The sequence below is a fragment of the Xyrauchen texanus genome, chromosome 44, assembly GCF_025860055.1.
Source record: "Xyrauchen texanus isolate HMW12.3.18 chromosome 44, RBS_HiC_50CHRs, whole genome shotgun sequence".
Taxonomy (NCBI): Eukaryota; Metazoa; Chordata; class Actinopteri; order Cypriniformes; family Catostomidae; genus Xyrauchen; species Xyrauchen texanus.
In genome coordinates this window covers 16,141,060-16,251,017 of record NC_068319.1, presented here as the reverse complement: position 1 = coordinate 16,251,017, position 109,958 = coordinate 16,141,060, and the positions used below count along the sequence as shown (strand labels likewise).

At 40.9% G+C, this 109,958-nt stretch overlaps 2 protein-coding genes across 4 annotated transcripts; both read right to left on the bottom strand.

Moving 5' to 3' along the window:
- Nucleotides 1-26,787: 26,787 nt before the first annotated feature.
- Nucleotides 26,788-60,864, bottom strand: postna (periostin, osteoblast specific factor a). 3 transcript variants are annotated; one of them, XM_052117415.1, is made up of 28 exons: nt 60,656-60,863; nt 59,932-60,030; nt 55,024-55,088; nt 54,677-54,831; nt 47,336-47,500; nt 47,073-47,219; nt 46,723-46,864; nt 43,943-44,155; nt 43,572-43,706; nt 41,717-41,865; nt 41,266-41,402; nt 41,032-41,162; nt 40,756-40,886; nt 39,997-40,099; nt 39,697-39,764; nt 39,562-39,607; nt 39,433-39,465; nt 37,189-37,530; nt 36,637-36,702; nt 33,564-33,656; nt 32,509-32,568; nt 31,636-31,695; nt 31,486-31,545; nt 28,178-28,237; nt 27,937-28,023; nt 27,813-27,854; nt 27,447-27,495; nt 26,788-26,856 (listed from the first exon to the last, which is right to left on the bottom strand). In XM_052117415.1, exons 1-28 carry the CDS (start codon nt 60,772-60,774, stop codon nt 26,847-26,849), a joined length of 2,967 nt encoding a protein of 988 aa, XP_051973375.1. In that variant the 5' UTR covers nt 60,775-60,863; the 3' UTR covers nt 26,788-26,846. The 3 variants fall into 3 exon arrangements, with proteins under 3 accessions (XP_051973375.1, XP_051973377.1, XP_051973376.1); XM_052117417.1 differs by lacking the exon at nt 28,178-28,237 and having other exon boundaries at nt 60,656-60,864; XM_052117416.1 differs by lacking the exon at nt 26,788-26,856 and having other exon boundaries at nt 26,863-27,495; nt 60,656-60,861.
- Nucleotides 60,865-71,852: 10,988 nt separating this feature from the next.
- LOC127636376 (short transient receptor potential channel 4-like) lies at nt 71,853-90,344 on the bottom strand. Its single transcript, XM_052116825.1, has 10 exons — nt 89,964-90,344; nt 86,854-87,372; nt 83,124-83,460; nt 82,878-83,017; nt 80,065-80,393; nt 79,762-79,957; nt 79,400-79,594; nt 73,969-74,010; nt 73,651-73,740; nt 71,853-72,401 (listed from the first exon to the last, which is right to left on the bottom strand). The coding sequence occupies exons 1-10, from the start codon at nt 90,339-90,341 to the stop codon at nt 71,853-71,855; spliced, it is 2,775 nt and encodes a 924-aa protein (XP_051972785.1). The 5' UTR covers nt 90,342-90,344.
- Nucleotides 90,345-109,958: the final 19,614 nt, after the last annotated feature.

The following is a 109,958-nucleotide window of genomic DNA, read 5'->3' as shown; positions in this document are numbered from 1 at the left end:
GGGCTCACATGCCCGCTCCCAATTGTCAGAACATTATGTACACCTGCACTCGCGTCATCTGCACTCCTGTTCATTGTATACACCTGCACTCGTCCCTATCGCTTGTCATTGTTTACACCTGCACTCGTCTCTTTAAATATCACAGCACATTCGTCTCCCGCTTGTTGGTTATTGTGTTTAGTTTCCCGTCTCTTTGCCCCCGCTAGTCTCGTCTAGTTTAGTACTCCTCTCGTTTACCCCTTAGCTTGCCAGCTCCCCTTGTTCCCCTGTCTTTTGCTCCCACTAGTCCCGTCTCGCTGATTCTGATTACTCCGGCTTTGACCCTACGCTTTCCACGACCTCTCTCTTTGGATTTGCCCCTTTTATATTCTCCAATTCCCCGGCTTCGACCTCTCGCTCCCCTTGACTACTCTTCACTGGATTTGCCCCTTGATTGTACTTTTGCCTGCCTGCAATAAAACGCAGTTTGACTTACATTGTGACTGTCTCTTCTTGTGCGGGTTACAAAATAACCAACCGTTACCGAAGACAGTCACAATGCCCCGCGCTGAGGATTCGCGCAGCTCACTAGAGCGGAGGTGCACGTCACATTCGGCACGAGGAGCTACAGTTTGGAGGCAGGACCGAGCGCCATGACCCAGGGGCAGCAGGTATGTTCTTTGTCTGATTTATGTCACCCTGTTTCACCTGTGTCTGCCCCTGAGCCCGTTTATGCCTCCAGTGCATTTCTGAGTGCCGTAAGCCTTCAACCCCTGAGAGGTTTGATGGCTCTTCGGCGCTTGCCAAGGGTTGTTTATACAGGGCAGCGGTTGTAGAACTTTAAACCGTGCCCTTAACATTATGGACCCAGCGGCACAACTCTTGGTTTTACGGCCAGGGAGTCAACCCTTGGAGGCTTATGTGGTTGACTTTTGTGCCCTGGCTAACCAGGTGAATTTTGATGAGGTGGCTCTAAAAGACATTTTTCAATATGGACTGAATGAGCCAGCCTCATCATTCATGCCTGGTGGTCGCTGCTCTCTCAACCTGGCTCAGTTTATTGACCTCGCCCTACTGTACGCTGGTTCCTCGTTTACTGTGGGGGAGGCAGACACTGAACCAGCGCTCCACACCATGGCCCCCGTCTCGAAGCCTACCACGGCCCCCGTCTCGAATCCTACCACGGCCCCCGTCTTGAAGCCTACCATGGCCCCCTTCTTGAAGCCTGCCACGGCCCCCGCCTTGAAGCCTACCACGGCCCCCGTCTTGAAGCCTACCACTGCCCCCGTCTTGAAGCCTGACACGGCCCCAGTCCCGAAGCCTGTCACAGCCCCAGTCTTGAAGCCTGGCATGGCCAGCGAGTCAACGCCCATGCCTGCCACGGCCAGAGAGCCAGCGCCCATGCCCGCCACGGCCAACGAGCCAGCGCCCATGCCCGCCACGGCCAACGAGCCAGCGCCCATGCCCGCCACGGCCAACGAGCCAGCGCCCATGCCTGCCACGGCCGGCGAGCCAGCGCCCATGTCTGCCACGGTCAGCGAGCCAGCACCTGTAGCCTCGACTGCCCCAGAGCCAGCGCCTGTAGCCTCGACCACCCCCATGGCCACGTCCCCTGTTGGCCAAAGACGTAAGAGAAGGAAGAGGGCCCCTTCTCCCCAGTCTCGTCTTGTGCTCAAGACTGCAGAGGTTCCCTCAGAGTCTTCCACAGCTCTACCGACCTCTGCTCCGCCCTCAGAGTCTTCCACGGCTCTGCCGGGTTCTGCTCCGCCCTCAGAGTCTTCCACGGCTCTGCCGGTTTCTGCTCCGCCCTCAGAGTCTTCCACGGCTCTGCCGGGTTCTGCTCCACCCTCAGAGTCTTCCACGGCTCTGCTAGCCTCTGCTCGCCCCTCAGAGCCCTCGCGGCCTCCGCCTCACGAGCCTCCCAAGGCTCCTCCTCCCAAGCCTCCCAGGGCTCCTCCTCTCAAGCCTCCCAGGGCTCTTCCTCTCGAGCCTCCTAAGGCTCCTCCTCTTGAGCCTCCCAGAGCTCTACCTCCCAAGCCCCCCAGGGTTTTGCCTTTCAAGTCTCTCGAGCCTCCCAGAGCTCCGCCTCTCAAGCCTCTCAGGGCTTCTCCTCCCGAGTCTTTCAAGGCTCCTCCTCCCAAGCCTCCCAGGGCTCCTCCTCTCGAGCCTCCCAGGGCTCCGCCTCACGAGCCTCCCAAGGCTCCTCCTCCCAAGCCTCCCAGGGCTCCTCCTCTCGAGCCTCTTAGGGCTTCTCCTCTCGAGTCTTTCAGGGCTCCCCCTCCCAAGCCTCTCAGGGCTTCTCCTTTCGAGTCTTTCAGGGCTCCACCCCTCAAGCCTCTCACGGCTTCACCTCTCGAGTCTCTCAGGGCTCCTCCCCCCCTCAAGACTCTCAGGGCTTCCCCTCTCGAGTCTTTCAGGGCTCCTCCTCCCCTCGAGCCTCTCAGGGCTCCGTCCCTCGAGTCTTTCATGGCTCCACCCCTCAAGCCTCTCACGGCTTCGCCTCTCAAGTCTCTCAGGGCTCCTCCTCCCCTCGAGCCTCTCAGGGCTCTGTCCCTCGAGTCTTTCATGGCTCCACCCCTCAAGCCTCTCACAGCTTCACCTCTCGAATCTCTCAGTGCTCCTCCCCCTCTCAAGCCTCTCAGGGCTTCCCCTCTCGAGTCTCTCAGGGCTCCTCCTCCCCTCAAGCCTCTCAGGGCTTCTCCTCTCGAGTCTTTCAGGGCTCCACCCCCTTCCAAGCCTCTCAGGGCTTCGTCTCTCGAGTCTTCCAGGGCTCCTCCTCCTCCCGAGCCTCTCGGGGCTCCGTCTCTTGAGTCTTTCATGGCTCCCCCCCTCGAGCCTCTCGAGCCTTCCAGGGCCCCACCTCTAGAGCCTCTCGAGTCTTCCACGACCTTTTTCCCCGAGCCTCTCACGGCTCTACTCCCAGAGACTCCAGAGCTTCCTAGGGCTCCGCCTCTCGAGCCTCCTACGGCTCCACCTCCCGAGCCTCCTACGGCTCCGCCTCCCGAGCCTCCTACGGCTTCCCCTCCAGAGCCTCCCACGGCTCCACCTCCCGAGCCCCTCACGGCTCTGCTCCCAAAGACTCCAGAGCTTTCTATGGCTCCGCCTCTCGGGCCTCCTACGGCTCTACCCCCCGAGACTACAGAGCCTGCCAGGTCGTCGCCTCGGGGACCTCCCACGGCGCCACCTCCATTGGCTCCACCTCCTGAGCCTTCCAGGCCTTCGCCCCTAAAGCCTCCTTCGGCTCCACCTCCAGAGCCCTCCAGGCCTTCGCCCCTAAAGCCTCCTTCGGCTCCACCTCCAGAGCCTTCCAGAACCCCACCTCCAGAGCCGCCTACAGTGCCGCCTCTGACGGCACCGCCTTTCACGGCTCAGCCCGGACTTCCTGACCCCCTTCCTGTCCTGTGGCCTCTTCCCTGGCCTCCGGACCCTATTCCTGTCCGGTGGTCACCTTCCAGACCCCCGGACCCAGTCCCTGTCCTCCAGTCGCCTTCCAGACCCCCTGACCCAGTCTCTGCCATTTGGATGCCCCCTAGATCTCCCGACCACCCGCCTGTCCGCTATGTTGCCCCTGACCTTGCCTTGAAACTGCCCATTGACCCCATGGACTGTCTCATTTCCCTCTGTGCCCCTTGGACTGCCCTCAATTTTGTTTGTGTGTTTTGTGGGTTGTCTGTTCAGGGTTGTTTTTTGTTTGTTGGGATCGTCCAGCACCACTTCCCAGAGGTCGCGCTCCTCGCAACCGAGCGCGGCCGTCAGGAGCCATCCGTTATAGAGGGGGGAGTACTGTCACGAACCCAGCTTCCTCGCTCCGCCCCCTCGAGCTTCCACGCTCGTTTTGCTCCCTCGAGCTCGCACGCTCGTTTTGCTCCCTCGAGCTCGCACGCTCGTTTTGCTTCCTCGAGCTTCCACGCTCGTTTTGCTCCTACGAGCTCTCCTGCTAGTACACTATCTCCCCCCTCGGGCTCACATGCCCGCTCCCAATTGTCAGAACATTATGTACACCTGCATTATGTCATCTGCACTCCTGTTCATTGTTTACACCTGCACTCGTCTCTTTAAATATCACAGCACATCTCCCGCTTGTTGGATATTGTGTTTAGTTTCCCGTCTCTTTTCCCCCCCGCTAGTCTCGTCTAGTTTAGTACTCCTCTCGTTTACCCCTTAGCTTGCCAGCTCCCCTTGTTCCCCTGTCTTTTGCTCCCACTAGTCCCGTCTCGCTGATTATGATTACCCCGGCTTTGACCCTACGCTTTCCACGACCTCTCTCTTTGGATTTGCCCCTTTTATATTCTCCGATTCCCCGGCTTCGACCTCTCGCTCCCCTTGACTACACTTCACTGGATTTGCCCCTTGATTGTACTTTTGTCTGCCTGCAATAAAACGCAGTTTGACTTACATTGTGACTGTCTCTTCTTGTGCGGGTTACACGTGTGTGTACACGTGAACACACAAAAGTATATTAAGTAATTCTGGGCAGAGGTGAATTCTGAAATTGGAAATTATTTGACAAACACATGCCTGTGAAGGCCCTGCTTTGCATCCAAGCCCCATCCATGTAGCCCACATCTCCTGCCCAGCCCAGAACTTGGCTCGATGTTCTTAGATTAAGTCATGGTTTTGTAATGCAATCTGTTTTCTTAAGTTCACCCAAAAATGAAAGATTTTTAGAAGAATATCTCAGCTCTTTTCGTCCTCACAATGCAAGTGAATGGTGACCAGACCTTGGAAGCTCCAAATAGCCAATAAAGACAGTATAAAAGTAATCCATCTGACTCCAGTGGCATGATATATGTCTTCTGCAGTGATGCAATCACTTTGGGTGAGAAACAAATCAATATTTAAATATTGTTTTACTACAAATTTCCACATTCACTTTCACAGAATGTGAAAGTGAAAGTGGAGATTTATAGTAAAAAGGAATTAGATATTTTTCTGTTACTCACCCACATATATTGCTTCTGAAAATATGGAATTAACCACTGGAGTCATATGGATTACTTTTATACTGCCTTTATTTGGAGCTTCAAATGTCTGGTCACCGTTCACTTGCATTGTATGGACCTACAGAGCTGAGATATTCTTCTAAAAATCTTTGTTTGTGTTCTGCAGATGAAAGAAAGTCATAGACATCTAGGATGGCATGAGGGTGAGTAAATGACGAGAACGTATTTATTTTTGGGTGAACTATTCTTTTAACCCTTCTTTGTTTTATTGAACACTGTGGGGTTTTGACAAGTTTTCAGCATTTCAGACTCTATTTAAATAGATTGGAAGTGTGGAATTTTTGTGTCACTAAAGTGTCACCAAACCGAACTGCAAAAATAATGGCAAACACTCCCCCCCATCTCTAATTGGTCTGACAAACAGATAGTCCCGCCTCAAACTCACACTATTGGTTAAATCAGTGTTGTTGTTTCGGGCTGGTATTGCAATGTCTTGTTAGTACCACAATCAACCTACAAATGACTCTGAAGTTGTCTGCATATTTAGCAGGGATAGGAGAAAGTATTTTAACATCCCAAAAAATGAAACACTTCACCTATATATCCACTCTTATTTTCACTGGATTTTGCTATATACGGTTTTTATTAATTTGCATAAAAGATCAAGCTCTTACATTGAACTGACTTGTGCTAAACATTAGATTTTTATGATTTTCTATCCACACCATCTTCCATCAATAATGATGTAATGGATGCAAACGTGTTCAAGTCATTAAAGGTGAACTCAGTAATATTTTCCTCATTAAAAATGAGGTATAATTTTGCAATATAAAATGTTATACTTCATAACATGAAGTATAATTTTGCAATATATGTTGGAAATCTTGAGCTCTCACATTAAAATGAAGACTCCAGTAATATCAGTAATCTTATAAAAGCTGTTTTATTCTAACCGTCCTGTTATTTGACACTTTCACTCATTGATTATCATGTAATCATGTCTGACTGTGAATACTACATTTCTACAATGTCATCTGAAACTGAGAATTATTTCTTTAAAATTATGCCTCATCCAAGCCACTAGCTGTCAGTGTAAGTCCAAAATGACATAAAGACAAAAGTTACTGAGTGCACCTTTAAAGTTAAGTTACATTACTAGTACTGATATATTTAGTTAGTTACTGGTTGTGTTGAACACAATATGAATTTTCATCTGATAGTGTCAAACATTCCCTGAGGTGTCTACTCAATCAAGCGTGCACATGTTTTTGCAGCCCAGCATCACTTTTGTTATTCAGTGCTATTACAGTTAGTCGGTGCCAATATGTACCCTCTTTCTTTTCCATGCAGTAATGGGTTCTAACATCGGAACAAACTGTGTCAAGAGAGGATTACCTTAATGTAAGTCTTAATCATGTAAAAGCTTCCCTTTGTAAATATCCATTGAGCTGCAAAGCTTTGCTCCCTCCAATAGCTGTGTTAGAAAATTTGCCAAAAGATGATTTTCAAAAAGACTGTTATTTTAATGTCAAAAAGAGCCATCAAAACCCTGGCAACAGCAATACGTTGTAGTCAGACCCATAGATGGCTCAAAGAAAGGAATTACAGAATGGAACAAGGTGCTCACATGCCTTTTGTGTTTTATACTGTAGCCTGAATATAATACAGCCACATGTTATCAATAGATAATATTGTATGTGGAAAGCTGAATCAGTGCGTGTGCATATGGATTATCTCCCTCATGTGCAAAGGTTGTTAAAACCACTTAGGGTGGTACAAGGGATTGTGATGATATAAGAAGTTTGGGCTCATCCTTGCACCAGTAGCTCTAATTTTAAGTCCTAAAACCATATACAAAAAACAAGTTGGATACCATTGACTTAATCATGTGTGCAGACAAGATAAAAAATGGTTGTGTGTAAGAGTATATCCCTAGGGGCTATGTTTTTTTTTTTTTTTTTTTAACCCTCAGCATAGTACTGTTAATGTTATGAGTGAGAAGGAATGTCAATGAAGACAACGATTACAACATAACACATTTAATATGAAAAAAGAAAAAAAGAATGAACAGCTGTCTTGACAATTTGCTACGGCAAAGTCAGACGTTATAAATGTTGGAAAGATATTTACACCGATACGCCACAACATTAAAACCACCTGCCTAATATTGTGTAGGTCCCCCTAGTTCCGCCAAAGCAAAGCCACATCTGAGTTGCTATTGACACCAACAATCATGCCACAGTCCAAATCACTGAGATCACATTTTTCAGCATTCTGATGGGTGATGTGAACATGAAGCTCCTGACATGTATCTGCATGATTTTATGTATTGCTCTGCTGCCACACGATTGGCTGATTAGATAATCAGATGGATGATAGTTGGTGCCAGATGGGCTGGTTTGAGTATTTCTGTAACTGCTGATCTTCTGGGATTTTCAACAGTCTCTAGAATTTACTCAGAATGGTGCCGAAAACAAAAAACATCCAGTGAGCAGCAGTTCTGCAGTCAGAAACACCTTCAAGGTCAACAGAGAATGGCCAGACTGGTTTGTACTGACAAAGCCTACAGTAACTCAGATAACCACACTGTACAATTGTGGTGAAAAGAAGAGGGTTGGCGCTGTTTTGGCGGCACAAGGGGGACCTACACAATGTTAGGCAGGTGGTTTTAATGTTGTGGCTGATCTGTGCAGACCTCCCTTCCACAATAACAATGCTTTGATTAGAACCACAGTCAAATATTTAGCAATTTCTTACTGTCTGGATTCTGTATTTTGGTAGGATTTCATATTTTTAAATCTTTGATTGCACTGATTTGGGCTGCATTTCTCAAACGCATCGCAAGCTTAAATTGATCGTAGAGACCATTGGCGCCAATGGTTTCTATAATCTACTTATGCTTACAATGCTTTTGGGAATTGCAGCACTGGATTGATTTAGCTTTCCTCAAAAATACAACCTTTTACATTTATGCATATAAGAGATGCTTTTATCCAAAGTGACTTTCAGTCCCCCAAATCCCCCCAAAACAACCTGGAGTTAAGTGTCTCGCTCAAGGACACAGTGGTGGTGGAGGTGGCGATAGAACCAGCAACCTTCTGCTTACCAGTTCTGTGCTTTAATCAACTACGCCACCACCACCACCACCACCACCACTCCACTTTTAAAATAGTTCATGCTCTGTGGCTCTCAAACAGTTAGCCTGTACCTCTTTCCTAAATGCATATCAAGTTTCCTGACAATGCTCTTGCCATTTTTTCAGCTCTCACACCCTGAAGGAAATGGAAACTTTGAGTTGCTATGAAAGCATATGTACCAGAACTCAAACAAGCTTTGACAATGGACTTTGTGGAAGAGAATATCTTAAATTTCTCATGTCCACTTAGAAGCCTAAACAAGTTTGAACCAAGACGTTTGCTGAGAAAGGGCCAATTTTGATGATGTAATGTATCATCCATGAGAACGAAAATAATAAAGAAACATTTTCATCCAAAGATTTATAACCTGGACATCTTACAAAGATTCTTCAGCTTTAGAAGTGTTCTCAAAAATTATGGATTTGATTTTTATCCTCCTGGGACCCAGCAATTAATTTTTCTTTCTTTTTTTCATTTCTTTTAGGCCATATGCCATCTTAAGTATCTTAAATAAGGGCTTTTCAGAGAAGCAAATGGATATGTTTTTAATCCGTTTGTTTTTCAACAGATATTTTATTTTATATATTATGGGTGGGTTTTACACTTTTTTTTTACAGTGCACATACAAAAATATAAATATATTTATAAACATATTTTTCAAAATTTGTATGAAATAAATTTTACGTAAGACATATTGAGGACATATTTGCATGAGGACATCTAGCCTTCATTTACAACTTTGTTCATTTTTTTTGCTTACAGTGAACATTATATGTATTAGCAGAGGATTAGATAACTAAAAAGCTAATTAAAAGAAATGTGATGTGTGATTTAGATTTAGATTTAAAAAAGATCAACAACAGTGTTTACTTTACTGAAATACATGTTTTGCTTCAGTACAGATGTTCTGACAGAGAGTTATGGCAACTGATCAACGAATGGATTACAAACAAAATCCTCCGGACAACTCAGTTGGTATAATTTAAATGTCATGCTTATGAAAGACACTGGTCACAGGATGTTATTGTCAGTATAATGCATTTAATATGTTCATTGAGGAATCCATGTTAGTGTGGGTGTGCATACGGAAATGGAACAAATGTACTTTGTTGTTGTGTTTGTTTCATATGACCCTTCAGATTCCAGGAGCCAATAGTATCTCCAAAATGATTTATGAAGCGATGTTGCTGCTTTAACCCTTTTTGCCCTCTTCCCTTTTTACACACATTAATCATCACTTCAGTTTGAGCCTGTCTGAAGCATAAAAAATGCTCGGTTGATTTGAAATGATCCACAGTGTATGTAAATGTCCAGAGAAAGAATCAGGTACTGATTCTACTAAAATACATTTTACTCCCTCACTAGATTTATTAACAGTTGCAAGGGATGTTTCCCTTGGCAGTGTCTTAACCTGCTGTCTTCAGGGGTGGAGAATTGAAGACACACACAAGACCAACTGCAAAAGTTCAGTGAGGTGCTAAACAGAGATGAAACAGCGAGGGGACTTTTTTGTTCTTAAAACTAGCCTGAAGAGACAAGCCAGTTGGATGACTGTTGCACTTGAGGGTTGCAAACTAGCGGTGGAGTCCAAGAAGATCTCAAATACCTGGCGAAAGCAATACATAAGCATTTCTAACAGATTTCATCTCAATGGCAGTTTCTTGGCTGGCGCATGAACCCTCGGAATTGATTGCTTCCATTTGTGTTCATGGGCACTTGCGCTGCGTTCAATTCAAAGTCAATGGGAGATATTCCAACCTGAGATCTTTGATCTCTGACCATAGAAGCACTACATTGCCCGATGCTCTAAAAAAGACGTATAAACAAACCAAACGGAAACAGTCCCATTAGATTAGCAGGAATTTGTTTGTCAACAGAAACCTAGCAACCAAATTATGTTACAATTCTTGTCTCTGCAAACATTTGCTTAACAAGTTTTGTTATCATTTTCATGTTGGAACTTTGACTCATTGATGGATATTTATTTAATAAAAGTGAATGTTTATCATTAGCATGAACGTGTTTGTGACATGTCATGCACCTGCATTTCGGCGGAAATGATCAAGTGGCATTTCATTGCACTTTTCCGAGTAGGAAGTTAGAAATTCTGACCTTCCGAGTTGAATGGAATGCAGCATGAGTTCTAGATACAGTTTATTTGAGCCAATCACGCAAGTCATAAATCCCACATGACCAATCGCTCTGTAGCCTGAAAATGACACCGTTCACAAGCTGCACATGCATTTGTTGCAGGATTTGTTTCAATTGATTGTATGAAACCTCTACTTCATTCAGCACTCCATTTATCCACTGAATGTACAGTGTATAGAAAAACCTAAGTAAAAACTGTGTTCATGTGAGGATTCAGACCTATTTGCCAACCCATTGGCAACTGAAAATTCTGCCCTAGCGACACCCCTGGTCCTGACAATGCTGATTGGCAACTTTTGATTGGCCAGGAGAATTATGTTTTTTTCCTACAATGGTGTAGTTATGACATCTAGGAGCAGGGATAACAGAACTAAGCCAACGAGACAAACATTGACTCCTTGATGGAGTTAAATAGTTTTAAATGTTTGGAAGCCAGAGGCCACATTTTCCCCATTACAGAACCTGTAACCATGTAACCTCTAAAATAACAGCAACTAACTCAATTTAACTGTGTCATTTCTGTGTCTCTTGTCAAAGTCTCACTAGTTTGAAAGTCAGGGATTTCAAGTCAATGTCATGATTTAATGGTTCGAAGATAATTATTCTCGTTATGAAGGGGATTCTGTTTCTTTAGCCTGAATGTTCATATTACAGATTTGACTCAAACTCATTACACTATTGTACATCAGCTAAAGAACATCAAACTAATTACTTCCCTTTGGCTGCTTCCATACATTGGAAAATGGAAAATGTTGTGGTACTGATCCAAATTGCATCTGCAATTGAACTGGAAAGAACAAGCAAAATCATCACAGCACCAAATCTTCTAGTTACACCTGAACATGGGTTTTCTTTGTTGTTGGCAGAGGATATTCAAAGCTTCTTGAAGAATTGGCCACAGTTCTTCAGTCTGTTTAGGCTGTCTCAATTACTTCTGTCTGTTCATGTAATCCTCTTTGGCTCTTTGGGGACATACCATATGTTGCAGGGCTCCCTGTTCTTCTATTCTATTCTATTTGCAAAATAAATGTTTGGGAGGTTAAAATTATATTTCCTGTTGACACACTAAAGCTGAAGATATAAATAACCATCTTCAGACAAATGCTTTTGTGAAATATCTTATGTGCCTAAAGTCCAAAATATACTTCAGATGTCCATGTTGCGCCTAGATTTTATTGACCCGTGCACGTGGTCCTCGGCAGTCCACGTCGCTGATGCAACTGCTATTGACGGTACTAAAAGAGTATCACAAAGAAGTTGTTGTGGGCATGCGTCAAATGCATTCGTATTCGCTTGCAGTCAGAAAAGTATACTCACAAAGGCAATTGAGCCGAATCCGATCCAGAACATGCAAAAACTAAGGATACCCGGGCCTTAAGACTTTTGCACAGTAATGTATGTGAAATGTGAACCCTGCAACATCTGTTTACAAACCTTATCTGGATACTCTCATTGTATAGGATTTGCCCTTAATGTGGTGATATAAAAGTGTACAATGTTCCATCAACAGAATAAAGAGGTCATCACAGCACTCTTTTAAAACAAAGATAACCTATTCGTTGCTCTCTGAAGAAATATTTCCATTAGTAAGTTCATGTTATTATGTATATATAACTTTCTGTGATGAACCTGGCCTGATTCATTTTAGGAAAGGTTTCAGAGAGAGACTCAATTTGCATCCTGAGGTGGGGTTTAGAATAGTCTCTCTAGGTAACAGTTACAAATCCATCTTGAATTTCTTTTGGACAGCTGTACTTAAAAATTTATTATATTTTTGAGATTACTGAGTTTATTGTATTGAGTAATACAATTCCAACTTGAATTGTTAATTTCTAAGTTGCCTGAAGTCGAGTAAACTCAAACTCAAAAAAATGCTTTGCAGTTGGTAACCTACTTTTTACAGTGAAGTTTGCATTGACTTGACTTAATGCAACAACTTTATCCAAGTATTAAAAAGGGTCTGAAATCTTAGCAAATTGAGACATCTGGTTTTGTATATTAAATAAAAATAAGATCATGGCTGATCCATGCATATGAATGCAAACTTAAAAGATAGCAACATTTTGCAACCCACAACAAAGACTTTGTTTCGGAAGGCAGCTCACTAGGTTTTATTTATGTATGTGACCCAGTTAACTTCTTGAATGACTGTTTTTTTTTTTTTGACTGCTAACATTTATAGGAGTCATACACTGTAAAAGCCTTGGAAGCATTGCAAACAGCTGTGCAAAGTGTCATGAACACTCTTCTCATTCTGAAAATAATAAGCAACAAAGGAGCAACTTTCTGGCCATCTTCATTAGTTCCTATTTATTCCAAACAACATACATATATGATTTATATTAATGAAGTCCCTCCACATTACTGTAATTTTGTAAATGATAGTTAGCCCAAATATTTACATAATATCAAATATAATACTGTTCAGTTAGCTCACTTGTTTAAAGATGGATCACAAAGCTCATTATCTAAACAACATCAATATCATTACACAAGATTATTTTAACAAGAAAAGGAAAGTTTGTCAAGACAAATGTTGGCATGACCAAGCTTTGCCTGAAAGTTTACAGTAACAGTTTTAAAACGTGACACGTGAAGCGAAAATGTTAATGTTTTCTTTGGCCTTCCAGATAGCTAGCAAGCAAGCTAGCTAGCTAGCTAGATCTCCTAATCACTTTAAATAGTTAAAGTGCCATATTCAAGGGTTTGGCATACATTTTAGTAGTAATAATATAGTCATAGACATTCAGGACTTGCACATTTATGTTGATTTATTTTGTAATTTACCCTTTTTGGCAGTGTTAGTTTGTTAGCTAAGCGCTCTGTCTCCTGCTGTTTTATTTGTGTAGGCAATGTTAATATTTTCTGCCATATAAAAAATTCGCTTATGGGTCATTTTTGGCCGTCTCTTTGAGCTAATTATGAGGGCCACTTGTACTTAGTGGTTTGAAGCCAAATGGTCACCAAAATGTGGACTATGCAGCCAAGGATAAATGACTGGATTGTATGTATTTTCATCATCATATTGCCAGCATTGATTATGATTCTTATGATTATGTTTCATTTCCTCCTCCCTGACCTCAGTGCATCTTAGATCTATTTCATACTAGCAAAATACTACAATAAATGATCTGCACATTGCACAACATCCATTTTACGGAACACATGGATAATTATTGTATCCTGTCAATTACACTCAAGCTATTAAATGCACAGAACCATTGAAGCCAAAAGCACTCTGTGGTTAATAGTCAATAAATACGTCTGTGCATGTTTATAGCTATCATTTTATTTGTTAAGTTTCTTGTCTCTGTAACCTTACAGAGGACGCAAGCATTGGTCAACGTGCATAGTTAAACTTGCAACCATAGTCATAGCAAGCTGTGACTAGTTTTGCAGATCAAAGCATGTTCTTTTTCTCTGTGCCTCACATAAAAGATGATTTCCCTGGGTGTGGCATGATTTATCAGATGTGTCCTGTATGTCCTGAAAAATCACCCTGAAGATACATACATTTATCAATTGTCAAATGGACTTTTCTCTTTGTAGGAAACAGCCATGACTAGATACTGCATGCATGCATATTTGTTCATAAGCACATGGAAGTAAGGCTTTGAAAAACTTCAAGCAGGTTTATCCCAACATGATCACGCGGGAATTCAGCGTTTTGTTGCCGTGAGTTCCCGTACCCTTCGATCGGCCACATTATGCAGACTCACTGACAAGTGCCATCTCCCATCAGACATTTTTTCATTGGCTCCAGCGTGTTTACCTTCCCTTGTGGCATGACCAGTGCATTGCAAGTGCATTGCATCAGCAGTATCTCCGGCCTGCAAGCTTTACCAACTTGGGAAAATGGAGCTCTCACGTGTCCAAATGTCCAACAACACTTAATGTTATGGCCACTGGAGGCAGTGTTTCGAATTTCGGTAAGCACACACTGATTTTAGCTAAAGAAAAGTCAACCTCCTCTTTCCTATGTAAATGTGAGATTAGTCTGTTTACACAAAGACAGAATATCTTTTACTGTTTTACTCTGTTCCACGTTGAATATCTGGCTGCGGTTTATTGTAAAACCACATACCAGCTGTGACCAAACATACCTTCCAGATTCTCCATAAAAATGTACTTTGTTTTATTAATACAGCCTTTCAGAACATGTCCAGTGGCAATATTTTCAAAACTAGGTGTTATCACAATTCTTTATGACTTTATGTTTTGAAAAGGTAATTTTAGGAGTTTTGGAATTCTGCTTAACTTCCAGAGAAACTCTAATGAATTGATTTGAGGTGAAAGCGAGCTAGGCAATCTAACACATGATACTTGTTGAAAAGGAATGAGATCATTATGGCAGCAGAGACGTAATTTCAGTTGTTATATGAGTCATATAAAAGGAAAGGTTTAGTCTTGATCTTGAGTTTTTTATGGTTTATTCATATTTTATTATTGAGTTTTTTGTCAGAACCATCTGAGTGCATTCGAGTTTGTGCACTTTTGATGACAACTGGTGCATGGAAATCAAATTTCATGCTATAATTTAGAAATGTCTCATTTGAAAAACAGCTTTGATTGATATTAAAATAATTCAAGAATTACATGGCAAAACAGATTTCAGGATGGAGGTTGTTGTTTGTCATATAGTCCCACTGCAGAAAGTCTAATATGGTTTGCTGGTCCTAGCTGGTCTTCCATCTTGGTCCAATGGCTGATTTTATAATGTTTTCGACACTGATCAGCTACTCAGGTTTGGAGGCCAGATGGCCCACCAACTAAACCAGTTTGATAATAGAGTTTTCTTTGATTTCGTTCCTGTGTGGTTTTGTTTGGGTTTGACACATTGGAAGAATAATTTAATCAATTTCTCACATTGTTTCTCTCTCTCTCTCGCTCTCTCTCTCTCTCTGAAATAGTTTTTGTTTTTAAATAACAGCTGTTGGATTGGTTCTTCTGCTGCTCAGAGAAGGTCACGCTTACGCTGATGAGTAAAACAAAGCATGAAAATGGTCTCATCCTGTATCATGTTTCATCAGATTTTCCAAAAACCAAGGTTTGACAGAGGAAAGAATTGTTCCCAACACAGACACATCTGCCTCATAATAAATTTATATTTGAAGCCACAAAGTATTAGCACTGGTGTAAATGAAATTTGCATTTCAGAAACAAAAACTGCAAATCATCACTTTATTCAGAACTTAAAATAACTACAACTGATTACAGACATAAACATTAATTAGAACTTCAAACAAAAATGTTATAAATATTTGGGATCAATAGTAAACCGCTTGGAATTATATGGTACATTATATGTGGACACCTGAGAACCACACACATATGTTCTTGTTGAACATTTAATTTCAAACCCATTGCAATTAATAGAGAGTTAATCCTCCCTAACAACTTCTATTATTCTGGGAAGGCTTTAGACTTGATGTTGGAACATTGCTGTGGGGAATTACTTCCATTTAAACACATGACCATCAGTGAGGTCAGGCACTGATGTTGGGCCATTGGCCTACCTTGCCAGATCTAAGTACTTCCAGACTCAATGGATAATTTTCATTCATGGACCTTGCTTTGTGGATAGGGTCGTTATCAGGCTGCAACAGAAAAGGGCCCTCCCCAAACTTTTGCCACCAAGTTAAAAGCACAAAATTCTCTGGATAAGGGGTCTGGCCAAACCTATTCGTCAGACATGGGTGTCCACAGGTATTATATTTCAGAGCTCAGTGTGCACACCACAATACGTTTTTATTTAAGTGGAGTTAGAATTAAATGTCATAGAAATGAAGTTTGAATCAGTTCTCAGATTCACACAGAGTGGTGAACAGCTGTGGAATTTCAAATACGACTCGTAAAATAATGAGATGAGAGCCATGAAGCTGAACTATATGTCTTCTCTGCTTAAATATTTCTGCTGCATTTCTCAAATGTATCTTAAAGAGCTTCATGAAAATTCCAAAGAAATCACATTCCCTCAAGAGACAAGAGTGAAAGGTCTTTTTAAACCTACAAATGATTAATGTAGTTCTTCTTTATTGGTTTTAACACTGATGAATAGAGTGAGCAGATAAAAACTGATATCCTGTTGAACATTTAATTCTCTATTTAAAAAGAAATAATGAGAAAGAGGAAAACGGCTCGATTTTTCATTTTTGTTAATTGTTTAAAAAATGTGTTTACGGCTTGAATATTTGATAAGCACATGTGACGTAGATGGAGATGGAGAGTGTGTTTGTAGGCTTGTGCCTGTCGTGGTAGTGTGGAAAGCAGATCCGCGAGGAATCCTCTGGAGGAAATTGTATTCGCTGGCATGAGTGCATCGTGGTAGTGTGGAGAGCAGATCCGCAAGGAATCCTCTGGAGGAAAATGTGTTCGCTGGCAAGAGTGTGCCATGGTAATGTGGAGAGCAGATCCACAAGGAATCCTCTGGAGGAAAAGGTTTTCATTGGCATGAGTGCATCGTGGTAGTGTGGAGAGCAGATTTGCGAGGAATCCTCTGGATGAAAATATGTTATTTGGCATGAGTGTGCCGTGGTAGTGTGGAGAGCAGATCTGCGAGGAATCATCTGGAGGAAAATGTGTCATGGTAGTGTGGAGAGAAGATCCGCGAGGAATCCTCTGGAGGAAAATGTGTTCGTTGTAATGAGTGTGCCGCGGTAGTGTGGAGAGCAGATCCGCAAGGAATCCTCTGGAGGAAAATGTGTTAGTTGGCATGAGTGCATCGTGGTAGTGTGGAGAGCAGATCCGCAAGGAATCCTCTGGAGGAAAATGTGTTCGCTGGCAAGAGTGTGCCATGGTAATGTGGAGAGCAGATCCGCAAGGAATCCTCTGGAGGAAAAGGTTTTCATTGGCATGAGTGCATCGTGGTAGTGTGGAGAGCAGATCTGCGAGGAATCATCTGGAGGAAAATGTGTCATGGTAGTGTGGAGAGCAGATCCGCGAGGAATCCACTGGAGAAAAATGTGTTCGTTGGCATGAGTGTGCCGCGGTAGTGTGGAGAGCAGATCCGCAAGGAATCCTCTGGAGGAAAATGTGTTAGTTGGCATGAGTGTGCTGTGGTAGTGTGGAGAGCAGATCCGCGAGGAATCCTCTGGAGGAAATGTGTACGTTGGCATGAGTGTGCCGTGGTAGTGTGGAGAGCAGATCTGAGAGGAATCATCTGGAGGAAAATGTGTTAGTTGGCATGAGTGCGTCGTGGTAGTGTGGAGAGCAGATCCGCAAGGAATCATCTGGAGGAAAATGTGTTTGTTGGCATGAGTGTGTCGTGGTAGTGTGGAGAGCAGATCCGCGAGGAATGCTCTGGATGAAAATGTGTTTGTTGGCATGAGTGCGTCGTGGTAGTGTGGAGAGCAGATCCGCAAGGAATCCTCTGGAGGAAACTGTGTTCGTTGGCATGAGTGCATCGTGGTAGTGTGGAGAGCAGAGCCGCAAGGAATCCTCTGGAGGAAAATGTGTTCGTTGGCATGAGTGCATCGTGGTAGTGTGGAGAGCAGATCTGGGAGGAATCCTCTGGAGGAAAATGTGTTCGCTGGCATGAGTGTGCTGTGGTAGTGTGGAGAGCAGATCTGCAAGGAATCCTCTGGATGAAAATGTGTTCATTGGCATGAGTGCATCGTGGTAATGTGGAGAGCGGATTCGTGAGGAATCCTCTGGAGGAAAATATGTTGTTGGCATGAGTGCATCATGGTAGTTTAGATAGCAGATCTGCGAGGAATCCTCTGGTGGAAAATGTGTTCATTGGAATGAGTGTGTCATGGTAGTGTAGAGGGTTAACCGGTGAGGAAACCTCAGGTGAAGAGTCAAGACGAGCGAAGAAACCAACAGGAAGGTAATCACAATCCAGGCACTTCAGTGAAGACTGGCAACCAATAAAGAAAACTGGGACTGACTAGGACAGAGAGAGAGTGATGAGTAATTCCATGAGTCAATAGTCAGCTGAAAGTTGGCATGATCAGTGTTCCGACTGAAACAATCAAGGTTCCCATGGAAATGCTGATTCTGTGCTGCCAGCGGCACATGAAACAAATGGAGAGAATGTAAACACAATAGAACAAACTAGCAGACTCACTGACAATAAGTTTCTACCACATATGGCATGCATGTTTTACAGGGAGTGGTGGTTTAAGACAATAAAACTGAGACACATTCACAGAGTGATCCCAACTCCAATTCTGGCTGATAGGATTACAGTACAGAAGATGGGTCGTTTCAGTGTTGCTCACATGTGTGTATCAAAAAGTCAAGACAAAATTTAAATTGTATAAACAATGAATGAAAGCCAAAAATCTAGCCATTTCCACCTTTCTCTTTATTAATTTTTAAATAGAAAATGAAATGGTCAACATAAAATTAGTTTGTATCTAATTCTATTAATCAGTGTTAAAACCAAGATAGAAGAAACCACATTTTATGTTTTACATTTTTGGGTTAAAAAAGAAAAAGGAATGGATGCAAAAGTACACAGACCATGAAACAATCGATGAACCTACTGTTCTTATAGAAACGTTGTGTTTTTTTTTGTTTGTTTTTTGTGCGTGTTTTCTTTCTTTTTTCCTTTTTTTTTTGTGTTTTGTTTCATGTTTTTTTGCTTTGCTTCAGCTTGGTTTTGTTTATAGCTTTGTTTTGTTTTGTTTTGCTTGGCTTTTTTCTTTTATTTTGTGTTGTGTTTTGATATAGAACTTTGCTCAAGTCACAGAATGATACAATCACAACAAATGTATATCTTATAAGTTACTTATAACAGATTAAAGGTCTTGTATGGGATTGTTTACATTAACATTTTTTGACAGTTAGAGTTTGAATTAACGAGCATTCCATTGTCCCATTTGAACATCCCACAATGTAAGGACATTTGATCCCAACTACGGTAAAACTGTGATTCAGATCAGTTAGGAAAGACATAGCACACTAAGTCAGAACAGTCTGAAGGTCTGTACCAGGATTAGTCGATGTATCTTGAAAGCTGTAGGAGGGGTAACTTTTACTGTAATAATTTTAATCTTTGTTTGTTTTTTCATACTAAATTTCTATTACAGGAATACTTAATAGTATACTTGCCTTTACTAAAGTCATGTTGGCATGGCAATATAATTTTTTTTTACAGTGGACACTAACAAAAATCACACAAACTTGAACATGAAATTGCATCTTAATGAAAGGTATCATGGTGAAACAATGTTGTTTCTTGATCATTAAGGGAAACTTAAAACAGTGTTTCATACTGAAAATCGCTTATTTCTTTTCATTTTGTGAAATTACAACTTAACAACTGATCGAAGTCTACCCAATAAACACCTGCTTTGGAAAATATGCCTTAGTGTTGCCCAATTCTCAAGAACATTCTGTGCTGTCGTCAGATGGACCATAGTGCCTTCATACAATTCCCTCTCTTCAACTCTGAGCTTCCAGTGAATTGTGGCTCTAAACCACTGTCATTCAAGAGCGTTTGTTGGCAATCAAATCAGCTGGAACGATTCTTGACATGGAAGTCACAAGAGAACACGCTTTACAAGGAATTTTGGATTTTTGTCATCACATGATTTCACATCTACTTCCAGTGTAATTCTCGGACAGTAAGGCCCCTATGTTGCCAGAAAGCTGCACTCAATCCATCATTTTTACATCTTTTTGTAAGACTGCAGGACCATTAGTTTTACTGTTTTGTGTTATTGATTGTGCTGACATTGATTTGCTCCACATTCTTGTACTACACAAATATCTACCTGGTGTGCTCTGCTAGAGAAAAATATTGCAATAATATCATGTTTTGGTATGAGAGAGAGGAAGAGGGGAGTCTGAATGTGCTTCATTTAAGATAGATCAAGGATTATAACTAAATGTATGCAACTCGTTTTGGTCTCAGAGGCATTGCAACACAGGAACAGAAAATGTCTCTCTCCAAACTGTGCTCACAAAGTTGATAGCACACTATTCTCTAGAATTTTAAATGTAGGATGTGTAATTTGTTTTCATTAGAATTGCTGAACCAGTTCATTGGAAGGATCTGTCCACATTCTTTCAGCTATACAGTAGTTTAATTGTGTTGTCATTGGGGTTTTAAAACACCTGTTAATACAGTATATCTATATATATGGTTTGGCAAATCAAGGAAACATGTTAAAATTCACAACGTGCAAAAAACAAAAACAAAGCAACAGTCAATTAGATTTCATTGACCATGGGGAAACTCAAATACACTAATAACTTTTTACAGTCATCTCTGCTGTTTCATTAACATAATTCCACCATGCGAACAGGAATGCAGTAAAAAGAGTCTTTCTTCAGTTCTCTAGACACTGGCGCAGCAGATGTCCTTTTGTCTCTCCGTTGGAACCCATCTCTCTTTCTACTGATCCAAGCTAATGGAGTTCTGCAGCCTCCAGGAAAATCACTCATCACCTTACCCAACATGAACAACAAATCATCACAAAACTAGATGCTTATACAGCCATGACGACTTCATGTCAGATATGTGACTGAGGTCAAAAGACATGCCAACACAGAGATATCAGGGACAGCATCTTGTTACAGAGGGATGTGCTGGTTTAAAACAAAAAGTGCCTCCCTTTGCTTTACGCATGCCTTCAGGACCTTCATCAGTGTTGTTGGTGACCTCATAGCTACAGTGACAAGAAGTCTGAACACTTCAGTGGTGTAAAGTAACGAACTTCACTTTGCTATATTTTTACTAGGAAGCACCAAGTAGTATTGACTCAATTTGATACCTGATTTGAAACTCTCACATTTTGTGTATGTCTGTGTGTGTTGTAAACTGCACTACTGTCAAGTTGCCACCTATCCATTTTCCCGAGATCGTCATGGTTTTTGGCTGCCTGCCCTGGAATAATACATTTCTATTCGCAAAATGTCCCGGAATTCGAAAATGTTCCTGACACTTTCACCCATATGAGCACTTGTTATAAGAAGACACTGATCACACGTGTTCTCCCAAACAGCTCTTTCATATGAATCTTTAGAAAGTCCAATTCATTTTAGTGAATTGGTTCATTTGGACGATTCATCTGTATGAAGCTCTCCTAATCCGTCCTCTCCCTCTCAAATGAGAAATAGTGCGCAACAGTGACCGCCCACTTTTTCAGCCATCTGGGTTCTGGAAGTATTTTCCCATTCATTTCTTTCATAGACTTTTTAGAAAATCTTTCATAAAAGTGTTTGTAAAACAGTTAAAGGATGGGAAAGGAGGAGGCGAGAACCGGCTTGACGATATAAATCATAGTTTAATGGAAAACTTAAAAGACAACACAAACACACATGACGGACATGTCCGCTAACGATCTCTCTCTCCCGCACAGCCCTCTGCAGTCGACCTTTAAACCTCACGGAGGCATAATTAGCCTAATACGGGACTGGGTGTGTAGGATCACGACCCGGCCCCGCCCTCCGCCCTGCCACAGTGTTGTAAGCCGTGATCCAAACCAACCAGCTCCGAGGAGAAACACAACATCACAAACTTTGTTTTGAGGCAAAAAAGTATTTGAAAATTTGACAAAGACAAATGTACAAGGCTGTGTACTAACCGCTATTCATGAAGTCATGAACTACAATCCCATGATGCATTGCACATTATGTCTTTAAATAAAAGACTATGGGAATATATAACACTATTGATTTTAGGTTCTTGATTTTAAACATAGAAACAATATATTTTCCATTTATTGAATGTTATGATATGTAGACATATACAATTTAAGGGTGAAGGGAGACCGACTCGATTACGTTATTCACAGTGCATCATGGGAGCACGCGGTTTCTCCGAGGCATGTTTTGCGGGTTTCGTTGGCCACGGTTCTCTGATTGGTGGATAGTTTGCTATCAAACATGATTCTTAAACAATGAAGTTGAAATAATGCAGAGGGATGGCTTTGACGATTCAGTGAACAACCACGTAGCTCACGGTAGGTCTGTTTTTAAAGGTTTATAAGTTATAAGTAGGAGTGGTGGTGGTGTAATGGGTTAAAGCACAAAACTGGTAAGCTGAAGGTTGCCGGATCGATCCCCACAGCCACCACCATTGTGTACTTGAGCAAGGCACTTAACTCCAGGTTGCTTCGGGGGGATTGTCCCCGTAATAAGAGCTCTGTAAGTCGCTTTGGATAAAAGCATCTGCCAAATGCATAAATAAATGCAAATGTTGTAAGTTATCATTGAAAATCAATTCGTCTATGGGATAAATTACTGGGATTTTTACTTCTGGAACCAGACTGTTGCACTCTATTGGGAAGTTTGATTCATTTTATTGCATCATGTTCATTTCCAAGAAATATAGCTTATTTTCAGAATAAAATGTACAGTCCACCTGCAACTTAATATACTTAAAAATGTTACTTTTTCCACCACTTGAACCTATTGGAATTACCTGCATTTATGCATCAATTTGGGTTAAAATCTGATTTGACTTTCATCTAAGTTACAATAATGAACAAACTTAAACTGTTTTAACTAATGCATCATTCAAATATTCACAGTGTAGGATAGAAAAAGTATGTGAACCCCTAGGCTAATGACATCAACAAAAGCTAATTAGAGTCAGGAGTTGGCAAACCTCCAATTAATCCAATGAATAAAACTAGGTTAATGGTGTTGGTTAGAGATACTTAGACTTATAAAAAGCACTCAAACATTTTGAGTTTTCTATTCACAAGAAGCATCTTCTGAAGTGGACCATGCCTCATAAAAAAAGAGATCTCAGAAAACCTACGTTCAAGAATTTTTGCTTTGCATAAAACTGGAAAAGGTTAGAAAGTTATCTTGAAGAGCTTAAATATTCATCTGTGCACAGTTACACAAACTGTTTTTAAATGGAGCCAATTTAATACTGTGTCTACTCCCCATTGAAGTGGCCGTTTAACCAAAATGACTCAAAGGGCACATCAGAGAATGCTCACTGAGGTAAAAAAGAATCATATAGTGACAGCTTGAGACTTGAAGGAATCATTGGAACTGGTTAACAGCTCTGTTCATGAGTCTACTGTACTGAAAACATTAAACAGGCATGGTGCCCATGACAGGACAACACGAAATCTGAAGTTTGCCAAAGACCACCTTGGCACTCCACTATGCTACTGAGAAAATGTTTTGTGGCCTGATTATTTTGGAAGACTACTTCATATGGTGTAAAAAGGCCACTGCATACCAACATGAAAACATTATACCAACTGTGAAATACTGCGGAGGGAGCATCATTATTTGGGGCTGCATTACTGCTTTTGGGCCTGGACCGCTTATCATCATCAAGGTAAAAATGAATTCCCAAGTTTATAAAAATACTGTCACGCTCCTGTCACTCTGTCAGTCTTTTGTTCTAACAGGACCGTGGCATCATCGTCCCATGTCTGTCTTGTGTTTCGTTGTCTTTGTGCGAGCGCATGGTTTCGGTTGTAATTAATCGCACTTCCCTGGACCATAATAAGGAAGATTCCTGAGGAATGCAAGCTTGTAGTATCACCTGTTTACTCCAGAGGGCAGTAAGTGAAACTTCAGCTGTATGAGCAACGCACAGTTTATACGGTGAAGAAAACAACCCACGACACAGACATGCGTTACGTTCTTGCGTTCAAAACACTTGAAGGAGCGCAAATGCGAACTGAGGGATCTCAAGATGTGTTTAAAGATTGAGTATTAAACTATATTTAACTTGAAACAGTGACCTAAACATTTTATGTTTATGACGCAATGAGCCTGCGACACTACACAAGTATGTCTGATGCAGGGTGTGGTTGGATTGAGATGGTGGAAAATTTGGAAATTACCCCATAAATATTTAATCACGAATAAAATCAAAGAAAATTCCTTAAAAATTATTTACTAAGTACTACCTCTCTAATTATTTTCTTGTAGAGAGATTTAATTGTGATGTCAATATATTCTGTACATTTTGTGGTTTGCAGGTGGAAACATTTTTTCATTTATTTTGGATTTGTCCCTACTCGACTTGGTTTTGGTATGATTTCTGCAAGATTGTTAGAGATCATATTATTCCCAGCTTTCAACTCTGTTTTGAAAATATTGTATTAGTTTTTTTTTTTTAGCTATGATATGTCTCTTCATAAGGAATATTATTTGATTAATGTTCTGCTTTTGTTGGCAAAGTTTAGTATTCATAAATGTAAGTATGGTGGTTATAAACCATTCGTTTTAATTTTTAATTCAGAGGTTCAGCAATACCTAAGAACAATTTCCAATTTGAGTAACAAGAAAGTTGTAAAGTGTATTGAAATATGTAAACAATTTGATATTTTTATTTAAACTGTTTATATTTATTTTACATTTTGTAGTTGTTTGTTTTAATATACCTCTTGGCTCTAGATATAAAAGTTTTGTAATCATTAATAAAAAAATTTAAAAAATGCCTGACGCAGGTGTAAATTGACGGGTCCTTAAACAAGCCTTCATATTAAATCTCCAACTGATTGACAAATTCACTTGTGTAATGGATTGCTGTGAACTGTGTGCCTTATGGTCAATAATATGGTAGTAAACAATACATTGTATTCTAAAGCTGCTTTTTGAATTGTCTTATCAATGATTAAGAATTTAATGCATTTTAATTATCTGAATATTTTGTATTTATATATATATAATTTTTAAATATTTAAAAGATAACTATGTATAATTATATATTTATATAAATATGTATAATCTTTATATACTGAATTATTGTTATATGAGGGGCTTTCTCAGCAATTATTTGTATATGCGATTAATCGTGATTAATTAATCGGGATACCATGTAATTAATTCGATTCATATTTTTAATAGATTGACAGCCCTAATATATATATATATATATTATAGTTTGTACAGTATAAAAATCATTATATCTATGGAGAGTCCTCATAATGATAGCTGCACCAACGTGTGTGTGTGTGTGTGTGTGTGTGTGTGTGTGTGTGTGTGTGTGTGTGTGTGTAGGTTTGGCTATATTTGTGAGTGCCACATTTTTGAAAATGTCCTCACTAATATAGCGAAACTGGTTGAAAACCCACATTTTAATTGGTCCTCACTAGTAAAAAAACAAAGGCTCATAAATCAGCCAAATAATGTTTAGCTTCAAATCTTCATATATACAGGTTTCTATGAGGTTTAGTTATATCTTTAGCCTGCAATGAAATCAATGGAAGTCTATGATATGTCCTCACTAATATAGTGAAACTAACCTGTGTGTGTGTGTGTGTGTGTGTGTGTGTGTGTTTTATTGACTTGTCTTTTTATGTTAAAAATCCCAGCCTCATATGTGCTGAGATCTAACTGAAACGTAGATCATAGGGTCTTTCAGATGTGATTTTCAAAATAATCAAATTAGATTCTGGACTATCGCACTTTTAGCTGATTTTCCCTCTCAATCATCTCTCCAAACTGGCAAAGTCATGTAGGCTAAACTAGGTAAAGATGTTAAAGGTAAAACTGACCTCAAGAAAGAGCAGAAATACACAGTGAATAATAAAACACATATGCAATCCTACAAGTTCAGCCCCAATCCACAAAACTTTCTTTTCGGCAGATTTGTGGAGTTTGCTTATGGCCCCACGCTATTGTCTTTTTAGTGAAGGTTAATGGTTGTTGGAATGGTGAAGACATACCCTGATCCAACAGCCTGACTCACACATAAAAGTATTGTTAATGGAAATGTGCTGGAAGCAGAAAATGTAATGCAATGACCCCAGTTACCTTCCCAATGCTGAGCAAGTAGTACTATAAATTACAGTGTCCAGGTTCATCATTTTTCACTTTTATATTCCTTTCACATCATCAATACATTCAAATGTGAATCAGTGACTCCAAAAATGACTTTGTATTTGGATGCAAATGATTTTTGTGCCTATGAATATGACTGCTAATAAGAAGCATAACATTCATAGCACAATGTAGCATGATAATTAACCTCATGTTCAATACAAGTTATGATCAATCGACAGCATTTGTGGCATACAAATTCATAATTTTTTAATATTGATTTATCCCTCCTTTTCTTTTAAAGCAGGTTAAAATGAGGCAAATACAATGGAAGTGAATGGGGCTAATTCGTAAACGTTAAAATACTCACTTTTTTAAATGTATAGCCACAAGACATAAACAGTATGTGTGTTATCATGATTGATGTGTGTTAAAATCACATACTAAACTTTTCTGTGTAAAGTCATATCCAATTTTATGGTGATGTAATGCTGTAAACCCTATAATCCCACAAAAACTTAGATTTAAACAAATTTACAGCACAAATAAAACACAAGAATTAATGTAAGTGCTTATATAAAATTATAAGCTTCACATTTTTGCCTTAAAGCCCTCCAAAATTGTCCCCATTCACTTATATTCTTCCTCACAGTAATCCAGATTTTTAAAAAATATTTTTTAAAGAAAAGGAGTGGAAAGTCATAATACATTTTTGTGGTAATCAACATGACAAAAATGCCGTCGATTGAGCTTAAGTTTTGAACACGGATTATTCCTTTAACATTGCACCATGGATTAAAAAATGATTTTTTTTTTTTCTTTAGTTTTACTACTTTTAAAATACTTCTTAAAAGTCTTATACACAGAATACACAGAAGCTTTTATGTTGTTAGCAGGAATTTATTTGATTTTTTTATTCTCCAATGAGGTTTTCAACATGATTTTAATTTGCACTATAAACACACACACACACACACACACACACACACACACACACACACACACACACACACACACACACACAGCTCAGTCAATAAAAAAAAAAGTGAATTTCAGTTGAAAATGAGTAAAAAAAAAAAGCTAGATAGCTACAAGTTGCATAATTCTGTATAAAACAGCCAAAGCTTTGCAGATCCTTACACATAAAAATGCATTCATGTCTCTGAATTCAAGCACCATAAAATATCATGTGCACAATAAGCTCAATGGCAAGGCTCTTTACGCACTTTTATGACCCATACAGTATATATTTAAAGACAAAATATAAACAGCTTAAAACACTACAAATGTCTCTCTTCTTAACCACCACCATTTCAAATACCCTCAGGGGTGTATCCCACACAGATCCAAGATATTACTGCATTGGTTTGAAATTTGTAAACATTCTATGTGGTTTGTAATAAAAGATGTATTTGTCAGGACCAATGCACTGTTCAACAACACTGTTTTTCCCTTAAGCTGTAGCTCCAGGTACAAGTAAGCATCCATTTGATTAATCTTTCAGTCTTTTTTAAAGGCCTTTTGTGGGTTAAAACAGACTCACTGTCTAGGTTTGTTGTGACGCCTAACCAGTCTCACTCTTCTCCTTGTTCCTGTTGTGTAAGCCACACAAACAAACACAATTTTAAATGTCATTTTAAAATGTAAAAAATGAGACAATTCAGCCACACTTCCAAAATATGAATCATTGCATTAGTTAAAAAATATTATGATTTTAGTAAAGTTAATTCTGAGAAAATGGTTGTTTAGCATCATTTGTTTGCAGATGCCACCTAATTTGATATTTCTTTATCGAATGCCATGGCATTTAGACAATTGTAAGAGTGCAAATACTTCACTGTATATCTTTATCCATGATAAAACTGCAACAAAGTAACTTCCAAGAACACGCCAATGGACGTCTACATACCTGGCGATTGCCTGATGGCAGCTCGTTTTTGAGAACGTCCCACTGAAATATAGAAGCAGACATGAACCTGGGCCTCATAGTGATCGTTTGTCTTATGTTATTAAGATTACATTAAGCCACTAACTCTTAATGATTTTGGTGATTCTTTCTGTCTCTGCATCAAAGAGGTCTTGATTGTTTTTGACAGATACTATCTTTGAGAAATCTGGTCCTAAATGTGAAAATAATTGCATTCAGTAAATATTATGAAGTGAGGTGAGAATAACATATTATGCCAGTTATATCATAAGTGCAGCCAAAAACAGTTCTGTTAGCTTGTGGACTTGATGGGGAAGAATATCACAGATTAATTTATAAGGTCTTACCTTCAATGATCTGAGGTTCTGGTTTGATGACTCTGGTAACAGTGGTGATCCCTGGTTCACCTTAAAGAACACACAACAGATTTAAATGCAGTTATAGTTTTATCCACTGGGGGCAGACTTCCTGTATATATTAAAGCTGAAGTATGTAACATTTTCAGTGTCAAAATACTATTTTTTTAACCCAGCTTAAAATGCAGAGACAACGTTAAGGAAGCCATTCATAGGTTAATTTTCTCGAAAACTGTAATAACAATCTCTGTGGTGCTATAAAAATTTGTGTTCCCCGTCTGTCGCTCACTTTGACGTTGTGTCGAAGAAGCGACACTAGGGGTCTCTCTTGAGCGCCGAATATGCCTCTGATCTATGAAAAAAGGCCAATGGGAATTAGGCAGACAGTATTTGCATTCCCCGTCCCCGGACATGCGGGTATAAAAGCGGGCAAATGCATCGAGTTCATTCAGAAATTTTCTTCGGAGCTGATGGTCGTGTTGCAGTCAGCTGCAATTCACACACCTGTTCCTGTTTCCTTTGACGCTTTGCCTGCTGTTGGATCTACAGTGCACTTCATCGGCTTTCTCCATTCTCTGATCGCCGTACTACCTGCTCTGACCCGCTGCGAAGCCCCACCGGGTATGTAAAAAATAATCGTCCCTTTGGTGCACCTAGCACGGAGCTTAGATGCATGGCTTTCTCTTCCCAACCAGTCACGTTGGCTGGCCCGGACCATCCGACTCGGTTACGCAATTCAGTTTGCCAGGCCTCTCCGCAGTATACGGCGAACATGCCAAATCCCTGCGCAAGGAAATCGCTACTCTTCTCCTCAAAGACGCAATAGAGCCTGTCCCTCCAACCGAGATGAAGAAGGGTTTCTACAGCCCTTACTTCATCATACCCAAGAAAGACGGCAGCTTACGACCGATCTTCGACTTGCAAGTTTTCAACCGGCCTTGCACAAACTCCCGTTCAAAATGCTCACGCAAAAACACAAACGGCATCTAGATTGGTTTGCAGCGGTAGACCTGAAGGACGCGTACGTTCACGTCTCAATTCTGCCTCGACACCGACCCTTCCTACGGTTCGCGTTCGAAGGCCAGGCATATCAGTACAAAGTCCTCCCCTTCGGCATGTCTCTGTCCCCTCGCGTCTTCACGAATGTCACAGAGGCAGCTCTTGCCCCGCTCCAAGAAGCTGGCATCCGCATACTCAATTACCTCGACGACTTGTGTGACGCCCAGCAATGTGTGGTCACATTATGTAGTTAAATTTTGTATATTTTGAATCGTTGGCATATGTATATTGCTTTATAAGGGCCTCATTTCTTTCATTTGGTGTAAATTAATTTTTTTAAGCTGTATTCCAAATTTCCACCACAAGGGGGCCTCGTGTCCCAGTGAGACGGCATATTGTGACTGTAGCCGACTCTCGTCTTTAGTCTGGCAGAAGCGAGAGAAGGAAACACAATACCTGTTGCCGGTCTCATCATTTTCCTGTTCTTTTCAGGTTAGTCGCTAGCAAAAATACACAAATATGGTCAAAATAATGTTAGTATAATGTATAAATGTTTCCGTGTTTTATACTGGATGAAGATGGTAGTTAATTGTTATTTAGAGGAACACAGAGAAACGTGGTCGGAATGCTACAGCTACAGCCTAGCAAGTTAACTTCACTTGCATGCATGTGTGTGTGTCACGTTGGGTATATTTTCCTATTTTGAGGCTCCTATGTGATTTTATTTAGTAAAGTCCTGTCATGTTAAAGGCTGTTTAAGCAGTGTGTGTTTTGAAATACTGTTAATATGTACAGAGTTAACTGTTGCTTGTGTAATGTCTCACGCCAGCTGTACTATTTTGTTAATAGAATTAGCAGCATTTTGCTACTAGGTTAGCATTCAGCCTGTGTGTCTGGAATTTTATTTGTAATGAGTAACATTGCAGTTATTATTACAGCTATCAAAACTGTAAGCAGCAGACCAAAGTGTTGAAAAAGTGTATTTTACTTTCATTTGGAAATGAAGACAAACAGAACACATTGATTCTGAAAATTATGTTACTTGGGAAACTGAATTCAAGTTATGTTGTAATTATGGTAATTTACTTAAATATGTTCTTATGAGAAGGAATGTGAAATTGAGAACATATTAAAAGTGCATCTTTATGTGTAAAATAAAGTCTGGCAGAAGCGAGAGAAGGAAACACAATACCTGTTGCCGGTCTCTTTTCAGAACAACATTTTAATCTGACCACAGGCCTCACGCCCGGGGCCTGTTACACTTGCTCATACTGGCCCACTCCCGAGAGTTACTATGCACTCACAGAGACCAGGTGCTCAGGCACCTCAGTCGCTTGGGGCTTCAGGTCAACCGAGAAAAGATCAAACTCACCCCGGTTCAGAGTATCTCTTTTCTCGGCATGGAGTTAGACTCAGTCTCAATGATAGCACGTCTCTCCAACAAGCGTGCGCAGTCAGTGCTGGACTGCCTCGCAACCTTCAGGCCAGGCACAACGGTCCCTTTAAAACTCCTGGGGCATTTGGCATCCTCTGCGTCGGTCGCACCGCTGGGGTTGATGCATATGAGACCACTTCAGCACTGAATTCAGACTTGAGTCCCGAGACGAGCATGGCGCTACGGCACACACCGGATAACAATCACCACCGCCTGCCGCCAAACATTCAAACCCTGGACAGACCTCTGCTTTTTACGGGCAGGAGTGCCCCTGCAGCAGGTGTCCCGGCGCGTCCTGGTCACGACCGATGCCTCCAAATCGGGTTGGGGCGGTTTATGCAATGGGCAAGCAGCCGCGGGGTGTTGGAAAGGGGCCATGCTGTGCTGGCACATCAACTGCCTAGAGTTGCTGACTGTTTTCTATGCCCTGCGGAAGTTTCTCCAGTTAGTTTGAGACAAACATGTCCTAGTCAGGTCAGACAGCACCACCGCGGTAGCGTACATAAATCGCCAAGGCTGCGTACGCTCCCGCCACATGTCGCGACTCGCCCGTCGTCTCCTCCTTTGGAGCCAGCTGCGACTCAAGTCACTGCGCGCCACTCACATCCCCGGCGACCTCAATGTGATAGCGGACGCGCCGTCATGACAACACTGGCTGCCTTTGTATGTAAAATACCTGCCTGCTCTTGTGTCAGCAGTACACGTACACGGCTCAGCGCATGGCATGATTTGAATTGGACCCCTAGTGTCAAATTTCAATGTTGAGCTACAGGACATTAATTTTGTAAAATCTAGGTCCTAATGCAAACTGCTAATTTAATTAACACAGATATATGGGCAAACCTCAATTTGATTTAGGTCTTACCTTCAATGATCTGAGGTTCTGGTTTGATGACTCTGGTAATAGTGGAGACCCCTGCTCCACCTTCAAACACAAAAGGATAACATTTAAACCATGACAACACAAACAAAACTCAAAATGCATTATATCATTATTTTATTTATATGGTTTTACCTTCAAGCATCTGATAGTCTGGCTTGATTACTCTGGTAGCAGTGGTGATCCCTGGTTCACCTTAAAGAACACACAACAGATTTAAATGCTGTGCATCCAAAATGATCACAGAGGAAATTGGACATTTTTGCAACAATTCATGCATAAACTAAAAGTAATCCATTCATAGGTTAATATTCTGGAAAACTGTAAACATTTTGGCGCTATAAAAATCCCTGTGTTTGTTTTGAGAGATCCGCTTAGACCCACCCCAACAATGTCGCGTGAGTTGGGGGTGGGAATATCTGACTGTTTGAACAACTACAGATGAGGGGCGTATTCAGAACTCCGTTTTGAAAACATTGTTTTATTTTTGCAATTCCGTTCAGTGGCACTACTATTGTAGAAATTACATCAGCTATAAGTGAGGAGGCTTCACGCCATCCACCGCGGCATCCACGCACAAATCACGATGCACCCCACTGAGAGCGGACCACATTATAGTGATCACGAAAAGGTCACCCCGTGTGACTCTATCCTCCCTAGCAACCATGTAAATTTGGTTGCTTAGGCTGGAGTCACTCAGCATGCCCTGGGATTCGAACTAGCGAACTCCAGCGTCTTTACCACTGAGCTACCCAAGGCCCACAGCTTTAACTAGGCCTTCTAAGAAAACTCTGTGATATTCTGCTGCAAATTTGTAATATGGTTATATCTACAGGATATTTGATCTAAAGGATATTTTTTTATTTTGTTCAATAAATAATTTTGGCACCGTGTTTGGTCACCACTTGATGTCCAGTGTAAAAGCTGGTTCCTGAAGGAAACTACTCATTTATTGAACACAAAAATATGGGCAAAAACTCTTTTACATTACATTGATTTAAGTCTTACCTTCAGTAATCCGAGGTATGGGTTTGATTACTCCAGTAATAGTGGTGAGCCCTGGTCCACCTTAAACACAAGGAGACAACAGATGAAAACAAAGGAAGAACAAACATCTGGGCAAAATTTAAACCACATTATAGCAACATTCTATTTAATGCATCTTCAACAATCTGAAGCTCTGGTTTAAATACTCTAGTTAAAGTGGTGAGCCCTGGTCTGTCTTCAGGAACAAGACAAGGAGACAACCAAAGAAAACAATGGATGAACACAAAGATATGGACAAAACTCAACAACTCTCAGCCAAACCGGTGTGTAACACAGTCAGTGAGGAAACCCTGTAATCTTATTTGAACTGTATTACAGGTTTTGATGTTGAGTGAAAGGGATTCTTTCTCTTTGCTAATCATAACTGTGATCTTACAAAACTGAATGAAAACCATGTGATAGAAACTTAATTCAAAAACTCTTGGAGGAGAACCATGTGTGCAAGTCATGGAGATACCAACAGGGCTTAAAAGCTGGAACAAATCATCATCAATTACATATTGCAAGTAAGGATAATAAATAAAAGCTATCCAAAGGCAAATATCTAGTTACGTATCTAGTTATTGTAGTTACTGAGAACAAAATTAGACAAACACTAAGCATTACTAAACAACCATGAATCACCAAGCTCACAGCTGCGCTCAATAAAAAAGTAAATCTCTCATAGAACCTACAAAGAAACAACAAAGCCTCACAGACTCCTTGGTTCCAAGTATTTAAAATTCATAAATCAAATTCATGTTTGGATGAATAGCATAAAAACAACCCTTGTTAGAGCATGATCATGTAGTATGCCAAGGATTTAGTGTAAGAATGATTTGCCAACAGAGAAAGATACTGTATATCCACACAATTGTATTAATAGGGAAGATACAGTTCCTTCACTTGGTTTAAAAAAAGATGTTAGGTAGAATAAAGGCTTCAGATACCATTCACTTTACCATACACACATACGTATTTGTGCATAAAGTCAGCAAAAACTCTCTTTAACTGAACCAAAACTGTCTTTGACCAACCTCCCTGAGTGATTGCATCAGTGATGTGTTTGATATCTTCTTCCTGGAGGAAGTGGACCTCACTGTCCGAAAACGTCTTCACCTTGGTTACGTCTACAACATATAAAACGACATGACAAAAAATAAGACATGGGAGAATTGAAGGCTTTGTGACAGTTTGGCACAAATCATTTCATGTTCAGTCATGAAACTCTACATGGCACAAGCTGATTGGTTCTCTGACATGTAATCTCATAGCCAGTCATCTTGTATATTCCATCTTTGTCTAGCATTTAAATTGCTTAGTTGTTTGCAGGTAAGCAGGCCTCACTGCAGTGCACTGTGAAAGTTTACACTGAAACCCTCCTCCTCCCCAGCATCACTTGTCTAGATCTGTATGTGATCTCAATTGACACAACATCTCTGTGTATGTAATTTGTACTTGCTCAGTACAAAGTAGTCTGTAAGTAGTCTGCCAAGACCAAACCTACTAACTTGTCACATCCATTATAATAATTTACAATTTATTCAGAGAGTTGTCATGACTGAACTTTCATTATTTACATGTAATTGTGAACCTATCTCAAATATGGTAGGACATCGATTTCTAGTTGTCGCTGTCCTTGAATCTGTACTTAGATGTTGATTTATTAAAATTGGATACTTTAACTCTCAAAAACTATTGAAATGGAGGTTTAGAAGACATTTACAACCCCAATTCTGAAAAAGTTGGGACAGTGTGAAAAATTCTAATAAAACCAAGGAGGGATTTGTAAATTATATTCACCCTTTGCTATATTGAAAGCACTACAGCTACACATTATATGATGTTTTACCTTGTGAATTTCATTGTTTTGTAAAAAAAAAAAAAGTACAGTAATTTCAAATCAGATGACTGCAACACGCTCCAAAGAAGTTGGTACATTCGAGTGTTTACTACTGTGAAACATCACCATTTCTTCTAATAGCACTTAATAAGCATTTGGGCACTTAAGGCACAAGTTTGTTAAGTTTAGAAAGTGGACATTTGCCCCATTCATCCATTATGTAGGTCTTTAGCTGCACAACTGTACGGTGTCTTCGTTGGCGCATGGTGTGCTTCATGAGGCACCACACAGATGTTCAGGACTGCAGGCAGGCCAATCTAGCATCCAAACTCTGCTCACACAGCCATGCCCGAGCAGTATGCGATTTGAAGTTGTCCTGCTGGAAAATGCAGGGACGTCCCTGGAAAAGACAGTGCTGGATGGCTGTATATGTTGCTCCAGAATTTGTGTATATATATATAGGTCTGCATTAAAGGTGCCCTCACAGATGTGTGAGTTACCCATGACACACCCCTGGCCCATACAGACACTGGGTTTTGGACCTGATGCTAATAACAGCTTGGATGGTCCTTTTCCTCTTTGGCCCGGATAACACGATGGCTGTTTTATAAAAGAGTTTTTAATGTGGACTCATCGGACCAAAAAACACAGTTCTACTCTTCTACTTTCCATCTAAGATGAGACCGAGCCCAGAGAAGTCAACAGCGCTTCTGGACAGTGTTGATGTACTGCTTCTGCTTTGCACAGTAAAGTCTTAACTTGCATCTGTGTTTGCAGCGGCGAGTGGTGTTGACTAACAAAGGTTAACTAAAGTAATCCCAAATCTGTGTTCATGATATTCATTACAGATGAATGCCGGTTTTAAGACAGTGACGTCTGAGGTATCAGAGATCAAGTGCATTCAGAAGTGGTTTTCGTCTTGCCCTTTACAAACCAAGATTTGACCAGATTCCTTGAATCTTTTAAATATATATTGTGCAATGTAGAGGGTGAAATACCCAAAATCCTTACAATTGATCTTTGGGGAACATTGTTCTCAAAGTGCTGGAGTGCTGAAGCATCTGTTGGCAAATTGACCAGTCTCGAATGATCCTTGCTCAGGCGGTTTTTGGAGGCTCCTTATACAGTATACAGTACTATGACATGATTGCCTCACCTGTTTAACATCTGTTTCACATCGCCTTATTATTTTAACTCGTCAAATTCTTATTAATCTTATATTGTCCCTATTTAAATTGTCTTTTTTGGAGAGCGTTGCAATCATATGATTTTAAATTACTGTTCATTTTTAAAAAAACAATGACATTTACAAGGAAAACATCATATAATGTGTAGTTGTGGTGCTTTCAATATAGCAAAGTGTGAATATAATTTACAAATCACTCCGTTTTGTTTTTATTAGTATTTTTCATATTGTCCCAACTTTTTCAGAATTGGGGTTGTATGTGCTAATGAACTCCTACAAGTTAACACATTTAACCATTCATTTTTGGCTAGTAAAAAAAGGGTTAATAAATTCCTGTTTCAATAGAAAATATGTCAACGCAGGAACTAAAAAACAATATTCATCAAGTGATTTAATGTGGTCTTTAAAGGGATAGTTTACCCCAAAAAAATATCTAATTTAATCACCCTCATGCTGTGTGTGTGCATGATTTTCTTCTTCTGCTGAACACAAACAAATATTTTTGGAAGAATAATTCAGCTCTGTAGGTCCTCACAATGCAAGTCAATGGGGCCCATGATGTTTAAACTCAGAAAGGACATAAAGGCAGCATAAAAGTAATCCACTTGACTCAAGTGGTTAAATCCATGTCTTCAGAAGCGATATGATAAGTGTGGGAGAGAAACAGATCAATATTAAAGTCCTTTTTTACTATCAATCTCCACTTTAACTTTCACATTCTTCTTCTTTTGTTTTTGGATATTCACATTATTTGTGCAGTTTGCCACCTACTGGGTAAGGAGGAGATTTTATAGTAAAAAAAGGACTTAAATAATGATCTTTTTTTCACCCACACCTATCATATCACTTCTGAAGACATGGATTTAAATACTGGAGTCTTATGGATTACTTTTATGCTGCCTTTATGTGCTGTTTGGAGCATAAAAAAGTTGGTACCCATTCACTTGCATTGCATGGACCTACAGAGCTGAAATATTCTTCAAATAAACTTTGTTTGAGTTCAGCAGAAGAAATAAAGTCATAAACATCTGGGTGAACTATACCTTTAATGCTTAACAACACAAATGTATGTGAAAATCACCTTCATCCATGATTGTCCTGATTTCTCCATCAGAGTTAAGTTCACCATCAGATGAAGCACTGTAGGCTGAACAAAAAGAAAGAGGAAAAAAGGTTTTTAATAACTTTACAAGAAAGTATGTTTTAGGAGCCGTTTACACAAAAACATTTAAAAAAACCTTGATGCAGTGCCACAAATAGAACTGAATGCATGTGTCTATAGACGTGTTCTTGAATGTTGTTTAAAATGTTTTTTATACCCAACATGACATCTAAAAAAAACTTGCTGCTCCTGCGCAAGGCATGCGCACACACACACACACACACACACACACACACACACACACACACACACACACACACACACACACACACACACACACACACACAAAATAGTAAGACACACTGGTCAAAGACGTCTGTCTAAATAATTGGAAAATAGCATGGACAGTGTGAATGGCCCCTTACGGTGTTGCTGGTACATTCTTAGTACAAACTTAGTAGGTCTATGACAAAATTAATCTTGCTACTCAATCTAATAAAGTTAAATAGTGAAAAGAAAGTAAGGACATACTTTCAATGACACTTGTGACTTTTCGATTAGATGGCTTCCCTTGATCCACTCTTGTCTTACTCGGTTCTTCAACCAGTCTTGCAACTTTGGTGATACTTGGTTCTCCTTCAATCACAATCTTTTCAGCTTCAGGCTCAGATTCAATCACTCTGGTGACTGTAGTAACTGGCAGCTGGCCCTCGATGACTCTAGTTACTTTGGGGGATGGCTCACGTTCAATGACTCTGGTGACCTTTCGGATCTTCCCCTCTTTGAGCACTTGAGCGCCACTACGCTTTTTTTCAATAACCCTGGTCAACTTGGTAATGGGCGGATCTTTCTCTATCACCTTGATCTCGGGACCTATGAGAAAAGAATAGATCACATCAGGTGAATCAAAGCAATGATAAGAAAACACTGGTCCTAATAGTTTAATCCATACTGCTCACATTACTGATCACAATGACCTTCTCAGTAAATCTGTGAAAAAATTAATGATTCCTTGTTTCTATCCAGGTAAAGAGTTGCTGTCTGTTTAGGAATCATGCTGATTAAATAAGTTTCTTTCCAATTGCAGCAGACATTATTCATATTTTGGCATTATTTAGTCTGTAAGCTGTCAGTAATTTGTTGTGCTGAAACTGCAGAAATAAATCTGTTCATATGCCATTTTGTAACAGTATACACTACTTTATTCATTTCAAATGCAAAGAAGTTAATTTCTTTGTAATTAACCAAGACTCCTGCTAAAATTCCCTAATACTATCTATTTATGCATGCCAAACTCTTAATAAATTCCAGGTTGTCGCTTCTTTTTAAACATTGTGACAGGGCTCTTGTTTTGTTCTAGGGTTCAATTAAAAAATTACCAGTACATTTTGCCAAAGGTGAGCTAAGAAGTTCTAACTAAATGAACTAGTCATGCACATGGAAGAACTGGCTTCAGATCAAGAGTTTTTGATTGCAGGCCCAGCTTAAGCAGTAGAAGATGTTTTATTTAAGAAACTTTTTAAAATCGTAATTTTTTTTTTATTCCAAGCGCAGATTCTAGAGGCACACCAATTACAAAATTCAGTTTTTAATGACTGTATATTGGTGTAAAAATTTATAAAAAAGTGTTTTTTTCCCAAGCTGACAACCACTAGGCCATTTTCCCTCAAGGAATTTTGAACTCAAAAGCAGTGCACTCAGTCATAATGTTCTGAAAATTGTATGTTACCTATAACAACATACATATTACCTATAATAACTCATTCTAAGTTTCTCTCAAGCCAAGTTTCCAATAACATTAATTAACATACATTTTAGTTCCACTAGCATCAGTATTGGATCTAGCATTTCATTTTGCCATATTGGATTCTGAACTTTGAGATAATGGTTCAAGAGCTCAGCAGAAAGTTCTCCTGCCAGCATGAAAAATCCTCTCTTGCCCTTTTCTCTGTATGTCTCTAATGACTCTCTATCTGACTTTATCAGCACAGCAACTGCCAGAGGAGATGCCAGTGCTCCAATGGTTCTGGCCAAATGATCTCTGTAAATAATGTTTTCATTAGGTTATGACATAATCTTTGTTTCCATCCATCAAAGTTATATATATATATATATATATATATATATATATATATATATATATATATATATATACCATTTATGTTTCCTATTGACACACTAAAGCTGAAGATTGAAAACTTTGGCACCACTTTGATTTATTAAAAAAATTAAGCCAGCAATATTAATGGGTTGAGATTTTTAACAGTGTGGAAAAAATAACCCACACTGAAAACACTAATAAGTTGACTCTACTCATTTGACTGAGTAAACTCCTCAATAGAATTTAGTAATGATGTCTCCAAATTAGAAACACTAAGGTCCTAATAAAGTGCCCGACGTGGGCATGACTTTATGCACTGCACTGCCACCTCATGATTGGCCGATTAGATATCCGCATGAATAAGTAGATGCACAGGTGTTTATAATAAAGTGCTTAGTGCACTTTAACAATTAAGACAATTAGAGTCAACAGGATCTACTTTGACCAAATGTGACACTAATCAGCCTAATTGTGGCATCACACAAAACAACTTTTTGAAACAAAACAAAACAAATAATACTATAAAAGCATTATGGGTATTATTACCCATAGCCTCAATTTTTCACTCAAAAGTTTGAGTTATTAACACTTACAATATTAAGTAATACTTAATGAAGTAACATGATATTTCCAGTAATGAAAACTTTATGGTTTTCAGTGATGCAATATATTACCTTTCTCAGTAACTTGTATAGTTTTTGTCCTCCCTGCAAGGTGAAACACAATATTTATTAATTTTGAAAACAATTTCAAATGTTTTCCCATGTGGAACAGAAAGAATGAAGGGGTGAAACTGAACTTACGGATGAATGTAAGTGGAATCTCACGGTATGTGAATCCGGATTTAAACTACACACAAACAAATAAATAAAATGGCAAACCATCCAAAAATACAAAGAATGCTAAACTTCTGAGATATGATGTGTGTTCTGCTGTACCTTCAACTGCATGTGTTTAATGAGTCTCTTCAGCAGAAACAATATGTCTTCACGGCCAACTGGTAGATCTATGAAATGTTGCAAAATTATCTATTTAGCTCTTGAGACTATTGCTTATGCAGAACAGTTATATAAGTGTGCAAAAAGCAGATAAATACTACAGATAGTTCAGGCTCAAAATTTAGATTGGATTTATTCTGACAAAGTCAGGTTCACATTCATTGCACAATTGATTTTAATTGTGTAAAAAACTCCAACACTTTAAAGATAGACACATTTTCCATCCTGTAAATAATTTACCTGCAGGATATAATATGGTCTTAACTACATGGATCACTCCATTGGATGCCATAAGATCGAAATCTGGAACATCCACAGAGTTCACATGGATGGAGTTGTTCACCTGGATATAAGAAGGGTGTTAATATTTAACAGTCACTTTTTACAGAATTGGCAATAATGGTGTTTACATTTGGGGGAGGCTTATTTATTCACTTATTTTCCTAATTCGGCATAACCGTTTCATTATGTTCTTTCCACTGTGTTGATGCATTCTGAGGAGTATATAATCTGTGTTTTTATGCGAGTGAGATGAGTAAATATATATTAGCACATGTATTTTGATACGAGTATATTCTAAACGGACTCTCAAACCATATTCTCTTTTTATAATGTCTGGATTAATGCCTGGATAATATAACACAATGTACAGTGTATATAAATACACATGGAATAAATGTACATTAACATTAACAGGTATAGTTTAAAATATTATACATATTTTTTTAAATAATATAAAAGAAAACTCTGCCTCACGTTTTTTTTATTTAACTAATTGCAATACTTTGTGATATTTTCCATGCAATAAAAATAGAAGTGCGTTTCTGCGATTTGTTTGTCAACAGTAAAATATTGCATGTAAAGAGTCTTTTTATGGGATATTTTACTATGAGCTTCATAAAGCTTGTTCGGAATGAACATTTGTACCAAAAAAATGGATTGGTGTGAACAGGCCTTTAGGTGACTAAAAGTGTCAATCAAAAATAATGGAGTACTTACAGAGAGCACTTGGAGGTTGTTACCCTGGATGGTCTTGAGAAGGTTAGTCACTCCACCCTCCAGCCCTCCATTTATAAAGACACCATTGCTAAAATGGTACAGTAGGATTGTCCTCAGAGTGTTGATATCACCTAGGGAACAGCGAAAAGTCACAGTTTTATATGGTCACCTGTCAAGCATGAGTTGGACTTGTGTTTGCGTAAAAACAGACGAACAGTAATGCAAAAATCTGATATAAAGTAAAGAACCAAGGAAATGGCTGGAAAACAGGTTTACTTTTTAAAAGAGCGATGTCTTGCTCTGTCAGGCTTTCAAAGGCGTTATCGAGAGGAGCAAATAGTGTGTATGATCCATCCTGTTTCAGCAGATCTGTCAACCCAGCACTCTGCATCAGAGACAGGAAGATTCTAGAACAGCATAAGGATAAAGAATTGTCATTTTTTGATAAACAATCCCTTTAATATTCAATTAATAATAATATATCATAACAAGTAACGATGATCATCTTACTTGAAGCGTCCATCATTAAAGAGCTGTTCATAGATGGTTGTTTGGGCTGGTTGGATCAGTGACCTCATGAGATGAAGGACTCCATTACTGCCCTCTCTGCTGCCTCTCACCATACATGCGTTCTCAATACACACAGCCTAAAAAATACACATGGAATATGAACGTAATCCGGTGCACGAGGAAGAACATGAAACAACAGTTTTGTGTTGGACCCTTTACAGAGCATTGAGAAAAAATGTAGTCAGTCAGGGAGAAATTTCAGCTCTAACAACTCACCTGAAGAATATAAACAAGAGTTTTAAACTTAACTGCCAAAGACTAGTGCAATACAGTGGTTGTTTTCACTTATAGTCAGTAGGCAGTACCATTTAAACAGTAATTGTTTGCAGGTCCACAATGGTTTTCTTATTCTCTTTCTTAGACATAAACACAGTAGGACTCTTTCTCTCACTGTGCGATAAATGAAGACTCTGAGCAATTTTCCTCCCAGGGTTTCAAGCAGTTGGCCATTGTAGAGTTCACTCAGAGAAACTTTGAGTTTCAAGATGTGGTTTTCCAGAACAGTCTTCATGAGACGCTGGTCGATAGACATGACATCATCTGCAGGACAAGTGAGGAGCAACTATTTGAAATTCTAATTGAACCATAAGACAAACCTTACATGAGTAAACATATAACAATCAACCAAAATTAACAATGCGGCATCATTGTTTAAAGTCCTGGGGCTGGGTTAAGAAAAATCAAAAGAAAGTTCTTAAATATATTACTAGATGTTTGTATGAAATATCTAGCAATAAACATTAACTGTTTAAGAAAAAAGATAAGAACATTCTTTTTTGGGAATAAAAAATATTCTTAAAATAATTTTATAGAGATCACAAAATGCAATTTCTAGCAACTGAAACATTTTATAGCTGAGCATTACTAGAGAAAGTCATATTCAATAGAATTATGCTTTAAGACTTAAACATTTGTATACATTTTCATGAATTTTCCAGGCCAGGAAATCACTATTTTAAAATTCCCTGTTATTTCTTGGCTTTCGGTGACTGAAAGGGATAAAAAAAAATAATAAAACAAGTTCTTAGGATAAATTTTAAGAAGTTTGTAAGAAGGTACAGTATTTAGCTATAAACGCAACCTAGTCTCATAGAATAAAAGCTACCATAAATAATTTTTTGTAAATCAAATCGAGTTTTACGTAAGTTTTGCTGCAGTTTCCTGTTGAAATTAACACTAGAGGCACTACAATGCGTTTTATTCTCTTTCACACAAATCGCTGGTACTATGGCTGTTTATGACTTCATAAACACGTATTTTTCGCTCTATTACTCACACCTTGATATGTAGTATCAAAACACTAATTCATCATTTCAAAACTATATAGTTTAATGCCTGTATTAAAAACCCACCTACATTTACACACTTATTCCAAAGTGATTAACTTCTAGCTCACCTGATAGAATCTTGGACATCGATCTCGGAGATCGAACATCGAGCCCAGCCAAGGATGCTCGAAATGAATATGAAGCGAAAGCACAATAGAAGTGACACAAAATGACATGGTTGCTTCAGTAAATGTGTTTTTCATGTCGAATTTGATTTTAAGACACTATTGGTTAGGTTTAAGTTAACTGTTTAGGATAAGTAGGTACGTTTACTCACTAACATCCGTCTAATATTCACCTTAAAAGCATTGTCTGATTACAATATAAATTCACTCGCTTTTGGCGCCCCCTGCTGGAAATTGCACTGGGAAACTGCAGCCAACCGTGTAATGAAGCACGTAATTTTGGATTCGCAAAAATGTTGCCATTGTCATGTCAATTTTTATGAAATCAGACTGTATAAATGTTGACAACTTAAGTAAAAAGTATTTTCGAGAATGGGAAACGTTCTTAACTTTTTTAAGAAAAATAAATTGTTGTTAAAAGAATTTTATTTTTAAGAATGTTTTGTGAATCCAGCCCCTTGTTAGCATTCGTAATAAATTATACAAATTATAGAATTGTAAAAACACCCACACATTTTATAGTCCAATAAAAGCACACAACTACTTCCACAACTAATTAGTCTAAGAGTCTGAACATACAAGTCTTCTGGCAAAACCCACCTTTCTAGAATCATCTGTTATAATAAACAGTTCAATAAGTTCAATACATTTATATGAAAATAAACATAATATTCTGCATCAATCACAATTAAAAAGTGAAAAGGCTGTAATGAAAAACAGACCAAAGGTACATTTTCACAGTGCATAGACTTCCTGAAGTTTGCTTGTTGAGTCATCAAGCAGTTAGACTCACCAGAGAAGGCTCCATTCAAGGGAGCAAGAACAGTGTACTCAGTTTCAGGCTTCAAAGCAGCAGAGAGGCCGAGCTCAGACACCATGTCACGGAAGACACTCTGAGAATTGTCCAAAAGCTCCATTACCTGCTTGGCTACAGGAAGCATGGAAGTGAAGCAATTAAAGCATTATACATACTTTAGTACAACTAAAGCATGTCACATATATGCTGATATCCAAAACTCTACTTGCATTTACATTTCTCCCTATCATTATAAAGTTGTTTTGGTTACAGTATATAATGTACAATAAATACTTGTACATATTTTTATCATGTGGATTACATTAAAAGAACTTAAAAAGTTAGCAGTAAAGCAGTCTAAAACTCACCCGAGTCAGGCATGAGCACCTGTTCAATCAAATGAATGACGCCATTGCTGGTGGCAATGTCCTTCTTCAACACCATCTTGATCCCATTAACTGTAAGACTCTCACCATCACATCCAATCTCAATGTTACTGCCTTCAAGAGTCTCATGCATGGACCCTGCTACAATGGCCTCAGAGCATTGGACTGAGTTCAGGAGGTGGTACTTCAAAAGTGCTTAAAAGAATTATCAAAAAAAGAGAGATGAATAAAGGGTAAGTGGCAGACTGAAATATAATCAGTCAGGTTTGAAGGGTTAGTTCACCCAGAAATGAAAATTCTGTCATCATTTATTCACCCTCATGTCATTCCAGATTTTTTACAACTTTTTTTCATTTGCTGAACACAAACTAAGTTTTTAGAAGAATATCTCATCTCTTTAGGTCAATACAATGCAAGTGAATGGTGACCAGTACTCCAAAATGGAGATAAAGTCAGCCTAAAGTAATCAATAAAACTCTAGTGGTTTATTCAATGTCTTCTGAGGCGATCCAGTTAGGTGAGAACTGACCAAAATATAACTCCTTTTCACTGTACATCTTGACAGAATGTTCCATGGCGATCATGATTTCAAGTTCGTTTACACTTCCTGCGCATGCGTCAATTGCTAGGAAGTATAATCGAGCTTGAAATCATGATCATGCCTAGAGACTGCAATGACAAGATGTACAGTGAAAAAGGAGATATATTTTGGTCTGTTCTCACCTAAAACCAACTGTATCGCTTCAGAAGACATGGATTAAACCATGGATGGAAACGGATTACTGTTGACATGGCCTAAAGAACGCGTCTCTAAAGAGTAAAAAAATTCTCAACACAGTAACAGGATAGTGTTCACATGTTGTTAATGTTAAAAAAATAATCAATATGTTTGATACGTTTTTTAATTATTCAAAATAAAATTTGGTTAAAGTTTGTTCTTTTAAAGTTTTACACATTTTATCATTTTGCACATTATTGTCAAGTGAAATAAGCTACTTTTGCATTTTATTCTACATCAAAAGGAAAAAACTGAATATATATGACTTAACACTGTAAGCAGGACAGTTACTTCAAATAGACTAAGTATAGTTTCAGGCTATAGACCTTTAGAGACAATAAAATCAAAGAAGCCGATGTTCCCTAATGGGACATCCATCCAGTTCTTCCTGTGCAGAGGCAGTCTGGTGGAAAGTGGAGACTCTTAAATCATCACAACTGTGATATCTCTTTCCAAGCAACTGAGCTTTCTCACTAATTTTGTGCATCTGTTTGAGCAGTAGGTGTGTATATGGGCATTGTGACAACAGTGCTTCAAACCAAATCAATTTCAAATCAAATCAAATCCACCTCTCTAAGACACTTGCTTTAAGCCAGATATGATGTAATGGGGACATTTTAAGACCATGAGGTCTTTTCCTACTAGCTTTAAAGATGAGGGATGCTAAAAATTGAACTTTTCAAACTACACAAGAGCTTTTATACTGTATCTCATATTTGCTCCCGGCCCCAATCTTCTCTAATGATTAGCATTTTCACTTGCCGCATTTACATCAGTGGGTGATTTAGTTAATTGGCCTCAGAAGAACTCTGATGTTTACAACAAAGATGGAGTTTTCTCTGAAGAAACATGAGGGTGAATAATGACAATTTTCATTTTTGGGTGATCTGTAACTTTAATTATACACCTTCTTGGCTAATATTTGCTGCTATTACTCCCAAAGTGAGATTGTGTCAAGAGGATTTGGGTAAAATAGATATACTTTAGTCAGATACAACACTTATATGTAATTGACAAACCACAAACTGAAGACTATTTTCCCCAGCATCTGATAAAGTATTATTCAACATTTAAGCATTTCCCACCAGGAACCGAAACTTGATTTTGGATCTCTCTGTGGCTGCGGCCACATCTGCTGTTTGCCCACTGTCTGAGAATGTAACACTGCATAACTGGACAGTATTTGTTGAGTTTACTTAAAACTGGACGGTGCCAGACTTTGAAAACTTCAAAGTTCAACTTCAAGTTCAGATTCACTCTCTCTCATCCCGTGGATGTGTCTTATTATTTTATTATTTTGTCTTGATAATAGTCACGTATGGGGTATAAACAGTGTTAGATTAGCATAGAAAACGAAATTTAGCAACAATCTATGGTATTAAAACCATTTATTTTGCTTTGTAAACTCACAACATACCAGCAGTGGGTGTTTGAAATATCTTTCGATTGGGATCTTATGTGGATTCTGATAATGAATTATTATAGAGAGATGATGCTCGCTCATATCGCATTTGTGTAGGTATAAAAATAAAGATGAATGATAATTCTCTCTAAAGAAATGTTTGAATTAATGCAAAAAAATAAGCCTCCAATGCATGGCTGTTCCTGTGAATGCTGAATGTAATAAAGGATTTAAAAAAAAGTGTAACAAGAAACTGTTTAACATGCGTCTCCATTGCGCAATGTCCAACCAGCAAGTCAATATTTTGGTGGCATCCTTTTGTAGTAGTCTTGCTTGGTAAACCAGCGTTACCAAAATGGCTATTCTGGTTGACCATCATTTTTGGTTGGTAAACAGAGTGGCTATGCTAGTTCACCAGTTAGACCAGCACCGAACCAGCTTGGATCAGCATTCTGTAAATGAGCTTGGTCTAAACTGCAGCTAGTCTTTTTAATCAGGTTTCACTTTAAGTTTAGAGATGATATTTTGTGATTCACTACTATAAGTTTTAATACTATAATAAAAAGCATGATGATTGATTACCTTGAACAATGGTTTTGTCACTCCTAATTCTCTCCAAGACAGCTATGTCTAGTTTCTCAAAGGCCTCATTGGTTGGAGCAAAGAGTGTGTAGTGTCCAGGCTTGCCCAGTTGGTCCAAGAGACCAGATGCTACGGCAGATGCCTAAAAAAGAGGTCACAAGCAAAACAATCTCCTAAAATAACTCTCAGAAATCATACACCCCTGCTGAGGAAAAAGTATTCATAATGTGTTCCTAGCAGAACTCCAAAGATTTGTTTAGACAAAAACAGTTAACTAAGAACATTTTTATAGTGTTTTTCCATCCAGCAATATATTTTCTTTACAATTCCACAGTCACAATAACACTTACGCTCAATGAAGTGAGCTCATTGTTGGTTTCAATCACATCTTTAATCGTTTGGCCTACAACGTTGATGACCCGATCAATGACATGAACGACTCCATTAGTGGCCACCTGGTTGCCGTGAATGATCCTGGCACAATTCACAGTAACAACCTGTAAAACATTAATATTGTTCTGTTTAATGGCTTTTTGAATTTTAGTTCAGTAATGTGATGCTGATCTAAGATCATAATGTATTCACAAGCAGTTTGAAGGAAAGAGATACATACTCCATTTGAGTAGTGATTGATATAGAGGCCATGCTTGTCATCCATAGACTGAACAGTCATATCATTCTTCAGGTCTTTGGTGAGAAGACGTTTGTTGACCATGTGACTGTGGAGTGTATTGTAGAGCTCTATGTTACCACTGCTGACCAGGGAATCTTTCAATGTCTGCAAATGTGAAAAAAGACCTTTAAATAACAAGGTTAAAAGTTAGCATGACTGTATGTTGAAATATGCCTCTTTTAATTTATGGCAGTGTAATTCTGCCACACATGTTTAATACAAATAAAATTACACTTTTAAATGTATGTGCTCTTGATGCACCATCAACACTGCTAAACAACAAAATCCCTAAACAAAGAAAGACATTTCTGACCGTAACTCCTCCTAGAGATTTCATGCTACATTGGCAAGAAAAAGTACGTTTAGAACCTTTTAGAATGACCTGCATTTATGTATAAAAAAAGGTCTGGTTTGATCTCCATTTAAGTATCAATAATGATCAAACACAATCTGTTTTTAACTAATAACACCAAATTAATATATTGTTCTTGTACATATTGAATACATCATTCAAAAATTCACAGTGTAGGTTGAGTAGTATGTGAACCCCTACACTAATGACATCAATATGTGCTAATTAGAGTCAGGAGTTGGCAAACCTGGCATCCAATTAATTAAATGAGATTGGAGGTGTGGGTTAGAGCAACTTTGACTTATAAAAAGCACTCAAACATTTTGAGTTTGCTATTCACAAGAAGCATCTGCTGATGTGAACCATGCCTCGCAAAAAAATTGATCTCAGAAGATCTCAGATAGACCTACAATCAGGAATTTTTGCTTTGCATAAAGCTGGAAAGGGTTAGAAAGCTATCTAGAAGAGCTTAAATATTCATCTGTCCACAGTTAGACAAACTGTTTATAACTGGAGATGATTTAGTACTGTGGCTCCTTTCCCTAGAAGTGGCCATCTAGCCAAGGTGACTCAAAGGGCACACCGCAGAATGCTCACTTCCTGGTTTGGGACTTGCACCGTTTCGGACCGCAAAGCCCTGCAGAGGATAGTGAGGACAGCTGAGAAGATCACTGGGGTCTCTCTTCCCTCCATCAAAGACATTTACAAAAAACACTGTATCCGCAAAGCAACCAGCATTGTGGATGACCCCACACACCCCTCACACAAACTCTTTACCCTCCTGCCGTCTGGCAAGAGGTACCGAAGCATTCGAGCCCTCACGGCCAGACTGTGTAACAGCTTCTTCCCCCAAGCCATCAGACTCCTCAATACTCAGAGACTGGTTTGACACACACACACACACACGTGTACTGAGTTGCACTTTAATTACTGTCACTTTATAACTGTCTGCTACCTCAATAACTGCTATGTGCATAGAACACTATCTCATAGTATGTTATGTTTACGTTTTTAGAAACTGTCATCTTTTTGCACTACTGAGTACTGGTTGGCGCTGCACTGTGCCTATTGTCCTGTCCATTGTCAGTAATTTGTTGTACTGTCCTGTATTTTTTGCATATGTTTGCACGTGCACTTTATATAGGTATATATAGGTATTTTATATAGGTATTTTATTTCGTTGTGTTGTTTCATGTGGTCCTGTGTTGGTCCTTTGTTGTTTTTATGTAGCACCATGGTCCTGGAGGAACGTTGTCTCGTTTTGCTGTGTACTGTACTAACTGTATATGGTTGAAACGACAATAAAAACCACTTGACTTGACTTGACTACTACGTATGGCTTAAAAAGGGCACCACATGACAACATGAAAACTTAATCCCAGCAGTGAAGTACATTGGAGGGAGCATCATGATATGGGGCTGCTTTGCTGCTTCGGGGCCTAGACCGCGTGCCATCATCGAGGGAAAATTAATTCCTAAGTTTATCAAGATATCCTACAGGATAATATCATGGTGGCTGTGTGCCAGCTGAAGCTCAGTAGAAGTTGGGTGATGCAGCACAACAATGACCCTAAATATAAAAGTAAATCCACTACAGAATGGCACAACTGACATCTTAAGAATATGGCTGAGCGGAAGCCATTTTGTAATGAAGAATGGTCCAAAATTCCTTCTGAACATTGTGCTGGTCTAATCCTCAGCTACCATAAATGCTTAGTTGAGGTTATTGTTGCCAAAGGAGGATCGACCAGTTATTAAATTCAAGGGTTTACTTACTTTTTACACAGCACTGTGAATTTTTAATGGTATGATTTCAGGAAAAAAATGAAAGATTATAATTGTTTTGTGTTGTTAGCATAAGCACATTGTGTTTGTCTATACTTGTGACATTTTATGTCCAGTTAACGGAAAACGGGTTCACATACTTTTTCTTGCCACTGTAAATTTACCAAACTGGATTTAGACTTTCTGACTGTTCTGAAGTAGCATGCTATATCTTTTCTAACTGATCAGTTTAACAATTTTCACACAGTGGACAATGAAAATTGGAAAATCACACATACTTACATTGTCAGAAGTTTCAAAAGGAATGCTTTTTAATTCAAACTTTAACTGTCAAAATTCAAATGCAAACAAACCAACAAAAGGTCTTTGATCTGCTTTAAGTTGCTCTCTCTCTCTCTCTCTCTGATACTCTATCTGACTATATGTGTTATGAATGAGGCTGGAGTGAAGACAGACGAGGAGGTGCGGATCCAAACGCAGTTTTAACTTTATTGAAATAAATGGACAAACAAAGGAAAACCCACGATGAGGAAACAAACATAAGCAGGGAACTTGGTAAGGAAACACAGAGTATAAATACAAGACAGGACCAATGAACAACCAGAACTCAAAATGACATGATGAGGTGATGAACAGAAACCAATGGGAAACTAACGAGGACAGGTGAGAACAATGAACAATGAACACAATGGCTAACAAGACTATGGAGGTACAGAAGGTTCAAAAGTGAAAACTATGGAGTGACGAAAGTATCAAAATGGGAGACAAAAGGGAAACAGTAAAACAGGACAAGGTCATACGTTACATAGCCCCCCCTCTAAGGATCGGATCCCAGACGATCCAAAAACGAGAAAACAAAACCCAATACAAAAACCATAGAAAACAACATGATGGCACCGGGGCAGACAGACAGACCAGGGGGGCACAAGAGCAGGGGGCAGTCCAGGGGGCACAGAGGGCAGGCAGGAAGTCCAAGGGGGGCAACAAGGGGAAATTAAACAGTCCACGGGGGCACAAAGAGACAGGTTTCGATGGTCTGGGAGCTGGCCACCGGGTAGATGCAGGAGGCCTAGGAGGAGACCACTGGACAGGGACTGGGTCAGGGGGCCTGGGAAGAGGCCACGGGACTGGGACTGGGTCAGGAGGTCTGGGGAGAGTCCACGGGACTGGGACTGGGTCAGAAGCCCTGGGAGGAGGCCACAGGACAGGGACCGGGTCAGGAGGCCTGGGAGGAGGCCACGGGACTGGGACTGGGTCAGGAGGTCTGGGGAGAGTCCACGGGACTGGGACTGGGTCAGAAGCCCTGGGAGGAGGCCACAGGACAGGGACCGGGTCAGGAGGCCTGGGAGGAGGCCACAGGATAGAGGCCGGCTTTGGTGGCCTGGGAGGTGGTCGTGGGCCAAGGGCCGGTTCAGGGGACCTGGGAGGTGACCACAGGACAGAGGCCGGTTTTGGTGGCCTAGGAGATGGAGTGGCCACAAGGGAGGCCGGCGGAGCCGCGTGAGGTGGAGCCGAGGGAGGTGATGGCTCAGAAGGCCCAGAAGGCGGAGCTGAGGGAGGCTCAGGAGGTGGAGCTGAAGGAGGCTCAGGAGGCGGAGCCGAGGTAGGCGGCGCCGTGGGAGGCTTTAGGAACGGAGACCAGGAAGGCTCTGGATTCTCTGGGGGCAGAGACGTAGGAGGCTCTGAGGGTGGAGCCGTCGAAGGCTTGAGTGGCTCGAGAGGCGGAGCCGTAGGAGGCTCGGGAGGCTCTGAAGGCGGAGCCGTCGAAGGTTTGAGTGGCTCGAGAGGCGGAGCCATAGGAGGCTCTGGAAGCGGAGCCATAGGAGGCTCTGGAAGCGGAGCCGTAGGAGGCTCTGTGAGCTCAGGAGGCGGAGCTGAGGGAGGCTCTGGGGGCTCAGGAGGCGGAGCTGAGGGAGGCTCAGGAGGCGGGGCTGAGGGAGGCTCAGGAGGTGGAGCCGAGGAAGGTGGCGCCGTAGGGGCCTTTAGAGGCAGAGCCGTAGGAGGCTCGGGAGGCGGAGCTCTAGAAGGTTCTGGAGTCTCTGGGAGCAGAGCCATAGGAGGCTCTGGAGCCATAGGAGGCTCTGGAGACAGAGCCATAGGAGGCTTGGGGAGTAGAGCCGTAGGAGGCGGAGCCGAGGAAGGCCTAGGAGGCGGAGCCGAGGGAGGCTCGGGAGTCTCTGGAGGCAAAGCTGTAGGAGGCTCGGGAAGCTCTGAGGGCGGAGCCGTCGGAGGCTCGGGTGGCTCAAGAGGCGGAGCCGTAGGAGGCTCTGGAGGCGGAGCCCTGGAAGGCCCGAGAGGCTTGAGGGGCAGTGCCCTGGAAGGCTCGAGGCTTGAGGGGCGGAGCCCTGGAAGGCTCGAGAGGCTTGAGGGGCGGAGCCCTGGAAGGCTCGAGGGGCGGAGCCCTGGAAGGCTCGAGGGGCGGAGCCCTGGAAGGCTCGAGGGGCGGAGCCCTGGAAGGCTCGAGGGGCTTGAGAGGCGGAGCCCTGGAAGGCTCGAGAGGCTTGAGAGGCGGAGCTCTGGGAAGCTCGGAGGGCGGAGCTCTGGGAAGCTCGGGAGGCTTGAGAGACGGAGCCCTGGAAGGCTCAAGAGGCTTGGGAGGTGGAGCCCTGGAAGGCTCGAGAGACTCGGGAGGCGGAGCTCTGGAAGGCTAGGGAAACTCGGAAGGCGGAGCTCTGGAAAGCTCTGGAGGAGGAGCCCTGGAAGACTCGAGAGGTGCTGGCTCTTGGATGATCGAGGCTTCTGGTGCTGGCTCTTGGACGGTCACGGCTACTGGCGCTGGCTCTGGGACGGTCGAGGCTACAGGCGCTGGCTCTGGGACGGTCGAGGCTACAGGCGCTGGCTCTGGGACGGTCGAGGCTACAGGCGCTGGCTCTGGGACGGTCGAGGCTACAGGCGCTGGCTCTGGGACGGTCGAGGCTACAGGCGCTGGCTCTGGGACGGTCGAGGCTACAGGCGCTGGCTCTGGGACGGTCGAGGCTACAGGCGCTGGCTCTGGGACGGTCGAGGCTACAGGCGCTGGCTCTGGGACGGTCGAGGCTACAGGCGCTGGCTCTGGGACGGTCGAGGCTACGGGCGCTGGCTCTGGGACGGTCGAGGCTACGGGCGCTGGCTCTGGGACGGTCGAGGCTACGGGCGCTGGCTCTGGGACGGTCGAGGCTACGGGCGCTGGCTCTGGGACGGTCGAGGCTACGGGCGCTGGCCCGCTGACGTCGGAGGCTACGGGCCCTGGCTCGCTGACGTCGGAGGCTACGGGCCCTGGCTCGCTGACGTCGGAGGCTACGGGCCCTGGCTCGCTGACGTCGGAGGCTACGGGCCCTGGCTCGCTGACGTCGGAGGCTACGGGCCCTGGCTCGCTGACATCGGAGGCGACAGGCCCTGGCTCTCAGACATCGGAGGCGACAGGCCCTGGCTCGCTGACATCGGAGGCTACAGGCACTGGCTCGCTGACATCGGAGGCGACAGGCCCTGGCTCGCTGACATCGGAGGCTACAGGCACTGGCTCGCTGACATCGGAGGCTACAGGCACTGGCTCGCTGACATCGGAGGCGACAGGCGCTGGTTCACTGACATCGGAGGCTACAGGCGCTGGCTCGCAGACATCGGAGGCGACAGGCGCTGGCTCACTGACATCGGAGGCGACAGGCGCTGGTTCACTGACATCGGAGGCGACAGGCGCTGGTTCACTGACATCGGAGGCGACCGGCTTGCTCACCGTGACATGCGTGGGCTCTGGCTCGCTCACAGTGATATGCATGGGCCGGGAGGCGGAAGCCTGTCTTCTCCTCCTCCTCCGGGCAGACGAAGAGTGTCGCGCTGGCTCGTTGACATGCGTGAAAGGACGAACCACGGGCGAATGGAGGGTCAATACTGTGGGAGGTGCTACGGGGTTCTCCTCGATGATGTCCACTGTTAAAGGAGAACCGCAGGCCTGTAGGGTCTCCTCAACGAACGCGCGGAGCGTCCAGTCACGCGTTGCCGGTGGCAACCGCTCCTTCAGCCCGTCACTCAGGTTGCCTCGGAAGAAGACCACAAGGGAGGAATTAGGGAAGTCTGAAACGTTTGCCAGAACAAGAAAGTCGTGGATGTGGTCTTCTATCGGTCAGTCCCCTTGCTTCAGGCAGAGCAGTTCGTAGTTAGCCCGAAAAACTGCTGGATCCATTGTGTGGGTCGATCGTTCTGTTATGAATGAGGCTGGAGTGAAGACAGACGAGGAGGTGCGGATCCAAACGCAGTTTTAACTTTATTTAAATAAATGGACAAACAAAGGAAAACCCACGATGGGGAAACAAACATAAGCAGGGAACTCGGGAAGGAAACACAGAGCAGGCTTAACAAACATTACCAACATTCATCGATCGACAGGGACTGAACAAACGGGCAGGGTATAAATACAAGACAGGACCAATGAACAACCAGAACTCAAAATGACATGATGAGGTGATGAACAGAAACCAATGGGAAACTAACGAGGACAGGTGAGAACAATGAACAATGAACACAATGGCTAAAAAGACTATGGAGGTACAGAAGGTTCAAAAGTGAAAACTATGGAGTGACGAAAGTATCAAAATGGGAGACAAAAGGGAAACAGTAAAACAGGACAAGGTCATACGTTACAATATGTGACAGTCTTCTAACTTAAAATTTTCAGACAAAGGCTTTGTCAAATCAAAGTTTGTCTTGACATACTTTACCTATCTAGTTATAAATGCCACAATTTGCAACTAGTGTAAATAGTACAATACATACACTCAATGCAACTATCTTTCACCATCTCTATATTACACCAAGAACAACGAGGATCTTATTATTTACATTTAGTAGAAATATAGCAATGTTTTAATTACCCTTTAATACAAAAAGCAAATTACTTCTATTAACTTCTATTAATGTGAATAGCATTTACCACTACTTGAACTTAGTGCAAACATGATGTTGCTTGTTGCTATTTACGCTTGGTGCAAAAAGTGTTTACAATAGTATGAATAGTCTTATTTCTAATAAGTTCCATTCAGTGCTCCAAGTTTACTCTTAAATTTCAATAGGTAGGCTTGGTAATTACTCAGATCTTTGATCAACTATGAATCCCAATATGTAAATACCGCAGCTCAAATGAAGTGAATATGGCCTAGTGTATGACTCACTGGATCTTGTTCCCAGGCATCATCACTTGGTGCAAACATTGTGTAAGAGCCAGCTCCCTCGATTTCTTCCTTTAGTTTGGACTTCTCGGAATACTCTTGGGTGATCTTGGCTTTCACAAGACCAAGAGTGCCATAAATAGTGTCAATAGGGGCCACTGGTTGAATGGGTGAAATGTACATAAAATAAACACAAAAAGTACAGTTTTTAATGTTACACAAACACAAATTAGTTCTAGGTAAAATTACAGCAAATATTCCGAAGCCCTCTTTTTGGGATCTCTTCACATCACAAATTTTCTTCAGAAAATGTAAAAAAAAATCTAATGCTGGGATAGGTGAATACAAACCTGCAGGACATCCTTGCTTCCCCTCTAGCTTCATATAACCTGGGCAGCACTCATATAAAACCACCCTGCAAAAAACACACAAAACAGAAAGTGCCAAAGAATTAAACTTTATCGTGATCACTGCAAATTCAAATGAAAATTCTGGATTGTGTTGATGATTCCCTCTATGATACCAGTAATGGAGTCGATACAAAGAATCCAAAAGAGTCGATTCCTTGACTCTTACTCGTCCTTGAATCGGAGTCGACTCTAATACAGGAATCTATTCTTTGTTCGACTCCGGACAGGACGTTTTGTCAGCGTGTAGTCTAAAAACCAGGAAGAGAATTCACCATGGGTTCCCTCTGCATTTTCAAATGGGGTTTTTGTACTTATGATTAAAATAAGGTATGTGGTAAACATAATTTGATGATATGTGGACATTTTGTTCTACAACATAAATAACACACTTTCATAACTTAAAAGTGAATTTTGAAGCCGTATTGAATTACATATTTTAAAAATCTGAAGAAAAAAACGAAATATCTTGTGTTGTTTTACTTTTGTAACTGTTGTGGAATACAGTTACTTATATTTTGTATTTTAAATATGTAATCCCGTTACATGTATTTCATTACTTCCCAACCCTGTCTACAACGTACGGGTAAGCTAGAGTTATTTTTCAAAACAATAACCAGACCAAAATATCTTAATTAAACCAACTGCAGAGCTTAAAAAGGTGCCGTTTTAAAATTTTCACCAAATTCCAGCGATTTCACGTATGTTCCATTAAAATCAAATAAGTTAAGCAGTGGATTGAGCGAGCTATTTACAAGTGAAAATGAATGATTATTTTATAATTCCAGTGATTTTCTGATCATATCTGATAAGCAATTTTGGTGGGTGAAATATGTCACTTGGAAAGGCACAACTAAAGGCCACCCCGGTGATTGCCCTGAATCTTTACACAATCCTGATTAAAAATAAATGTCGAGGAGTCGATTCCACCAACTCCAACGGCTGGAGACGGGAATCGGAGTTGACTCCAAAAACTCGTACACCCCTATGTTATACTCTTTAAAATATTGGATTCTGTCCCCAATTAATTCCCTTGTTTTAAACAGAATACATTAAGATTTAGTTCATTCCAGTCCAGAAAACTCTTTGATGAAACTTTTTCTAGGGTTATGTTGATCCCATGCGGAATTATCTCATTTTGCCTCATTATCTTGTAAATGTACTGTATACAGATGTGTCTTTATTGAATCAAAAACATTTGTTCAAACATCTGGACTTTTAACTGGATTTCTTTTGGATTAAACTTCATTTTCTTCCACTTTTGCAACTCAAAATCAAATTGTTTTGTACAATAGATTCAAAACTGTTGGGCACAATATGCATGGCTACAAATAAGATCCGTATCCATTTAAATCTGGAAAATTAATAAAAGACTCTCTGCCCACATTCCTAGACACAAATGTAATCAATTTATTACAGCAAGACAATAGGCTTTTTTCCTTTAGGTTCTTTTTACAATGCTTTCAACAATCTACTTTCTGTGTCCATAAAACATCAGGGCCCTTGTTACAGAAAACATTATCTGTAAAATATTTTGAAATCACCATGGTGCTTACTAAACAGATAAGATACAATTTTAGAGGATGTTTCTGTAATAAGGTCCCAAGTTCCAACATATTGCCTCAACTGCAAGTCCTTACACATTTGAGTCAGCATAAGAGGGCAAAGACCCAAATCTGATCCAGTCCTCACACAGATAGTTTACTTTCTCTAATGCATGAGGTCACCTGCCGTGGGCTCTTTCGACAGCCTAATGATTAACGTAACTCCTCCAGGTATCTCCTCAGTGTATCTTACATGCAATGGGAATAATGCAAAAGGTTCCAATGGTTAGATCATAAGTTTATAGGTTGAGATGATCACACTGTGAATTCAGCAACAGTAGGTTGAAAGTTTTGCTGCTGAAATCGGTCAGTGCTTACTGAAATTTGAACCACTGCCTCCCAGTGGCAACAGCTGGAAGTGTTGTTAAGGGGAAATGTCCAGAGATTGGTTCCAAAAGGGAGTTGTTTCACTGCATCATTGGAGTAAATTTTTTTATTTTAGAGCGAAAAGGCAACCTCCCAATCGCATTTATTATTGATCATGTGAACATTATGTCTTCCTGGTTTCGGAGAACGCCTGTCTCGGAGGCTGCTTGTGCAATGTGCAATCAGTAACACCTCAGGATTGGAAAACACATATGAATTGATGCAAATATGTCAATTGGTGATGCCGCTTGTCAGTAACTCAGCAAATTGGGGTCAATATCAGGATACTAGAACATTCGGTAGCAACATGCCGTGTTCCCCTTTGATCATGTTGGCAAAATGGCCAATTTTATGGAAGGTTTAAAGATGGAAATGTGAAGCTTATAATTTTAGAAAAGCACTTAAATAAATTCTTCTGTTAAAACTAATTTATTATTTGAGCTGTAAAGTTGTTTAAATTGTAAATGTTATAGTGTTTTAGGATTTGTTGACATTACATTGTAAAATTGGATATAACTTTACACAGAAACAGTTAGCAAGTGACTTTATCACACTAAAATCATGTTAACACTTAACTTGTTTATGTCTTGTGGCTATACCTTAAAAATGGGACAAATCGAAATTAAAGTACAAATAAATCATGGTAATAAATATAATGCCACAAATGCAGTCGCTTGAGTTTAACAAATGAATAATAAAGGGTAAATACACGCTGAACTAAATGCTAGTGATAACGATGTTATTTGGAGTGGTGATCACTGGCCTTTGTGCTGTTCTAATGTCTTGATTTTCAAAAATTACAAAAAGTAGAAGAAGTGAAAAGATGCTTTATAACAGCTGTCTGCAGATGTTGTTGATGTCATTCATCCATGACTAATATCTTCCCTCAGTGGCTTTAGTGGGAGTGTTTTGTTTGGTGAATTATCATGCCATGTAGCTCTGCTGTTTGTCAGATAGTAGTATGGCAGCAAACAGACAGCTGACAGAGCACAGATTAAACTTCTCTCTCACCATGATAGGGTCTACACACAAACTGCAGCTGCATAGAGTTCATCCCTTGACATTGAACAATGTTCCTAGTTTCAGGAAAGGAAGGAAGCCAGCAGGACCCTTGAGAGAGGTCAGCAGGCAGTAGGGCTGAGTCAAATTTTCCCTGTGCGGCCAGCAGATAGATGACAAGCTGGGCAGCTCCTGATCTTCTCTTGCCCAGAATGTAGTCGGTGGGAACTGGGGGTGACACCAGGCAGCGCATATCACAGCAGGAGAGATTTGAGTTGCGTCAACCTCCCAGACACAGATTTAAAATCGTTTTCACATGTTTCAAACACTGACCAGCACATAGGCTTTTGCCATGGATGCTGGATCAGATCCAGCAGAAAGAGCCCACTGAAGGTGAGAAAGCATGTAATAACTGATTAGACACTGTAATAACACTAATAGACACTAGGCCCTACCTCTGTGTATTAAAATGTTTTGGATGCTATCATATTATTATACAATACACACTCACTGAGCACTTTTTTAGGAACACCTGTACAGCTACTTATTCGTGCAAATATCTAATCAGCCAATCGTGTGACAGCAGTGTAATGCATAAAATCATACAGGTATAAAATACAGGTCAGGAGCCTTAGTTAAAGTTCAAATCAACCATCAGAATGGGGAAAAATGTGATCTCATTGTTTTTGACCATGGCATGATTGTTGGTGCCAGACGGGCTGGTTTGAGTGTTTCTGTAACTGCTGATCTCGTGGGATTTTCAACCACAACAGTCTCTAGAATTTACTCAGAATGGTGCCAAAAAACAAAAAAACATCCAGTGAGCGGCAGTTCTGTGTATGGAAACACCTTGTTGATGAGAGAGGTCAACGGAGAATGTCCAGTCTGGTTCGAGCTGACAGAAAGTCTACGGTAAAACTACTGGTGCAAAAATAATCTGCAAAACTGAACGAATCAGTAAACAAATCTGAACAAATCTTTTTAGCGAACGAATTCAAAAGCCTTGAGTCACTGGGATGAATTAAAGCCTCCACTATTTAGAAAGCCGCAAATGCAAAAATACAGCCAGAACGAACTGTTGTATAAATGGAAATGTATCAACACAAACTGAACCATGATGTTATGAAGAGAACAAGAAAAAAGGGTGTGCAACAAGACACAGGCATTTCTTGAGGCCAAAGGTTTTTCCCCCCCTTTCTACAAACTGAAGTTCTCTTCCAATGAAAAGCCACCAATTCAGTCAGCCAATTACAAGTCACCAGTCCCGTAGGACCTATGATACATCAAAGGCAGATAGAGCCCAGAAACAACCTTACATCATTCTCTCTATGTGCACTGCAGAGAGAGAGATCGAACTGTAGCCCAGGCATTAAGTCACCTCACATAAACGGTGGTTTCTCTGGCATAAACAACTGCAGTTGGAGACACTTGGCTGACAACTGTCATTTCATCCTACTGTGAGCTGAGAGACTTTTTTGTAGGGGTTGTGTATCATTAAATATCTTCATTTAGGGAAGAGCAATGAACTATATTGATTTTGAACCAGCTTCTCTTAGTCTAAGTCTAACTTTAGCCCTCATATTCTGTTGTGATTATGTAAAGTAGACAGGGTTTAACCATTACAAGACACAAAACAAAGCTAAAACAATTTAGATTTTTATAAAAGGATCTTTTACCAACCCATCAGGTTCATATGCATCTGTTTCAATCTCTTAAAATGGTACTTCCCTGAACATGCCCGACAACACCAAACAATCCTAATAAATTATATCCATCACCCTGAGACCCACAGGCAATGTGTTACAGGGACCTTTGACCTCTGATCCAATCATGGGTAGGAACCCGGCTAAAGAAGATGTGAGAAAAGCTCTGGGTGACTTACGCCTTCTTGCCGCAGATGGATTTCTTGTACCAGTTCCTGCATGTGCTGAAGTACTTTTTCTTGGTCCCCATGACCTGTTGTAAAGCGCACACATTGGGCCTAGAGAACAGAGTCAGGGAGGGAGTGGGGGATAATAACACAGAATTAAAATGAAATTAGCCTCTGGCGAACGTTTGAATGTAGATAACTGCATACATGGCAGACTCATAAAACTCAAGAGGTGTTCAATTAAGCAGATAATTATAGAGAAGTCTTGACTTGCTTAAAAGAACTGACTGAACACAGAAAAAAATAGCTTTTGACTCTAAACCTTTATACAATTTCTGCCATTTTAAATCGTGTTGACCATTTCACCAATGAAAAGGATCAATTACAAATGATGTATTATTAAAATCTAACATTTATCAGCTTCAAAACTGCCACCAAAAGTGACAAAAATGCTACAGATATTTAAAATGTTGGGGCAAATTTTTTTTTTTTTTATATTTATGTTGAGTTGTTTTTATAAGTAACATACATAAAATTTTATTTATTTGAAGAACTTGATGTAAATAAATGGCATGTTGTATGTTTTTATATGGTTAGAAAAATGCTCTCATAAAAGGTTAAAAAAAAATCTAGGGTTCAAATATTGCTCCTTAATAAAAAACAAATTGGTTCCCAAACATCTCTTCCATTTCACTCCGCAAAGGTGAATCTATAAAACCAAAAAGTCAGCCCTTACCCTTCATTCTTTGCCCTGATACGACTGTGGGAGACTATCTTGTCATATGCTGATGAATCCACCTGATCCAGGGAGGTCAGTGCCAGGAGGGTAAAGGTGGCCATAAACAGGAGTATCATTTTGGAATATCCCCTGCAGATAAAACCCACTCAAAAAACAGAAGGAATGGAAGCGAACTACGGGGAAGCAGCCTTTATAGCACCCCTCCCCTCTCTTTCTCTGTCTCAAACACACACAATGACACATACAGTAAGGAGGATTAATACAGAGAATCAACCCGTTTCATATAGGAACCGCCCCCTCCGTGAGAACCCTGCACGCCTAACCTTCTATTTTACACCGAAAAATTACAATTCTGTAATCGTTTACTCACCCTCATGTTGTTTCAAACCCATATGACTTTCTTTCTTCTTTAGAACTCAACAGGAAATGTTAGGCAGACTGTCAGCCTCAGTCACCATTCACTTATGTTACATCTTTTTTTCCATACAATGGAAGTAAATGGTGTCGGAAGCTGTCTTTCTTTTGTTTCATGGAAGAAAGGAAAGCGGTTTGGAACAACACGAGGGTGAGTAAATGATGACAGAATCAACATGCCCAAAATCGCTTAATAAGCGGACATGGCAATGGCAAAACTCCTGAGCATGGTTAGCTAACGGACTCACAACGAACTCAGAGAACCACTCTGGTGGAATGCCAGTAGTGATGCTGCGACTCATGATTGGTCACTTGCTTGTTAGTTCAGTCTTATGATATCGCAGCCCATTGTACAAAGGTGCCTGGAGTTGTTCCTGTCAGGCCGCAGAGGCCCTTACCCCAGCTCCATCCATAAACCTAATTATATAGAGCCTGTAAGGCTGAATTGCCTGCCAGGTACAACTCTGTGTAGATTTCACATCACCACGGCAGAAAAATAAATGGTAACTGTGCTAACAAGCCAGTCTGGATCAGTACGGAACAGCGCCGTTCTGCACTGAGAACCGTTCGGCCGATGGTGGAATAGCTGCTTAAAGGAATAGTTCACCCAAAAATGAAAATTCGCTCATCATTTACTCCCTCATGCCATCCCAGATGTGTATGACTTTCTTTCTTCAGCAGAACACAAATGAAGATTTTTAGAAGAATATCTCAGCTTGTTTGGTCCATACAATGCAAGTGAATGGGTGCTAGAATTTTGAAGCTCTAAAAATCACATATGTCCACATAATGTGACTCCATATGATTCCAATTATATCCATATCTTCAGAAGTGATATGATAGGTGTGGGTGTGAAACAGATCAATATTTAGGTCAATTTGTACTAGAAATACCCAGTAGGGGGCGCATGGATAAAGAATGTGAATCACAAAAAACACAAGAAGAAGAATTTGAAAGTTAAAGTGGAGAATGATTGAGCAGGCTGGAGAATTTATAGTAAAAATGGACTAAAATATTGATCTGTTTCTCACCCACACCAATCAAATAGCTTCTGAAAACAATGATTTAACTACTGGAGTCACATGGATTACTTTTATGCAGACCTATGTGATTTTTGGTGCTTCAAAATGTTGGAACCCATTCACTTGCATTGTATGGACTTGCAGAGTTGAGATATTCTTATACAAATCTTAATTTGTGTTCTGTTGAAGAAAGAAAGTCATCACATCCAGGATGGCATAAGGGTGAGTAAAAGAATTTTCATTCTTGGGTGAACTATGCATTTGAACTTTCATCATAACAGCACATATTCTGTAAAATATTACACCTTTTATATGCATTTCAACTTAAATCTTAAGTGACTATTTGACAACAAATTATTTATCAGACATTTAAACCAACTTAACCTCACATGAGTTTTTCAGGTGCTCTGCGGTTTGGTTCTTAGAAACTGGGTGTGCAGATAATCACACTGGAGAATGCTACTGGAACAAATCAGATGAAAGGATCATGTCCAAGTGCACTGTAACTGTTCTGTCTCCTGCCAGTGGGATCTTAGGGGGGGGGGGTCTGAATAATAGTGGGAAGGTGAATTGAGGATAGGAGTAATAGTGGGAAGGGATTTGAACAGAAAACAAGTTTAAGAGTAACTGTGATTTTATGACTAATTTAACCCTGTGTGTGCATCTACCTCTAGTGTTGGAGTGTTAGCAATACACCTCCTGAAACAAAAAGTATTGCTCAGTGTAACCCTTAAATGGACAGTTCGCCCAAAAATGAAAATCCTGTCATAATTTATCACCCTCATGTTGTTCCGGACCTGTATGACTTTCTTTCTTTTGTGGAACACAAAAAGAGATGTTAGGCAAAATGACAGCCTTAGTCACCATTCACTTTCATTGCCTCTTGTTTCATTCAATGAAAGTGAATGGTGACTGAGACTAACATTCTAAAATTTTATTAAGATATTAACACTTTTTAAGAGAATGTGTCTTGAATTACTTTGAAATGATAGGTTCCTCTTTCAGAGCTTAAGGAATGTAACGGAGATCTCAGTTATGTTTCATTTAAGTATCGACTTTTAATAGAAAAAGATGTTGGCACAGTATAATAAACAAGTATTAGAAGTATTCCAAAAGTAATCTAAAAGCAATCAGATTAGATCACCTTTAAAATGTAATCTAAGAGATTACAATACTGACTACGATTTAGTCATACCATTTGTAATCAGTACCAGATTATAATTCAGAAGTTATCTAGTCAGCTCTGAATGTGAGGTCACCTCCATGCACATTTGTGGATTTTAGCATGCATGAAACAGTGTTCACACATTGGCACGTGCTGCAGTGCAAAGAAGCACTGCTGCTCTTTTAAACCTCATTCAAGCGCACCCGAGCTGCAGACTGAACTCTCAGGGGTGCTAATTCAAATAAATTATAGATAAGCCTTTGTGCCATGCTGAAGACAGAGAATGTGAAACAAACTGGATGGAGAAACCCACCCACAGTTTAGTGCTCCTCACACCACAAGGAGTCAGAGCCAATTTAAAATCATTCCAGCTCCTTCAAATGAATAACAGAACAGTAGATCATCTGTTGCTGGTTAGCATATGGTTTATGATGGATCAATCCAGGGAGCCACAATGCTCTTAAATACATTACAATAGGAAATGCAGTTATATCGAATTAGATTTTTTTTTAATCTTTTACGGTGCTGTGCTATTTGCAATGAAAATTTGCTTGTGCTTTCTAAATAGTTTATTATGCACAAAAAATGTAATATGCACTCCCTGGTCTTCTTTTAATAAAGTAATATATATTTCTTTTATTTGAAAACAATACCTACACCAGAAGCAGAAAGAGTCAGGAATGGCTTTTGGTGCTCTATCTTTGCCACACTAAAGTCCAAAGGAGGTCTTGTGTAAATGTCTTCCATATACAATTATTTCAACCACACACACACACACATACACACACACACACACACACACACACACACACACACACACACACACACACACACACACACATGTTGTGTTTCCATGTTTTATGGGGACTTTCCATAGACATAATGGTTTTTATACTGTACAAACTTTATATTCTATCCCCTAAACCTAACCCTACCCCTAAACCTAACCCTCACAGAAAACTTTCTGCATTTTTACATTTTCAAAAACATAATTTAGTATGATTTATAAGCTGTTTTCCTCATGGGGACCGACAAAATGTCCCCACAAGGTCAAAAATTTCGGGTTTTACTATCCTTATGGGGACATTTGGTCCCTACAAAGTGATAAATACACACACACACACACACACACACACACACACACACACACACACACACACACACACACACACACACACATGTGCATTCTTTTAAACAAGTCATTAGAGGCAATTTCTCTGCATAACCAGTTGTTTATGAATACAGAATTGTTGAATACAAAGTGCTGTTTTGTAATCTAATCTAAAGTATAATAGTTTTAATTTTCACTCCTTGTCAGATTTATGTATTTATGCTATACCTCGATTTTGTTTGTTTCTGGAGGTTACAAATATCTCGCAGATATTTTGTTTAAATATTTGTAGTTATTTTTGTTGCAATGATTTAAGTGGTGTAGGAAAATATTCTTCCTTACATACATAAAGCATTTTCTGTAGTCTCCAAACAATATATTTACTGAATACACAACAGTATTCTCAGGGTTGTGAGAGTTACTTTTTAAATGTATTCCACTACAGATTACACAATACATGCTGTAAAATTTAATTTGTTATGTTAGATTACTCAAGGTCAGTAGCATATTCTAAATACTTTTTCTCTTTGGATTACTTCAGCACTGGTATAGTTTTAACTTGTTTTGACTATAAAATCTCTGTCAGTACAGTAAAACAAAATATATGTTAAAAATACATTGTCTGAAAAACATAAATATCTTATGCAGTGTTGTTTCTATAAAAAGATAAATCAAATTGATCTTGTTTTAAGGATTTAAAAATATATATTTTTACAGGAAAACAATAAAAAAATTATTATCAACAATATGATTTTTGCATAATATTAAAGGTCTTACTAGAAAGAAATAAAAGATCCAACGTGAATTTCTGGGATAAAAAATAATGATCGTGTCTGGTAACATGTGCATGTAAAATGGCTAGAAATATCCTTTTAGTTTTAGCGTAAATCTTACAATTCACACAAGATTTATTTCTTCTGCTTCAAACGCACTTCTCTGTCTGCTCGTATGAATGTAACACATCATAAGAAATTGTTTCACCGCTGTTCAAATGCACTTTGGATCACATTATTTATATGGATAAAGGTTTTCCATCTGAAAAGACTGAATATTATTTGAGTCCCGTTTTCTTTTACATCACGTGGATGGCCATGTATGTGTGTGCCGTTTACCTGAGGAAGTGATTGGACAAAGATACACTTTGAAAGGACAAGCTGGTGTAGGGAGTGTGATGCTCTGGGAAATGTTCTGCTGGGAAACCCTGGGTCCGGTCATTTGTGGACGTCAGTTTGACGTGCTACCTACCTAACCATCGTTGCTAACCAGGCATGGCAATTATACCACAGGACATCTTCAGGGGTCTTGTAGAGTCCATGCCTTGGTGGGTCGGAGCTGTTTTGGCGGCACATGGAAGTCAAACAGCATATTAGGTATACTGTCCTAATGTTTTGGCTCATCAGTGTGTGTATATATTGTGTATATACAGTCACTGACCAATTTATAGTCAAGGACGTAGCAGCCGTGGGAGACACGTCCCCCGCACTTCTTAAAAAGGTGTTTTTGTCCCACGCACTTTTCCAAGTTAAACCCATACCGATTCCAAATGGTGGACTTCTACAAAATTATTTGCGGTTTGTTACTTTGGGCTGATTGAGTGACCATCCAGCCAATCACAGGTGAGTTTCATGAAACAGTCCTTACGTAATAGGCGGTCAGTCAGACGGTCTAATCAATGTGGCTCCGGTCATTTCTACAAAGTTGCTTTCAACAATGCTTATTTATCGGCATTGATGTTGATCTAAATTAATAATCTATAGATGAGGAACACGCAAATAAAGAGTTATTTATTTAGTTCTTGATTGGCAGCATTACATGAAAAAAAAAAAAAACTAAGGACAATCCTTCTTTAAAGCACACATTGTAAGTGGAGATTATATCAGTGCATGAGTCTTCATAAAGTTATGCTTTTACATTATAAAATAAGGTAATAGTTTGATCAGTTGTTTTGGCCAATTTAAGCAGATTACTAGATCTGTGCTAAATATATAAAGTTATTTTTAATATCAGCTCCTGATTTTTTACTATGTTGGTGTGCAGTCGACAAACCGTAAGAAAAAAGACAGATCTGCTGTGTTCTCAGAACACTTAGGCATTTTAGTGAAGTCAATAGATATATAGACAGTTTTTTTCTACATGAAAAAGTACAGATGTTATTGAAACTAGGGCTGTCAATCGATTAACATTTTTAATCGAATTAATTACATGGTGTCCCGATTAATCGCATATACAAATATTTGCTGAGAAAGCCCCTCATATAACAATAATTCAATATATAATGATGAAATAATTATACATTGTTATCTTTAAATATTTTTATATATATATATATATATATAAAGACATTCAGATAATTACAATGCATTACATATCAGGTTAGTCAGGATATGTGCAAAATTGTGGTTTGTACAATATAGTCGATGCTTTCCAATTTTCTATATGTCTTCTGTTGTCCACTCTTGTTGTTACTGTCTGTTCTAACATGTTGTGATCACTGCTCTTGTCCTTGTTTTTCTGTATATAGTCTGTGTATAGTGTATTGGTATGTATTTATTAATTTCTGTGTGTAACATCAACCTGCCAGAGGGTCTGCAGATGGAAATTAGCCTAAGGCTATAATCTGACATATTTACATTTGTGAAAATGTTCATTAATATGTATTGTCCCTTTTAAGAAATTAAATTAAATTATACATTCTTGTAGCAGAAGAGTTAATCATTGATAAGACAATACAAAAAGCAGCTTTAGAATACAATGTATTGTTTACTACCATATTATTGACCATAAGTCAATCATTGACATACAGTTCACAGCAATCCATTACACAAGTGAATTTGTCAATCAGTTGGAGATTTATTATGAGGGCTTGTTTAAGAACCTGTCAATGTACACCTGCATCAGTCATTTTTTATTTTTTTTAGAAACAAGCCAGGGGTATACATAATACACAATACTACAGATATATTTTACAATAATGCATTATATTCATTACATAGTGCAATGGTTTTCAATGCTTTGGAGTTGTCGGAGGTACAAAGAGTATTTAAATAATATTTCAAGTCTTTACAAAAAAGTTCAAATAGGGCTTTATAGACATAAATTTACACTTATGTATAAAAAAACTTGGAAAGAAAAATAAAACAGATATTAACAAATATTAACTTAAGTTAATAAATTTAAAGTTAAATTTTCTCCAAAATACTACTGCGTGGACACATTCCCAAAAAATGTGAGGGGCAGATTAATCTACAGCATTACCGAAGGAGCAAAGTGGATCTATTTCAGGGAGCATGTTTCTTAAATAAAGACTGACTGGGTAAAAACGGTGTAACAGTTTAAAGGACACCTCCTTAACGTTGTTGGTAATTAAATATTTGTGAGGTAAAGACCATACGACCTGCTTCAGACATGCTTGTCACGTCTCGGGTGTGTTGCGTCATAAAAGTGAAATGTTAAGGTCACTGTGTCAAGTTAAATATTGTTTAATACTCAATCTCGCAAATCTCAAGGTTCGCATTTGCGCTCCTTCAAGTGTTTTGAACGCAAGAACATAACGTATGTGTCTGCTGAAGAGTTGATAATGTTTTGATCACTGTAATAAACTGTGTGTTGCACAGATGAAATTTCACTTACTGCCCTCTGGAGTAAACATGTGGTACTACAAGCTTGCGTTGCAAAGGATTGAGCTTTGCGATTAAATGCGTACATTTTTTAACGCGTTGTATTTTTGTCAAATTAATTACACGTTATTAACGTGTTAAATCGACACCCCTAATTGAAACTCATAATTATTATAAGACTATTGTTGTTGTCTTTTGATAAATTGAAACAAAATAAAGTATATATAGAACAATACAAAATAAGACAGTATATATACATATATGTATACATATACATACATACACATACATACATACACAGACACAAACGTACATACATTCACACATACACAAACGTAGTGCAAAACTAAATACAAATCTGTATATATATATATATATATATATATATATATATATATATATATATATATATATATATATACACACACACACACACACACACACTGGCAGTTAATGCACTTATAGAAAAATAATTGTCCTTTTATTCACCAAAGTGGCATTCAACTGATCACAATGTGTAGTCAGGACATTAATAATGTGAAAAATCACTATTTCAATTTGAAAAACATTTTCAGAACTTCTTAAACTACTTCAAAGAGTTCTCATAAAAAAATCCTCCACATATTCAATGATAGCTTTGCAGATCCTTGACATTCTAGCTGTCAGTTTGTCCAAATACATTTCACCCCACACTTCCTGTAGCACTTGCCATAGATGTGGATGTCTTGTCGGGCAATTCTCACACACCTTACAGTCTAGCTGATCCCACAAAAGCTCAATGGGGTTAAGATCCACAACACTCTTTTCCAATTATCTGTTGTCCATTGTCTGTTTCTTTGCCCACTCTAACCTTTTCTTTTTGTTTTTCTGTTTCAAAAGTGGCTTTTGCTTTGCAATTCTTCCCATAATGACTGCACCCCAGAGTCTTCTCTTTACTGTTGTACATGAAACTGGTGTTGAGCGGGTAGAATTCAATGAAGCTGTCAGCTGAGGAAAGAAAATCTATTTCTCAAACTAGAGACTATGGTGTACTTATCCTCTTGTTTAGTTGTACATCTGGCCTTCCACATCACTTTCTGTCCTTGTTAGAGCCAGTTGTCCTTTGCCTTTGAAGACTGTAGTGCACACCTTTGTATGAAATCTTCATGTTTTTGGCAATTTCAAGCATTGCATAGCCTTCATTCCTCAAAACAATGATTGACTGATTAGTTTCTAATGAAAGCTGTTTCTGTATATTAACATTTTTTACCTAATATTGACCTTAAGACATGCCAGTCTATTGCATACTGTAGCAAATCAAAAACAAACACAAAGACAATGTTAAGCTTCATGTAATGAACCAAATAGCTTTCAACTGTGTTTGATATAATGGCAAGTGTTTATCTAGTACCAGACTACTGTCCCTGTATTGCAAGAAATCAGGAGTAAATTTGTGCAAACTTCTGGGAGGAGATGTAGTGCACGATTGGCATTGTATTTCTATAGAGTGTGAGGCCAGAGATTATTTTGATTATTTTTATATCTATTTAAATGAATGGGAGAAATTGGAATGCCCAACCAAGAAGCTCTCAACAGTTAATAGATGTAGAAAGGAAGTCCCATCTTGCAGGTAAAAGAGCCAATCACCTTTTAGATACAGACATCGCCTGTCAATCAACTTGCTAACGTATGTAATGAGTGTAATGCGGTTGATTCATGTGTTAATACACACTGCATTTAAAAGTCAGTAAATGCGTTTAGGCAGTGGGATTATAAAACTAGTCTTCCACTGGCCACAACTTGAAAGGGTGAAATACTCACTCAATTCACTGACTTATGCAGCCAAACTGGTCCGTGTTACAGCTCCCTGTAACTGGGAGAATGGGATGAGAAAAGCTGACTCTGGATCAGTCGCTCCGAGCAATGTTCTATATCGATTGTGTATGCAACGAAAATGTCTTAGTTTCTAAAAAGTTTCTTTTTTTTTATAAACAAGAAGTTTGATTCATGAAACAAAATGTTTTTATGACATTTTGGTTGCATTAAAAACTATTCCATTCAGTTTTTATCAAAATGTGCCTTTGAGGTTGTGGCGTATGCACACACCGTGGATCAGCTCAAAATAACCGTGCACTGAGATGACTTAAGTGAAAAATATTGATTCATCAGATTTATTCCTTGAAAATGTTAAGCTGGCATTCTCCACTGAATTTTATCCTGACTTTTGAAAAACATCTTAATTTGACTGATATTGTTGATGGGTACAGCACATGATGACATTCATGATGCACATGATGACATATATGATGCAGGTTCAAGTGTTGGACTTTGCTGCTTTAGGTAAGACAATGGTTATTCTTCATTATTCATATTGGCTGCCATGTTGATGGAAAAACAAATCATGCATATTCATATTATTGATTCTTTATTATAAATATAACATGAAGACCTACAGTACTTTCTAGATATTTGTTTGATTACTATGTTGTTTTGTCATGAGTGTTGTACAGTAGCTAGCACAACCTGTAATGACTCTTGTATGGAATGCATAGCATAGCAGAAGAGAAATTGGCTGTAAGAAAAAAGTAACACAAAAGTAAAGTATCACTTTACTTTCCATAAAAAAAATTGCTTTTTAATTAAGTTACTGTTTTAAGGAGTAACGCAATATTTTAACGAGTTACTTTTAAAAGTAGCGTTACCCAACTCTGTGTGTGTGTGTATATATATATATATCACACACAGTACATACTGTATACTAAACGTGTTTGTATGTGTACTCTCATAATGAAAGTAAATTTATGCTACTAATTTCTTAATTTTTAAACAGTTCAAAGTCTTTGATTATGTTCAAAGTCATTCAGTTTTGCAATGGCCAAATTATGCATCGAGTCTCTTAGCTCCCTAAAATAATAACAGAACTGAAGGAGAACCATATCAGCATATATCCATTTATTATTGTGCATTATTTCATGATATGTGATATGGGGCAGTAACCTTTTAAGCAAAAAGGGAAGTAGCTTTCAGTTTATTCAATTTATTTTATATTTCTGACACGGAGGTGTGCTGCGCAGAGTTTACAATAATACTATGTTCTCAGTGACTTTAAACTCTTTCAAATTATTAAAGGAGGATTATATATATCATACATGATTAACATGATTTTATAGTATTTTGTAATGATTTACAGCTTATCAAGTGTTGATATAACCATATTCCTTTATGGGAGAGCATTTATTAATTGAGGTTAAAAACTGTAATCTTAAAAAAAAAAAAAAAGACCATCTTCATTCTATCATTATACAACTGCCTCATGCACTATGCGAAACATGATAACAAGTTTAAAAACTTGCATAGTAACCTTTATTAAAGATATTAGGTTGCATGACAGTAATGACATCTCTTACGGTAAATGCAGATGGCATAAAATGCTAACTTGAACAGAGTAAGGCAAGAATAAAAGTGGTAGAATAGTAAGGGGCCAGCAATTGCGGACCCATGTGATTCAGCAGAAAGGAGCAGAGCAACGATAAATTAGTTAGTTTACACACTTGGTATAGTGTAAATTACTGTAAATGACAACGTTGGACCCCATATACTCCTAAAGGAGATCATCCCTGAGACTCCAGTACTGCACTTAATCAGATAATATAGGCCCTGCACTTGATATTCACCACAGCTGCTTCTATGATGGAGTGAGACTTCAGGATTCTGTGGTTAACCAGGTGGTGGCCTTGATTAAATCCATTTCCTTCATCTATGAACAGCAAACCTCAAAGGTTGTTTGTTATCCAAGGAATATGTTACTGCTTAACGCCATCGCTTCTATTCAGAATTACAATATTTTGCATCATCTAGCGTTTATATACTATAATCTGCATCCTTCCTATCCATTGTTTGCTTCATCAATTACTTCATCAAATATATACCGCATGTGTAAGAGTCCATCATTGTCCTTTTCCATAGTCTTAGTGACTTTATCCTTTCTCTCATCAGTTTCATTAATTTTGTTCTTAGTTGCCCTACAATTTAGGTTTTCTCCATGTTCACCATTATTCTGTTCTTCAGTTTCAGACTCACCTGCTTCTTCGGACACTGAGTAAATCTCGCCTGGGTTGTTGGTCCCTTTGCAGTTTATTTGATGGCTCAGTCCAGAGCCAACAGTCCTGTATGGGACAGAACCATCAGCTAGGCCCGCCTTCCAGAGATTGGCTTTGGTTCCGCCCTCTTGGATGATAGATGTGGTGACACTCTGCAGTCTCTTTTTGCCCTTTAGTTGACTTCCATCAGGAGCAGGATTGCACTTTAGTGAATTGTCAGGATATGCCAGGTTCGAAGCTCCTGTCCTCACTTTTGAGTTTGGCATGCCAAGTTTGGTACCTTTCACCATTCCCATGACCTCATAACGGAAGCTTGAGATGTCCTGCTTTAGTTCCTATCAACAAAATATTCACACATTGCTTAGTTAAACAGGCCTAGTAGATTATATTAAGCCATGTTACAACAAATCAGCGATCAGAGTTAGTACATACTAAAGGCCCAACATTTGATGGAGCACGTCAGCTGGGACCTTAGCTTTCTGACTAAATATTTGTCTTTAGTTAAAGGGATAGTTCACCCAAAAATAAAACATTCTCTCATCATTTAATCACCTTTATGCCATCCCAGATGGGTATGACTTTCTTTCTTCTGCTGAACACAAACAAAGCTTTTTGGAAGAACATCTCATATCACTTCTGAAGATATGGATTTAACTACTGGAGTCGTATGGATTACTTTTATGTGGCCTTTATGTGATTCATGTGAGCTTCAAAGGTCTGGTCACCATTCACTTGCATTTAGATATTCTAATTGAGATATTCTTCTAAAAATCTTTGTTTGTGTTCTGCAGAAGAAAGAAAGTCAAACACATGAGGGTGAGTAAATGATGAGAGAATTTTCTTTTTTGGGTGAACTATCCCTTTAAGTGTACCCAGACTTTAGAGACTAAATTGAATTACTATTTAGTACAACGTATTGTTGATCAACCTGACTAAATAGTATTAGTCGCTACCTCTGATTACTGATAATATTACTCCAGTTAAGTGTACATGGGAAACTACAGGGCAGGGGTTGAGAGAGAGGATTGTATTTTATTTATTTGAAGTCTCACACATGCATGTGGGTTGTCAATCTATCGCTTGTTGTAATCCTTCGTAATAATCGCATGTTTTAGTTATGAGCTGAATGGCCACTTAAAACACTATTAAAGCATGTTATGAAACTGTGCTAGTCAACAACATACTTACATTTACATTTATGCATTTGGCTTTTATACAAAGTGACTTACAGTGCACTTATTACAGGGACAATCACCCAGGAGCAACCTGGAGTTAAGTGCCTTGCTCAAGGACACAATGGTGGTGGCTGTGGGGCTCGAACCAGCATCCTTCTGATTACCAGATTACCAGTTATGTGCTTTAGACCACTACACCACCACCACTCCTTTGTAGCAGGAACAAACCATTCGTGCTTCACAAGTTGTTGTTATCACTTCACTTTTGGATAAACTACTATTTGGATAAAAAGGTAATGTTGGCAGGCCAGTCATTACCTCTCGCTATTGATAATTTTACTTTAATTAAATGTATGCAGATCTAGGGGTACTAAGCAAAACCACTATTTAAGCAGGGAGCCTTAAATACCTTAAAGTTATCCTCTGTTAGCCCCTCATCTTTCTTAGCGTCCCTGATCATTGCAGCCACATACCGCTTAACCAAGTTTCTGAGCACCTCCTAAAAAATGAGATAAATTCAAGATTTATTCGATTAATGATCTGAAAAATTGCCATCAAATTATGGAATAAACCAGCCCATAAATCCTTTTAGAGGAGTAAAAGTGTCCTCTCTTTTAGAGATTAATACAGAGTGTGAAATCAAAAGGAATGGTGACTGTTGATCTGATGCAAAGTGCACTTTGTAGACAGATTTAATGATCAGTTACTTTGAAAGAGACACCATTACCTGATACTGACGATTTGAACGAAGGTTTTCAGCTGCTCGCATCTAAAAAAAGAACAAAATGGAATAGCTCTATTGTATTGAATTTTCAAAACACCTTGTTTGGTATATTAAAAGGTAATGAAACGCCCAGCAGCTCCCATCATTTTTGTCACAGAAAGAGAGAGAGAAAAAGAACATCCACATTTTTTTTCAGCACATTATGTTTTTTGTCAAATAAACAACAATATAAATTGTTCATTTATTTACTTTAGAAGACTAGGAATATAGCATACTGTAAAGAATACTAATTTGTTTGATGATGTTGTTGTTGTTTTTTTTTGGCAATTTTGGAACTTGGTATAAATCGTCTGGGGTTACATGTGTAACCCTTGTTCCCTGAAAAAGGCGGAACGAGATGTTGCGCTGCTAAGCGCTACGGGGGGAACAGCTTTAGCTGTGACCCGAGCTGAATAAATGTGTGGAACACGTCAATGAACATTGACCGGAATTTATAGCCTTGGCTGATGTAATCATTAGATGCACCTGAGGCCAGGCTATAAATGGATACTTCACCAGGTGTCGTCAGATACTTCTTTTTGAAGAGCAGTCCTGGGACGCCCCAGTGCGGCAAAGCAGCGCAACATCTCGTTCCGCCTTTTTCAGGGAACAAGGGTTACACATGTAACCCGAGACGTTCCCTTTACAAAAGGCTTCACTACGATGTTGCGCTGCTAAGCGCTACGGAGAACGCAATACCCACGCCGCCGCACTTGGGGCTGTCCGGACCCCTACGGTTGTGCAGTGTACTCACAAAAACGCGAGAGGTCTCAGACATGAGCTTGAGATGTCGACTCAAGGGCATAAGAGCCCGGAGTAGCATAAACATCTAAACCATTCAATTTTGATGAATGTGTGCGGAGAGGACCAGCCTGCCGCATCACAAACTTGTTCAGGCATGAGCTGAGATGTCGACTCAAGGGCATAAGAGCCCGGAGTGCAGAACATCCAAACTAAAAAAGTCCAATGAATGTGTGCGGAGAGGACAACCTGCCGCATCACAAACTTGTTTAGGCATGGGCTGAGAAGTCGACTCAAGGGCATAAGAGCCCGGAGTAGCAAAGCATCTAACCCATAAAGTTCGATGAATGTGTGCGAAGAGAACCCTATCGCAACACAAACTTGTCATAAAAACTGATGAATGCGAGCGGAGAGGACCAGCCTGCCGCATCACAAACTTGTCCAGACATGAGCTTGAGATGTCGACTCAAGGGCATAAGAGCCCGGAGTGGCAAAACATCCAAACTATAAAAATCCAATGAATGTGTGCGGAGAGGACAACCTGCCGCATCACAAACTTGCTGCAGAGGGAGACCTCTAGCCAAGGTTTTAGAGGAGGAGAGCCCTCTGGTAGAGTGCGCCCTGAAACCTACTGGCGAAGCTTGACCGCACGCCTCATAGGCCCGGGCAATAATGAGGATGCCTCTTTGAGGGCACCCCGCCCACCAAGCCGTGGCAACCGCAGTGGCCACATAGAACCTGGCAGTGGCGAAGCAAGTGCCCGCTGACAGTTCTTTCTACAGAAAATCCAGAACTGAAAAAACTGGCAGTTAGCTGGTTCTGTAATAAGAACTTTAGTAGAAGGAAACGCATGCAGGTGCATTTGCGTTACTACGTTCAGCCCCTCCCAAGGGGGAGGGGGAGGGGGGGACTGGGCGACTCGGGGAGAAGTAGAGGAGACATTGCGCTATCAACTGAGGCGAAGAGGTCCTCTTCTGCCCTGTAAAATCTACCCAGATCAGTTCCAAGTGGAGGGAGCCCTAGCACTTGAAATGGTCTCGATAATCTCAAGAGAAAACCCCGTCAACTTCATTTGGTACCCTTAGGGGCCAGACATGAAAGGTTTCACAATTCGGGCCGGGGATGAAATATCGTCCCCTGTGCCTGAGACAGAAGGTCCCTTCTGTCCGGAATCGCCCAAGGCGAGCCATCGAGGAGAGATATAATTTCTGAGAACCAAATCCTGTTCGGCCAGTGAGGCGCTATCAGTAAGAGGCAAGACCCTTGCTGGCGAACTCTGGCTAAGACTCCCGGGAGCAGAGAAACCGGGGGAAAAGCATACCGACACATTCTGGGCCATGTATGTGCCATCGCGTCCAGACCCAGGGGGGCTGGGTGACTCAGAGAGAAGTAGAGGGGACATTGCGCAGTCTCTTGAGAGGTGAAGAGGTCCACTTCTGCTCTGTAAAATCTCTCCCAAATTTGTTGTACTACCCCGGGGTGGAGTTTCCACTCGCCCCTCGGTATGTTCTGTCTGGACAGCAAATCTGCTCCCACATTTAGGCGTCCAGGGATATAAATTGCCCTGAGTGACAGGAGCTTGCCCTGGGCCCAAAGTAGAATCCGACGTGTCAGAAATACAGCTGACAAGAACGTGGGTCTCCTTGATGATTTATGTAAGAGGCTACCGCTGTATTGTCCACCCGCACCAAGACATGGCAGCCTCAGGAGGAGGTATTTCAGGGCCAGAAATACAGCCATCAACCCGAGACAGTGACTGAGACAACCGAGCTGACGACCCTCCTATCCCCTTAAGCTGGACGACCACTTAAGGCCGCTACCCCGCCCGTCAGGGAGGCGTCTGTCGTTAGCAGTCTGCGACAACAAGACACACCTAGAGTGGGACCCAAGGCAGAAAACCGGGGTCTGAACTACATAGAAAGGGAACGAAGCCTGAAGCGCGTAACCCTATTTAGCCTGACTTTGCTCAGGGTGATCTGAATGGACTCAATCCTAGCGGGAGACAGTTGTGCCTGCATAGTGATTGAACTCCATACGATGCCCCGATAGACAGTGTTCTGAGTGGGAGAGAGGACGCTTTTCTTGGCGTTGAGCCTCAACCCCAGAGAAACAGATGAGCTAAGACGATGTCCCTGTGCTGAACTGCCAGTTCCTGGAACTGCGCTAGGATCAGCCAGTCGTCTACGTAATTCAGAATGCAGATGCCCCGGAGTCGCAAGGAGCCAGCGCTACATCATGCATTGTGAATGTGCGGGTAAAAAGGGCTAGGCTGGGTGAAAGAACCTGACCCTGGAAGACTTCGCCCCCGGAAGTGAACCTCAGGAACTTTCCATGTTGTGGCAGAACTTCTAAATGAAGTATAGAAGTGCGTCATAAGATCGATGGTGACCAGCCAAACGAGTTGTAGGGCTTGAGACACGACCGTCTTGACAGGCATCATCTTGGACTTGAACACCCACGGGTATTTCAGTCTTAAGATCTAAGCCAGACGCCACCCCCTCACCCTCCATGGGAAACGGGAAGTATTTAGTGTAATAACCTAACTCTCTCTCTGGAAGGGGAACACATACCATGGCCCCTTTAACTAGGAGATTGAGAGTTTTTTTTTTTTTTTACAAAAAAAGAAATCCGGTTTACGGTAGTGAGAACACGCCGTTGAAACACGGAAAAGCGGCGAGAGAATTAAATCCTGCCGCCCTTATAAGACCCACAGAAAAGGATATATCCGACAGAAGTTTCCACGCTGCCAGGATCTCTGAGATGGGTATTATATTTTAACACTTCCTGTTGAGGGTTGTCGGTGTTTCGCGTCCTGAATAAAATGCAGGAACAGCGAAAACACCCAATTTTGACGGAAGCCTCTGCAACCCGAAACACCAAGAGGTGGCGGGAATGGAGGGGCTTCGAGGGGGTACCGGGAGGGGTGAAGTGAAGCACGCGCCCGTCCCGAGGGAGCTACCCCTAATCTAGGCGCAAGACCGTCAGGGTCTTCTCTTACTAGAATTTATAGTCCTGAGGGCTGGCAAGGGTGGCGAGACTGTCCCCAATCCCTGGGAGGAGAAGCACGACTCGCCACGCTTTGCTTTTGAGCCTCCCTTCAGTCAGGACCGAGGTGGGTCTGAGGCTTGCTCGTCAAGCGCAGAACCCACACTCAGGTCGTCCAGGAGGTCAGCCTGGTATGCCTGAAAAACAGCATAGTGTGCAGAGCAGCACCAGCCTGACCTGCTGCTTGATAAGCCCTTCCCACTAAAGTGGAGGTTGTCCTATAAGGCTTTGAGGGAGAGAGGGCTTCTTAAGTGACGACGTCGAGCCCGGCGAGAGATAGCCCATAGCGTCTCTTCGACCGGCGGCATCACTGAATACCCCGTGCCTCAGCACCCACGATAGTCGAATATAATGACGTCGAGGGTATGTGAACACGGGAAGAAAATATATATATATTTTTTATATATTTTTTATTTATTTATTTATTTTTATTTATTTTTTTTAGGGGTTCTCCATGAGCGAAAAAGCTCTTCAAGGAGGTTATCAAAGAAAGGGAAGGGACCCATGAGGCGTTCCCTTTCTTAGACTGGAAGATAAAATCTATCCCCTAATTGGAGCGTTTGGGGGTCTCTTTTTCCCGTGGCCAGTCCAATCTGGCAACAGCACGAGTAACAACATCGAGCAATTCCTCCGTGAGATTTTTTATCGCGGACGGAAAGCTTCGAGGCGGAAGAGAATAGCGATCCACCTCATGATCCGAAGAAGCGTCGGAACGCGCCGAGATCATGTGAAGGACCAGCTGGGTTTGGGGAGAGAGTGAGAAAGGGATCAACCCGTCTCTTGCTCCTCAGCCAAATCCATGCACGAGCCCCACGAACGATCTTTTCGTGAGTGCTGACTCCGGAAGCAAGCGAGGCGAGCACGCCCTGCTGCAACGCGAGAGCAGCGTGCTCTACCCCCAAACAAACAGCAAAAACTGATGTGTGCCGTCTTCAGCTATAGAGCAAGAAGAGGGAACACGCACCGCTTGCTTTCAGTCATTCTCTCTTTCTTTTTTTTTTTTTATTTCTTTTTTTTTTTTTTGAAATATATATATATATATATATATATATATATATATATATATATATATATATATATATATATATAATATTTTCTAAACAGAAGAGAAAATAGAACAACGTTCACTGCACACTGCCTAACTGAATCTATCTCCTAACAGAGGAAAGAAAGTTTTGACAGGGTGTGTGAAACACACAGAAACAGAATCGCTCTGAAAAAAGAGTTTCTGACGACACCTGGTGACGTATCCATTTATAGCCTGGCCTCAGGTGCATCTAATGATTACATCAGCCGAGGCTATAAATTCCGGTCAATGTTCATTGACGTGTTCCACACATTTATTCAGCTCGGCTCACAGCTAAAGCTGTTCCCCACGTAGCGCTTAGCAGAGCAACATCGTGGTGAAGCCTTTTGTAAAGGGAACACCATCAGCCTGGACATTGTGCTTAATAACTTCTTTTGTGTTTCATGGAAGCATGAAAAAACATACATGTTTAGAACAACATAAGGCTGAGTAAAAGGTAACAGAATAATTATTTTTAGGAGAACTATCCATTTGATATTAATTATTTATAAAAAAAAATAAAAAAATAAAAAATAGTATTACCCCAAGTGATCCAAATGTTTCTGTTCTTTTTCTGATTTGAACATTAAAGCAGTGGCTCTTGATCCATCCAATGAGGTACCACACCGATTTTGGGCTTGGAATGATGTTGAAGGGAGGAGGCAGTGTTCCGCCCTCCTCAAAGTAGCTCATCCAAAGTTTAGTTCTGGCAAACTTCCACTCAATGTCAGCATGATCCTGTGGAGCAACCACAGAAAAGACAAGTTGAATATACAGTACATAGCAAAAACTGAAAGACAGATACACATTCCAGTCATACAGTCCTTTATTTGAGAAACAACATGGAATGTTTGCATTTTTAAACTTTTATTTGTAACAAATAAACAATAATTTGTGCCACTTACCGCAATATGTTGGTAGGAGTTGTTCATCATAGCAATAAGCATGTTGAGAAGAACCACAAGAGAGATTATGTTGTAGGTACCAAACATTGTGGCTCCAACAAACTCGGTGAACTGATGATCGGGGCCGACGTTTGTCACGTACAGGGAAATGAGACCAAATATGGACCAGAACAATGACTGTAGTGTCTCAAACATACTGAATAAAAAGAAACATACAAAACATAATATCACTATTTTGGCAACCTCTGAGAAGCAAGCAAATGGATGTTAATTTATAGATTTGAGAAAACTACATCTCCTCACGTGGTGAAGGCATTGTTCTGCTCTGTGCATCGAATGCCCTTGCATGTGACATTGTGGGAATCAAATTTGCCATCAGATTCATAATAGAAATATAGTTGATTGAGTCCATTTGCAAAGGCGAGCAGCACCAGGCAGTAAATGAAGAGAAATTTGAGGATGTCCAGCAGCATTCGGCCAAGAGAGATCTGTAGGGGGCCGAGGTGGGAATTGGCTGTGAAGAGTGAAATTAGTCGTAGGGAGCTAAAGATGTTTGCAATGGCAAACAAGGCCTCGCCAACCAGGGTGGGGTGCAATTTCTCCCAGTCCTTCCGATCTTTGCAGTCTTCATACTGCAGAAAGACAGGTGTTGAGAATTTAGTTTGTCATCTTTGGTCATGTTCTCTTCTGGTTTTATTAGCATAGAATACGCCTAGATTAGCAAAACAAGGTTTAACATGATACATTTCCAGCGATAAAATATTGGTGTCCCCACGCTGAAAATGTAAATACTACACAATGCAGATCTCAGCCAATCAGAATATATTTGATGTATAAATATACAGTTATGTGGAATGGGATTTCAATGGGGGTGGAGTTTCACAGCACAGCGTTGCAGAAATAGAGCGCAACAGTCCCCTCCCACTATTTCAGCTGTCTTGGTTCGGGAAGTATTTTTCCCATTAATTTTCCCATAGGGATTTCAGAAGTTTCTTCATAATAGAGTTATCAGCAATGAACCTATCCAACCAGCTCTGATGTGAATCACATTAGAAACTTTGATTTGAAGCAAAACCATATTCAAACACGGGACAAAAAGACAAAATGTTACAAGACTATGTACGTAACGTCTTCAATGACTGAATTCAATGAATGAATGCAATAAAGCATTGCAAATGACACAGTCTAATTAAAAACGATGGGAAAACATCAAACTACTGATTTAAAGTTGTTGATTATAAGTAAAGTGTAGAGCTGAGGAGGAAATACGCACTGGTGGAACAACGCACGCCCGGTCCCCAATCGGCCTGATGGGGGGCGCGCGAGGGGTAAAGGCGTCCGGTGACGACGGTTCGAGAGAGTATGAGAAGGATATGCAGCTGCTCTGTGTTTATGTTTGTGTGTTTTTGGTTCAGTTTTTCATTAAACTATTATTTATATTGCCAAGCTGGTTCTCGCCTCCTCCTTTCCCTTAACCTGCTTTACATATAGAATTAATATATTTAAAATATATTGCAAAATGTTGAAATTTTTACAAATAGGTAAGTGGTATGACAGATTAGGGAGACCGACTCTATTGCATCATTTGTAGTGCCATATGAAAGTGGGTGGTCGGTGTGGCTCTTTTGCTATGATTTGTTTGCCGCAATTCTCTGATTGGTGGATCATTTGTAGTGTGGTTCTTCACCACGAATTCTGCAATTAAACATTTTTTTTTTTTTTTAAGTTGAAATAACCAATATTGTATACTATTTAACATTTTGTATACAACATCAGACCTCATGGTAGGTCTATCCTAAAGGTTTATATGTTAATGTTAGTAATCAATTACCCTATTAAAAAAAATTAAAAATAGGATTTTTACACCAGATTTTTGTGCTCTATACACCTTTTTCCTCACTTCTCCACAGGTGGTTCCATTATGAAGAGAGACTTCCTGCAGGATGATACACACTTCCACTTCCACTTTTTTATCAGCTAGACCATGTTACTAGTGATGGCAAACACCGGAGCCTCTGGAGGATTTTGTGTTGTTAGAGGATGTCAAAACAGCTACAGAAACCTTTAAAAACTACTAAGAAATTAATGTTATGACAAGAAGCCTAAAAAGCTACTAGTGCCCAAACATTTCAAGTTGGCAAAGGTTTAATATGCAGAGGTTGCATTTAACTTAATAACAGATGACAGATATAAAAGATGGTGCATTAGATCCCCTAAATGTTCCCCTCCTCAATGAAACCTAGCACTTTAGTTTTCATTATAACCATCTTTACATAGCTCCTCTGTCACTGTGCGCTATATGGCTCTCTTTCTCACACCCACACACAGCGTGTGTGCAGATACAGAGAGAGCAAGAGCCTAGTGTCTAATGATTAACTTTACCCTGGGAATGTGTTTGATTGTTGGGGTGATCAGGCGTCCCGAAAAAACTGGGAGAGTCCCGATTTTATGAGCCAATTTCTATGAAAAACTTACAGTCAGATGCCTTTAATTGTCTCGATAATCAGTCTCAGATTGAATGTCTTAGAAACTGACATCGCTATGCTTCATTCTTTTAATTTAATGAGAAGCTAACACATGCCACGTGACAATCGTTCATTCCCACAGTCTCAGAATTAGTAGCAGCTTTCTTAGAAAATGTCTCCATTGCTTCCCCCTACCACCTCGGCTACAGTTGTCTGTCTGTAAGAAAAATCTCTTCACCTGCAAGAAGCCATACACCGGGAGGGATTGATGATAATAGCACCATGCAGTGCAGGTCATTCACAGCTTTCAGTGAGAAAATAATAAACACAGACTGTTCTGACTGTTATTTATGTTTTAGTGCTTGGTAAAGGGAACAAGCTAAAAAAACGGAAGTCTTTACCATCCTCGTTGGAAGCATGCTTAGCATAATGGGTAATTTCATTGTCCAGGAAAATCGTGGATAGACACTAAGCAATCAACAAAATGTCTTGTCCTGTGGGGTTGTGGCTGATTAGCACAAAACTCTGATTTAAAGGTGGGTCACACCTGACTCAATACTACTCTATATCTATGAGGTTTATTCTATATCTATAGGAAATTTGACATTTTATTTAAATGCAGTATTGCATATTAGGAATGACATTTGTTACCTTAATGTGGGCTACAATCTTCAGTGAGATAGTGGCCAGATACAGGGAATTCATGACAAAGTCCATGAGATTCCACCAGTCATGAATGTAATCTTGAAATCCACCATCCCACATCTGTTTGATCTCAGCCCATACAAAGCCTGAAAAGCAAAGATATTCAAAGATAATTTATGTAAAACCAATCACAATCAGATTTAACAGATCAAACAGATATTTTCTCTGTCAAAGCAGCTCAAAGCACACTACCTAAAACCCAGGGTAGGATTATCCATTCCACAGTGGTGGGCGCTGGGCCCTGCTGCATAGCATTAACTGGGACCACGTGTTGGGAGGCCAACAGCAGGAGCAAAAGGAAGGTCAGGTAAGATGCAGTGTGGCATATAAACTTTATGAATGGTTTTCGGATGAAGAGGCCGAAGTGGCTCTTGGGCGCGATAAGGTAGAACAGGGAGAAGAGAGGGAAGAGGACGCCAATGAACATGCAGGTGGTGAACTTGCTGGCCCAGTGGCGACGTCTCCAGCCTGGGAACTCGTCATACCAGCGAGAGGCGAGCAACTGCTGACAGTTTGGCTGTGCTACAAACTAACCAAAGAAATTGCTGTCAGTTTAACTGTATCCTGAGAAACCGACATGGACATTTAATATTGAACACATTCAAAGAGTTTTACACAGGAGTAATAAAAAACAGATAAACGTAATTCATTTTAAACAATCAAGACATTAAAACATACAGTATAAATAATGTGTGGAGTTGCTAAAACCCCGACTGCACTTCTTTAAGCCCAGTGATAATTGAATGATCTGCTGGACTTCTTCTCACTGGAATGTGCACCAAAGCTTTCATAGAAATCTTTCGTAGTTTACAGCAGTAGCATAAAACACTATGCTGGAGAGCGCAAACAATGGAGCTATACCATAATATGAAACTAGTGGCAGTTCAAAAGAGCAAATACAAAGGCAAAATAGGCTTACATTAACACACAGTTCTTTTATCTTAGGCAGTTATGTCTGGTTTTCATCATATCTGGTTTAAATCATTTTAGGATGATGAATGGAAAATGGAAAAGAGCTTTCTGCAGCTTTTCTGAAACCATCTGACTTGCACATGAAATGTAACATGCCAAACACTGACTCATGTGTGAATTAAACATGCATTCATGTAATGAGATCTAATGGGGCTATTTACAATAGCCATCTGTAGTTGATGTTTTCATTAATTTCTCATTAAGTTAACACTCCTATTGAGGATAGGTAGATATTACTTTTTTAATACCACATAGTTTTTAGTACAGGAGCCAATCTGTGTGACTTTGTCAGTACTATCAAAAAAAATTCTGATTTAAAAAAAAAAAAAAAGTTACATCTGTGTTCATGTGACAATTTTGACCAAAGCATCAATTGTGGCTTTACACATGATGTACATCTATGAATTAGATATTTTCTTATAACACTTTACTTACATTACCCATACTCTGTCAAACACTTTTTGTCTCTCACTGGGACTGTATATTGTTTACAAACATGCACACACACACATACAGACACACACACAGACATACACACATTCCTGAACAATACAGACATGACAGATGTAACAAACATAACAAATATTGGGGTGAGAGCAAAAGTTCAAGCACACATCAGTCTAAATAGGACTTGGAAGAGGAAATTGTCCACATTTTACTCTGCAGCCATCTGATGCCGAACCAGCTTGGTGGTTCATGCAAGTAAATAGAATAGATTTTGCTTAAAAACAAAGTAAAGAAGTATTAATGTTGTAAACTTGAGTTGTACAGTTGTTTTGATGATGTTTAGTTGAAAAAGAATATGTTGTTTCATAACTTTTGACCATGAAGTTGTATTGAGCTGTTGTTATGTGTAATATGAAATTAATTAAAATGACTAGTAATTACCACATTGCAGTAGTTTTGAAATGTCAAAGAATGTCTACATTTTATTATTTCAACAAAAAATAGCATTTTAGTTAAGAACTTTTTTTATTTGAGATAACATGCAAAAAAAAACATATTTTTACAAACAAGTTACAGACTTATTAATGACTTACGATATAGTTTTAGTTGAAAACCATCAGGTTATGAATGTTTTCCAGGTCGAAATTGACTTGCGAATGCAAAAGATGTATGTAGATTCTGACCGCAACAGGAGAGTTAAAGTGTAATTTAGCCTAAATTAAGAAAGTCTAATAAGTTCTCCAAAAACCAGATATGGATATTTGTAAAATAAATATATTTAAAATGAAATATATAAAAAGGAGACTATTAATTTACTGGCCTTCTTTTTGTAATCTGAATCATTAAAGTCAGAATGAAACAGTATTTTTCATGGTGTTGAATCTTTATTATTCAGCCTGGCATGTAGTCGTGGCTTCATTATGTTTAAGAAAGCACATTCACACACACACACACACACACACACACACACACACACACACACACACACACACACACACACACACACACACACACACACACACACATGTTGTGTTTCCATGTTTTATGGGGACTTTCCATAGACATAATGGTTTTTATACTGTACAAACTTTATATTCTATCCCCTAAACCTAACCCTACCCCTAAACCTAAACCTCACAGAAAACTTTCTGCATTTTTACATTTTCAAAAAACATAAATTAGTATGATTTATAAGCTGTTTTCCTCATGGGGACCGACAAAATGTCCCCACAAGGTCAAAAATTTCGGGTTTTACTATCCTTATGGGGACATTTGGTCCCCACAAAGTGATAAATACACGCTCACACACACACACACACACACACACACACACACACACACACACACACACACACACACACACACACACACACATATGTTGTGTTTCCATGTTTTATGGGGACTTTCCATAGACATAATGGTTTTTATACTGTACAAACTTTATATTCTATTCCCTAAACCTAACCCTACCCCTAAACCTAACCCTCACAGAAAACTTTCTGCATTTTTACATTTTCAAAAAACATAATTTAGTATGATTTATAAGCTGTTTTCCTCATGGGGACCAACAAAATGTCCCCACAAGGTCAAAAAGTTCGGGTTTTACTATCCTTATGGGGACATTTGGTCCCCACAAAGTGATAAATACACGCTCACACACACACACACACACACACACACACACACACACACACACACACACACACACACACACACACACACACACACACACACACACAAAACACAAAGTAAATGGCACAGTAAAAACTTGGAGGTTCTACTTGTATGTGTTAAAACATATTTTTGACAATAAATTAAGAACTTTTACCTCTAACACTAACCTCATCAGTAGATACATTATGTACTACCAAATCATTCCATTCGTTCAAATAATTTATTAATTATAAAGGGTGTGAAAGTTTATGCACAAACACATATGCACGCGCACACACAGACACACACACATCTAAATTGGGACATACCATTTGTTTAAAGCTAATTATAATTGCTATAGGCTAACCCTACCGTTTTTCCAAATGACAACATTGTCCACAAAGTATAGTTTAGTTTGTACTCACACATACACCTCCTTTGCAATAGGAAGAGATATGAAGACAACCTATCAAACTAGCTAGTAATGTTTAATGTGTACTGCAGGGGGCAACATTGATCCATAAGCTGCTGCATATAAGCGGCATCTCCCCAGACCAAATAAAAAAAGCACACACACAACTTACATTTTGGGGGTAAAAAAATCTAACTCTGTTTTACGAAACCCAATCCAATAAATAGATTTGAAACACAAAACCACCTGAAATGTATTATACACATTGTATAAATCAACAAGGCAACAGTCCAAATACAGTTTGTGACTGTTGAAACAAGCTGCTAAACACCTGCATTTGCAATAAGTCATCAATGTAATATACTGGAGTGTTGTTTCTGTTGAAATAATTTCAAATGTACTACTGCTAATGACCTACCAGTCGCCCACTCCACTCACCTCTTTCTGATGGAACTTGATAGCCAGTTTCAGCCTTGCAAGATCATTATTCCCTTCATCCTCAAGAAGATTCAAATCATCCCTGTAGTTCAGAATCAACTCAAGCTCTCTGGAGCTGCGCGTTTGGTCAAGTAGATCTTTGGCGAACTGCTTACACAGTTGAGAAAGTTCCTCGTACTCTGACTTAAATTCATTCTCCACTTTGCTTAGCTCCTGCAGCTCCCAGCTGAGCTGGAAGGCAGTCAGAAAGGGGTCCTCGCTGGAGAGTGCGATGAGTGAGGGACTGGCCAGGGCCCGGTAGATGTTGAGACGGGATCGGGAATGTCGCAGACTGTCAACATCTGAGCTGGACACACATTCCATGCAGTTGCAACGCACCTGATGGGGTTGGGGCATGGATACACCTTTCTGCACCAGCATCTTGATGATCTCATAGTTGTTGGTGTGTGCGGCCAATATTATGGGTGTTATGTCAGGAGTGAAATCTGAGAACTGTTTGTCCAACAGAATTGGAGGAACCTTGAAAAAAAAAAGAGAAATGTGAAATCATACAGACCTGGTTTGATCACCACATTGAACAAGCCATGAACTACTTACTGTATTATCATGTTTCTGATCTGAGTGTATTGTTTAGATGTCTTGCTGAGATGTTATTTCAATGAGGGTTTGTTAACCATCAATCTACAAAGAACAGTCTGGAATTCACACAATTCACACAATAATTTGACTGATGCACTCTGAAGTAGTTCATCAGCAGAAGGCAAAACAGCGCTATGTGTTTTTTCATTGAGAATCTGTCTTTTAAATTTGCTCAATGCATGATTCAGTCATTCTGTTTTAAAATGCTGTCTTTGGCAGTTGAAAATTCTTAATCACTTAATTCTGCCATTTACTTTTTCCCAACCAATAACAAATCCACCTTGTTTTTCAGTGAGATATGGTGGAATGATGATTAGTTTACCATGTGGGGTCAGCATCATAGCACTTTATCTGTAGCAGGGGCTTCAGACTAAATGGGTGCACTTTTATTAAGTCCCATTTTCAGGCATTTTGGACAATAAACATTATACCCAATCAAATCAAATTTCTTTCCCTTTTATAATACTAAATACAGGAAATGTTGCTTGTCTGCCAGCCATGTCTGCCTGTAATCTGTAAAATGTCTTGGAATTGACTTTCGACAAGAAATTATGGTTTCCAAAAGCAATAACACAAGCAATATTTCTTGAAGAACAAAGGGAAAGTCGTTGATATGCGTGTCTGATTGGTTGGTTGTTGGTTTGGATGTATAGTGGTGCGTAAAAACAACTTTATTTTGCTCCTTTTGTTCAATTTCATGTTAAGTATAGTCCCATATCCATTTATTTGAATCAGAAAAATGAAATCGGCTGGGTAAAAGTGGAAGGTAAAATTGGGCATTCACCAGCCACTGTGACACATGAGCAAAAAAGATCATTTCCCACCCAGCAAGCCGTTTTCATGATATATCAGGCACTGCACAGTCCTCTGTTAAACAGCAATTTTTTCAAAACTTTTAATTAACAATTTAAGTCTGGTGGGAAAGTTCTCCTTTTGAAAGGATTAGTATGTTAATCTATTGTGCCATAGTCTGGAAATCAAACAGTTTGAAGCAGTCTAAAACTGACTGCACATAATCAGCACATTTACAGTCACTTAACAAAAGAAGGGATTACCGGGGAACTGGGAATTCCTGCAGGAGTAAGCGAGTCGAATGGAGAAAAGAGTAGTTCAAGTGTGCTATTTTAAACTCTTCCATGTTTTCTTTTTTTCAAATATAATTATTTTCTTAATAACTTGGTAACTATATTAAATATTATTCATATATTTTAATGTTTAATGTTTTAATTAACTTTTAATTATTTAATTAATTACAAAAAGTGTACAGAAAATGTGTATCTTTATCTAAGACCCCATTTACACCTGGTATTAAGATTTGTGTTTTGGGTGATCCGATCACAATAACCACATACAAATGATGTCAAAAACGCATGAAACCACATCGCATTTTAGGTGAAAAACGCTAATCCGTCCTGTATGCATCCCGGCAGCAGTGAAGCACCACCCCTCACATGTTAATCAACTGTTGCACTAAAACAAGAGTTTTTAAGCATTTAACATTTAAGCGACCAAGTGTAAACAGCGATGGATCACCCGAGACACATCATAATACCAGGTGGAAACGGGGTGAAAGTGTAAACAGGTACTGCTGTATTTAACAAGAATATGTTAAATACAGCATAGTTTTTCATACTGGAACCAAACATAGACTTTGTCAAGACCATACAAAATAAAGAATTAAATAATGAAACAAATATAGTTTATTAGCTTTTGTATATAATTGTTAAAGAAAAATAACAATTAAAAAAATGTCTTTCTTCCATAAGAGGTAATTTTTAATCTGTATGGGAAGAAACAGTCCCTTTCACCTTCACCTTCAGACTGTTATGCAGCTATAAATAGTTTTTTGTACATCTATAAATAAAATTTGCCCTAAAAATATTCCATATTTTCTCGACTTTAGCCCCTAGCCCCATACTGTTCTCTAGCTCCCACCAGCTCCAATGGGTACTGCATCTTTTCCAAATTTTCTTTTGACTTTTGACTGTCAAACTAGGTTTGTGCACACATGTACATGTCCACACACACAAACACAAACACAGAGTATTTTATTTTTTTTACAGTTTTGAAAATTGAATATGTTAGTAAATAAGGTTGCATGATTTTAGATGATTGGGTAAAATGGGCCTAATGGCCTCCCACTAGATGGCAGACAAAACACTACAACACCTTCCAAAACCCAAATGAAGTGTTTGACTTCAAGTGGAGGAAAAATTATTTGTTGTTATGAACATCAATAGAGATTAATTTGCATGAAATGAAATTTACTGAAATTGTAACTCTAAAATGTATACTGTTCCTTTCTAAAAGTAGAATAAATCAAAAGCTTTAGTATATTTAAGATATTATAAATAGCCAAAAGTGATTGAAATAAACGTCACACAAGACATCCTTTGCCAATGTTTGCCAAGTTTGTAAACCCTAAACTCTAAACTCTAATGTAAATGTGTTATCAGAGATCGCTGTCTTACCTGCATGCCCCTGCTGGGCTTTTTATGGTTTAAAAGCAGCTCCACGGCTCCCACAACCTCCTTTCTGATGGCATGTAAGAGAGCATCCCCCACATACACGTTAAAACTGAGCAGCAGCTCAATGATTTCCAGGTTCTCATTCTCAATGGCAATAAGCAGAGCCGTCCGTCCTAAAGGGTCTATGCAGTTGATGTTGATTTTGAAGTATATCTCAGCTTCTATCAGAGACTGCTTGATGCTGGCATAGTCTCCCTTCTCCACAGCACACAGGTAGGCCTTCTCCAGTGGTGACAGCTCAGACTCGGCTCGAACAATGCGCAGCGGAATTCGGTCCCTGTATGAGAAGTGGTCTGTTCTGCGAAAGTAGAGCTGTGACATTGCTGCTATGCCTTCATGCAAGACAACTGGGGTTGGAAAGCAATGGAAAAAGAGAGAGAAAAGAGACAAACAGAGGCCCAGTACAGACAGATGAAAGGATGTTGGCTAATGAGGGTAGGAATCATGCATTACAGAGGAAATGGCCCTAAGTATTGTAAACCGTCATCTACACACCCAACATCCCATTAGCATGACACTCAGCCTTCATTAACTTGGTTTTCTATTCACTCTGAGGACTCTCTAGTTATTAGGTTATTAGATTTGTGCATTTTGTTGAAGGCCACAGCGAAAACCTCAAATGCTCAATAAAACTCACTTCTAATGGGACATGATCTTAATGGCCATCACCAGCCAAGAGCACACAATAGAAACAATGATATACTGTAGATTTATGCAATCAATGTATGATTCATATTTGTCCAAAACTAAGCATAAGAAAATATATTGTTATCATTACAGATAACACCAGAATGTCTGCAAGTTACTTCAACCTGATGACAATGAGCTTGTTTACATGGACACCAGAAAACCGTTTATTGCCAAAAATCAGCTTAAAGACTCAAAATCAGCATATGCATAACATGCACTGAGTTTTCCAGCTTTCTCTTTACTCCCATATGCATGTGGCTCGGTCAGTAAACAGAATTCTCCACAGCAATGTTATTTCTGCGTGACACTTGCATAAATAACAAACATGGCATCCGAGGAAGACTTTGCTATTTTATTCTGTGTTGCTTCGCCTTATTTACATATATTTACAGATATTCCAGAGTTGTTGCTATGTTTGTTTCCCACTGTGATAGTGGGGTTTCCCTCTTACTTTAACTCTGGGATTCCCCCAGTGTACTTGAACACATATGGACCGTACAAAAACAGTAGTACAAATTTTCAACTGTTGTGTATAAATTGGTATAGTTTATAGTGTGTGTGGCTGATTTTCCCTTCTCCCACTGTATTCCAATAAATGTTTAAAGGGCACCTATTATGGCATTTAAAATGTTCCTAATATTGTTTTGGGAGTCCCCAACAACAGTTTTACATGCATGCAATGACAAAAAACACTTTTGTTGTCTTATAATATGCATTTATGTTTACCTGATTTGCTCACCGACTCCCAAATGATTCGTTCAACGACTCGTTTTTCCAAACCCCTCCTTTGCGTGACGCTAATCTGCGGTGATTGGTCAGATGACCCAGTCAGTTGTGATTGGTATACTCTGTGCAGAGATTGTCGGAAACGGAACGCCCATCACCGCTTTGTAGTAAAAAAAATCAAAATCAGAGAAGGAATTTGAGTCAGCGATCATAGCCCAAAGTTCGGTGGTAAACACCCAATCAGTTATTGTTTGCGTTAGCCCAACGCATAAACATATTGGTAAAGCACTGCATTACTACAAGTTATTGCTCTATTCTTTATGACAACTCCAATAACATCGACAAACATTTCACATATTTAAAAAAAATTGACATTGGAGACCTAGAAGCTGCGCAGAGCGTAACTTACACAACACACACAAATACTTATTAAGCATGCTAAAAAACGCATAAAAGCAACAATTATTAATAATAATTACAGATTGTGATTCGGAGGAGGAAGCTGATCCAAATAAACTTGGTACTGAACCCTCCTTCAGTATCAACCGGCTTGCAAATCCACACTTGAAAGCATTCATGTTCATAAAGCAATCGTCATTAAAATGACGCGAACACAGCACAAGGTTCGGGCTATACTTGTGTGGTATAGTTGTAAATATAAACTCTAGCCACTGATTCTTCACATGCTCGTCCCTGGGCAGTGAAAAATAGGTCGCTTTTGATATGCACTTCAGAACACAGCATCTTGATGTCGACATGATGTTTTCAAGTTTTCCCTGAGTGGGCGCAGACAATTTGATAATTTTTTGTCTTGACGTCACAACAAAAAGGAAAATGACTCGTTGGAAAATCGATTCATTACATTGACTCAGAGTCCACTCCTACTTTTGAGAGACAATAACTTTTTTTACGGTGAACTTTCATATATAAAACTTTGCAGGATGTTTTTGTTCACTTAAATCTGTTACACACTACATGAAAGGTAATTTTCAAAATTCCATAATAGGTGCCCTTTAATCTTTTCCGCTGTGTTGTCTTGTTGGTAGGCTACATCCTATCACGTTAGTTATTAGGTCTGTTCACGCACATGCACACTCTTCAAACACCCATCAGATTGCCGCTGATGTGTTTATGTGGCCACATAAATCATGTTCTCTGGGAGAAACCTGGTGTTAAACCGCTTTTTCTTAATAATTTAAATGGCATAAGGAAAATGCCGTTTTCGATTAAATGTTTCAGAATGCTACTTTCTTCAAAAACCTTGGAATTAACAGTTTTCTTAAGTGCATGTAAACAGGGTCAATTATTTAATTGCATTCTGGCAAAGTCATTATGTCACATAGCAAACTAACAATGAACTATGCTTCTAACTACAGGTGGAGAGCTGTAATTCAAATCACTTGTTCATTGAAACTATGGTTTCGGGAAAACCAAATCATTGAACTATTTTGGTAACGATGGAACTTGCGACCACAGTTGGCTAACAATGCTTTTGGGAAATGCATCCATGTATGACTTTCTTTCTTTCATGGAACACAAAAGGAGATGTTGGGCAGAATGTTAGCCTCAGTTATCATCATTCACTTTAATTGCATCTTTTATCCATACAATGAAAGTTAACAGTGACTGAGGTTAACACATTGTGGCAGCGGGGGCGTAGTCAAGCCCAAATTTCCGCCGTGCGCTCAAAGATGTCCAGGAACGCCTCTGGATCATCTGCCGGCCCCATCTTCTGTAGCGCGGGTGGGGGCAGTGTGGCGCGGGTGTCCGGGGTCGCGGCTGCGTCTGGAGCAGCCTCCTGGCTGAGGAGGCTCCGGATGGCAAGCCGGTCCTCTGCTTGAGCCCGCATGATCTCAAAGAACCGACGATCCTGGTCCTGTCGGAGCTCAAGCAGAGACTGTTGGTGGCCCTGATGGAGCGTAGCGAGGGACTGGAGGATGCGACTATGGGGCGACTCTGTTCCATAGCTTTGGACCACTGTTCCTGCAAATTCCCGGGTTTCGGCACCAGTGTAACAAGTTTCCAGTGAGGAAGCGCGGGTGGGGGCAGTGTGGCGCGGGTGTCCGGGGTCGCGGCTGCGTCTGGAGCAGCCTCCTGGCTGAGGAGGCTCCGGATGGCAAGCCGGTCCTCTGCTTGAGCCCGCATGATCTCAAAGAACCGACGATCCTGGTCCTGTCGGAGCTCAAGCAGAGACTGTTGGTGGCCCTGATGGAGCGTAGCGAGGGACTGGAGGATGCGACTATGGGGCGACTCTGTTCCATAGCTTTGGACCACTGTTCCTGCAAATTCCCGGGTTTCGGCACCAGTGTAACAAGTTTCCAGTGAGGAAGGGACGGAAATAGCAACAGGGTTCAGGTAAGGTTGTTTTTAATTCTCACACACTAATTCACACACTAATATAACACAATAGCTTCTTGGCCTTTGTGTCGGGCTCTCCCCTGGGCTCTGTTGCTGCTGCTTTTTATGCCGCTCTCCTGAAGCTACTGCAATTAGAGACAGGTGTTAGAAATAATTTAGCTCAGGTGTGAGCGCCCTTACCGCTTTTCTCTCCCGGACGGGCGCTTGACCACGCCCCCGCTGCCACACACATTTCCTAACATCTCCTTTTGTATTCCATGTACGAGAGAAAGTCATACGGGTTTGGAAAACACAAGGTAGTAAATGGTGACACAATTTTCATTTTGGTGTGAACTATACCTTTAAAATTAGATTATATGGGCATTGTGAACTTTAAACAGTACTGAACTCTATGGAGGCCCAAACCTGCATAAATAATAGGCCTAAATAAATAAATAAATACATGTAATAATTAAAAGAAAATAAAGGAATACATGTCTTGATAAAACAAGTATAATTAGTTTTTAATTACATTTATTTCTGAATGTATTATTTTATGACTTTATTCCTGTATTATTTTCTATATTTATTTTTAACTTTATTTTAATTTTTTTTAACTTTTAATTATTTATTTTGCTTTTTTTTTTTGTATTTATGTGTTAATTTATTTTTTATATTTATTTATTCCCACATATATTTATTTCCATATTTATATATTCCCATATTTATTTATTTATACACGTATTTATTTTTACTTTTCTGTGTGCAACATGGAAATGAGGGAGGCGGTCCTTGCGTAGCTCCAGTGCATCATTGGTTAAGAGCTCAATAGTTCTTATCGGAAGCAGATGGACGTCCCACCTTAGCACCCTCTGACTCGCACAGATTTTGAATATGCAGGAAACGTTTTGCAGTGTTTAACAATCCAGGATGTGCTTCGACATTCATACCGGCATACAGCTCTCCTAAAACATCAATAAGCACCTCTACTCTAAATGAAACATACTCATTTGATGCATGGTTATCAACTTCATTCGCAAGTTGCGCAACTCTCTAGATATATGTGAAGCGTCAGCTATAGTTTTTGTATTGTATTTTTTTTATTGCAGAACTTATATATACATACATACATAAACGATCAGGGAAATGAAGCATGGTTGTATCTTTTAAAATGAACAATCATAACAACAGAAATCAATAGTATGGATTTGCGGACATCAAAATATGAAGTTATATACACAGAAAAAAAAGAAAAGCATAAGTTTAAATCATATCACTTAAGAAACTTGCTCATTTTGTGGATTTGTTGAAGAAACAGCTCCCCATTTATTTTGTGATTGTAGTTATAACCAATAAATCTTGGACTGACTTAAGCTCTTATGTTTTTAGCACCACAAATAGCTTTAGTTTACAAGCGATATGGCTATGACCTAACGTCACATCAAAAGTGTAATCGAGCACACGCTTCAATCTACAATAAGCCAATGGTAAACAGGACCCGCCCACATAATTATCATACAAGAGACAGAAATGTAAGAATAAATACAAAATAAATCAATGTGTTAATATTTAAATATAGAAATGAATACATGTTGGAATAAATAAATGTAAAAATAAATGAATGCATAAATAAATAATAATAAAAAACTAAAACAAATGAAAGAATAAAAAAAGTTTTAAAGAATAAAAATAAAAAGAGAAAATAATAAATAAAGGAAAAAAGTCATACAAAAATTAATTCAGGAATAACTTTAATTAAAAACGAATTATATTTGTTTTATCAAGACATTTATTCCTTTATTTATTTTCTTATTATTACATTTATTTATGTTTTTATTTATTATTTTTGCATGTTTTGTCCTCCACAGAACTGTGTTTATCTGCCATCTCATTTGCAAATCTTGATGATGTGCAGGTCTGAGGTTGCAATGAGGGTCTAATACTTCCCCTTACCTCATAAATGAGCTCTGGAAATACCATCTTGTAAGCTGACATAAATGTACATTAGAATTGCCAACAAGGTTCAATCCCGACAATTTTTTGTAATTGCTGAAAAGTGCCCTCTGGATATGAGATGAATGTTTGTCAAAATTGGCTCATGATTATGATGACTTAAAGATCAATGTACTGTATAACCAACCACAATAAACTCGGTATGCACTGATCCTATACCTGGATCGGTATCAGCTCCGATTCTGAAGCTTTTAGACGGATCGGTTATCGGTCCGACGAGCCCGATCCAAATCTGATACTGTGTATTAATCATGTTCGTTACTGTCAAGCTCCAAAAATTATATAAAATCACCATTAAAGCAGTTCATATGACTCATGCATTTTCTACAAAGCCATTTGAAGACGTGTGACAGCTCTGTGAATCACAAAAGGCTGTTTAATAAGAAATATATAGTAAGCGCCACCAGTGACTGGTGCTGATCTGTTGACACAAACTCATGCACAGGCTGATGATACGCTCACAGCTATTTTTAGCCTTCACGCACTGCGCAATATTTGAGCACTACTCAAGAACAGCATCTCAGATGTAGATGCTCAATAGTTTGGTTCACTTATAATATGCATTTAGAACAAGACCGGAGGTGCATTTTTAGCTTACTCTTATCACAGTAAGAAGCTAATTAAACTACTGTGAACTTGCCTACAAACAAACACATACAGGACTTCCTGGAGAGTTTAGAATGTCAAAATAAAAGTGTGAGAGTTTGAAAACAGCACGATTTAATATTGCATTTGTATTTAAAATCAAATGTCGATAACAATAATAATATTAATAACAACTTATTATTATTATTATTATTTTCATTATTAGTATTTGTTTATAATACTATAAAATATGTTGAAAAAAGAACTGTGTGAATGAAAAGTGGACTGATGTCTTACTACTAAATTGAACAATAAAGAGATCTGAATCCTTTAAAGTCCAGATGCAAATTGAAAAATGTTTTTTTTTTTTGGGGGGTCTTTCTCTTGTGTTAGAAACATACTGTTAAATCATTATTCTCCTCAATAGACTTAACAAACAGTTAATATATAAAGATTACTGTGATTACTAAACAGATCATCTGTGTTGCTAAACAAAATAATATTTATTCGATAGCTGATCTAATGAATCAGACATCCACAAATGTATTATTCACTTACAGCACTTGAGGTCCTCCTTGGACTCCTAGACTTCTATTGTTAAGCAAACTGTGATTACTACACCCTAATTACTACATATTTTTGACATTTCAAGATTTAAATTATGGCATTATTTGGTCAAATGATGCTCCTTATCAGTTGGTGAAATAAAGTCTTCTTAATGAGCTTGCAAAATTGTGAGGACAAACATGTAGTCCTCACATGTGTTATTTTTTTTTTACTCTTTATTTAGACTTTTTATTCTCGATATTTTTCGAGTTTGCAAACCTGACTTGCTGAAATGGAAGTACTGAGTAAAGAGAAGACCGCATTGCCCACTGTGCCCTAGTATTTCAGAAATGGTTGATCACATTACCATTGGCAGACTAGTGCGCAGCGCGCTCGTCTCAACTGAAGACAAATTGTGCTTCAAAAACTGGTAAGCTCCCTACCTAAACAGCATGTTTTGGGCATAGAAAGTGCGTTCCACGTGGCCAAATTAGTTCTTTAGCGCGTTTCAGGTGAGCAAATCCCCCTATATGATGGCCAAAATCGCTGCACGAGCCCATGCTTCCTAAAAATGTTGCATGCGCCGGCGCCAAAAACGCAGTCTATGTAAGCAGAATAACCAGGTTTTGAGACACAGCCTACATTTCAGGCAGCAGTGGGCTGTAGTTTATATAAAGCAGTTTTAGTGAAACGCTTAAAAAAACTCAGAGATTCACTAGAGAAAGTAATTAGAAATTACAGTTATTAGTGAATACACTAATCATATTAAGGAATTAACTGTGTGGAAAAAACGCGTTTATAAAATGGACACTGGAACACATTGTCACGTTAATGAAAAAACGGGATCTCACCTCACCTGTTGGTTTTGGATGTTGCACTGACTCGTGACTGAATCCAGCTAACTATTGTACAACAGGTGTCCAGCTCTATGACAGCTCCAGAACCGTTACACTCCAGCCGCCTCCACAGAGAAAAGAGCGCGAAAATGCGTAACGGTCGAAACTGCACGCGGGGAAATGCTGACCATTTGCACGCGCGTTGATCGGCGGTTGATCAAGATTGTGCGCAGTGAGCCTCATTGATCCTCTCATTTCGCATTCAAGATGGAGCTAATCTGCAGAGTTTGCCAAAGAGAAACAGGTTCGTTACCTCCAAAAAGTACATCCGTGGAATCTGTGATCGTTTATCATCTTGCAAGTACTTCTTTCCATTTAGGTTTCATCGCACTTTGAAAAGATGCTCTTACATCTATTTAAGATTTTTGCTTGGTGAAGAGACTTGGAGCGCAGAAGCAACCACAGGTTCTCTCTCTCTCTCTCTCTCTCTCTCTCTCAGAGAGAGAGAGAGAGAGAGAGAGAGAGAGAGAGAGGGCGCTAGTACATACTTCCTCACTCAATGCCTCTCCTGACAGTTAATTTTCAGTGCCTTGCAAAAGGATGCAGATCTTTAGCCATTTCTCTCATTTTGAAAAGTACATTTCCTTCATTAAAATTTAGTTCATGTCAAATCAAATCAAAATCAAATCACTTTATTGTCACACTACCATGTACACAAGTGCAACAGTAGGTGAAATTCTTGTGTGCAGTTCCGAGCAACATAGCAGTCATGACAGTGACGAGACATATACCAATTACAATAAACAACATACTTACACAACACAATTTACATATCAAATGTACACATACTTACACAACACGATAATTATATACAATACACACAATATAGAATACAATAAGTAAGGAGTATATGAAATATATATATATATATATATATATATATATATATATATATATATATATATATGAAGTAGTATATTGAGGAGAAGTGTGAGATTATAGCTGAATAAAGTGCAGTGCTAATTATTGATCCTGATAGATCAAGTGATCAACAGTCTGATTGCTTGGGGGAAAAAGCTATCATGTAGTCAGCTGGTGCGGGTCCTGATGCTGCGATACCGCCTGCCTGATGGTAGCAGTGAGAACAGCCCATGACTCGGGTGACTGGAGTCTCTGATGATCCTCCAAGCTTTTTTCACACACCGCCTGGTATATATGTCCTGGAGGGAGGGAAGCTCACCTCCGATGATGTTCCTGGCAGTTCGCACCACCCTCTGCAGGGCTTTGCAGTTGTGCGCGGTGCTATTGCCATACCAGGTGGTGATGCAGCCAGTCAGGATGCTCTCTACAGTGCTGGTGTAGAACCGTGTGAGGATGTGTTGATTCATTCCAAACTTCCTCAGCCGTCTCAGGAAGAAGAGGCGCTGGTGAGCCTTCTTCACAACGGCCTCAGTGTGGATGGACCATGTGAGTTCTTCAGTGATGTGGACACTTGGAGCGCAGAAGCAACCACAGACTTGGAGCGCAGAAGCAACCACAGGTTGTTGTTTTCATTAAAAAGCATGAAAACATATTTCTCAATAAATAATTTATCATTATCTTGATTAAAAAATAAGGATTAATTATCTAAGATAGGGGTCAGTTCACAGTAATGTCATTTTACATTGAGGTGAAAATGTTTCCAGAAACACACTTGATGCAAATATACGATAACAGACTAGAGTTTGCCAAAGCGGGTTCTGGTTTAACTTATTTAAGGTCGTTGCTGCGTTACTGTGGCGGTACCAAAAATCAAGTGGGTAACCTTCAAAAGTATTTGCCATAAAACCGGATGTGTTAGGCTATTATTAAGGTAAGTTGCTATACTGACTGTAACTATCACCTACAACAACACAGATGCCTCTAGACGTAGAAGCTCACCGTAGAATTGGACAGGCCATACTAATGTTTATTATAGAGCAACAGTTGGGTTCCGGAAGTTAAAATACCATTGATTTTTGTTTTTTACATACATTTTTAAAGGCGCACTCAGTAACTTTTGTTTTTGTGTCATCTTATCATTTAATATCAATATTTTTCAGTTCCCCTTCTGTCGCTCTCTCCACGTTGTGTCAGAGAAGCGACACTAGGGGTCTCTCTTGAGCGCCGATATCCACCTCTGATCTATGAAAAAAGGCCAATGAGAGTTGGCAACCAGTATTTGCATGTTCCGCCCCCAAACATACGGGTATTTAAGCGGCGCAAATACGGGAGTTTATTCAGAAAATTTCTTCGGAGCCGATGGTCGTGTTTGCAGACTGCTGCGTATTACATACCGAGTTCCTGCTATCCTCTGCTGCATGCTGTTGGATTCTATGGCGCACAACAGCGGCTTTCTCTTGTTTGCACGGCTGTGCACTTCCTGCCCCTGAGCGCATCGACAGTTGCAGATAAGAAAGATCTCTCACGAGTCTTTCATTCATAAAAGAGTGATTTTATTTAAAAGAGTAATTTCTCTAAAAGAGCAAAAACACAGCGGCGTTGAACGTCCTTTTAAGGACGCGTCTTTTTAAAGATGCCTTTCTGCCCCTGTGTTGTTTCTGAATGTGGTAGAGTACTCTCCGCTTCCGACGGCCACAGGCGTTGTCTCGTGTGTCTGGGCAGCGATCACACCGAGGCTGCGTTTGTGGATGGTTCATGTTCTCATTGCGAGAACATGACCATGACAACATTGCGGTCGCGGCTTGCTTACAACCGTAAGCAAGCCACTCCAGCCGCCCCCCGCGTCGCTCCTTCTTCCCACGGGATTGAGGACGATGCGGCTGGCGATGGAGGCGATTCGGGGATGGCAGCGGGTGCAGCTCTGCCGGGTACGCCCCCTCGAACCACCCGCGCCCTGGCACGCTCATCGACTCCCGTCCCCGCTCGAGGTGGCGGCGACTCGCCTCACAGCCAGTCTGCCTACCCTCTTGCGATGGAAGCAGATGAGTTCGCCGCGACATCGGAGGGCGTGGGCTCTGACGCTGAGGGCTCCTCTGGGCTGCCGCCTTCGGGCTTGCACGCCCAGGAGGAGGCCGACGTGCAGATGTCCGATATGCTTTCCCGGGCAGCCAACAGCGTGGGCCTGGATTGGAACCCTCCATCCTCCCCACAGCCATCACGGCTGGACGATTGGTTCTTGGGCGTGGGGCACCGCTCACAGCCTCGCCCCCCCCGGTTCCTTTCTTCCCGGAGGTGCATGATGAGCTGACGTCTTCGTGGAGAGAACCCCTCTCCACTCGTCGCACCGCCACCTGCTCATCCGCCCTCGCCACCCTCGACGGCGGAGCGCCACGGGTACACGGAGATCCCCCAGGTGGATAGAGCTGTTGCGCTCCACTTATGTCCCGGAAGCACTACCACCTGGCTGGGCCGCCCTGTACTCCCTTCCCGGTCCTGTAGAGCAACATCCTCGCTCACTGCGAAGGCCTACAGCGCTACCGGACGCGCTGCTTCCGCCCTGCATGCCATGGCTATCCTGCAGGTCCACCAAGCCAAGGCACTTCGCAACATGCACGGGGGTGGCCCTGATCCCGACACGCTGCAGGAACTGCGCTCAGCGACCGACCTCACCCTGAGAGCGACGAAGGTCACAGCGCAGGCTCTCGGGCAGGCGATGGCCACCCTGGTGGTCCAGGAACGTCAGCAATGGCTGGACTTGGTTGAGATGCGTGAAGCCGACAAGACTCGCTTCCTCAACGCCCCTGTCTCCCAGTTCGGCCTCTTCGGCGACACCGTTGAGGACTTTGCCCAGCAGTTCTCCCTGGTGAAGAAGCAGACGGAGGCCATTTCGCACATCATGCCGCGCCGCAAGCTTGCCGCACGGCCCAGGCCCCACCTGCTCGCCGAGGGCGTCCTCCCGCAGCCAGAAGACCTTCTGCTCCACCCCAACCTGGGCCCAGCTCTCAGCCCCGGCGTCGAGCAAACCGCAGGAAGCGTACGCCCCCTGCCTCACGGACCCCGTCGAGGACCCGGAGGGCTCCCAGGCGTCCCTGAGACAGCGGACCCAGAGGACGAGAAGTTAGCTCTGGAGATGGTAAGACCGCTCCGTCCCCCGGTGGAGGGCCGGGAGGAGAATCTTTTGTTTTTTCATTTGCCGCACCCCCTGACGGGGGCTGCGGTACCCAAATTCTCAATAAAAGAGCTATTTCCTTTACCTCTGGGGCACATGGCCCACAAATGCCGTTCTCACGGCACCTTGCTTTCAGGCCTCAACAGTCTCGGCGCCCAGGATGCGGTGCTTCCGCCCTCAGCCCCACGACTGTTCCCCGGCCGACCGGTTCAGACGAGTCCAGAGGACGCCAGCATCAGACCTCCTCCTCAGTCACGAACCCGCCCCCTGCCGGGTGCGCGGAACAAGGTAAGTGCTTTGAGTTTATTCTCAGCACCAGAGCCTCGGGACACCACAGCGCCTCCCGACGCCGCGTTACCTGTTCCGCACCGCTGCGAAGCCCCGCCGGGTACGTCCAAAATACTCATCCCCTTGGTGCCCCTAGCACGGAGCTTAGAGGCATGGCTTTCACTGCCCAGCTCGTCACGGTGGCTGCAACGGACCATCCGACTCGGTTACACAATTCACAATTCTCCGTCCCCCCTTTGTGGGCGTTCGTTCCTCCGCAGTGCACGGCGAACATGCCCACTCCCTGCGCGAGGAAATCGCCTCCCTTCTAATCAAGGATGCGATAGAGCCTGTCCCTCCGACCGAAACGAAGAAGGGTTTCTACAGCCCTTACTTCGTTGTACCCAAGAAAGGCGGCGGCATACGACCGATCTTGGACCTGCGAGTTTTCAATCGGACCTTGTCCAAACTCCCGTTCAAAATGCTTACCCAGAAACAAATTCTGTCTGGCGTCCGGCATCTAGATTGGTTCGCAGCAGTAGACCTGAAGGACGCGTACTTCCACGTCTCAATTCGCCCTCGACATCGACCCTTTCTACGGTTCGCGTTCGACGGCCAGGCATATCAGTACAAGGTCCTCCCCTTCGGCCTGTCTCTGTCCCCTCGCGTCTTTACGAAGGTTGCAGAGGCGGCTCTTGCCCCGCTACGAGGAGCGGGCATACGCATACTCAATTACCTCGACGATTGGCTCATTCTGGCCTCCTCGCAGGAATTACTACGCGCACACAGAGACCAGGTGCTCGAGCACCTCGGCCGTTTAGGGTTTCAGGTCAACTGGGAAAAGAGCAAGCTCACCCCGGTCCAGAGCATCTCTTTTCTCGGTTTGGAGTTAGACTCAGTCTCAATGACAGCACGTCTCTCCAACGAGCGTGCTCAGTCAGTGCTGGAATGCCTCGCTTCTTTCGAACCAGGCACCGTGGTCCCTCTGAAATGTTTCCAACGGCTCCTGGGGCATATGGCATCCTCTGCGGCGGCCGCGCCACTGGGGTTGATGCATATGAGACCACTTCAGCATTGGCTCCAGACTCGAGTCCCGAGACGAGCATGGCGCCACGGCACGCACGGCGTAGAAGTTACCACTGCCTGCCTCCAAACCTTCAAACCCTGGACAGACCTTTGCTTTCTACGGGCAGGAGTACCCTTGCAGCAGGTGTCCCGTCGCGTTCTGGTTACAACCGACGCATCCAAGTTGGGTTGGGGCGCCGTGTGCAACGGGCGCGCAGCCGCAGGCCGGTGGAACCGAGGCCCGCTGCGCTGGCACATCAACTGCCTAGAGCTGCTGGCCGTTTTTCTTGCCCTGAAGAAATTTCTTCCATTGATTCGTAGCAAGCATGTCCTAGTCAGGACAGACAGCACCACGGTGGTGGCCTACATAAACCACCAAGGCAGAGTACGCTCCCTCCACATGTCACAGCTTGCCCGTCGTCTCCTCCTTTGGAGTCAGCAGCGACTGGAGTCACTGCGCGCCACTCACATCCCCGGCAACCTCAATGTGATAGCGGACGCGCTGTCCAGACAAACCTTACCCGGCGGAGAGTGGAGGCTCCACCCCCAATCGGTCCAGCTGATTTGGGACAGGTTCGGCAAGGCCTAGGTAGACCTGTTTGCCTCCCAGGAAACCTCCCACTGTCCGCTCTGGTATGCCCTCACAGAGGCTCCCCTTGGGACAGATGCTCTGGCGCACAGCTGGCCCGCGGGGCTGCGCAAGTACGCTTTTCCCCCAGTGAGCCTTCTTGCACAGGTGCTATGCAAGGTCAGGGAGGACAAGGAGCAAGTCACTCTGGTGCCCCCCTACTGGCCCAACCGGACGTGGTTTTCGGATCTCATGCTCCTCATGACAGCCCCTCCCTGGCGAATTCCCCTGAGGAAGGACCTTCTTTCTCAGGGATGGGGCACGCTCTGGCATCCGCATCCAGACCTCTGGAATCTCCACGTCTGGTCCCTGGACGGGACGCGGAGGATCTAGCCGGCCTACCTTCGGCAGTCATAGACACTATTAACCAAGCCAGAGCCCCTTCGACCAGGCATCTTTACGCCCTGAAGTGGCGTCTGTTCGCGGACTGGTGTTCTTCCCGAGCCGAAGACCCGCAGAAGTGCGCAGTTAGGTCAGTGCTCGTGTTTCTTCAGGAGAGGCTGGAGAGGAGGCTGTCCCCTCCACCCTCAAGGTGTATGTTGCCGCTATCGCGGCCCACCACGACACGGTAGACGGCAAGTCTCTTGGTAAGCACGACTTAATCGTCAGGTTCCTAAAAGGTGCCCGGAGGATGACTCCCCCCCGGCCTAACCTGTTTCCCTCCTGGGATCTCTTGGTCATCCTTATGGGACTCCGGAGACCCCCCTTCGAGCCGCTTGACTCAGTTGGACTCAGGGCCCTCTCTCTCAAGACCGCCCTGCTGATCACGCTCGCTTCCATCAAGAGGGTCAGGGACCTGCATGCGTTCTCTGTTAGCGACGCTTGCCTGGAGTTCGGTCCGGCAGACACTTTCGTGATCCTAAGACTGCGACCGGGCTACGTGCCCAAGGTTCCTACCACACCCTTCAGGGACCAGGTGGTGAACCTGCAAGCGCTGCCCTGGGAGGAGGCAGACCCAGCCCTTTCACTGCTGTGTCCAGTACGTGCCTTACGTATTTACCTGGACCGCACACAGAGCACCAGACGCTCTGAGCAGCTCTTCGTCTGCTTTGGGGGACAGCAGAAAGGAAATGCTGTCTCCAAGCAGAGACTCTCCCACTGGGTTGTCGACGCCATTTTCCTGGCTTATCACACCCAGGCCGTGCCCCCCCCTTTGCGGGTCCGAGCCCACTCCACCATGAGTGTTGCGTCCTCGTGGGCACTGGCTAGGGGCACTGCCCTAGCAGACATTTGTAGAGCAGCGGGCTGGGCAACACCTAACACTTTTGTGAGATTCTACAATCTCCGAGTTGAGTCAGTATCGTCCCTTGTTCTCTCAGGTACCGAGCCCGTAGAACTCGGTGGCATGTCCACGATCTGACCGGGTGAATCGCTTGCACCCAGCGCCCTTCCCCCTAACCAGGGGAAACAGTGCGCCTTCTTTCCCAGGAGATCCCAGGTTTGGGACAATGGTTGACTCCTCCCTAGCCTGCGTGGGTCGCAGTTCTGCGGAGGAACTCGCCTACCCAAACCACTACGGGTACCACTAGCTACCCTGTACTGGTATAGGTGCCCCACAGGTAAGGCCTCCTGTTCGGACTCCCCCTGTGTGTAAAACCACAGTTCTGTCCCCTCACGAGAGTTGACTCCGTGTTCTCCTTAGGCAGTTACAGCTGCCTCGGGTGCCGTGCTGTATGCTTCCCCCCTCTGCGAGGCTGGATCTACCACCGCACTACACTGTTCCGCATAAGACCTAAGTATAGGCCATGCGATGTATTGCCACTCAAAATTTGCCTCCCCTCCCGGGTAGGTGTGGCCTCCGCAGGGTCTTCTCCGCCCTACTAAGGGCTAAGACCCCCTTCCTTCAATGCGTGTAAGGGCCCCGGCCGTAGTTGCTCTATGCGAGAAACATAGAGAGAAAAGAGGCCCAGCCAGGCTGGCCCGTTCCCATGTTGGCGGCCGTCACCTTGTTCCCCCCTCCAGGGTAACGATAAGGAATCCTGATGGCTTAAATGGGGCATTGGGGAAGGGTACGTGCAGCCTGATACAGTTGGTCGTTCTGCACGTAGGAATACCTGCTCGCTCCTGTATCAGCAGATCACGTACACGGCTCAGCGCATGGCTCTTTTGAAGTGGACCCCTAGTGTCGCTTCTTTGACACAACGTGGAGAGAGCGACAGAAGGGGAACGTCTAGGTTACGTATGTAACCTCCATTCCCCGATGGAGGGAATGAGACATTGTATCTCCCCTGCCACGACGCTGAGCCGAGCCCCTGTTGTGGCCGGACCATTTCCGGCTCCTCAGAAAAATCCTGAATGAACTCCCGTATTTGCTCCGCTTAAATACCCGTATGTCCGGGGGCGGGACATGCAAATACTGGTTGCCAACTCTCATTGGCCTTTTTTCATAGGTCAGAGGTGGATATCGGCGCTCAAGAGAGACCCCTAATGTCGCTTCTCTGACACAACGTCTCGTTCCCTCCATCGGGGAACGGAGGTTACATACGTAACCTAGACATTTCAGATGCCATTGTAGAACTCTAGTATTCACAGTCAGACATGATTACTTTCGAGTGAACGTGTCAAAAAACAGGACTGTTACTGAGGTTAAGCGATGGTCATGTAGTATTCGGCTGGTCATGTGATTCTAACATGGCAGCCCCCATATGTTGACCCTCTCCATGTAGAATAAAACAGCTTTTATAAGATTACTGATATGACTGGTGTCTTCATTTTAATGTGAGTGGTCATGATATCATACATATATTGCAAATTTACAATTCATGTCTTTAGGAGTTAAACTGTTTTAATTAGGAAAAAATTACTGAGTGCGCCTTTAAAGATTTCTTAAAAACATTTAAAGACAGACTGACCATGAGCTCTGAGGTTGTTAATCGATGGTAAATGCTCCTGTTGAAGTCATTAGTTTGCGTAAATTGTGTTTAATATTCTTTGGTTGAATTAACCCCTTTTACCATCAAAAAGGTATGTAATGACATAATATGTATTTTTGATGCACAACAGTATTGAACATAATATCTTCATTCACTGAAAGCTGCGTATGGACATGCGCGTTCTATGGCAAGCCTTGTGGGGATAACTACACAATCACACACAAGGTATAAATCCCTTCCTAAATCACTCTTTTACATATATATGCTCACATGGTGCTCCTGTTGTTATTTCGGCAAGCACCACGTGACAGGGAATCAGAACATGAGAGTTGTGGTGAGTTGCAATGTGTCACCCATCCACCATTCTTAAAGGGATAATTCACCAAAAAATTATCTCATCATTTACCATCCCAGATGTATATGACTTTCTTTCTGTAAAATAATGATTTATAGTTAATAAGTACTTAAATATTTATATTATTCCCACCAAAAGCATTTGTTTTTCACTTTAGAAGACATTCATTTAACCAGTGGAGTCATATGAATGACGCGTATGCTGAGTTTATGTTCTTTTCGGAGCTTCAAAGTTCGGATCAACATCCACTTGCATTTTAAGGACCTACTGAACTAAGATATTTTTTTAAAAATTCTTCAAATTAGTTTTTCTGTAGAAAGAAAGTGTAAATGATGAGAGATTTTACATTTTCACCCTTTAATCGGCAAGTTTGCCATGCCTCCGACTGATGGGAGCCAGATCTCAGCGTGCGTGACACCCTCAGCAAAAATCAAGTTGTTTTGAGTCTCCTAGTGTGGCGCCAGCTTTAGGTGTTGATTCAAAAACTTCTGCAGCATCCCCTGGTGTTCAGATGATGGTTGTTCTTTTAATTTTCCCAGTCTTTTTTTAATAAACACATTGAAACCTTTTGGATATGTTTTCCTAAAAACTGTATGCTTGAGGAAATCTTAAGAAATAATTTACAACACTGAATAGTGTCATAATAATTAATAAATCATGAGGGCCTTCATTTCTACAATCCCTGAACGCTAAGCCCTGTTTGGACAATGTAGTTATTGGAGCACCTAGCCGTGCATCACATGGTAACACTTTATTATAAGCTGCCACTGAGCAATTTAATATTAACATTTGTCAGTACCTTTTATCATTACATTGAGGCTATACTCTTGCTGGTAAAAATGTAATCAGCTATGTTCTTGTGTGCTGTGTAGTTTGGGCTTTTGAACCTAAAATGCGGATATGTTCTTGTCTGGTATGCACAATGGGACCTGGCAGTTACAAGACTGACATACATTTGATTGATATTGTAGCATTTATAGATTATGTGCAAGTGTTATGAATGCACTGATAATATCATGCACTAGTACAGGGGTTCTCAACCTTTTTCAAGCTGGGCCCCCTCCAAAGCTGGTTCATTGCAGTTGGGGCCCCAGTGCCCCCCACCCCGCCCCGCCCCATGCTTTACTGTTGTTATTATTATTATTATAATTGGCAGTAGCACCAGACTTCTAATGTGAGCTTGCAGGCATTATTATTATTATTATGCGTAGTAGTAGGCCTATCATCATTACTAGGCTATTGCTATATAATTATATGAGGTTACATGCTTTATTGTCGTTATTATTATTATTATTATTATTATTATTATTATTATCATCATCATCAGTAGGCCTATTATCATAACTAGGCTATTGCTATAATTGGGAATTGGCACCAGACCTCTGATATTAATTTATGCTTTATTATTGTTATTATTACTAGGCCTAATAGTAGGCATCATCTGCATTTTTTACAGAAGCTTGCTGGTAGGTGATGTTAATGTGAGACCTGAGTCTGCTTTGTCTTGCAAAGATCCTCAATTCTTGGCTCAATGTTTGATAAACATAGCCTCAAATCATCCTCGATTTGTGCACGATTGCAGTATTTCGTTTTGAGTGCAGTCATTTTTGAGAATCCTGCCTCACACAAATATGTCGACGCGAAAGGAAGGAGAATCTTCAAGGCGACGTCACAGAGTTCAGGGTATTCCTGCATCAATGCTGCCCAGAATGACGAAAGAGGGCAGGAGCTAAAGAGTTCCTTCAGTCTACTGTCACTCTTCAGCTCAATAAGCTGTTCCTGCATATCAATTGATAGCTCGTTTGCTGTGCACACAAACGGATATCGAACCCACGCAAAAGAGCGATAATCCTCTTTAAAGTACGTCGCAAATTGTTTTCTCATAGCTGACAGGTGCTCAGACGCTGATTGAAATAGGGAGGAGAGTGTGACGTGCCTGCATCAGTGATGAAGTCTGCAAGGCTGGGGAACATGTTGCAGTTCCCTCGACTGATGCGGCCATGCCAGAGGTCTAGTTTTTGTGTGAAGGCGTGCACTTTGTCTGCAAGGAGCAAAATATGAGTTTCGCGGCCTTGCAAAGACAGGTTGAGGCCATTCAAGCGGTCAAATATATCGACCAAATAGGACAGACACATAGTGTCATCCAGATGCTTTGCCAGATCTGATTTGATTTCTGTCAAAAACCACTTCACCTCCTCTCGCAGCTCATACAACTGCTGTAACACCCGCCCCCTGGAGAGCCAGCGAACTTCAGTGTGCAGAAGCAGCTGTTCGTGCCCTGACCCCCATCTCCTGGCAGAGGACCCTAAACAAGCGAGAGTTTAGCAGCTGTGATTTGATGAGATTTATTATTTTCACGGATTGGTTCAGCACAGAGTCAAAGAGAACCAGCATTTTTTTAGCAGCTAGTGCTTCGCGATGGACCATGCAATGTGTCCATTTCACAAGTGGAGCTACTTGCTGAACGCGAGCAGCTAGGCTAGAGGTCGACCGATTAATCGGCCGGCCGATTAATCGGCCGATTTTTAAGCATTTTTTACCATAATCGGCATCGGCCAATATCCAAGTAGCCTATATCAAGCCGATTATTAGGCAGGCGCATCTGTGGCAGCCTAGTGTTGTTGTGGAACACGTGTTTGACGCACGCTGCCCCTAGAGTCATTTTCCAGCAGAGTGAGCAGACCTCATCCAGTGCCTAAGGAAGGAGCTAAGTTCCTTGTAGAAAACAGTAAGGATTAAATTTGTATAACTTCTTTATATTTAATTAAAAACTTTTGATATGTTACTGCCAACTGCGAGAAAAAACGCGACATGACATTCGGCTACTTTGGATATTGATAGCGTAGTTGAAGTTGCATTATCACAGCAGAAGGGTTGCTATCATGTCACAATAAGTAAGCAAGAATTTTGCAATTACAGACAGTGAA

What these genes read in the sequence shown, in the direction of transcription:
- postna (XM_052117415.1), bottom strand. Translation starts at nt 60,774, where the DNA reads ATGATACTCCTGTTTATGGCCACCTTTACCCTCCTGGCACTGACCTCC. An exon ending in TCCATCTGCGGCAAGAAGGC is followed by an intron (nt 55,089 to 59,931) that starts GTAAGTCACCCA and finishes TGTTTTTTGCAG; the next exon opens with GGTGGTTTTATATGAGTGCT. An exon ending in GAAGCAAGGATGTCCTGCAG is followed by an intron (nt 54,832 to 55,023) that starts GTTTGTATTCAC and finishes CCATTCAACCAG; the next exon opens with TGGCCCCTATTGACACTATT.
- LOC127636376 (XM_052116825.1), bottom strand. Translation starts at nt 90,341, where the DNA reads ATGTCACAGCTCTACTTTCGCAGAACAGACCACTTCTCATACAGGGAC. An exon ending in AGCCCAGCAGGGGCATGCAG is followed by an intron (nt 87,373 to 89,963) that starts GTAAGACAGCGA and finishes TTTTTTTTCAAG; the next exon opens with GTTCCTCCAATTCTGTTGGA. An exon ending in CAGAACAATGCCTTCACCAC is followed by an intron (nt 79,958 to 80,064) that starts GTGAGGAGATGT and finishes CTTTTTATTCAG; the next exon opens with TATGTTTGAGACACTACAGT.